The 144179-nt window shown below is 35.7% G+C and overlaps 1 protein-coding gene across 1 annotated transcript; it reads left to right on the top strand.

The window, feature by feature from the left end:
• The first annotated feature begins 4055 nt into the window (after positions 1-4055).
• On the top strand, positions 4056-103025 carry FSIP2 (fibrous sheath interacting protein 2). The gene is made up of 24 exons (XM_043577241.1): positions 4056-4250; positions 4595-4720; positions 9174-9335; positions 10058-10147; positions 11219-11358; positions 12000-12138; positions 12634-12744; positions 16223-16349; positions 19240-19329; positions 28097-28209; positions 28990-29032; positions 30318-30424; positions 32691-32754; positions 38752-38809; positions 42925-42961; positions 45217-54166; positions 56219-63124; positions 63159-65734; positions 68664-69158; positions 70717-70817; positions 92585-92631; positions 96260-96303; positions 99753-99822; positions 102824-103025. Exons 1-24 carry the CDS (start codon positions 4152-4154, stop codon positions 102958-102960), a joined length of 20832 nt encoding a protein of 6943 aa, XP_043433176.1. The 5' UTR covers positions 4056-4151; the 3' UTR covers positions 102961-103025.
• Positions 103026-144179: the final 41154 nt, after the last annotated feature.

A 144179-nucleotide genomic window follows, 5' to 3' on the forward strand; every position in this document is an offset into this window, starting at 1 on the left:
AGCAGTTAACATTTTATAGATTATATATATTCAGAAGATGGTTTACTTCAATATTTGAGTCAGTTCTGTTGGAAATAGGAGGCATGTTTAATCAGAGGCAGTAACTAATCAAAAGTTAAGTAAGCTTTTACCTACCAAAAACAGACCACTTTAGAAAGTATATGAGGGTGATACTCATTTATTCTTTTTGCCTACATTTACCAAATCAGTTATGGGAGGTTAGATAATACCATTCTATCTCTATAGGTTTTGGAATCATTTAGAAAGTTATATACATCAGGATGATTCTGATATCTATAATTTTGTAATTTCTAGACAAATTCTTATTTTGAGTCCTCTGTCAAATCAATTATCCCAATAAAGCCTTTTTTGACATGTCAATATATCATATTTTCTCCATTAGCAGGAGAAACTTTCTGTACTTGGTTGAATGGCAACACCCTAAAATTTAGTCCACTCAGAACCTCAGACTATGAAATTATTTAGAAATAGAGAATTTGCTGATGCAGTCTGGTTAAGATGAGGGCATACTGCATTAATGTGGGCTCTGATCCAAGGATTAGTATCCTTAGAAAGTATTATACTAGTGAAGATTTGAAAAGCACACTAATGTTTACCCCTTCTTGATGCTGAAACCCCAAGACTTCCATGTAAAAAGCTTGATTAACCACCTGGAATATGAAAAAAACATCTGTACAGAGTGGTCCAACATTCCCAACCACTCCAGCCATCCTAGCTGAGGCCCTGGACATGTGAGTGAAGCCAACTAGATTATTCAGCTCTGTGTGGGCCAACACAGAAGACCCCGAAGTTCATGAAACTTCAAACACATGCTCCTCTGTCATCTCTAAGAAGACAACAAATTCTTCTTCAAACATAATTATCATGGGCTTTCTCTTCTCTATTCTTACTTTCTAACTGCTTTCCATATAAAAAGAACTTAACCTGTTGGATGGGTTTTTTTGGGGAATTAATTTACTTTTCTGATTTAACGGTTCTTCTCTAAAATTCAAGATTATCTACTCTTGTCAGCTTCACCATAACAATCATCCCTCCAACTCTGTTGTTTTTTTTGTTTTTTTTTTTTTAATTTTTTTTTTCAACGTTTTTTATTTCTTTTTGGGACAGAGAGAGACAGAGCATGAACGGGGGAGGGGCAGAGAGAGAGGGAGACACAGAATCTGAAACAGGCTCCAGGCTCCAAGACATCAGCCCAGAGCCCGACGCGGGGCTCGAACTCACGGACCGCGAGATCGTGACCTGGCTGAAGTCGGACGCTTAACCGACTGCGCCACCCAGGCGCCCCTCTGTTGTTTTTAAAGTAGGTGAGATGAGGAAGAAACCAAAGTTATTACAATGTTGCCTCAAATCCATTCTTTCCCCTTTATTCTTGTAGATTCCTTATTTCAGGACTTCAGTGTTTCTTGCCTATGTAACTACGCATAGTGAAATCTCTCAGGCCTTCTAACCCCAGAAATCCATCCCCCATTTGTCGCCAGAATAATCTTCTAAATTGAGAATTTGCTTAAAACGCTTTGATGGGGGGGGGGGGGCGCCTGGGTGGCTCAGTCGGTTAAGCATCTGACTTCGGCTCAAGTCACGATCTCATGGTACGTGAGTTCGAGCCCCGCGTCGGGTTCTGTGCTGACAGCTCAGAGCCTGGAGCCTGCTTCGGATTCTGTGTCTCCCTCTCTCTCTGCTCCTCCCCCGTTCATGCTCTGTCTCTCTCTGTCTCAAAAACAAATAAACATTAAAAAAAAAACCGCTTTGATGGGTTCTCATTCATGTATGCCTAAGTCAAGACAACAAAAATATACTGGGGGCTCACTAAATGCTTGCTAGGCACTATACTAAGTGTTGTGCATAAATAAGTGTGTGAATAAACCAATAGCTGCTTTCAAGGAGTTTCCATTCCCTTAAAGGGAGACTGACAGGTAAAGAGATATTTTTGATGTAATATGAAAAATGCTAAAATGGAGGAAAGCACAGAGAAAGCAAATTTGGCCAAAGCTTAGAATGTCAGAAAAACTTCGTAGAGATGATGACACTTAAGCAGTCCTGTGACTGTGAATTCCAAGACCTGTGAATATGTGTTTCATGGCAATGAGGAATTAAGATTGCTAATGGAAATAGGGCTGCTAATCAGCTGACCTTAAAATAAAGAAATTATTGTAGGTCATCTAGATGAGCCTAATATAATTAACAGATTTTTAATTATAGAGAGGGAGGCAGAGGTCTGAATCAGAGAGACAATTGAAGATGCTAGGTGCTGGATTTGAAGTGGGAGAAAGGGAAAGCTTCTAGAAACCATAAAGAGGTAGGCCGTAGATTGTGTCCAACAGCCTCCAGAAGAATGCAGCCTTGCCAACACCTTGTTTTCAGCAGAATGAGATTCATTTCACGCTGCTGACCTCAATTATTGTAAGATAATACCTTTGTATTGTTTTAAGCCACAAAGATTGTGGTAATTTGTTACAGCAGCAAGAGAAAACTACCACAGGGCCAAGTCACAGAGGCTGTTATATGCTTTGTTAAGTCTTAGGGCAATTGGAGATTTACTACAGGGGAGAGAGATGGCATCAGATAGCACTTTGATAAAAGATGGATTGCTGGGGTAACGGTGGCAGAGAGATAAGGCTGTGGCGATCACACAGACAAAAGAATGATGAGTGGCTTAACTGAGGGAGTAGTGTACAGGTGGATAGGACAGGTCCAATTAATTTCAGTGATAAAATCATTAGGACTACGGGAACAACTGAATGTGGGGAATATGGGGAAAGTTAAGTATCTAGTACCATTTCTCAGTTTCTGGCCTGGGTAGATACTGATATTGTCACTGAGATGGGAAATGCAGGAAAAATAGGGCATTGGCTTTGTCCTGTTTTGGTAAAGGGAGGGGTTGAGATTTGAGTACGTGGAATTTGAGACGATTGCGAGACATCTTTGTGGAGAGGGGCAGTGGACTGTATCTTAAAATCAGAGTTCAAGTTTAGGAGTACTTTGCATATGAGTGCCCATAAAACAAATAGAACAGATGTAAAACTAGTGTATTGATTAAGAAACTGCCTCTGGGGCCATTATTAAATAGTAATTATAATTCTTCTTTAACCTTTGCGGAAAAAAGAGGCAACTATTGGGAAGGCTGTTAGAAAGATTAAATGTGGCGAGTGTTTAGCACAGTACCTAGAGTTAGTACGTTAGTAAATAGTAGGTATTATTACTAAATAGCCCAGAAATAAGAAAGAACAACAGTGCGTTAAAGAATATTAAAGGTCTAAATCCACATTGCTGACAAATCAGATACAGTCTGGGCCTTCAAAGTACTTCTACTCTAGTTAGCTCCTTGAAGGAAGGGGCCAAATTTCACTCACCGCCATATCCCCAGTGCTCCACTCAATGATGGGCCCAAGGAGTCAGGTATTTTATAAATTCTGGCTGGATGGTTGACGGGAGGAGAAAGAGGGATCATGGAGAAAGCAAGGGAGTCAGAAAGAAGGAGGGAGTAGGAGAGTGAGGGAAGAGAGCTAGAAAGAAAGGAGACTAGAGGGAGGACAGGAGAAAGGCAGTGAGCCTCAAAGGAAGTCAAAGGATCTCATGTGAACCTGGAGTGGGAACCTGGGGATGGAGTGCGATCACAGTGTCTGTAAGGAGGCACATATAGAAAACCAGGCCTCTGTCCCTACAGTGGGCTGTACAATCACTCCTGGATTTTGTGTTTTGCCCTGTTACTCCACTTCCCCTCCCCCACCCCCACCCCCACTAACTCCCCCCTCCCCCAACCCGGGCCAAACCATAGCTTCTTGGAGGCCAGGAGAAATTAGACAGCTTTCAAAGTTTGGATTTTTGTTTGGTATGACTGAGGGGTACTGGTTTGAGAGAGAAATGGTACACTGACTGCGACTCTCAGACCAGGCCCCTGGGACCGACTTCCCGGAGCCTGGGACGCTCACGCCGCAAGCACCTCGGGGAGGGCTCCACCCTTCCGGCGCTTCCAAGTTGGGAGCCTCGAACGCCACGAGGGTGGGGCCTCGCGGACGCGGGGTACTGACCATTCTGGATCCAGTGGCGACGGAGGGACGACGACGGGGAAAGGGGTGCGAAGGAAGGACACAGGAGAGGGCGGCTGAGGGTAGAAGGGCCCGGGGCTGGCGATGGAGCTGTACCTCAGCGCCTGTTCTAAGGCTGCCAACGTCGCTGCCACCAAGACGGCCACCAGTGGCCTAGCCTCGGAGAGCCAGCAATGCGGAGACGTGAGTAGCAGCCCGCCCGGCGTCGTGGTCCTTCGCCCGGGCTTCCGGCCCTGTGGGGCGGGGGCAGGGATAGCCACCGACCCGTCTCGCGATTCCTAACCGCCCGCTTCTGGCGCCCTCGTGCGGCGCAGCCGGTGGTGGTGGCTCGGGTTGTGGTGGCCACACCTGGCTGTGGCAATGGGGGCGAAGAGCGGGCGGTGTCCGGGGGAGCGGGAGGTCTTCAGGGCTGTCTGGTAGGGCGGGACCCTTCGACCTTGACCGTAGGAGTTCATTTGGTTGGAGTAGGAGTACATTGGCCTATTACCTAAAAAGAAAGACCAAACTCTCCCAATTGCATCTGACAGGGCGTGCACAAAACCCACTTTCCAGGGGTCGGAGCGGGTCAACTACTGGATCTGCCTCTTGGGGTCAAGTTGCCTATGATCCCAGGAAGCAATACTTTATACTATACTACGAAGTTAGGTGAAAAGGTAAAGTAATTTTTAATTGTCTTACATTGGTTTTCTTTGCCCTTTTCTACTTGCTGTTAGATACAGGAACCACATCATACAAAGTCCATTAAGGGAATCTGCATTGATATACACACGAAAAAGATAACCAACCCCATATCTAACCTAAGATACTGCTTAGGATGCCTATCAGGCAACTTCATCTGTATAGTTTGAACAGAATCGTGGGCTAGAAAGATTCTTAGCTCTGTCTTAATTTATAATTTATGGAACCATATTAACATGTCTTTATACTATCACTTTACATCTACTTATTTAGTGAGGTTTTATTGCAAACATATTTGGTTGAGAGGGGGAAGGTTATCAGGGATAGCTGGATATTTGATTGTGTTATGGTTTTAACCAATAATAACTTGGACAAAACTCTAATTACAGAACACTTTTCTACTATTTTATTTTGAGTTGCATTCTATTTCATATACTAAGTGAGAAAGAAATGAAGTTGAAATGAGTTAACATGTTCAGTATTTAACTAATGACTGCATGATTTGCCCCAACTTCCTCATCCAGTTTTTTCCTCCAATCCAAAGCCTCAGCTTTTTACAGTTGGGGTCTTTTATACCTACTCACACATACTACATTAGTAGTTCTGTGCCTTTGTTCCTTTGTTCTGTGCCTTGTCTGCCAAACCTGGCATATTCTTTCTTCTTCTGCCCAATCTATGAATTTGAACCATCTTTCAAGATTCTTTCTGAAGTATGATAGCCCCCAATTAGCTTATATTTCCTTAAAATTTGCATTGCTCTTGGTTTATATAGTTTCACTCAACAGTATGATTTTATGTTTATAATTTAAATCATGCTGGGGTATAGTATGCTTCTCTCAAAGTCTTTCATATTTTTAGTCCTCCATACTTCTACCCTCAAACCTCCCCAGCCTTTGACCCAGTAACTAATGCTGAAGAAAGTTCAGTGCATTCTTTTTCAGTGGTTCTTTGATCAATATTGAAAAAAAAAAATTATGAGAAAGAATTCTGAGTGACCCCGTGCCCTTCTTCTATCTATGATGTCATGAGAAATAAGCCTCCCCCCCAAAAAAAAGGGGGGGGGGACCTGGGTGGCTCAGTTGGTTAAGTGTCCAACTCTTGGTTTCAGCTCAGGTCATGATCTCGCAAGTGGTGAGTTCAAGCCCTGCATCTGGCTCTGTGCTGACAGCAAGAGCTTGTTTGGGATTCTCTCTCTCCTTCTCTTTCTGCCCCTCCCACTTCATGATTCTCTCTCTCTCTCTCTCTCTCTCTCTCTCTCTCACTCTTTCTCTCTCTCTCTCTCTTTCAAAATAATTTTTAAAAAATGAATAAGGTCCCTTGGTATTTGATACTTGCCTGATAAACAGCTTTAACCTTGCTGATCCTAATAAACATGATTTCTTAAAGTAAGTTTTGTTTGGGGGTATCTGGCTGGTTCAATTGTTAAACGTCCAGCTTTGGCTCAGGTCATGATCTCACAGGTTCATGGATTTGACCCCCACATTAGGTTCTGTGCTGACAATGTGGACCCTGCTTGGGATTCTTTCTCTCCCTCTCTCTCTGGCCCTCCTTGCTCATGCTTTCTCTCTCCCTCTCTCAAAATAAATGAACTTAAAAAAAAGTATGTTTTTTTCTGGAAAATATCTAATTTTTCTTTTTAAAAACAAATTTGTTCTATTAGAACTAACTATGCCACCTCGCACTGTTAGACTTAGTCACATCCAAACAAACTAGCTTTCCTAAAACATGCTTGAAACCTCTAATATCCCTTCTGAAGGCTAAGTGTAAACTTAGCCCTGTCTATTGTTTGCTTATTCAAATATATTGTTTGCCAAATTACCATTTCTGTCAAATAGTAATTCACTTGTCATTACTTTTTTTAAATGTGTCCTCTCTATTCTTTATTATATTCATTTCCTCCAAACTATCTTCATTTAATCATAATTAGGCACCAGACTGTTTCCCTGGAGAATGACTTTGTGAGATCCTTCCTTTTCTTTCAGTACAATCTCCTCCATAAAGTGGTGCTTTATGTTTATACTTTTAGTTTGTTTGTGTGTGTGTGTGTGTGTGTGTGTGTGTGTGTGTGTTTAAGGGAAACTAATCACTTTAATGGACAACAGAATGGTTACGTTGGCTCCAATGAATGGATATGTCTAAAAGATGTTCTTTGTTTACAGGTCAGTAGCCCAAGTTTGGTCTTGAGAAATATACTGTCATCACCGTTAATGTTCAACATCTCTTAGATGTTAACATCTTTAAAAAAAGATGTCAGTATCTTAGAAAAATATAATCGGTCCACTCCTTGACTCATGATTGTTGATTGTTCCCCTTACAGGAAAGATATGGTCTTTATATCTGGTCTCACTGAATTCAAAACATTGTCCAATGGGATTCTTTTCTTTGCCTCCTCAGAGAAGCATTGGCAACTGGGGAATTGTGCTTTATAATTTAGGGCCTTGGAAGAAATTGAAGCCTGGTGTCAAACAAGAGGTCAAAAACTTATCAAGGAGGCTTTTAAATGGAAAAGGAAAGCTAGCATCCTATCAGGTTCCCGCAGCCTGCCCCTTTGCCCACATATGAAACATCCTCCCGCCTACCTTAAGGGAGTTCTTTATAGGGTCCCACCCGGCCAGGCTCGGTAGTGTTTGGAATCTGACTGAGGTGGCTACTGCCAGACTGAACACAGAGGTCACAAATTGATACCTGCAGGCAGATCTGGGTTGGTGCACAGTGTGTGGGGTCTTATCAGTTGAACTGAAGGCCCCCAAGCAGCACAGGCGCTCTCAGGGTCCCACATCTTACGCACATTCCAGTTGCCTTTCACTTGAGACAGCTCCTGCTTTGACTGTACTTTAGACTAGAACTTCCATTTTTCTGGGCAAGAAAACTTAAAGGAAAGCAGAAAGAAAGAATGCAAAGGCAATATTAGGACTACTTCCACACCCACTTATATCCTCCACTTTTTCCCTTTGAGAAATTCCCCCATTATCCCACCCTGCCATTGAAAAATGGACTAAGAACTCACACACACAAAACAATCCACCTCACTTTGGTAATGTAATTTATAAATGAAAAGTAGATAATTCATCTGTTTTCTGTAAAGTAACAGAGAAACATGACTGTTAGCTGATATTTTCCTTCTTTTATATGATAATGATTATTGTATAAGGTGGTATTTGGTCTTTACACATATGAAGAAACTTCAGTCTTATCAAGATCTATTTTTTGACGTTTATTTATTTATTTTTGAGAAAGAAATAGAGAAAGGTAGCAAGTATGAGTCATTGGCGGGGGGGGGGGGGCGGGGGGGCAGAGAGAGAGGAGGGAGATAGAGAATCTGAAGCAGGCTGTGCACTGTTAGCACAGAGCCCAATGCGGGGCTTGAACTCATAGACCATGAGATCATGACCTGAGCCTAAGTCGGACACTTAACGACTGAGCCACCCAGGTACCACATTATCAATATCTTTTATAATTGGTTTTTCAATATGTTGAAATTTGTAAGACCTTGATTTTTTTCCTAACTGTAGCATTCAGGTATTGTTGGGTTTCTTGCCTTAGATAAGACCCCCCAATACAAAATAACTCTTTAATCTATTATCTTTAAAATCTGATTTTTACTTCTACTATTTTTGTTAAAGCTGTTTCTGGAGAGCATTATGCTAAGTGAAATAAGTCATACAGAGAAGGACAGATTCCATATGTTTTCACTCCTATGTGGATCCTGAGAAACTTAACAGAAGACCATTGGGGAGGGGAAGAAAAAAAATGGTTAGAGAGGGAGGGAGCCAAAACATAAGAGACTCCTAAAAACTGAGGACAAACTGAGGGTTTATGGGGGGTTGGGGGGAAGGGTGGGTGGGTGATGGGTATTGAGGAGGGCACCTGTTGGGATGAGCACTAGGTGTTGTATGGAAACCAATTTGACAATAAATTTCATAATAAAAAATAAAAATTAAAAGCAAAAAAGCTGTTTCCATGAATCTTCATAAAAGACTTCTATTTTCTTCATTTTCATTTTATTGATATATAATCATAATATTATCCCTTTATACTTTAAATGAAAAGAGTACATTGACCTGGAAGAGGGAGGAGGAAAAGAAAGTTTTAGCTTTCTGTATACATTAAAACAAATTTTATCCTATTCCCTTTCTTTCATTTCTCTTCTTTCTTCTCTGGCTCAGGGCCAAGGACTGATGGAGATCAGAGAAGGAATTAATTGAATGAGAGTAGGTTTTTAGAATAGGATCATGTGGAGAAAAGAGGGAGAGATAATAAATTTATGTTGCCTAATCCAAGTCTTTTCTGTTGATGATTTTACTCCACACCAGATTCTTCATGCATGCTTTATTTTCAATGAACAGTGTAGTAATTTCGATAGGTTAACATTTAAAAGTGAATTTCATTAGTTTTACCTTTATAATATTTTTAAATCTGTGTTTGCAGCTTTTTCGACCTTCTTACGGTTTTAACCTGACTGATCCTTACTGTCGACTTTTGGAAAACCAATATCAAAGTCTCCATGATCCACATTTAAGAGCATACTATAAGCGCAAAGATATCCTGAGAAGATTAAAGAAGGGTGGCTATATCACCAGCAATAATAAAGTGGGTTGAAGATTAATTCTTTTTAATCATTGCAAATTTCTAAGACTTGATAAGGCTTGCTTCTGTACCTTACGGTGGGGGCGGGGGAGATCTGTATCACCTTTAATTTGGTCAGAAGAAATACTTAATGGGAAATTTCATAAATTACTCAGTATTTGGGTCAAAGGAAATCAGACAATCGCTTTTTTCTAAATGAAACTACTTCTTCCCTCACGTTTTTTCTTTATAACATCAAAAGATGATTACCAAATAATTTGGGGAGGTACAGGTAATTTTCCCAATTGTATCATAGTCCTCTTTCTCTGCCTCTAATGTCACTATATGCTTGTCAAGGATTATGTCCCATACACTTTTTAAAAACTTGAGACAAAATAGGAACCTAGCAAAATCAGTCTGATGGAATATTGATGGACTATATTCTTACTGGGGCTGAACATTTTTATTACATTGGTCTTTTAATAACTCCAGTTGTGGGTACTAAATCCTCTATCATGGCATAATGCATATTAATAAAGTAATGATTTGGAAAAGATATTTCCTCTGGGTTAAAAATTATAGAGAGATCCTGCTTGCAAAATTGTTAGCATTTTATTACTCTTAATAGCAAAATATTATCAAATGGTATTCCATTACTGTTTTTTCCTCTAGAAAGTAATTGTTAATGATTTTTAAATATTTGTATTCATATATTTTTGTTGTTATTATTTTGTTTTGTTTTTTAGATTGTATGTACCTTGAGGGAATTGAATAAGTACAGGCAATATCTTACCAGTTTAAAATTAGACTTTGAAAGAAACTATATGAGAGATCAAGTAAGTTAAATACTTAATATGGTTTCTTTACCTAGCTAGGGTTTGGAAGAAAGCTTTCTTTGTATGCAAAATATTTTCTTTTAATATTTTTACCTTTAATTTTGACAAACTACTTTTTCCAAATAAAATTTAGAAGAGGAATAAATAATATTTTGTTACCAACACAGTTGCTGTATTGAGCTAAAAAAAAAAAAGGGACCAAGTCATCTATTAATATGCCTGTGGTAGCTTACATAATTTAGCAATAATTTAGCAACTCAGACATGTCACTTCTACCTGAGCAAGGACCAATAGGAAGAGTCTATTGGGCTAGCAAGATTCTTCATCCGTAACCCCCAAAACAGTGGGAATAACAGGAGAGGAAGTATATGATAGTCATAATGTCCTACAGATGACTCAAAAAACACGTACATTGTGTATGTGTACCCACACACATGCAGCTGTGTTCATTCAATAAAAAATATTATTAAAGGTGAAGTGGAATGCCTTGATGTAGAATAAGTGGGTATAGATAGTGACTTCCTTTCAATTTTTGACTCAAAGTTTGTGTGAGAGTGTGTGCGCACATGCACATGTGCATGAGTGAACTCGGGTTTTAGGCTCGAGTGAGTTGGATAAAACTGAGAAATGTATGTGTATGTGTACTTTCCCAAATTTATGTTCAAAGGTTAAGAGTTGTAAAAGAATGATAATGACTTCCCTATACTATTAAATGTTCTATATTTTCCCCAATTTCTCTCCTATGCCTAGAGCTTCTCTTCCCCTTCTTTCTTATTTTCACTTAACTTTTTCAGAATAGGTAGAAAAATATGATGAAATATTTATCATTTATTTTCAGAGGAAGACATCTTTATTTTGGGTCAGTTGTCCATGTCTATAATAGGTTCAAATGCAATTAAACAGAAGTAGCTATTCACAAAGTACTAAGCACTAAATAAAAAGGCATATCGTAGGACAGTTTTATTTCTGGAGAATGCAAAAAGATTTTATATACATATATATGTATATCTATATTCACATTTATGTACATATATGTCTATGTGTGTATATATTACATATTTTTTTCAATAGGAAATGCTTGCAAAGCAAGTAAATAAACTACAGGAAAACAATCAAATACCTAGACGTTCTGATGTTGCACGGTTCCAAAATTGGTTGTTACAGGAAGACACCCAATCTATTAAGGACCAGGAACAATTAATAAGGAACAGGTAAGATTGAAGTTAATGCATATTTTATGTATATATTGTAGACCCAAATATGGAAGAAGATACTAGAAAGAATTGAAAGTAGGAATTTTTTTAGATAACAAGACACTATTTAACTCCACTACTGTCCCCACTATGGAGAGGAAAGGAGACCAAGAGGTACAGGAATTGGGAAATTATGGTGGCAAAGGTATGAAGAGGAATTTCTACCAGAGAAGACAGGGTTTCTGGGAATCCAAAAGGTAATCCAAGCTGATAACTGAAGAACAAATCAGATCCAAAATCTTTCCTATTGTAGGAGATGAGGGAAAGTATCTTTAGCACATGCTTCCTTTTTTTCAATGTTTGTTTACTTATTTTGAGAGAGCGTGAGCAGAGTAGGGGCAAAGAGAGAGGGGGAGAGAGAGGGAGAGACTCCGTCGCTCTGCTGTCAGCGTAGAGCCCAAGTGGGGCTCGATCTCAGGAACCATGAGATCATGCTGGCTTGAAGGTCTATGAACAGAGCTGATAGGAAGTCAATAAAATTCTTGTAGTTTAAGAAACAAAAACCAAGCCAGAGGGTGGTTTGGGAATATCAAAGCAGATGAAGCCATCATAAGGGAAACAGCCAATACACCTTTACTTGTATTTGCACTTTTACTTAGATATTTGGATATGATAAGTAGGGAATTAGAACTTGAGCGTACAGCAGAAGAGCAACACCTGCTCCGAATGGATAGAGAAGAAAGACGACAGCGAGAACACACAAGAAGAAAACTTAGTCTTCGTAGAAAAATTGAAGAGGTGAGATAACAAATTTAAAATATTGAGAGAAAAACTGTATACAACTGTTTCATTTGTAACTAGTTGTCCATCATAGTTCCTGAAGTCATTTCAGGTCTGAATCATATATCCCCATTAATCTTTCTTCACAGCTATAATATACAAGTTGTTACATAAAATAATGAGGCTGATAGCGCAAACTATGTATATGAACCAATACCTGCTCTTAAAGAGATGATTGTGAAAGTTACTAGACACTATTTAATTCCCCTACAGTCTTCATTGTTGGCGGGGGGGGGGGGATTTTTAATTCAGCTTTAGTAAAAAATAACCATCTTGCATTGTTAATAGGACTGCAGTAAGGAAAGCCCATCCTAAACCCAATGTATGACTTTCATTATGCTTGACCTGATGTCTGTCGGGCCCCTGACGTGTTCTAATTTGCTTGGCAGTGGTGGGCAAAATACAAAGGTTTATTGTGAGCATGTACTGAGTATGTAACTCTGTGCTCCCTAGGAATGGAAGACAAAAGAGATGCTACTTCTGATGAGGATTGGAGAAGATGTTAAAAGAGAAGCTAGGATAGAGGAACAACGGCGTCGCAGCAGAGAAGAGAGTGACAGGAAGGTGGGGTGAGCTTTAAAACCTCTAACTGGGACTGTTTGAGGAGAAGCTTTTGCTAGTTTTGGTATTTGAAAGTACACTTTGCGAGATAACAATGGACCAGTTACCCCAAATGATATGCATTATACAAAACTGAAAGCTATGGATGTATTTTGGCTATATTATATTCTGACTATAATCAAAAAAGTGCTGCCTTATTATTTGATACAACCGCTTTTGACTTTATCTCACGACGTAAACTAGTAATTGTTCTAGGAAAAAAATGATAAACTGATTTTTCTTACTCTCAGAATTTCTTGGAAAAAGTTCTCAATATTTCCCTACCAGCTAATTTTTTTAGAGTAACTATTTTTTATTTTAAATGATACATAATATTTTATGATTTAGAATGTAAACCAGTGTAAAGAGAAAGAAATTATTTGTAATCCTAGCACCACCTATTGTATGGTACATGCACACATTGTGTGATATTTCTATGAAAATTTACTACAATAAATAAATTCATGTTATTACACCTTACAGGGTGTTTTGTAGATTGCTTTCTCATTTAATAAAAGAACATTGACAACTCTCCATGTGGATTAATGCTTGTCTAAAATTACAAGTAATTTCAAAGCTTATTGTTTTTTTTTTAATTTTTTTTCAACGTTTATTTATTTTTGGGACAGAGAGAGACAGAGCATGAACGGGGAGGGTCAGAGAGAGAGGGAGACACAGAATCGGAAACAGGCTCCAGGCTCTGAGCCATCAGCCCAGAGCCTGACGCGGGGCTCGAACTCACAGACCGTGAGATCGTGACCTGGCTGAAGTCGGACGCTTAACCGACTGCGCCACCCAGGCGCCCCTAAAGCTTATTGGTTTTTATTTTTATTTATTTATTTTTAAGAGAGAGAGAGAAAGCAGGGGAAGGGCAGAGGGAGAGAAAGAGAGAGAGAGAATCTTGAGAGAGAGAGAGAGAGAAAGAGAGAGAGAAAGAGAGAGAGATAGAATCTTCAGCAGGCTCCACACTCAGGGCACAGCCCAGCACAGGGCTTGATCCCACAACCCTGGGATTATGACCTGAGCCAAAATCAAGAGTTGGACACTTAATCAACTGAGCCACCCAGGCGCCCCTCAGTAGCTTATGGTTGACAAACTAGATGTAGTATAAGATATACATAATTTGGTTATATTGATATATACTGCTATGTAATATTTTTTATTAATGTAAATTTAAATATGTATGATAATCTTTTATTCTACTTTGGTACATATACCTTTTAGTATTTTCAAGGTTCATATGGTGAGCTCAGCTTATCCCACTTTGTTGTAATTATTATTTTCTAATAATCACTTTTTTGTAATGGGAATTCTCTCCAAACTGACCTTTTTGTTTGCTTCCAGACATTTCTGAAAGTATCTGGTTTGTAGAGCAACAGAATGTCCCAGGTCTCCCCTCTTTGCCTCATGCCAATTACTATTCAAGGAGTCCTGACCAATTTTCGTGGCAACCAGTGCAATGGGACAAGTTCTGGCACTGGAAGTGCTTTTAGACACTACCGCTGATGGTAGACATGGTGACAACACAGGAAGCTTGAGCCATGTTCATGGCAGAGAGATATCCCAATTATTGATATTTCCAATGAGTTATTCTAAATTGCTTCTCTTGAATTGTGTTTTCATAGAAGTTTTCAATTCATTGGTGTATCCTTCTTAATATTTTAATATTTTTTTCAGATTGACACTATTTTACATTGACATACATTTTACTCCAATGTATGTGCTTAAATTACAATTATGGAAATCTTTAAAACATTTGCCTTTGTATCTTTGTCAAAAATCAGTTGTATAGTGTATTTTTGTATTCTTCTCTACTCTTCTTCTATTCTTTTCTACTCTAATACTGTCTATTACACTGCTTTGATTACTGTACCTTTTATAGTTTTTTAAATCAGTAGTGCTAACCTTTTAAGTTTGTTCTACCATTTTAAAGTTGTTTTGGCTAATCTAAATCCTTCACATTTCTGTATAAATTTTGGAATCCGCTTTTAAGTTTCTACCAAGAAATCTTACTGAGATTTAGATTAGCATTATGTTGATTCTATTGGTCAGTTTGAGCACAGTTGATCTCTTGATAATATTGAGTCTTCCAACTTGCGAACCAAATATTTCTCTCCAATTATTTAGGTTTCCTTAATTTTTGCAGTTTTCAGGTCTTACACATCTTTTGATAGATTCATCCCTAGGTATTTCATAATTTTTATGCAATTATACTTGGTATTTTTAATTTTAAATTATGATGATTTGGTGTTAGTATCTAGAAAAGCAAATTTTTTAGTCTGCATTGACAAAATCATTCTAGTAATTTATTTCTAGATGCCAATTGACATTCTACATAAATGATTACGTTGCCTATGAATAAAGGTAGTTTTATTTCTTGTCTTTGGGTGCTTTTTAATTTTCTTGCCTGATTGCACTGACTTATAACCCCTGTTATAACCTAGACTAGAAAAAGTGATAATGGACATTATTATCAAATATTTCTTTTGTCCCTTCTGTCCTCTGTACAGGCATATTAATTAGGTTGCTTGATGTTCCACACCTCACATATACTCTTTTCATTTTGTAACTTTTTTTCTCTCAATCTTTCCTTTTGGATGGTTTCTTTTCCTTAATGCACTTTAATTAATCTCTTCTGCAATGTCTATTCTGCTATTAATGCATATCTTATATTACTCATCTCATACATTTTAAAAAATGATTTGGGTCCTTTTTATATCTTCCATGTCTTTTCCTTACCTTGTAAATATATGGAATACAGTTATGCTTTAATATTATTACCTTTAATTCTAGCATTTGTATCATTTACGGGTCAATTTTAATTGATTGATTGACTTATTTTATGGATCATATTTCCCTGCTTCTTTATATGCTTGGTGCTTTTTGATTAGATGTTAGATATGAATTTTACTTTTTGGATGCTGAATATTTTCATATCCTTTAACTTTTTTCTTGAATGTAGATAATTTCTTTGGAAACAGTTTGCTTTAAGTCTTGCTTTTTAAGATTTGTTAGATGGGACCAGAGCCATGTTTAATCTCACACTAGTTATTCCTCACTACTGAACCAAGACCCATTTTAGTACTCTACCCAATGCCCTGTGACTTAATTCGTTTTTCTGGAGTGCATGGTGAAAATAGGCATGATAGACAGGTACCAAGCACTTTTCTCTCTAATCCTTTAGGATGGCCTTTGTTTGTTTCCTCGCATACCTGTACTGATCCATTCTCTTGCTAAATACTCTAGGGAACCCGTGGAGGATCTCTAGGGTTCTTTCTCTGTGCAGTTATTTTCTTTCTGGTACGTCGAGGGTCAATATTAGCCCAGAAGCTTAAGACAGGAGTGACTGTTGATTTCCAACATATACTCTCACATTTTAAATGTTTGTTTTGCATTTTTAAACAGAAAGCTGACATTAATTTTATATATCTTAATATTTTAGAAACAAGCCCTTCTAGAGAAAAAAATGGCTTATCATTTACAAAAAATGCAAGAAAATGGCTTTAAAAGAGAAGAGATGAGAAACAACACATTTCATTACAGAGGACAAGATGGAACATATAGTGAATGTGAGAATATTAAAAAGCTGATGGAGCTATGTAGAAAATGCTTATCTATGTATTTACGTAAAAATCCTTTCATAAAACTCTGATTGCTTACAATTGCTATCTGCTTTGTGTTAGGCACAGTTCTAGGCGTTTTTCTATTACGGTTCAAGTGGAAAAATAGACATATATGTAAAAATTAAAACAAAGTAAAATAATCTTATCAAGTGGTCTAGTAAGCAAGCTTGCCTATACTGTAGTTCTGACTTCCCTATACTAAAAATAATGTATTTTTTGCTACTGAAACTTTAAAAACTTGCATGTAAGATAATTGCTATTTTATAACCAACATGGTATTCTACTATTTTCCCAGCCATAATGAATAGACAGTACCAGAAGAAGGTGGGGGGTGGGGGGGCAGGCAGGAGGTCGGGGAATAAAGAAGGGAGGAAGTGGAGAAGGGAGCGTAAGGAAGAAAAGACAAAAGAAGGAAATGAAGAGTTTAAAGGAGGGATATCCAGTCATGACTTTGCTATGCCCAATCTCTACCAGCTTTCTTTAAGCTCATAAAATACATTAAGTTTGTTAAATTAAATTAATGATGTTAACTACAATTTCATAGCCAGAATGCAAAAATATGGATTTGCTTTAATTATCCTATGTGGTATCAGGAAAGAACAAGATCATCCTCTGTCCTATCAATCCTCTTTCTAGATGAAAGCCTCCTTGTGTCACTCCAGTAGATTACTAACTAGTTTTTATTGCCTCTTTTTTCAAACCTACTTCAAATCTATTTTTCAAACTGCTACTAATTACACTTTAAATCTGTTCTGAGGCTTTCTTCTCCCAAAACATAAAGATCTCCATCACCTCTTAAATGAAGCTCAGACTTTTGAGGCAACCATTCATCACTACCTAGAGCCCAACTCAAACCTAAATTTTAAGCTTTATTTCATACCACCTCCTTGAAGAAGGCAGCTATGATCTAGGGGTGATGTACTTAGGCTCTAGAGCTAAACTGCTAAAGTCCATAATCTTTACCAAACTGCTTTACCATAATAATCTATCCATTCAAATAGCTTGGACAAATTACTTAACCTCTTTGAGCTACAGTTCATGATCTAAAAACAAAAATAGTACTCCTAAATTCTCACAAAGATCTCAAAAGTCTATAGTAACTACTCAATTTATTTCATTGTCCAATCAAATGAGACTACTGACCATTCCTAACACACAAGGTCCTTTTCTTACTTCTGTACCTCTCTGTCCAATTTTCTTAGCCTGGAGTGATGTGCTCAGTGTCCATCTATCCCCATCCACAATTCTTTAAGCCCCACTGTAAGTGACATTCCACAAAGTCTTTCTTTTTTTTTTAAAACGTTTATTTATTTTTGAGACAGAGAGAGACAGAGCATGAACAGGGGAGGGCCAGAGAGAGAGGGAGACACAGAATGTGAAACAGGCTCCAGGCTCTGAGCTGTCAGCACAGAGCCCGACGCGGGGCTCGAACTCACGGACCGCGAGATCATGACCTGAGTCGAAGTCGGATGCTTAACAGACTGAGCCACCCAGGCGCCCCCCACAAAGTCTTTCGTAACAGCCCTAATTGGAAGATCCTTCTTCTTTGAATCCCTTATAGTACTTTGTATTATTTTCAATACACTTATTACATACTTCCCACTGTCTTAATCACCCATAATATCATATCTCCCACTTTTGTTTTCACAGAGCAGATAGTACTGTGTTTATGTATGTATGCATGTGTGTGTGTTTGTTTATAAAATATATATTTGCTAAATGGACTAATTCAATTTATTCAGCTCATCAAAACAATGAAAACAATCTCATGCTTCAGAAAAGAAATCACTTTAGTAACTATATACATTCCTACAAACTCAACTGTTAACTTTCTAAATAGGAAGAGAGTTCCAAGTAGACATTTTAAACATTTGTTACCTCAAATTCCCTTTTGAAGAAGATGTAAAGGGGGTGCTTGAGTGGCTCAGTTGGTTAAGCATCTGGCTCTTGATTTGGGCTCAGGTCATTATCTGACTATTGTGAGCTCAAGCCCTAGATTGGACTCTGTGCTGAGCAGGGAGACTGCTTAAGAGTCTCTCTCTCCATCTCCCTCTCCATGTGCCCCTCCTCACCCTCATGTGCATTCTCTCTCTCTCTCTTTCTCTCTGTCTCTCTCTCTCTCTCAAAAAAAAATAAAGATAAAATACATTAAGAAGGTATAAATGAATCCAATTTATATTATCAAGGTGACACAAATATCTATCTTACAAAACAATTATACTTCCAAATAATATTGTCATCTTCCACCAAGTAGACAACTTCCAGAGGGACAGAGAGAGAATGAAAGAGGAAGGGAATATTAGGTGAAATTTGCTCCAGTGGGCAGACAGATCACTCTCACATTTACATCTCTAATGAAAACCCATTGAGTACCCATTATGTGAGGAGACTTTGCCCTCCTTACGTGGTTAAAAAGAAGAACTATAATTACCTCTATCACAAAGGAGTAATATATATACAGTTGCCTGTGCCAGGCTGGGAGGCACATCCAAGAATGCAATAGTAACTGTGGCCCAGTGGGTTTCTAGCCAGTAGCTACATTGGTATGCATCCCAGCAGATAGGAAATGACATGTTACAGTTTGTCTGGGTGTAGCTTTTCTCTCTACCAGAAGAAAATTCTGTCCCTTCAAGTATATCTTTTAACTTGAAGTGATAATATTTCAAGAATTATTACCTTCCCATTTCACATCTTTCCATGTTCTCCAATACCTCCCTATAATCCCACATACAAATTAGCATAAGGCTCACCTCCCTTGGGCTTGATAAAATAGTCTATCTTGGGTAATTCTGTCATCACTCTTACTAAAAATAAATGTTTTATTACATTTTTTAAGCTTATTCTCCAAAGAAGAAAAAGAAGTCTTTTGATAATATGAACTTAGTTTACCAAGTTGGTGACCAGAGACCAAATAAAGGAGTATATGGTAATTTAATATTTTGATAAGAAATACTGTAGTAATTTGAGGAAAGACTGAGTTTGGATAGAATCTTTTGCTTAAATGCTTTAAATGCTTAAATCTTCTGTTTTGTGTTGTCAAATGACTGATTTAGAATGATGCTTACCAATAATGACACAACCTCTATTGCTTTCAGAATTTGATCTCTAGTTACTGATTTAGTGTTGTAAACTTAATATTATGTCATAATTTTAGAAAAATAAAATGAAAAATCTATTGCTGTTAAACAGTATATGATACCTAAAAAAAAACCAAACTAATTTTTATAATGTTCATCATGATTTTATTTTTTTTTTTTATTTTTTTTTTTTTTTAATTTTTTTTTTTTCAACGTTTATTTATTTTGGGGACAGAGAGAGACAGAGCATGAACGGGGGAGGGGCAGAGAGAGAGGGAGACACAGAATAGGAAACAGGCTCCAGGCTCTGAGTCATCAGCCCAGAGCCCGACGCGGGGCTCGAACTCACAGACCGCGAGATTGTGACCTGGCTGAAGTCAGACGCTTAACCGACTGCGCCACCCAGGCGCCCCTGTTCATCATGATTTTAGAAAACTCTGAAGTCAGTCAGAAATTAACTCCAAAACTACTCTGAACCCTATTGAATTTTACTTTATTATGTATCCCATACTGTTACTTCATGTTGTCTATTAGGGCTCACTGGATTAGACCAGGAACACAAACGGCAGCATAAAACTTCTCCAAATAATACACTGTCAAAGTGTGAGGCTGTTAAAAATTGAACAATATGAATCTCCTCCCGCTACCAAATTTCCAGGAAAAAATTAAAGCAAAAAAGTTAAATTACTTTGGCATTATTAATTCAAATTTAAAGAAGAAAAGTCCACAATCTTTCCTCCCTGAGTATGTAATTTGATTAGTCTCATCAAGACTCTGAAACCTGGGGAGCGACAGAGTTGTCTTAGCAGAGGATGTCTTCCACTTTCAGGACCACTGAGGTAGATTTAACTCTTAAGCTTCATGGGTCCTATTTTTAAAGCTCAAAGACTTTTTTAAAGACACCAATAGTTATTACAAGGCACACAATTATGACAATACCAGCCCCACCTCTACAAAATGTGTACATTCATCAGTTGAAGGAGATTTGGGTTGTTTCCAGGTTTGGGTGATTATGAATAGAAAAATCAGAAGTATTTGTAGTCAGCTTTTTATGTAAACAAGAGATTGTTGAGTCATAGTAAATGTATGTTTAAGTGAACAAAGTACTGTCCCAACTGCTTCCAGAGTGCCTGTAATATTTTTCATTCCCATCACTAATGCACGAGAGATCCATTTGCTATGCATTCTTGCAACCATTGTATTATCAGCAATTTTTTATTTTAGTCATTCTAATAGATATAGTGTTAGCTCATTGTGATTTTCATTTGCATTTCCCTGATGGTTAATGATGATGAATATCTTTTCATATGCTATCTGCCGCTTGTAAATCCTGCTTAGTAAAGTATCTGTTGAAGCTTTTTGCTCATTTTTAATTGGGTAATTTTCTTACTGTTAAGTTTCAGAAGTTATTTATATACTCTGAATACAAATCTTTTTCAGATATGTGATTTGCAAATATTTTCTCTCAGTCTGTGACTTGCCTTTTAATTTCTGTTCCATTGATCAATGTATGTGTCTATCTCTTTGCCAGTACTGCACTGTTAATTAGCATAGCTTTTTACAGTCTTGAAATCAGGTAGTATAATTCTACCAACTTAATTTTTTCCCTCAAAATTTTAGGACTATTTTAATTTGCTTACCTTTTGCACATAAATTTTTTGATCAGCTTGTCTGCAAAAATTAGGCTGAGATATTTTAGTGAAGTACATTAAATCAATCTACAGATCACTTTAAGGAGAAAAGAAACCTTCTACAAATCTTGGTCTCCCAATCCATAAACATAGTATCTTTTCTGTTTAGGTTATACTTGATTTCTGTCATAAGTGTTTTTATAGTTTTCAGCATAGAGATCTTATGTATGTTGTGTCATATTCATACATAAGTACTTCATTGTTTTGGTACTATTATACATGATGTTTTTAAATTTTGTTTTCCTGTTGTCCATGACTATACTTTTTTTTTTTCAACGTTTATTTTTGGGACAGAGAGAGACAGAGCATGAATGGGGCTCGAACGCGGGGCTCGAACTCACGGACCGCGAGATCGTGACCTGGCTGAAGTCGGACGCTTAACTGACTGTGCCACCCAGGCGCCCCGACTATACTTTTTACTATACCTCTTTTTACATATTTTTTAGTGGTTGTTCTAGACAACACTGTACTTATCTTTTCACAATTCCACTTCACCCTTTAAGTGGAATGTACATCTTTCCACTATCTATGACTTCTTATCCCCCAACCCTTTGTTATAGTTGCCCTATGTATTACATCTACATACATCAAACATCCATTCAGACAACGTAACATGTTTTATTTTAAATAACTAAATAGAAGAAGACTAACATTTTATATTTACCCAGATAGCTACCATTTTGAATGCTCTTTACTTTCTGATATTCCAGGTTTCTTTTCCAGTATCATTTTTTTCAGTCTATAGAACTTCTCTTAGTATTTCTTTCAGAACAGATTTTCTGGCACTGAATCATCTTATTTCCCTTCTTCTAAAAATGTCTTTATTTTACCTTCATTCCTGAATGACAGTGCTTTCATTCGATATAGAATTGTAAGTTGACATTTTTTCCGGAACTTGAAAACTGTTTTTCCGTTTCATTGTGTTTCTGTAGTTCTGATGAGATATTGTCTATATTTGAATAGTGATCCTCTATGACATTTTTCTCTGGTTGTTAAAATTCTGGGGGGTGGGAAATAGCTTTTAGCAACTTAATTATGATATATCTTGGTGTGGATTTTTATTTTTTTGCCTGCTTTAATCTTCACTGAATTTCCTTAAACTTAAGTTTATATCTTTTGCCAAATTTCATTTAAGCAGACTTCCTTATCTCACAGAAAGAACTACTATCCAAATCTAGTAATTATCATAACCATTATTTTTTAAATATATTTTTAAAATATATTTACTACATGGGTGTATAACCTTAAACTACATATATACATATAGATAGAAATAAATACCATTAAAAATATTTTAATGTAACTGATATGCTGTTGTATCCAGTTGTATGTGATGTGCTTTTTACACTCAGCATTATGTTTCAGAAGTTTTATCTCTGTGCTGCCTGACATTTTATTTCATTACTGATATATCCCATTGTGTGAATATACCACAATACACATATATTTCTCTTGATGGAAATTATATACATAATATTTATATTGTATTTTTATATGTTATATATATTTGTATTATATGTTACTGATACTATATTTATATATTATATATTATATTTATATAAATGTTTATATAAATATAAAATCTCATGGTACTCATTGAAGAGATTCTCTAGGGGTTATATGCCTAGATATGGGATTTCTGCATCATGTTTCCTTTTCTGAGAAATCATATTTTCAAATCTCTTGTCCATTTTCCTAAGGGGTTTTCTTTCTCCTGTGGATGTGAAAGATTTTTAAGCCATACTAGATAATTGTGTTAATATATATATATACATATATATATGTATATATATATATATATACACACATTATAATAAATATCCTCTTCCAATTGTGATTTGTTTCTATCCTTTCTTTTTATCTTTTGATGTACAGTTCTTAATTCAATATGGCTGATGTTAATCTTTTGTCTTATTTGTAGCAAATATTTCCAGTTTGTTAATGGCTTTTTTAGCTGTTCTTTTTTTTTTTAAGTTTATTTATTTATTTGGAGAGTGGGGAGCAGAGAGAAGAAGAGAAAGAATCCCAAGCAGTTTCTGTGCTGTCAGCATGGAGCCTGATGCAGGGTTTGATCTCAGGAAGCATGAGATCATGACCTGAGGCCAAAGTCAAGAGTCACACATTCAATTGACTGAGCCACCCACGCACAACAGTTTTTCTTATTAAACATTTCAAACATAAATAAAAACCAGCAGAACCCATATGGTGCCTCCATCTGACTTGTTTCACTTAGCATAATACCTTTTCTATCTATAAAATCATGTCATTCACAAATAGTGACAATTTTACTCTACTTTTCCAATTTGGATGACTTTTGTTTCTTTTTTTTTTCTTTTTTTTTTTTTTTTGGCTTAATTGGAGTCCCAGAAGGTCCCTTAAGCTACCCATCAGTCTCTTAATCTATATTTTAAAATTCTTTTCCAGGTGCCTGGGTGGCTCAGTCGGTTAAGCATCCATCTTTGGCTCAGGTCATGATCTCATGGTTCGCGGGTTTGAGCCCTGCATCAGGCTCTGTGCTGATAGCTCAGAGCCTGGAACCTGCTTCAGATTCTCTGTCTCCCTCTCTCTCTGTCCCTCTCCTGCTCATGCTCTGTCTCTCTCCCTCTCAAAAATAAATAAACATTATATATATATATATAAATTCTTTATCTCTTTTTGGGTGAGTTCCACTGCACTCAATTCCAGATCACTAGCCCTTTCTTTGGTTCCACCCATTCTGCTGTTGAACCCCTATAGTATCTTTTTCAGTTCAGTTATTGTATTCTTTAGCTCTATGACTTGTGTTTCACACTGTCTTATATTTTCTCTTTGTTGATCTTTCTGTGTTCATCCATTCATCTCTCAAGATCTGTGAGCATCTTTATGATGATTACTTTGAACTCTTTATCAGGCAAATTACTTATCACTTTTTCATTAAAGTTTTCTTTGGGAGTTTTTCTTGTTCTTTCATTTGGAACACATTCCCCTGTTTCCTCATTTTCCTTGTTTTTTTTTGTTTTTTGTTTTTTGTTTTTTATGTATTAGGCAAAACAGCTATCTCTCCCAGTCTTAAGGGAGTGATCAAAAGAAGACCGGGTGTGTGTTTCACTTGTCTGTGCAGCATCCTGCCAAGAATTGGCTCTCCGATTGTTTCAGTCCCATGGGGTCCAAAACACAAGGACCCCTGGCCACTAGAGCCAGACAATCAAAGGGTATCCTTTTGTGAACTGTGTGTACCTGCTGGCTTTGATAGGGCCACGGGGTGGGGGGGGAGGGTTAGGGCAGGCAAGCCCACCCACTGGCTTCAGTGGGGCAGGGCCACAGGAGTTTGCAGGGGTAAGGCAAGCAGAATCAGCAGGGTAGAGAGAGTGCAAAAATGGCACCTGGCAGTGCCAACACTTGCCAAGATAGGAGACTATAAAAATTGGAACGATCAGCACCTCCTTCCCTGGAGAGAGTTGGAACAAACTTCTACCCTTCCAGAAGATGCTTTAAGAATAGCCAGTGGATCTTCTTCCTGTATGGTCTACATGCTTTTCAGCCTGCTGTACTTGTGCTGGGTCTTAGGGTAAGTAGTCTGTGTACGAACCTTTTAGGAACAGAATCTTATTTCCTAATGCCCTTTGAGTCTCCTGGATGTAAGCTATGTTGATGTTTTGTTTTGTTTTGTGTTTTTTTAAGTAAGCTCCATGACCAGTGCAGGACCCAACATGGGGCTTGAAATCACAACCTTGAGATTAAGACACAAGCTGAGATCAAGAATCAGACATTTAACTGACTGAGCCACGCATGCTCCCCCATATTGATTTTTAAAGCTAGATGTTTGGAGGCTCATCTCTCCAGTGCAGGTCCCAAGGGCTAGGGAGCTCAAACTGCTTGCTTCTCAGGGATATGCTCCATATTTGTGAATCCCTCTCACAGGTCGGTTGTCATACCGCAGGTGGGGTTTTTGGCTAGACCACACCTCTGCATGGTGTATCTCATTCCCACGCAGATGTGGCCTTTTTATCTTTTTGTTGTGGAGGAACTGCTCAGCTAGCATTCAGGGCCTTTTCAGAGAAAGTTGTTGTTTATGTAGCTGGAGATTGGTGGGTCTACGGAAGGAGGTGAGGTCAGGGTCTTCTTATGCTGCCATCTTGCAGGTTCAATTTCTCTAGCAAGACTGATTCATAGATGGTGGCATGCCTTTCCATCAAGAGGCATATAATATCTCATTTCCTTTCTCTTTGTACTGTTAGCAGCCATTTATGTTCAAGGCCTAGATCTATGAATTAATTAAGGGTTTCAAGTTGGGATAACTTAATTCTATCATTCCTTCTTCTTAGGTTAGTTGGAAAAGTTGTATTAAAAGAAATTTCCTCTTGGGGCGCCTGGGTGGCTCAGTCAGTTGAGCGGCTGACTTCGGCTCAGGTCATGATCTCACGGTCCATGAGTTCGAGCCCCGCATTGGGCTCTGTGCTGACAGCTCAGAGCCTGGAGCCTGTTTCGGATTCTGTGCCTCCCTCTCTCTGAGCCTCCCCCATTCATGCTCTGTCTCTCTCTGTCTCAAAAATAAATAAACGTTAAAAAAAAATTTAAAAAAGAAATTTCCTCTTAACTACTATTGGTTACAGTGTGGTATAGGATACTTCGGAAAAGCAGATTGAAGCTTAACATTTTACAATCATTTATCAGTTTTCAAAGTAGTAAATTGTTTCAGTAGCATCCTTCAACAGTGAGCAATTTGTTTTTTTCATTGTGAATTTACAGATTTAAATAAATTTAATGTACTTCAATAAAATTATGTTAATGTGTTTATTAATGCTAAAAGGGTGATAGTTCCTGCCAGTGGGATCTCCCGTTAGTATAACTCTTGAGTCCTTTGTGACATAACCCTAATGATTTTTTATAGCTTCCTTGCTATCTGGGAAGACAGGATTATTCAAGCTTATTTTGTACACATTTAATTGCTTCAACATCATTGAGTTTCACTGGCATCTTTTAAATGATAAAGTGAACATATATAGATGATAGATAGATGATAGATAGATAGATAGATAGACCTATTTCTGGACAGTCCTGTTTTATTTATCTATTTGTTCTTTCATGAATACAGTGTTCTCTTAATTACTATAGCTTTATAATAAGTCTTCAAATTTGGTAGTTTGAGTTCTCTAATATTTGTGGTTCTTCTAGATTGACTGTCTTGTGGTAGGGCCTTTACTTCTCCATATAAATTTCAGAAACAGCTTTCCAGTTTCTACAACATAGTCTGTTGGGATTTTATTTGGGCTCACCTTTCATTTCTTTTTCTTCCTGGCTAGCACCTCCAGGATAGTATTGAAAAAAATGGTGATTGTGTACATATTAATCTTGTTCCAAAATTTAAGGGAACATGATCAATATAGAGTGTCAGCTCTAGAGATTTGAAGATAGCTTTTATCACAGGAAGGACATATCCTCATATTGCTAGTTTGATCATGAGGTTTGATCATGAATGGCTATTAAACTTTATCATTTTTTCCCTGCATCTTTGAGATAATCATCTAAATTTTCTCCTTATTTCTTTTAAAGTTGTGAATAACTTTGACTTATTTTTAATGTTATATGTTAAACCAGTCCCACATTCTTGGGATTAACGTTACTCATTCATCATGCATTATCTTTATCATATATTGTTAGATTCAATATATTTCATTTATAATTTTTGCAACTTTGTTCATGTGGGATGGTGACTGAGGTTTTCTTTTCTTGTAATGTCTTTTAATGAATTTGGTATTAGAGTGATTTTGGTCTCAAAATATGAGTTGTGAGAGTAGAAGTATTCCTCTTTAATTTTCTGGAAGAGTTTGTGTATAATTAGTGTAATTTCTTCTTTAGATATTTGGTATAGTTCAGAAATGAAGTCAATTGAGCCTGGAGTTTTCTTTGTGTACATGTTTTTAACTACATATTCGATTTCTTTAATAGATATGTAGTTCTTCATATCATCTATTCATGAATGAGATTAGTTTGTGTTTTTCAAGAAATTTGTCCTTTGTATATAAATTTTTAAACCTACTACCATACACTTATCATAATATTCCTTTATTATTATTTTTTAGTATTATCTATATAGACTTTTGTTGTGCTATTATCTCTAATTTTCCTGATGCTACAAATTTGTGCTTTTTCTTGGTAATCTGGCTTATCACTTTTATTGAACTTTTCAAAGAATTAGCTGTTTCATTATTTTCTTCCTTTTTTTTTATTTCTTTGATATTCACTTCAATCTTTACTATTTTCTTTCTTCTGCTTACTAAATATTGACAAGGAGCTGGAAGAATTGAAACTCTGATACACTGCTGAATGGCTTGTAAAATGGTATGGCAACTTTGGAAAACAGTGTGTTGTTTTGTAAAAGTTAAACATATACCCACTGTATGATCCAGTCGTTCCACTAATAGATATTTACCCCATAGAAATGAAAACAAAGTGACTTGTACACAAATTCTCATAAAAGTTCATTTGTGAGAGGCCAAAATGGAAACAACCCAAATAACAGGTAAATGAATGAAAACTGTGGCGTATCCATATAATGAAGCACTTCTCAGAAATAAAAAGGAACAAATTATTAAAATATGTGAAACCATTATACTGAGTAAAAGAAGCTAGGCAAAAAAAGAGTACATTTTATATGATTCCATCCATATAAAAGTCTAGAAAATTCAAGCTAATCTTGTGTGAGAAGTATAGAGTGGTGTTGTCAGGATGGGAGGAGAAAGATAGATGGATTACAAAGGTGGATGAAAAAACTTTTAAAACAGTATTAGAAAAGTTATTTGATTGCAGTGATAGTTGTAGACATATTTTAAAGTTGAAATATTTTCAATTTAAATGACTATAGTTTATTATACTTCAATTACACTTCAATAGATTCTTAAAATAAAACAACTATGGTTTTTCTCTCTCATTTATTTACTTTTAGGGCCTGCAGCAAATGCCATTTATCAATCTCTAAGTAATACAAAGAATGTCATAAAAAAATCAGCAACTTTAGTTGGCCAGTCAGATGTACAAGTTAATAGTACTGAACAAAAGGTATAAAATTATGTCTCAAACTTTTGTATGATGATTACTTATCTAGTTAATTTTTCACTTCTATGATCTCTTTCACTAGCATGATACCAATTGGTTAGGGATATTAGGGTCTATTCATGAGGCCAGATTTCTTTCCTTGGGCGTATTGAGTCACTATGTAATTTAACAGTAGTAACTAATCCAAACATTTAGCAATTACAATCATAATAATAGCTAAAACGTATTCACTGTTGGCCAAGCCCTGTGCTAAACCAGAAGGAAGCGAAAATGAGGAAATTTGGGACACATAAGATATAAAGATGAATAAAACATAATCAATTCTCTTGAGGACTCATTGCCTAATAGGACAGACAGACTCAAAAATGTTATCACAAGAAAATGATGTTCTCAAAATCGAAGAGAACTGTGTTTAATTAAGCTGTAGGCTGGATTGGAATAGGTTACATTGTATTTCCCTGAAATAGACTGAATGACTCTAAGCTTTGTAAAACCAACCATTGAATGGGTTACTATGCCTTTAAGCAAAATATGGAATACTAGAAAGGGAACAATTTTGTACACTGCTACATATTGAACTCAATTTTAAACTAGTTAAATTTGAGATCCCTATAGAAAGTATTCCAGGAGGTTGTTAATATATATTTTCCTGAGACAATTTTCATGTGAGATTAGGGGATAAAAGAGAGAGAAACTAGATTAATTTGGTTGATTGATAGTGACAAAATTTCTTTTATAAGTGCAGTTACTAATGAATGTTTTTCTCTTTAATGTACCATGTAGAAAGATGGAGTAACTAGAAAATCAAATACTTCTGATGATAGAGGTGAGAAAATGAAAAACAGTCATACTTGTTATATTGTTAATTTCATAATCATGACTATATATATATATATATATACAGTTTCATAATCATGACTATATATATAACATATATATATACACACTATATATATATATATATATATATATATATATATACAGTTTTTCAATTTGTTTTGCTGATTATAACAATCATGGTTATTTTGGATAATAAAAAATGGTAAAAAAAATTGTTTATGAATATAGATATAATTAGCTCACATGTCAGTGCTTGCTTGATGAGTATGGCTTTTGAACTTTGCTAAGTATGGAAAAGTTAGGGTCCCTGCTGTGGCTGTTTATAGTGATGGAGTACATTATTCACATATGCGACTCAGTAAGTTACAGTACAGAGAACTGTCTCTGGAAGGGCCCCACACTCCACTGCCATCAATTATCCATAAACAATACATTGTATTTCTCATTTCCCCTTCAGTAGACTATACAATAGCTAAATTTCCCCATACCTTGTTAGATTTCTGGAAGGCACTAAAAATACTCATATGCATATCCTACATATACATAAAGAAAATATTAGGCACCTCCATTCAGTAGCCAATGATCACTTCAAATTCTATAGAATATCAAACTCATCATCTTCCTGATCCTTCTTCTGTTTCACCTAGGCACAAAATGTTAATTATTCTTTGACTCTTCTTTATTGTATTTTGCATCCCAAGGTTGCTACTTTCTTTCTAATCTACCCCCTTAATTTCTTTTGCCCTTTCCTCTCTTTTCATTCCCACAGCTTCTACCTTGTTTTTTTCATCCTTGGCTATTTCAGTACCTTCCCCCATTCTCCTCCTCCTCTTTTTAATCTCCATAAATATTGCTGTGAAAGCAATCTTCCTAAAACACAGCTCTGGTTATTCCCTTATCCAAGTAGATGAGTGGTTTTTGATTGCAGACTGAATGAAAAGAAAGCAGTTAATTCTGGCAGTGGTCTGTGTTTAATTATAGGGACTAAGCTAGCATAATATTAAATTAATTAGGATCAGAGGTTAAGGGTTTCAGACTTGTCTCTAAAGGCAATAATGAACCATTTGAAATTTGTAGCCAGTGAACACTAAAAACAGGTCATGTAATTCCTGGAGATACTTCTTTACTTCAAATAAACCCCTGATTGTGGTAATTCAATGATTGTTGCAGCTCAGCAGAGGGAACACTGGATCAAATCTATTCATCAGCATTCACCCTTGTTCCATAAATATGATCTTCTCATATGTAAAATTAATCTCTTCTTTCTCTAGGAGCTGTAAACATCTCAACTCAAAATTCAATTATTTCAGCTCAAACTTCACCCACAAGAAATTGTCCAAGATCTTCACAGTCTTACTTGGATCCTCCAAAAAATAAGGTATATAATATTTCTTTTTGCCCCAAAGGCAAGCAGAATTAATGAAGTACATTCTTATGATCAGCATGAGTATAAAAATTTTCATTCATGAAGTGGCCATACAAAACAGCTTCATTCCCTGAAATTAGTCATACCATAACAAAATTTTAACATCCCTAGGATAATCTTCCTAAATATAGGCTACAACATTGTAGTTCACAGTGCATACCTGCAGCCTTCAGAGGAAGTATTAATTTGGCTTTCTTTGGTTGGGCTTCTACTAATACGGATGGACTGTTCAGAGGTAGTCATATTCTCTCTCCCCTTTGTTTTTGACTAGCCATCAGTTACCTGCTTTTGGAAAGTTACCATCATAAATTCAAGGTGTGTCTTCTGATATACATTACATTTTTTTTTCCTCTGTGAGTTACCAACTTGTTTTAGGAGTCAAAACCACATTCCATTACCAGCACAGTGTTAACTGGTTCACCTGTACTGAAGAGTTAACTTGGTTTGAAAATGGAAATTAACTGTTTTTCCCAAATGAATTTGTACTTGAATAGGGTAGGAAGTGGCATCATTTTCTGTTTCTTATAATGCACAGAAACTACACAAACTACACATAACTTCTAAGATGTATGTTTACCATAAAATGCTTTTCTATAGTGCAGTTTTGTTACAAACATTTTACAGTTCAGCATTTTACTATGTCAATATCCACTTTAAGTATGCTAAGAGTCAAAAAAGAAATTTCTTAACAACTTTGACATTTAAAATTCTCAGATTGCCTAACAGATTCCAAAGGCCATGCCTTTTACTAAAAACAAACAAACAAAAACTCCTGTAAAAACAATCTAAAGTTTATTACTGACCTTTTTTGGTTAATGTGCATATTATTAAATTTGCCATCCATATTGATCTCAAATGAGTACCAAATGTCCACAAATTCCTAATTTATTATGAGGAAAAGCCTGACTGTTTTATTATGCTAAGTATTACACTCTGTTTCCAACATGTTATACGTAGCCTACCACTGTCATAAAATATATTTTTTGTGACCTATGTTCAGCTCTCAGATCTGGTGGGCAAAAAAAGAAGCCTGCTTCACTTGATTTACCTCCTTGAGCAGATTGAGTTCTTAAGCAAGTCTAGAGAACCACATCCCTCTGTAATCAGAGAACCTGTTATCTGCTTTCCACCTCTAAAATTTTTATTGTAGCTTTGTCAAAAAAGCACAATGAGGTGCCTGGGTGGCTCAGTTGGTTATTCATCTGACTTCAGATCAGGTCATGATCCCATATTTGTGAGTTCAAGCCCCGTGTTTGGCTCTGTGCTGACAGCTTGGACCTGGAGACTGCTTCAGATTCTGTGTCTCCCTCTCTCTGCCCCTCCCCAACTTGCACTCTGTCTTCTCTCTCAAAAAAAAAAAAAAAAAAACTTAAAACATTTTTTTAAAAAGCACACCTATTCTTTTATCCCACTGAGTTGATTAACATATTTACCAATCAGTGTATTCCAAAGATAGTTCATTTTAGGATGCTAGTGAATATCACTGTCAGAAAAGAGTTAAAGCAGGCTTGAGACTTGTGTCTTTAGAAGGGCCTGTTTGCAAGGTTACCCCTTTGGCTAGCATTGGGAAGTTGATTTTTCCCAAGTCCTGAAGTAATATGGAACTTTCCGTAGCTGAATGGATGGTGCACTGTACTGCAAATAGTGTGATTTTTGCTGAACATCTGATTTCCTTTTAAGAGGCTGGAATTTTGATATGCACTAAGGCACAGGGTGTCCTCATGACCAGCCTTCAATAAAAACCTTTGAGTGCTGAGTTTCTAATGGATTTCCCGTGGTAAAAACATTGTACATGTTACTGAATTTTTTTTTAATTGCTGGAGAAAAGAGCATGCACAGAGAAGGGAGCGAGCATAAGAGAAACTGTGCATGGAGTTTTTAAGGCTCGGCCTGCGCCTTTTCCCCTTTCTTTATCCTATAGTGTATTCTTTTACTATAATAAATCTTAGACGTGAGTACAACTATATTCTGAATCCCATGAGCCTTAGAAAATCACCAAATGTGTGGGTAGTCTTGTGTATCTCCCATGACTATGAACTATGAACTTTTAAATTATGTAAATATCACAAAATGTGTGCAGTTCTTAAAAACTGACATGTAAGGGAAATTCTCAGAATCTTAAATTTCTGTATTTTAAATATATAAATAATAGTTGATGTTCAAATCATGGAGGGGGAAATCTTTTGAGGATGTTTGTTTTGTTGTTTGGATTATATAGAAGGAGATAAATGCTGAATGGAATGAACGATCAAACAAGAGATCAAGCTACTTCTGTGAATCAGGTAAACATCAGTAACAGCTACTGAGTAAGTTATGAGATCTATTAATTCATTCTTTTAACTAACATTTATTGAAGTCCTGCTTCATGCCTGGTATGGTGCTACATATTCCTGGAATGTTTGGTACAAATTACTGGAAAAATATTTAACCTCGCCCTGGCTCTCTTAGTAAGAAAAACGATTTTTAAACTACAGATTCAATTAAATCTGAAACTATTCATATTTTCTGTCTCTTTTATCCATCTAAATTTTCAAACTTCTTGGCAGAAAGTTACCATATGTCCTATCCATATGGATTAGATTATTGAAAGGCAGTGTAGCATAATGGGTAGGAACATATAATCTGACCCAAATATTTAAGTTGAATCCACACTCCAACACTTAAAATTTATGTTTGGGCAAGTTACTTAACTTCTCTGTTCTTTGTTTTTTCCAACTATAACATGAGAATGTTACCTAACACAAGTTACCTAACACAAGTTCGCTGACCACCGCTGGAAAGATCAATAATCAAGAGAGGAGTTTTGACTGGAAAGGAATTTGAGCTTTATTCAGGAGGCTGGCAACCTGGAGAGAGGTGTACTCTTGTCCAAGGTTTTTGCTTAGTCAAAAGATTTTTAAAGGGGTTTAATCAGTTAAGGTAAATGCAGTGGTCTGTGACATTTCTGGATTACCTTGCACACTCGATGGCACCAGTTATCTCAGAGCTTGGAGGTTGTTCAAGTTCTAGTTCCTTAGTGCCCAGGATGAGGGCTGTGCAAGAAGGGCCAGTTCCTTGGTATCCAGGGGTTGTGCAAGATTACTCTGTTCTTTCTGCATAGGAGGGGAAGTTCTACTGATGTGCAAAGGGAGGACAATAAAGTTATTTGTGTGACCTTGCAAAAGAAAAATATTTTGCTAAAAGATTGCTGGGACAATAAAAAAGCTAAAGTGGCTTCAAACAGACTTCTGGCCTCTGTGGCCTGGGAACGTTCAGGTCCTTCATTTCCCCCATGGCCAGTGGTCTGCAAATCTCAAAGAAAGTAAATTAGTTCTGCTACAGATCGAGGGTCAGGAAGCAAGGAGTGTGTTAACTTGAAGCAAGTTAACCCTTAGGACTGGCTGTAGTATTGTTACAAGAACAGGAATTGTACATCATTCATACAATTCCTATGGCAATTCAATAAGTTAATATTTGTAAAAGTGCTTAGAACAGTGTGTGGCACTTCATTTGTGATATGTAAGATTTTGAAATGTACTGCAAAACTTTATATGCAATATTTTCTTTTTTTTTCTAATTCATATCTATATTCTAATTGTCTTATTTTGTATTTGTGAATTCGTCTTAAAATTTTAAGTATATTGGATTTCTAGGTTCCCTTTTGTTATATATTTCCAATTTAATTGCTTTGCAGACTGAGATCATGGCCTTATTGTACCAGCTTTTTCTTTCTTTTTTTTTTTTTTGTTTATTTATTTTTTTTTGAGAGAGAGAGACAGAGCATGAACAGGGGAGGGGCAGAGAGAGAGGGAGACACAGAAGCTGAAGCAGGCTCCAGGCTCTGAGCTGTCAGCACAGAGCCCAACGCGGGGCTCGAACTCATGGACCGTGAGATCGTGACCTGAGCTGAAGTCAGCTGCTTAACCGACCAAGCCACCCAGGCTCCCCTGTACCAGCTTTTTCAAATATCTGCAGGATTTCTTTACTGGCTTAGCACACATGATTAGTTTTTAAGAGTTGTATATGGTTGAAAACAATAAATATCAATTTGGTAGTACCATGTTCTAAATATTTCCATTCAATCAAGATGTTTAATTGTGTAGTTCAAAAAATCTATATACTTACTTTTATTTACTCTGTTCTAAAAATCATTGGAATTGGACATCTGTGTGGTTCAGTAGGTTAAGTGTCCAACCCTTGATCTAGGTTAGTTATTAGGCACATCAAGGACTATCCTGATGAATTGAGGGTTTTTTTTTTTAAGCTTTTATTTAAATTCCAGTTAGTTAACATACAGTGTAATATTAGTTTCAGGTGTAGAATTGATTTTTTTTTATTGTGTATGGTTTTTACCAGAAGTGATGCTTTTTGTCTCAAATTTAGTAGGTCTGATACTAATATAGTAACATTAGCTTTCAGTCTTAGTATATTTTATGGATAGATGTGGCTTTTGTAAACACTCTATCCCTGCATCTTGTTTCATTTTTATTGAGTCTTAGAATTTGACTTTTAACTGAATGTAAGCCACTTACATTTTGTTAATTACAACCTTTGGAAGATTTTTACTGCCATATTGGTGTTTTGCTTTGTTCTGCTTTTTGATATTTTCTTTTAATTTCTCCTTTCTTGCTTTCTTTCAGAGTATTAAATTTGCTCTGATATTCTCTTTTAATTTATTAAACTTATTTTTTAATCCAGTTTTCCCTCTACAGTTTTAGGAATTGTATGCTGTGTATATTCCTTTTGACAATTACCTTTGAATTTTAACAAGTATACTTAAAGTAAAAGTCAAAGTTAGAATAATTTACTTCTAAATCACTATCTCACATTTAACCAGTTATTTAGTTTTGATTTTTATTACCATCTAAATTAAAATTCTGTTTTTATACATCCAGGTTTTGTTTATATTTTTCCATGTTTACCAATATTTTTTTGTTTCCTTTTTGCATTTTGTCCTTTACAGAATCACCTTCATTCTTCCTAAAGTAAATCCATTCTTCAGAAATGTCATTAGTGAATGTATTTTGGGATTAAATCCTCAGATTTTATTTGATAAAACTCTCCTTATTTTACCCATGTTCTGGGATATAATTATGGCTGGATATACAAGTTATTAAGAACAGTTATTTTTCTCTTAGCACTTTGAAGATACTGTTTTACTTAAATGTTCTACTTTTTCTGTACTTAATAATTCTTGTGTAAATGATTCTTCCCCTCCCCTCCATACACACCTCAGTCTGCTTTTAAGGTCTTGCCTTTGTTTTTCGTTAGTATCACCATAGTGAACAGGTCTGGACAAGTTTCAGCTATTTTTCTCTCCTATATTGCTTCTCTCCACTTTATTATTTTCTTCTAAAACTCCAGGTATATATATGTTAGATATCTTCTTTTTCTTCTACATCCTTTAACAACTATCATATTTTCCATCTCTCTGGTGCTGCATTCTGGTTAATTTCTTCCAATTTGTCCTCCAAATCACCAATTCTTTCTTCAGTTTATCTAATTTACTATTTTATCAATTCCATGCACTTTGAAATTTTTCTGGTTAAACATTACATATATATATATATATATATATATATGTTATATATATATATACATATATATACATTACATATATATATATATGAGTAGATATTTTTCAAATTTGACTTGACTTTTTTGATAGGTTCTTGTCCCATTCCTGTATTTTCCAATTCCATCTTTATATATTTTAACAGATAAAATTCACTTTTTAAATATTCTATATCTAGTAATTCAAATATTTTAAAACATTGATGTCTATGCCTAATGCTATTTTTTTCTGCACTCATGGTATTTCTTCATATTTGTCTGTGTGTGTAGTGTGTGTGTGTGTGTGTGTGTGTGTACAGGGCATTATTATATATGTGAGCTCATTTTTTAAATTTATTATTATGTTTTAAATGTTTATTTATTTTGAGAGATAGCAAGCATGAGCAGAGGAGGGGCAGAGAGAAAGAGAGAGAATCCCAGGCAGGGCTGAAACTCAGGAACTGTGAGATCATGACCTGAGCTGAAATCAAGAATCAGCTGTTAACCAATTGACCCACGCAGGTGGTCCATGAGTTCACTTTTAAATTTTATTATTTATTTTTGAGGAAGACAGAGAGAGTGCATGCAGGGAAGGGGCAGAGGGAAAGAAGGAATCTCAAGCAGGCTCAGCATTGTCCACACAGAGCCGGACATGGGGCTCAAACTCATGAAACTGTGAAATCACAACCTGAGCCGAAATCGAGTCAGACGCTTAACCGACTGAGCCACCCAGGTGTCCCTATCTGTGAGCTCATATCTGGCAGAAATGTATCATTGGGAATTCCATATTTGGATAGTATATATTGCTCTATAGAATCAAATTAGACACATTAAATATGTATACTTCTTTGATCACCAGTTATGGTTCAATAAAGCAGTTAAAATTTTACCATATGCTTCTGGTAGGCATCTGGGAGAGATATCAATACAGGTTTATTTTAAATTTTATGGAATATACAGTATATTTGAACCTCAAAGTTATGTAAGAATTAATCATCACAGATTATCTCTTAAGAGATATTTTTGGGGCACCCGAGTGGCTCAGTAGGTTAAGTGACTGACTTCGGCTCAGGTCATAATCTCACAGCTTATGGGGTCGAGCCCCGCGTCATGCTATGTGCTGACAGCTGGGAGCCTGGAGTCAGCTTCAGATTCTGTGTCTCCCTCTCTCTGCCCCTCCCCTGCTTGCTCTCTCTCTCTCTCTCTCTCTCTTGCTCTCTCTCTCTCTCTCTCTCTCCCTCTCTCAAAAATAAAATAAACGTTAATTTTTTTTTTAAAAAGAGAGATTTTTTTTCCTCTTCCTTTATCCAAGGCTGAAGCCAAGACATAATTTATTTGTGCTGCTACCTCTGTGGCATGAGTTTACGTTTAAAGACATCTCTTCTACCAAGGGTATAGCTCTTTGGGATCCAGTACATTTTTAGAGGCTCTTAGTTTTGATTCTCCACCTTGTTTGCAGGTATTGCCGAGTCTCATAAGGAAGGCATCAGCTTTAACACTTGCTTACCCTTCTAGATTTGTGCTACCCCAAATTTTTTGTTTGATTGTCTTTAAGAGGTTGGTTTCAATGTTTTATATAGAATTTTAGGCAATTTTTTTAAATGTCTAACTCCCACATATTAATGGAAACCACAGAAAAGGTTTTTTTGTTTGTTTGTTTTCTATTTTGTTTTTAAAATAGTACTGTCTTCACACTTAATTTCCCAGTTACTCACTCTTAATTCCAGTTACTTCTCCAAACCTAGCATACACAAAAACATACCCACAAAAACAAACCCCAAAAAGGTTCATGAGATTTAAATAAGACTTTTTCATGCACATGATTAGTACCTATTGATTACTCATTTATTAGAAGAAACAAGAGTTACCATTTAAGCTTGACTTTGAACTGGTTCTAATTACTGATAATAGTTTCTGAAATCAGGGCATCCTTTTTGTCTACATCTTTTATTCATTTGGTTTTTTTGCATATACCAATCCAGCATGCCTGTACAGATGTACTGCACAGACTTCCTATATCACTTACATATAAAGTATTTACTAAAACCCAGTAATAGAATCATGCTGGATTATGTACAAAGCAAGTTAGCTAATATTCAAGCAGGAGGAGATTAATGGCAGATAAACCAATGAATAAATGGTGAGGAGCATATTAATCAAATAATGCATTCAACAAATAAATGTTACTGTATACTGTGTGTTAAGTGCTGAGGATATAGTGGTAAATTTATGTCATAGTCAGGAAGACAGAAGAGTAAACATTTAATTATGATATAACATAATGAGTTTTATAATAGAAACATGTGTAGAATGCTTTAGGAGCACTGAAGAAAGATATTTATTTATTTACTTAGGGAAGGGTTTCTAGTGGAATTAACACAAACTGAATGAAGCCTAAAAGACGAGAAGTTAAAAGAAGGCGTAGGGTGCTTGAGACAAAGGAAATGGCAAAAACAAAGGCCCAGAGGCATGGAAAACATGTTACTCAGTAAACTATGTTATTCTGTGTCTCTGGACTATAGAACATACATGAATATATAGAGGCTAACCAGAGTAGACACTACAGAGGTAAGTAAGAATATCAGATTGTATGGTATATTTTATGTCTTACTAAGGATTTTGGACTTCATTGTGGAGAGTGTCTGGAGGCTTTTAAACAAAACAGTCCGAGAGGATATTAATTTCCACTTTACAAGTTTCTGGGGAAGAATACAAACTAATTACAATTTTCTTTTTCTAATAATTAGGACCTCAGGTTCATGCCAGATCCAAGGGTACTTTCCCTTGTCGTATTTTCACAAATACGTAAGTATCTAAGAAAATTAGTGTATAATTATAAATTAATACTTTAATAATCACATGAGTGCTATTCAAAAGCAAATGATTACATGTAACCTTCTAGTAGTTCTACTGAAAACTTCTGTCTTTTGCAAACTCTCAGCACTAAGCGTAAACTGTAAAGCAGACAAAGCCAATGTTCTTCCTCTTCCTTTTCTGTTTCCTTATCCCCAGTGTGGTTCTACACTTCCACTATATTCAGAGCCTTCGTGCACCTTTCAAGTATATCCTACATTAACTCCCCTACTACAGGAGATTTCCAGGATCTAAACCTGTTTCTTTGCTTTTATTCCCTTTGAAGCATTTACCATTTCTTGGCTTTTTGAGATTGTTGGCTTCCTAAGGATGGTAAATTAGTTTATTCCCAAGTATTAGCTTCATCAGTTATTCTTCTCCTAAAGGGTATTTGCAGTATAATCCCAAATAATAACCACTAACATTGGAAATTGCAAGTCTCTGGAGAAGAAATTTTGGGGGCCTGGGGGATTTCTGTTCCTCAAACTCTGGTGGTCACCTATTCTGTTAGTGGTTATGTACGATCTTCTCAACTTTAGAAGAAAAACTATTATTTTAGGCCCGTATCATCACCTTTTTAAAAAAGTAGTATGCCAAAAAATGTCTAGCATATACTTTAGAAACCAAATCACTGGGGCGCCTGGGTGGCGCAGTCGGTTGAGCGTCCGACTTCAGCCAGGTCACGATCTCACGGTCTGTGAGTTCGAGCCCCGCGTCGGGCTCTGGGCTGATGGCTCAGAGCCTGGAGCCTGTTTCCGATTCTGTGTCTCCCTCTCTCTCTGACCCTCCCCCATTCATGCTCTATCTCTCTCTGTCCCAAAAATAAATAAACGTTGAAAAAAAAAAAAGAAACCAAATCACTATGAAAATGGTTGGGTAAAGTTAAGTGATGTATGGCAATAGAGGGTGTCAAAATATTCAGATCAAGCTTCCTTGGAGGAAGGATCTTGATTTTAGGACCGATGTCAGTCTGACTGACTTACTGAGACTTCATAGGATATGTAGCACTGTAATAGATGCAGGAGGAAGAAAACTGACTAGTTCAGTTTAAAGCAATAGTATGGAGTGGAGGAATGATGATCATGTTTATATAATGACCATTTTTATTTTATTGAATAAATAAATTTTTATTTATTGAAAATATAAATACCTCTTCATTAAAAAGTTTGCAGGAGGTTCATAAATCTTAATTTTTGCCTTCTTATTTTCCCCACCCAAGATTACAGAACTACAGAATCATTTGAATCTTTCATAGTAAATATTTCAGCTACTCTTTCATTAAAAATCTTAGCTTGGCGAAGATGACTAACTCAGTGCATGGCCTGGAGCTTCTTTACCAGTTCCTCCCAAATTGACAGGAATACTTACGGCTGCATTACCCAGCCTAACCTCAGGTCAGAATACAAATAAAACACAACTAAAGATACTTTCTGGTCTGACTATGCCCATCCATCATACACATATCACATTCCTCTTGTTCTTTTTTTTTTTTTTAATTTTTTTAAATGTTTATTTATGTTTGAGAGGTGGGGTGGAGCAGAAAGAGAGGGAGACACAGAATCCGAAGCAGGCTTCAGGCTCTGAGCTGTGAGCACAGAGCCTGATGCAGTGCTTGAAACCATGAACCATGAGATCATGACCTGAGCCAAAGTCAGATGCCTAATTGACTGAGCCACCCAGGTGTTCCATACATTCCTCTTGTTCTGATTTAACTCCAGATTTTGTAAGACTTTACTATGGAACCATTATATCTGATCTACTGTCCACCTCCTCTCCCCTCCCTTTCTTCTATTGTTTAGTTCTAGTTTTTTTCTAATGTCAATACAAAAGGCACAGAAAATTTTTATAAAATAGACATGGAAATTCAGGACCAAGAGAACGAAGACAAAGCAAAAATGTTTACCCCACGATAGCGGGGGGTGGGGGGCGGTAAACAGAGTTGCAATAATTGTGTACTGCACTTTGATAATGAGTAAGTTTTGCATTATTGGAATGGAAGATGTAAGGGGTAACAGAGTGAAGAAAGCAATAAGTCTGCAGTTGTGCGGACTGTGTTCAGGAATTTGTAGTTTATTTAATGGGTGGCACTCTGATGGTTTGGAGGGGGAAGTAATGGTCACATTAGTATGCATGATAGATAACTCTGACAGAATTATATAAGAAAAATTGAAGGCAAGAAACCAGGAACCAGTTCTCAAAGTCCATTAGTGGCATGCACTAATTTTGTATTAGACAGTAGGCCTAGATCCAAAAGACTTTAAATGGGAATTTATTTATCAGACATTTATTGAGAAGCTTCTATGTTCAAAACATAATGCTAAATGTTAGGCAGATACCACAATGAAGAAAACCATGCCCCTGTGTTTGGCAGGTGTTGCTTTTCAAGGATATCTTGGAGCTGGAGAAAGGGGATAGAAATAGGGCAAGTTAAAATAGCACAGAGCTCACTGTTTTTATCTAGATCAACCATTTTTCTTGAATAAACATTTTCTGGCATGCTGAAAGCCTTTGGTTAATTTTCAGAGTTCAGAAAACTGAAAAAAAAAGACAATTAATTACTATGAAATTGTAATTTTTTGCCAGTTTTTCATTACTTTTATAGAGGCGTAGATTTTAAAGCTTCTTACTCTGCCTTTTTCACCAATGTCATCCTTTATCTGGTTATTAAAATTGTTTGAAGTGTTCTTCATAAAACTTCATGTTATTTGGTTAATTTTATTCTTAGGTCTTTGCTGTTTGTTTGGATCCATATACATGCCTTTGGGACAGAAAGCCTGTTGGAGACAGTTATTAGTTAATAGGTTGGACTCCTTGAGTTCTATTTGGTCTCTACAGTATAATGTGAAGGGAACAGAAAAATGAATCTGGGAGAGCTAACTTGCAAAATATCTAAAAGAAGAAAACTATGCTTAGGTTGACCTGAGAAATCAGATCCTGAAGAAATAAAGAAGGCCAAAAGACATGTCACTGACATCAGCTTTCATTCTCCACGTTCCATACTGCAAAAAAGGTTTTAGTCTAAGTATGGTTTTTACCAAGCCCAATTTCTGAGCTGAAACCAATGAAGGTGTTCTTTGGGGTGGTTTTTTTTGGTGTTTTTGCGGGGGGGGTGAGGATGGGAGGGTTGGTTTGAATTTGGTTTTTGTTTTTTCTGCCAAGATTTAGGATGTAATTCCCATTCTTGCTGTCTCTCATAGAATTTCAGACTTCAGGAAAAATTGAATTTTATAATGGATAGTACAGGCCTTCAAAACTGGAAAGGGGATGTCAATTTTCTTTTAAGAAAGTAGGAAGAGGGCCTATGTTGAAATATATGAGAATATCATATACCTGAATATAAGCAAGGAGCCCATGTTAAAATTTATGAAAGTATCATATGGTCTTAGAGCTTGTTTTATTAATGACTTGTTTTTCCTCTAATTTTAATTATTGTTATTTTACTTGTTATAATTCAGAAACTGTGTTTTCTATTTCATTAGTGTGTGATGATAAATAATTCTAATTAGAAAACATGATAGAATATTTTCATATATAGAAAAGGTCTACATCTAAGTTGGTATTCCATGGCTAGAAACTAATTATTTTAACACGTAGTTATTGAATAATCATTCACATATTCCCTTCCTGCTGTTTGATGAGAGCATAGAGTTGTCAGAAAGGTCTTCTCAAATACCTTGCCACCTTATGGTGCCTTTTAGTGAACAGAAAGGACAAGTCCCCTTCTCTCTCCAATTCTGTGTCTTCCTCCAGAGAGCCACAAAGCAGGCATGGCAAAGGAGGGTCAGAAGTAGAATTTTTAGATAGATGTATTTTTTATGCATCAGCTACAATTCTATACCTTCAAGCAATAAAGTATGTGGGCCAGTATCAAAGGAGCAGGATAAATTGGAGAGAGGGGGAGGAGGTGACAAAAAATAAAGCTTATTCTTCCTTTTGAATTTCTATAGAAAAACTCTCAGATATAAAGATAAGAAGCAGGTGATTAATGATTAGAAATTTTGGAAAAAGTTATATCAATTCTTGACCCTAGACAATAACTAAATGCTCAACCTTTCTTGACTTTACAGAGAACAGAGCTTCTTACAAAATTGCTGGCAAGAAAAAGTATGTATCATTGATGAACAGCATATTAATCATACTTTCTAATGTGTCATAATAGAAAAAAAAATGTGAATAAAATAATGAGGAATCACCTATTGATATTAATGTCTTCCTCTGCCTTTCTTTAAAGTTTACTTTCAGTTAATTCTTAAATTTTTCAGTGATCTAAAGTTCTTATCAAAAGATAATGTTGAGAGAAGTTTCATGGGTATAGAAGTGTGTGGAATGACATTAAAGGATGTAGCCATCATGACAGCAACAAATACCACAAACCTATTTTATCATGGGAAACCATTAGGTGACATGGCTTTGCAGACTTGGCTGGTAAGCTGGGATGCCTGGGTCTAGCTCTAGACATTTTAGTAAGAAGTGGCCTGGTCACCATAGAATGCCACATAAAAAGGTACCTTGTCACCTATGAGTTGAGACTTGGAATAGGCAGATAATATGGTCCAATTTACAAAGCCCTAGTCTGGAACTAGTCAGACCACTCAGGAAATAGAAAGGGGTTGGAGAACAACACATACTCTGACATACCTTTTCCCATGGACACTTGCTCAAGTCATAGAGTGTGTAGCAAATATAAAAGCTTTGATTCAAGGGAATATTTCTTAGTTTAACATTAAAATGGAAAGCAAATGAAAACTAGGTTTTAATTCCTATACTTCACTACTTAGAAAACTTTTGGAATATCTCTCTTTCATATATAAAATTTAGAAACTCTTTCTCACACCTAGCCTAAGAATAATAATGTAGATTTTTAAAAAGTTATTCCTGGTAATAAAGTTTGAATACAAAAGTAGTGTATATAGAATGTCTTAGTTTATTATGTATTGCAGTGGATTATAACAATTACTTTTTCTGTTAAAATTTATATTTTATTTTAAAAATGTTTGATTTAGGATGTCATTATATAAAACAAGTATTATACAATATATTCCTTCATCCAAAATATGTTTTCAAATCACTAGCCATTGTACAATAAGTGAAAAAAATATATTGGAATACTCATGAATTAGAATAAGATAGAATTGCTCTCCCTAGGGTGCCTCTAAATACTCTCCCAATATATCAGGAGAGAGTATGTTGTATAGATGTTAAATTTTCTTTGAATGTTGCCCTGAAATATGAATACTTCCATGCTAACTTAAGGTAATATGTTGGGTATCAGCAGCCTCTTTACAGGAATCATACTAGCCTTCCAGACTTTGAGGTCAATTACTTATGTTTATAGCCTTTATGTCTTAAGAGTAATAACAATTTAAAAGCAGATTACTCATTTATTATAGGCAAAAGAATTTGAGCTTTATAAAGCTCAAATTTATTTTCAGGAAATAAGTTGTGGTTGATAGAATTCTACACATGCATTCTATTTCTGCTTTTGGTCCAGTGTAATCTGTGACACCACCATTAACTACTAAGAAAATGGTTATCCAAATCTGGTCCTTGGGTTTATATTTCTGGCTCAAAATGAGGAATTCAATTTCTCTACCCTTTTCCTCTCCTGACTCTTTCAGACCCCAGTCTAGTGGAGCCCTTTTTTTTCTATCTAATTTGTTCTTTCATTGCATCATCTTTTCTCAGCCTTCCTACCTAAAATAGTTTGCATTGATACTCTCATTCAATGTGAAGTGATTCAGTCTCCATAAGCATTTCCCTTTGTTGCTATCAAATAATTCTTAACGTTAGCTGCAGTCATTTCCATATATATATAAATCACAGATTCACCTCTGCAGCAGAGAATGGGAAGGAGAGATGGCTTATTTTCATCCTTACATCTTAGCTAGACAGACAGATGCCTCTGAAAGCACCCAAATGTTTTGACCACATCTGTTTTGAGAAATACTTTGTTGTAAACAATCTGGTATATTAGTAAATAATATTTCTGGGTTGTAGACACTGTTTCTTCTTGCCAACGCTTGCAGAACCATTGTTATGTAGCTAGACAGCAGTTTGGTGAGATTTTTTTTCTATTTCATCAAAAAGTCATTTATCTCAGCAATGAATGCTGGGAAAAAACAATAAAAAACTTCTGAGGGAATGTGAATCAAATGAAAACCTACAAAAAATACTTTACTACAGTACAGAATAAGTCGATTTGAAATTAATCTGAGATTCTAAATAAATTCATTATGTTCTCTTTATGATAGTATCCAGCTATGCACTGTTCTATATAAAAAATTAAATGTTACCCTCTGTCCCAGAATGGAATAAGTTATTAAATTATTTTCTCTTCATTCTTCTTGCCTCATTTCCAGGTAACTTCTGCAGAACTGAATAGTATAATTCAGAATGTAATGACCTGGGTTGTAGCTACAGTGACCAGTATATTATACCCAGCCATCACGAAATACGAAGAAAGGTTCTGGAATAAAGCATACCCAGGGTCTTCTGACTCCATCCTCTCTTCAGAGAGTTCAAGTTTCTGTAGCACATGCAGTGGAGAGCTTACATACAGAAGCTACGCATCTGCTACTACTAAAACATTTCAGCAAGAGCCCTGTGCCTTTGAGGTTGACGTCTCAATAAGGCAACCAACCACACCTTTAAAACCACCTTCTGCTCACATCAAAAGAACATCTGTGGGAGAAACATGCCACGTGAAAGGGCCAGCTATAACATCAGAACTCAAATATGATAAAACCAGTATGGTATATGCAAATCCTAAGCTCAGAACTTGTAAATCGGATAGCCACCTTTTAACATCATTTGAAACAGGCACAAAAAAATCTAAGGATGCTACTACTGAAACAGACGGCTTAGAGAGTCTACTTGTTCCTGATCAAAAAGCAAAAGCCATGGATGAAATGAAGAATTTGAAGAATGTTTTTGTTAACTTTAAATGCCACTTAAAAGGGGAAACTGAATTGATTTTGGAAAGCATTTTTCAAGAAATAATGTCTGATTTAACACAGGCCATTCCCTCTATTTCTTCTGTTACTGCTGAAGTTTTTGTGGACCAAAGTGAACCTGAAAAGGGAGACTTGCTTTACAATGTTGATATCTGCTCAACAGCCTCAGAGATAGTGGAGAATATGCTCGAGAAGCTACAGTCTGCAGTTGAGAAAAAATGTGTTGAGATATTTTCACAAGAAGATCTGTCAGTTGACATTAAGCCGGGCTTAATACCCAGTGGAGAATACCTCAGTCCATCAAATGGAAAACCTTTAAAAGCTTCACTGCCTTCTAATGTGGAACCCATGTGTGACATTGCAGAGGATATGGTACATGCCATTTTAGAAAAGCTGATGACTCTTGCATCTTGTAAGCGAAATGAACTGCCTCATCTTGAAGATGCAGTTGAACTTTCCGATCAGCAACCTGTGACAGACCCAACATACATGTCCCTCAAAAGAGCCGACAAAAAGAAATGTAGTCCTGAACCTGATGCTGCTAATTTAATTGTTAAAGATGACATAAAAAGTTTAATGTCAAATATTTTTTCCCAGTCCTCTTTGGTCGGCTATATAGAGGAAGCAATCAGCACTATACTAGGATACATACAATCTGAACTTAATGACGAGAGACTTATTGCATCTGAAGAAACAGTAATATTCCTTCAGCTTCTTGATGATATTTTCACTCAACTGCATCAGGAGCCAGGAAAAGGAGATGTTAAACAATGTAGACACTCTAGACTAAGAAGTCCTTCTGACGCTGAAGGAAAGTACAGACTTACTGGCACTAGATTATCAAATGGTCCTATGTCTAGAAGACCATTTCCACCTGTTAATGTTCCTGGCATGGTCCTTTATTCTGAAGATGATAATGAAGAAATAGACAGAATTGTGAAAAATGTGCTTGATTCATCTTTTAAAGATGAAAAGCCAAAATCTCGGGAAGAAATTCCTGAGAATTGGTTTAAAAAAGGAAACACTTGCTTTGAATACAAAAGGAATAGCAAGCCACTTAAAGGAGCTACTTCTCGAAGAAACAAAGTTGCATTTTGCGATGAGGGATTAAAGACTGGGCTACCATCTTTTAATAATAAAGAAATTGTAAAGGAAAAACCCTGTCTGAATAGAGACAGTTTGATTTTCAGCCAAGATGAAAAGCATCACATACAAAAGGCTTCAGAAAACATAGTTAAAGGTATTTTAACAGAAATGCTCAAGGACCTATCTTCTGATCACTTAGACAGTAAAAGTGGCAAAGCAGCTTCTTCTGTTCTTGTTTCAAAAAAATCTCAAGGACTGTCACATCAAGAATGGATGGACAAGATGTTCTCCATGTCAGAAATTGGTGCAGTGGCTCAAGAAATAACAGACGCTGTGTTAAATATACTCCATAAGGCCTTAAGCTGCATTCCAAATACCACTGAAGGTTCCATTTCATCATCAGTTCAAACTTCTCTAGATAGTTCTGATACTCCTCACATGGCCAAAGAAGCACCAAATAAAAAGCCATTAAAAATATGGCTTGACAGTGAAAAGAAAGTGAAATATTTATCTTCATTCAGTGTAGATACTGTGAGGCCTTCTCTGTTAAAATCTGAAAAAAGTGAACCTCAACCCATAGATGACATTGCCGATAAGATCATTAATACAATTGTTAAAAAGCTGAAGTTATTCATTTGTCAGAAATTGCAGATGGTCTTCAAACCTTCAGTTGTGAGGCAATCTTCATTACAATCTCAACTTAGTACTTACACAACTAAAGTGGTAAACATTGTTTTGCGTGCTATCCAGAATGAACTAGAACTCAGTAACAGAACCCTAAATCATAGGGAAATAGACCCTGCCAAATTGCTTACAGGTAAAGGATTTTTTGCTGACACTGATAAATTAGAATCTCTTGTCTCAAATCTCAATGATGACCTTATGGAATCTCCGTTATTAACTTGTATTTGTGAAATGTTATCTAGTGGACATTCAGATCAAAGCAATATTTCACTCCCTTCAGACCAGCCAAAGCCTGCAACTTCCTATGGATCTGACGATGTTGATGAACAAGACATTTTGCCAAGTGGGCAGGATAAAAAATCTTTTCACAAATGTTTGGCTACTCCCTGTGCTCTCCATAGTGTTGTAAATGCAAAAGATCTCAAAGGCAATGCCAGATTGCGAGTGTTAGACAGTATTGGAGAAATACTATATGAAATGTTATGTAAGCTCATAGGAGCCCATCCTCACCATCAGCCACCTTGTGGTAGTAAACAAGGCAGAGAAGAGAATGAAAATCCTCAAATGGCTCCTGCATTGAAGTCTAATATTCAGATCATTTCCAAAACAATTTTGGAATACATCCTTGCAAAATTATGCAGTTTTGATACGGATACCAGTTTTGTAAGTTCTGGATTTAAAGCTGTCTCAGAGTCTCAATCTCTTGATATCGGCAGCCTATCATTTGCTTCAATTATTAAGGAAATGGCCAAATGCACTGACATGATCTCCAGCATAGTTTCCAGGATGATTCAGGAGGGTAATAAAGAGGTGACAAAAAGCACAACAAAAACCATGGCTTCGGTGACTTCCAAAACAGGAAAAACAAAAGAAATGCATCCAAATGAACTGAAAAATGTAGCTTCAGATATTCTTAATATGGTTTTTGCTAAACTGGAAAGGTTTGCTAATGGAAATTTAGAAACTCTGGGTTGTGTTAATGATGGAAATGAAAAAAGCAATAAGATCGACTTGGAATGTGAAAGTCCCAGTATTTTCACAGACACACATGAAGAACTATTGCAGTCTGCTTTATACATGAATGCAAAAAAGATATCAAGTACTATTTTGAAAGCTATTCAAACAGAATTAAATATGAACTCATTAGATTTAAAGACAAGTGTAAATACCCTACCACCTGAGAAACAAGTGCTTAAGAATATAGTCAATTTAATTTTAGATGCAGTGTCCTCAGATATGTTTAGTGAAACTGAATCTGAAGAGGGAGTCACTAAAACTTATCAATACAGGCCAACCTATGGAAATTTTCTTCCTGGAGGTGCTGAATCAGATTCATTTCCTGAAGATGCCTCACATACAGAGAAAGAATTCACTGTGGAGAGAACATTATTAAGAGAAGAAACTAAATCAGATTCTCTTAAACAGTGGGTTCTAGAGAGAGCCTTAAGCAAAATTGAAGTGAAACTCAAAGAACCACAGAAATCTCCAGTCGTTCCCATTATAAGAAACATTTTGAATGAAATTTTCCACAGTGCGTTGGTCAATCAGTTAAACGTGCTTTCTCTATCCCACTCTCATTTAAGTGGCATCCTTCACAACACTGATGAGCCAATTCCTCAAACATCTGTTCAATTTATAGATAAAATAGATAAAATGATGGGTCCTTTAGTGTCTGAAGCAGATGTAATCATAGTGGCAGATGATGTTGTTAGAACTGTATTTCATAAGCTTTATGCAGCTGCCATGCCAGAAAGAAACACAGGTGAAAATAGGTATAAAACCATCACCTTTAGAGCAAATGTTTCTTTACATGAACACACCAATGGAGGGAAGTCTTCTGTTACTGTGCTAGACAAGAACCCTTGTACTCCTAAGTCCAGATTCAGTGTTGACAAACAGGCTAAAGTAAATGTAGTTGAAGATATTGTACAGGCAATATTAACAAATTTAGAAACTTTTGCTACTTCCAAAGTAAAATCTCTCTTTTGTCCCAAAATCAACTTCACAGTGCCAGTGGCTTTGGATAAAAATGCATTAAGCAAAGCATTATCAGTCAAAGATTTGTATTCTGAAGACCAATTTTCCCCTTGCTCAGTGGATCGTATTACCTCAGAAAAGACCAACTCAGTGTGCCAACTCTCCTTAAATAAATTAAATACATATGCAACAGAAGTGGCTAAAAAAATTTTACAAGGAATCAAACATGGGTTAGATAAAGAAAGGGGAAGAAGTCCTTTCTTAACACATAACATTGTGGTTTCTGAAAATATTGCAAGTCAAATTGTTAACACGGTGTTAGATATTGTGTCATGTAAAGGAAAATGTGACGAAAACAATTCTGAGGAAGAGATTAATTCCGATCAACAAGAAGGTATTATTGAAAAGCTGTTTAATAAGACTGAATATAGAAAAGTACTTCAGTTTCAAATACAAGATACCATTGAAGGTATCTTATGTGATATTTGTGAAAAAACACTGTATCAGAATAATCTACCTTGTGCCACATCCACTCGGAAATGTAGCATAGCTAGAAAACATTCTGGAGCAAACTCTGAGATATTCACTGAGGATGCAAATGAGATTATCCCAAAACTTTCAGTGCCTAAATCAGATGTCATTTTGATATCTAATGATATAGTGGATATTGTTCTTCATAATCTCAGTTCTATTGTCATGCTTAGCATAAATGCAAAGAATCTTACTTCTGCAAAATTGCCCCTGACTGTTTGTGACATATCTTCAAAAGTAGAGTGTCAACAGCCTCCTCTTATGGGGTCAAAAAGTGAAAGACAAACAGAGCATTGGCCATCCTCAAGAAATCTGGAATCAGCTTATGCTGATGATTGTCAGATAACAATAGAGAAAGAAGACAATAAATCTGCTCCTGACCCATGTGAGGAAAATGCCAACTTCATTACTAAAATTATTTTCAATAGGTTAGAAGCTTTTGCCACAGAAAGAATAGATTCACTAATTATTCTTGCTTTCCAGCCTAAAGAAGAGCCATTCGATAGCCTGGAACTGGAAAATTGTAAACAAGATGATAGCATCTTTCATGAATCAAGCCAAGTGGAATCAAATGTCCTGAAAATATCCACTAAAACTATCCTCAGCCAAGAACTCACAGATTCCACTTTTGCAAGGTACAGAGAAAACCTTGAGTCCCCAGTTCATCTATCACAAGCTACTCTTAAGGAATATGCTGATATCATTGCCAGTGCCACTTTGAAACTTATTAAAAATGACTTAGACTTAGAAATCCAAAAGATGTATCCATATCCAAACAACATTTTATTCCAAGAAAACATCATTGTGAGTGGAATTGTGAACAGTATCTTAGAGAGTTTATATGATAAAAGATCTGCAAAGGAAATTAGTGTTTACTCAAAAGACAATCCTCAATTATTTTCACAACTAACTGTATCAAATGAAATATTGCTAGGACAAAGAGAGCAAGAGAAAAATAAACTATCTCAGTTTTCAAAATATCCTTTAGAACAAAACCAAATGGCATTGGAAAAAGAAAGCCAGAATATTTTTTTGGAAGAAATATTTATGAGAAATGGAAAATCAAAACAAAAAGAAAAGGCTGCACTGCTCAGTGCAGTGGAAGAAGTGTTAACTACAGTTCATCAAAGAATAATGGAAATCATAGGCCATTTGCAGCCATTTAATGAAATCCCCCACTTTGTATCTAATTCTAAAATTAAAACGTCAGACATAACACAAAAAAACTTTCAATCACAGATTAACAGCGTAACAAATAACATAGTCGAAAGTGTTTTGGGGAAAATGTACTCTATAGTTACATCATTAAATGAAAGTAACAAAAAAGAAGCATCTGACAACAATGATACCTTGTCTAAGAAAGCAGCATGCATCAAAGAAACTAAACAAGTAGGAAAAGGATGTAATCCCACCAGATGTGTGATACCGCAGGTTTATCCTTATGCAGGCAGTCAAAATGTCTCTCTATTAGAAAATAATTTTTTTCAATATTCACCATTGCAAGTGGGGAAAGATTTAGTCCAAATAGTTCTTAATAAGATCATAAATTTTGCCTCAGCTCATCTAGAAGAGACCTTGTCCCCTGAAAGTTGTTCTGATGAGTTGCAACCTCTAAAGCTACACAGTTCTAAAGTGGGCTCTAAGGGCAGCCCTAAACCAGATTTTAAAACAAGTTTAAAAGCAAAATCAAAAGTTACTCCTTTGCCTAAATTTAAAACAAAATCACACCTAGGACCTAGTGGTTCTAAGGTCAAGATCAAGACCAAGTTAGGTCCTAGAGAGAAGACTCCAAAAGGCAATCAGTCCAAGGCTACCCCTGGGCTGCCACACACCCAATCAACAGGTGATGCCCAAAACTTACTGGAAATGAAACTGCCCACTTCAGAACTAAAAATGTATGCCAAAGATATAGTAAGTAATATCCTGGAAACAATTGTGAAAGAATTTGAAAAGATGAAGCAAACTAGAGCAATGATAAATGTTAAAGCTTTACCATTCGATCAAATCACGGCAGCAAATAAAATAGTTAACACAGTTTTGCAAGGATTATATGCTACAAGTAACCGCAATGTGGCTTCTCCAATCAAATGCTCACATGTGGATGATCTCAGACTTACACAGGGGAATTCAGATGCAGAGTATATTGCCAAACAACAAGCATGTTTTTACTTGGAAAATGTTTCTTCACAGCTAGAACAGATTTTTCCTAAAGAAGGTGTATTTAAAAAACTGTTTGACAAATGGCAAGCAGAATCAAATGATATGGAAAATGAAAAGTATACACTAATGACAATAGCTGAAAATGTGCTGACTGAAATCCCAATGAAAACAAAAGAATTAGAACATTCTCTTTCACTTTTAAATTTGCCACATCTTAAGGATTGTGAAAGCAGGTTCTATAATCATTTTAAAGGAACCTCTACTAGAGTTGAAGACACCAAAGCACAAATTAATATGTTTGGAAGGGAAATTATTGAAATGCTGTTTGAAAAATTACAGCTCTGTTTTTTGTCCCAGGTGCCCTCTCCAGGTAGGCAAGAAACTCTAGCAAGTAGAAAAGAACATATTAGTACTAAAAGTAAATATGATTTGCCAATCAAGGACATCCTCGGCAGTGTACCAATATCTAACACGAAGACAATAAACCAAATTTCTCTGGGATCTAGCAACCAAATTGTTAGAGAAATTATAGAAAGGGTTTTAAACATTTTAGAGTCATTTGTAGATTTGCAGTTTAAGTATATCTCTAAATATGAGTTTTCGGAAATAGTGAAAATGCCTATAGAAAACTTTTTCCCTATCCAACAGAGGCTATTAAGCAAAAACATGCTGCCAAAATTACAACCATTGAAAAAGTTTTCTGATGAACCCAATTCAAATACTATTATTTCCAAGGAAAACATACAGAATACCCTTCTACAGGTTCACTCATTCCATTCAGAATTATTTACATATGCTGTTAATATTGTCAGTGACATGCTTGGTATAATTAAGAACAAGCTAGATAAAGAAATAAGCCAAGTGGAACCATCTTTAGTTAGTACATTGAAAGAGACTGTTATAGCAAGTGAGATCATTGGCACACTAATGGACCAGTGCACTCATATCAATAACCTTCCAAAGGAAAGTTTGTTCCAAGGAAAAGAAAATACCTATATTGTTAATCAAGTTGAATTGGCAACCGATATGAAAATGTCCATGTCAAAGTTAAAGGAAGTTACTTTGGGAAATAATCCTTCACAAATCAGTGTACCTAGTTTTGTGTGTTATCCAGAGGAAAATACAAAAAAAAGGCATAACCCTTCATCGAACTTACCCTCATATGCCAGACCCTCTGTAGAAGGTACAATTAAAAGCTCAGAGCCAATGGAAATGCTCAATTCAGAAAATATAACATCATGCTCTAGAAACCCAGTACAAGACTACAGCCCGAGGGAATCGAACTTTGGCATTTTTGACCAAACCATGAAAGGAATCAGCTCTCTCCCTGAAGGAAGTGTCTTACAAAAACTGTTTAATAAAGCAAATGAATCCACAGAAGCAGCATTAAAACAAGTCATGTCATTCATAGAAATAGGAAAAGGTGAAAATCCGAGAGTATTTCATTATGAAACTCTAAAACCAGTTGAGCCAAACCAAATTCACACAACTGTATCTCCACTCAAAATATGTTTAGCTGCAGAAAATATTGTCAGTACTGTGCTATCAAGCTATGGTTTTCCAAGTCAACCACGCATTAATGAAAACATGGAAACAATGAAACCATTTTTCATATCAAAGCAAAACTCTGTGTCTATAATATCCGGACAAAAGAATGAGGAAAAAAGTCTGCTTAGAATGTGTGATAAAAAAAACAGCTGTATACCTGAAGAAGAAAATAAAAAACCTAAAGCCAGTAGAGGAGATTTTTCTTTATTGCAAAAATGGGAAAGTAAGAGATACCCAAAGATAAAGACCCTGAAGGAAGTTAAAGTCATCACTTTTGCTGATCACGAGCTGGGTCCAAATGAAATTCATTTGGTAGCAAGACATATCACCACATCTGTGGTCACATATTTCAAGAACTTTGAAACTAGAGGTAAGCAAGAAACAACCTACTTTAAAAGTTGGTATAATTCAGAAAAAAATAGATATGTATAAAAGCTCTTCTATCCAAGAAGCTGCATTTATTGCTTTTCTAAAAACAGCCTTGGAGGTGGAGTATTTAATTACTTCTTAATATATCAGGATAAAAAAAAAAAAAAGAAAGAAAGAAAAAAAGTTTAACATACACCTGGCTTGAATCTGAACAAGTAAGTCTATTGCTGTTTTCCATATATGCAGATGAGAAAAAAATGGGATTATTTTAAAGGAGGGGATTTGGGTTGATTATGAGATACAAGTTCCAAAGCGTTTTTAAAGTTGTTTTTTTTTTTTGCATGACTTCTTTATACCCATACCAAATACACAGTTAATTGATTGAAGGTTAGCAATTTCTCTTTCCAAGGTGTACAGTTGAATTCTTTGCCATTGTTAGTCATTATTTATAAGGACAGAGGTATTACCAATCTTGTTTTGTTTGTATTCCACTATTCTTACAATCCTTAAAGTCTAAACATATGTTCACAAAGTTATTTTCACTTCTTTTCTAAGAGGTTAAATCATATGTAATAGCCATTTTTGCATCTCAAAACCTATTGATTATTGGAAATTTCATAAAATTTAATATAATAATACTAAAATGTCCCTGAACTGGATCAATAATTGCAATAATTAGTTGCTGTAATATCAGTTCATATACATCACTTGCCAATCATTTTAATAGGAGAACACATACTACCAGTCCTACCCACCTGCATAGGGAGATCATTTCTCATCCTTAAAACTGAAATTCTTTTTTTTTTAATTTTTTTAAAACATTTTTTACTTATTTTTGAGAGACAGAGAGAGAGTGCAAACAGGGGAGGGGCAGAGAAAAAGGGAGACACAGAATCCAAAGCAGGCTCCAGGTTCTGAGCTGTCAGCACTGAGCCCAACGTGGGGCTCAAACCCATGAACCATAAGATCATGACCTGAGCCAAAGTCGGTCACTTAACTGACAAAGCCACCCAGGTGCCCCAAAACTGGCATTCTTTCAAGATGGATAGTTGTGTGTCTGCAATTTCAAGCTCATAAACAGACTTTCTCCAAACATAGCCTAACTAAATTTAGAGACTAATAAAGGGGGGAAAAAAGAGAAGATTCATGAATTCATCCCATTGGTATTTGTCCCTTTCTATCAAATCTATTCTCTATTTCCAGACATGTCCAAGGCCTTCCAGTGATTTTACTCCTGCTCCTTCTTCTCCTTAGAATACTCTTTTTCCTCATTCCCTTCATCTCAATATGACCAAATCCTGTCTAGCAGTCAAGGCCAGGCTTAAAGCTTCCATCTCCACAGAGTGTTGCCTGACTTTACATGCAGATATATAATAGATAATTACATTTGGAGGATATTTTGAGGAAATAATAGTGTGTTTTTCTGGCTGCCACTTCCAAGAAGCTGGCCATCCTAAGTAGGTATATGATTTTCAATAAATACTCTGTTGAATAGAAAAAAGAGTAGAGTTATGACAAACTATAATCGAGGGATTACAGTTCTGCTGACATTGCAACCTATCCCCAGCCTTCCTAGCACATTTTCATTTCAATCAAGTCATTATTGCATCACATCCTAAAAGTAATGAATAGCCTAACATTAAATGTTTTCACTAAAAAAATTTAATTACATGAGCTCTCTAGAGATCACTGGAGACATGATAGATTATAACATTAAACTTGGAAATCATTTCTCTGTATGATTTGCAGCTTCTTAGAGCCCCTACCCATTTAAGCAAGACAGATATCAGCACTTGACTTGGAGACTTGAATTCTTTAGGATTATTTTCTCAATTTTTTGGCTAAAATTAAGATTCTACAGGTGAGGAAAAAAAAAGATTCTACATGTGGGAAATAAGTATCTGAAAAAATCCAATATCTTTCTTGATTATGTTTTTCATTTTCTTTAGTGAGATATTCCATAGGTGAAATTTATATGTAAATAATTTCCAATATATTGAATTTTATATATTTCTCTTCATGTGTGCTAAAAATGATCAGTTTTTTTTTTCAGCTTCCAGTGAGGAGAAATCTATTATTTCTACATTATCAAGGAAAAAATGTGAATCACAACAGCCTCTAAGAAGCATATACAATGATTCTTCACTTAATCAATTTTGTGAACATCTTACTGAGTCTGTCATTTGCCATTTAACTTCAAGCATTTCTGGTAACACCAAAGATAGTAGAGAAAAAGAGAAAGCATTGGAAAGCCAAAATGCAACATTTAACAAGATTATTTCAATTGATTCTCAAATGTTTGAGAGTAGGTCAATTTCTATTGGAGAACTTGCTTTAAGTATTTCCGAAATCATTACCGAAATCCTCTTTAACAGTAACATTATAGAGGTTGACATTGCACAACAAATGTGTCCTTTAAAAACAAAGTACATTTACTGCCCAGGAGTAGCTGCTGATGACTTTGATAATCTCTTTCAGGATCTTTTAACAGGAGTAATTCATGTAATGTCCAGAGAAACAGGAAAAAACCATCATCTTGAAAGCAATGGAAGAAAAAAATCATTTTCCGTGCTTAGAAAAAATAGTGTGCCCATTTGCAATGAAACAAATACCATGGAAAGACAGAAAGGGTCCAGAAATTGTGAAGCATCTACTTACCAAATAGATCATCTCCTTCAAAAAAATAAATTAAATTATCTGGCATGTAAGTTAGACAATCTGGTTGGTAGTCTAAAAACTCGTGAATCCAAAGAAGTAGTCAATAAAGTTTTTAATATTGTTTTAGATTTATTTTCACCAGATGAATATCCAGGTGAGGCCATGAATTCTAATAAAAAAGCAGGAACATTTTTCTCATCCTCAAATGAGCAGCAAACTAATAGCATACTTGGAAATAACTTTGGCCTCACCCCCAAATCAGTTTTTCTTCTCAATGTCGTGTGTGAGAAACTTATCAGAACACTTTTGGAAAAATGCACAAGCACTGTTTTTCTTGATAATAGCCCTCTTTCTGATGAAATATCAGCAGAAGAATGTAAACTTTTAAAAATACGGCAAAGTGTAGAAGACAAAGAATTTGATTATTGTAAGGGAGCAATGGACTGTGAACAATTTCAAGGAGATTATATGTCAGACTATTTGGAAAATCTGGCAGAAATGGATCAAGATTTATTATCATCAGACTCTGTGCTTACTATTATTTCCCACAGCTTGGTTAAATCATTGATGGACAAACTATGTCACAGTACACAACTCCCCCAAAGCCCACCTTTTGCAAACAAGCATTTGAGGCACACAGGAAGAGAAATACAGTCTACTTTCATAAATGCACAAAGGCCAGAATTAACAGAATTAGGACAAGGTAAAGCCTTTTTAGGATTCATGAATTATGATGGTAATGCTTTGACAGGATCCCTGAATAATCTCAGAGGGTTTAGCCCCCAAAAGCAATCACCATTTGGCAAGAAATGTTCAGTAAATTCCACTTCTGTGTCCCCTCTCAAAAGACAGGGAACAAAGGATATGGATTCAATACCCATCCATAATAAGCTATATCCAGGAGATATAAATATCGGTGTGTATTCAGCCACATTTTTGGAGGAGATAATTTCAGAACTGTTTTTTAATCTCTCTACTTCACTGTGGGGAAAAAATGAAAACATCACCGAGGGCCGGCTCAATGAGATGAATACATTATTTGTCAATGGTGTAGTAAATAAGTTTAATAACGCACAAGTCACTGTCTTACGGGATGTTGAAGAAAGGCTGTGTTTTCCACCAATCCATAAAGAAACGATTAGTAGAATTGTTGACTCAGTTTATTATGATGTTTTACAGCAATATAAATTGAAAGTGACTTGTGATGATAATCTGGCATGTGACAATACCTCAATAGCAGAACAAATAACTAATAACATATTGTTAGAGATTTTAGACTACCAACTCCCATCTTGCTTCAGAGAAAAGCTCATACCAAATTCATATTACCCTCTCCAAGCTGAAATTATATTGCAGAAACTTCAAAATAACTTGAGAAAATTTACTACCCAGTTCAGGTCTTCAACAGGCTACAGCACCATGTTGTCACATTCATTTTTAGAAGACATCATCAGAAGACTTTTATCTCAACTGATTCCTTCACCCAACAAGACCTCCCCTTTGGGAAACAAATATTTCATGAGTTCAGATTTCAATGAAATGTCTACCTGTATAATAAATAAGGTTATGTCAGCCATTTCAAAACATAAAATTTGGTTCACTATATATGATAATCAGTATCTATGTAGCGGAAAAAACCTCCAGAAGATGGTGGATACCGTTTATCACAATATTATGCAAATGTCTGATTCTCTTGTTTCAATACAGAAAAGTATAGCCAGCCGAAGCCCAATTATGATTGACCGAATAGCCAGTTTTATTATCCAAGAGATTATTGAAAATCATCTTCAGCCATTTTTGTGTGGAGAAGGTTTACCTCGTCCAAAGACTCCATCGGATGCCGTATCAAATATGGTTAAACAGGTTCTCAATGAAGTTATAGAGTCACAGAGACCCCACACGCCATCACCCTCAGGTATTTATCCTGATACATTTGTAGGGGCAATTGTTGACAGACTTTTATCAAAGATTTTCAGTCCAAAGCATAACACTAAAATTGAACTAGAAAATATGACCCAAAAAATAGTAAACTCAATAAATAACCATTTTAACAAAGCTAAAATTCACATTCTATATGATGGCAAAGAACAGTCTTACACCTCTGCAGATACAGATATTGTGGATAAACTTGTCACCTCGATTTATAGAAATGTTTTAAAACAGCATGGGCTAGACCCTGAGGTTGATAAAGAGTCTGAAGACAGTGATATTTTTGTGGAAAATATTACAAAGTTAATTGTAGCAGCTATTTCAGATTACCTTCTTCATCCTCTATTTTCTGGGGATGTGTCATCATATTCCTCTTCTATTTCAATGGCTGAGAATATTGTTCAGGACACTCTTGGTAACATCAGTAAATCTACCAAGACAAGTCAGAATTTATCTCCATATAACACCTTGCTGCCATACACGTTTTTGGAAGACATGGTAAGAGTACTATTATCTAGAATCTTTCCTCCTGCATCTAGCATTGTTCCAGATAGAGAAAGCCCAAAAGACAGATTAAGAATGAATTTCAACGAAATTGCTTCAGAGATAATCAGTGATATTAGGATGAAAATTTCCCAACATGAAATTCGGTTTTCAAAAAATGAAGAAGAAACCAAGTTTGTTTATTCCGAAGATGATGTTCAGCATCTCGTGGACTCAGTATTCAAAAATATTTTGCAAAACTCTGAGTCTCAAGAATTAGTTGAGCAAAATATCACAAGCAGTAATGATGTTCTTATTGATAGAATAGCAGGTTTTATCATTAAACATATCTGTCAACAACATCTTCAGCCATTTGTGGATGGAAAGTTATTACCTTCTTCATCATATAAATATTTTGATGATGAGAGAAAACAGTGGTTTTATGCCAGTGTTTATTCCTCAACTTTCTTGGAAGATGTAGTCTCTGGGGTTTTAAGCAAAATATTCCACAGGGTGTTAGGCATTGTACAAACGACATCAGTAAGGGATTCAGAAGATGAACTGTTTGATAAAGCTGAAAAACTCATCCATTTGATAGCAGAGGAATTCTCAAAAGTTGAAGTTAGCATTCTAGAGAATACTGAGGAACAACCGTGTTTGCCTCCAGTGGAGAGAGATGCAGTCAAGAACATTATTGATATGGCATACAGCAAACTTCTTCAAGAATATGAAATGGAAATAATGTCTCCTAAAGATTTTCTAAATGACACAAAAACATTGGCTGCAAGGATAACTAAAATCATCCTTGCTGAAACTTTTGATTTCCAAATTCATCCACACCTCATAGGAAAGATTCCTTTTAAGTCACACTCCAAACTCAATACTAATGTTTTAATAAAAAGACTTCAGTGTAACATTACCAAATCAAAATTTCAAAGGCAGGCATCAACAATATATACTACCATGTTATCACATACTCATTTGGAAAAAATTGTCACTCAGCTTATATCTCAGATGACTCCATTGGCCTCCATGACAGAACACCCAGATACTTCTCAATCAAACTTAAATAATACAGTCACAAAACTGATAAATGAAATTATGTCAATAATTTCAAAACATGCAATATGTATTATTAAACATGGGAATGAAAAACAAAGTATGATTTCAGAAAAAGATATCCAGTCTATGGTTGATTCCATTTATGCTGATCTTTCATGTTCAAATCTATACCAATCCCTTACAAGAGATAAAAAAGGTATAAGTAATATAGCTGTTTCAAAAATAGCAAGTTTTATAATAAAAGAAATCTTTAACCACCATCTTCAGTCATTTTTATCTGAAGATAAAACTCTTGTTTCAGCTGCAGTTGATCAAACATATAAACAGAAAGCAATAGATCCTAAAAAGAGAGAGTTATCTTTCATTGTGAACTCGGCTGTGTTTTGGGAGGAGGTAATTTCTGAGCTTTTATGTAAACTCCTTTATGCATTCTCACACAATTTCTTGGCTGCTGAAAACCCAGATACAGTAAAAGCCAAAATTACTGGTATTGTTACAACATTAGTAAATTCGATTGTTCTGGAGTTTACCACATCAGAGATTTTAGTTGCAGATAACTTTGATGATGACATGTGTTTTTCAGAAGGATATAAAGAAATTGTTAAAAACACAGTCAACCTAATTTATGAAAAAATTTTAGATGATTATAAATCTCTGATGCAAGTATACAGGGCTGTACAAAGTGACACTATTTGTTTTGGGAGAAAAATATATCATTTGCTATTGGAGGAAATTTATGAATATCAGGTGCAGTCATTAGTTTCAGGAGAATTAGTGTCTTCTTCCTATTCTTCCCCTCAAGCTGATAATATCATCAGAAATGTGCTCAATGTCATCACAAAGGATAGCCATACCTTGCCATCATGTATTACTGTGTTGCCTCGTTCTCTTTTGGAAGATATGATTTACAAGCTGCTAGTGCATATCTTCCCTTCAACTGACACTGAAAGTGAACTAAAAGAGGAAGAAGTTACATCCAATTGTGAGTTTGTAGATGCAACTTCAAAACTGACAGATGAAATTATCAAAGAAATTTCTGAACATGAGATTCGCCTTGCCACAGCAGAGGAGAATGCAGAAAGTATGCAATTAGAAGTGATTGAGAGTTTGGTTGACTCTATATGTAATAATATTTTGAAGAAATCTGAATTTCAAGCTGAAGTACAGAAAGGTACAGACAAAAAAGGAGGCTCGTTCCTCAGTAAAATAGCTGGATTCATCATGAAAGAAATCGTGGATCATCATCTGCATCCATTTTTACATGGTGAAGAACCATCTTCCAGTGACTTCTCTGATTATGAGCATGTGTCTGTACTTAGTAAACCTGATAAAGAAAAGACACAGCCTGCTCTTTATTCAGCTACATTTTTGGAAGATGTAATCGTTGAGCTTGTTAATAAATTTTATTCTCTTCCAAGTATTACTAAAGATTCTAAGAAAAAAGAAATGGTAGAGCCAGACCTTGTGGGCTTAGCTATAAAATTTGCAAACTCTCTGATAGGAGAATTTAGGAAAAGTGAAATTAAAGTTCTACCAAATGCTGAAGAAACGCTTTCTTTTCCACCAATTCATAAAGAAACAGTTGACAAAATATCCAATTTTGTGTATGATCAGTTCATAGGAAAGTATGGATCTAGTGATATTCAGAAGGTTGATAAAAGTAACATTGTCATAGAAATGATTGCCACTTTAGCTCAGAAGGCAATCTCTGCTTTTAAGATTCAACCACTTTTTTCAGGAGACTGGTCTTCCACCTTCTTTTCATTTCTAAATCCAGATAACATCACCCAAAGGGTTCAGCATTTACCGCAGCAAACCTCTACACAGATAAACAAATGCTTAAAAGGGAATGAACTTGCTTTACCAAAACATTCATATAAACACAGTTTTGCAACCATAAACGAGAAAAATGTGCTGGACACTTTGGAAATAGACAGAGGTACAATAAGTAGAAAGACAAGACTCAAAACTGAAGAGACCTCAATGAAAAAAGGTGACATCCAAGATCCAATAGTTCCCTCTGCAACTAGAATTATGAAAAGCAACATAGTTAACCTGTTATCAGGGTCAGCTGAAAGTGTGGCAAACAAAAAGAAAGAGACAGAAAATAAAATGGAAACTTCCATTAAAAAACATGAGAATTTATCAAGAGTTACTTTTCCAACCACCAGTGTGAAAAGTAAAGTTATGCAGGAGCCAGATTTAAAGATAACTCTAAAAAACAATCACATTGAGAAGAAAAACATACCAGTTTCAAAATATAAGAAGAGACAATATAATAATATAAACGTACAATTTCCTACTGATGATACAGAATATAAGGAGGAAGTACTTGGACCAAAATTTGAAATAAACATTGAAAAGAAGATTGACTATACAAGAGGAAATACACTTAAAAAAGAAGACAAGCCCTTTCAGTTGTCTTTGACATCTGAAGCAAGAAGTACAGAGACCACAGCAGAGAATTTTTTGAAAACAGTTACCCAAAAGCCAAATAATGAGGATGGAAAAGACTCTCCGTCTCAAACAGATATAAGTGAGAAACAATACTCAGATTATGAGTATGTTCAAAATGTCACTGAAAACATTTATGACAATATCTTAGAAATATGTAATTCTCCAGAATCAGCAAATTATTCAAAACCCTGCAGTCTCCCAAATGATACAACAACATGGCTTGCAATTCAAGAAGTTGGTGAAGATTTTACACAGTCTGTTTCAACAAAGGATTCATCCCTCTCAATTAACAAAAATCTCCCTGTCAAAGAAAAAGAGAGAAATAAAGAAAGAGAGAGAGAGGAAGAAAGAGAGAAAGAGAAAGAGAGAGAGAGAGGGAAAAAAAACAGAAAAAGTGAAAAGTAAGGAGATTAAAAATGAACCCAGTAAATCAGACAGTCCTCACTACCAACCAAAAACTAAACCCGGAATTGCTCCTGCTAAATTTTTAGAAGATGTTATCACTGAAATGGTTAACAAATTGATCTTTTCTTCCTCATCAGAAACACAAACATGTGATAGACGTCAAAATGTAAGAGATGATGAAAATCAATCTGAACTTTATGACACAGCTGTGAAACTTATGCACTCACTGTTAAAGGAATTTTCAGATGCTCAAATTAAGGTATTTAGTCCACATAAGGGAAATCAGTTTTTTCCACCTGTAGATAAAGTGTCATCAGTTCCTAAAGCACTTCTTTGGCATAAAGAATCAACTACAGATGAAACACCATCCAACATTAAGAAAATAACTGTGGATAGAATGCCACATATGCATAAAGTGACTAGAAAATCCTCATCAAATAAGATATCTTCAGATAAAATACAAGCAATTGATAAAACATTGGTTGACAAAGTTGTTCATTCTTCTGTATGCAATATTTTGAAGGAATATGGATCTCAGGATTCCATTTGTAAAAATATAAAGAGTAACGGGGAAAATTTAGCAAGAAGACTAGCCAGTACAGTGATAAATGAAATTTTTCAACATCAACTTGATTTCATATTTTGTGATGAAGTTCCAGCTTCAGCATGTTTGCCTCTGGAATCTAAAGATGTTAAAAACATCCAAAAGGTGGCACAAACAGCCAGCAAAGAATGTCAAACATTATCACCATATACCATCCTGCTGCCTCACAAATTTTTGGAAAATGTGATTTTTGCTCTTTTATCCAAAATTTTCTTAACAGAATCCAACACGGAAGTAGAAACATCTGAGTACAGTTGGTTCACAGAATTGGACTTCCTTCAAATGAATTTATTAAATACAGTTACAACAGCAATCTCCAATGATAAAGATATGACTATACAATATGTGGAATGCTTGCATCCCAATGATGATGAAATTATTCAATTAGTGATGCATTCTATTTATAATAACCTCTTATCACAGTTTGGATCACAAGAGATTATACAAAACTGTGTAGCCAGTGGATGCAGAATCCTTTCAGAAACCATAGTTGACTTAGTTATGCGAGAAGTGGCTGGCAATCAATTGCAAAACTATTTTTCTGGAGAGCTAACTCCACATCAGTGTGCAGAAGTTGACAATGTTGTTGAAAATATTCTTAAAGATGTTATCCAAACTGCTGATGCTCCCCAGCCTCAACCATCACATGTTCATACACTGTCTTATAACATGATAGAAGAAATTGCTGTAAAATTTTTATCAAAGCTTTTATCTGTGTTTCCAAAAGTGGATAAGGAAAGAACCAAATCTCTAGAAACTGACATGCAAAAAATAAGCTCAAAAATAATAAATTCAATACAAGAATTTATCTCCAAAAGTAAGATTAAACTTGCACCGCCAGCCAAGGAATTGCCTACTGTACCTTTAGCCAACAATGAAACTATTGAAAAGGTAGTTAATTCTGTTTACACCAGTGTTTTAAAGCACTCTGGCTCACACACTTCTATATTTAAGGATTTAATGGGTAAAAGCAATGTCCTCTCTGATGTAATAGGTTTTTTAATGGTGAAGGAAATTTCCAACTCTGAATTTCAACCTCAAGTAGAGGACAAAGCATCAAGTTCAGAATTAGTTCTGGAAGCTGTCAAAATTATGGAAAAAGTGGTCAAAATTGTTGATAAATTTAAGTCCCAGGAAAAGTCTTCATCCAAAAAAGAGTCTATGTTAGATGCCAGGTTGTTAGAGGAAGCACTGGCCTTGTTCTTGGCTAAAATAGTAAGGTTGCCAAGTGCCTCAAGCAAAGATGCAAAAAATTTATCAAAGCCTGAGTTAAATAAAATTGCATCTCAACTGACAAAATCAGTGACAGCTGAAATTTCCCAAAGTAACATTAATCTTGTTGCTGCTGATCCTGAAGGACACTTTTTAAATCCAGAAAGCATAGAAATGATTTCTCAGGTTATTGATTCTGTATACAGTAAAGTACTGCAACAATCTGGAACCCATAAAGAACTCTATGATGATATAAAAGGTACAAACACTGTTTTCTCTAAAAACGTGGCTGGTTTAATTATTAATGGAGTTTCACAGTTTCCATTAGATACAGTTAGCACAAAGAATTCAAATGCTAATCTCTCTGGAAATCTAGATGTTAATAAAATTATTCAAAAGGCACAAGAGCATGTGGCTATTGATACACTCCCTGAGTTAGAGGAAGAAGAGCCAGATCAAGATTCAAATGAAGAGAATTTTCCAATTAAAATAGTTCCACACGTTGGGAGTAAAGCAATCAAAATAGATCCAGCAATTATCTCAGAACACTTAGCAGTACTTTCTGTAAAAACCCAACCTCTTGAGAAACTCAAGATGGAGTGTTTGAGAAAAACTGGACATAGCATAACAGAACTGAGAAAAGCATCAATAAGCGGGAGAAGCTACTCCTTACCAGACACATCTAATGTAGAAAATATACAGAGAGAAAGACGTATCTCATTGAATCAGGTGGGACGACTGGATGTAAAACCCTTCGAGGTAAGTGCAAAAGCAATAGCAAAACCATAAGTGAATAGTGATTGTCCTGTGATTTCCTTCCTCCAACAGGTATATGGGAATGCACTTTTTGTTGTTATTCCATGCCCAACAGGAAAACTGGTTGCACAGGTTCATTCCTTTAGTCACATGATTTACAGAGACTTGCCATGTCAGTTCAGTGGATCACTCTAAAAGTCTCAGGCTAGTTTTCCTAAGGAAATCAGTTTAAACTGGCATTTTTAAAGAACAGAAATACAGGGAAATGCCCTTAACAGTAAAATAAGGATGACTGAAATTATAATCTTCATTTGCAGATTCAGAGGAAACACAGTCTCCTATAGTTCCTGTTATTTTTTGTGGATATCTACATTCTTTATTGTGGATAGCTAAAGCAGTTTTTAAAGGCCAGTTAAAGAATATCAGGATATATGAGGTTTCAAAAACTATCTAAAATAGTTTTAATTTCTCAAACTTACGACTCTATAACAGTGGTACTCTTTTAGCAACGTTCACTAACAAACATTACGTTACAAATGCTAGATTATACTTGTTTGTTATCATTTTATTTTAATTAGCCTTCCTCTATTTTTTCTATATCCTCTATAAGTGCCCAGTTTCCTCTTCTGTCCATATTTGAGACCCAGTTGCCCTAATGCTGCCATTTTGGTAAACTGGACCTAGTTCTGCCCTAAATTAGCTACACACTAGGGCATCAAACATATTATTTGATTATGTGATTAAATATATTATTTGATTAAAGTCCTAAGGACTTTAAAATGTCAAAATGATGTCCTTGTTACATGGAAACTATAGCACTGAGGACAAAGGAATTGTCTGGCCTATAGAGTTACACTGATCTACACATTTTGATTTTTGTCAATCCTCTTAAATTGATGGTGTTCACTCATCAGAAGACTGGGTATGCTTAGGGATATAATCTGTGGCCTGGAAAATGAGCAAAGTTTGATAGAACCCTTCTCCCTGGAGCATAAACTTGAGGTGAATGTTTTGCCAGTACTATCTTGTAAGGCACTGAATTCCATCTTCGGGTTGGTAAGTATGTTAATTAGTGCTTTATATTTTCATACTCAAATACTGAGATCACCATGGGCTGAGGCACTAATTTAATCTCCTTTGCCCTACATTTTCTGGACCAGATGACAGTTCCTTCCAGCTCTAAGATTTACTCTTCCATATGTGTTCTCATCACTGTATTAGCATATTGCTTAGCAGTCTTCATTTATATATAAGTAATCCCTTGAGGTAAGATTTGTATGAACAGACTGTAAACTAACATTATTCAAAATCTGTTTTTTTTTTTAATTTTTATTTTTATTTATTTTTTTTTTAATTCTTTTTTTTTTTTCAACGTTTATTTATTTTTGGGACAGAGAGAGACAGAGCATGAACGGGGGAGGGGCAGAGAGAGAGGGAGACACAGAATCGGAAACAGGCTCCAGGCTCTGAGCCATCAGCCCAGAGCCTGACGCGGGGCTCGAACTCACGTACCGCGAGATCGTGACCTGGCTGAAGTCAGACGCTTAACCGACTGCGCCACCCAGGCGCCCCTCAAAATCTGTTTTTAATTATCTGTAGAATTGTCTGTCACAAATCTTACTCTTAGTTAATGCCTCTCTTTACTTAAGTCATTTATAGACCACACACAGTGGGAAAGAGAATATTTAAGCCAAAAAAAATTACCCCTGTCCTTTTAAGGGGAAGAAAAGCCATCCTAAAAAAAAATTTTTTTAAAGCAGATACATAGAACTTTATCAAGACATATTATTTGCACGAATCTGGGTTCCAATACTATATATCTTTAGCATAGGGACAGAAAAGAGACAAAAGAACAATAGATTAGTTCAAAGAATCTAAACATTTGTTGGCTCCATGTCAGTACTTTGTTTTCTGTTTTGAGTACTATAAATTCCCAACACACTAGGAATATACATATCAAACTATATATAATAACAAATTCCAAAGCCATATGGAATTATTTTTGATTTCTAAACCACTAGTTCCCTCTATTAACACAGAAAATCAAAATTGATTGTGTTTTATCTTCTTAAAAAGCTGTTTCTATATTTTGTTTCCACAGAAGATATTTTTTAGGGCATCATCTGAAAAACTGGATCACAGTGTTACAAAGGGATGTTGAAGTCTAAGATTACTAACTCAGTTTGGAGGTTCTGTGGCATCATCAAAGGCTACAGAAATTAGAGAAATTCTGTTATTTAACTATCATTGTCTTTGATCTGTCCTTAAACATTGAAAATGGAAAGTTTTCCATTGACTTGACTTGGGAGGGTGAGAAAAACATTAAGAGTTATGTTGTGAATATTCTTTTGGAAAATATAACCAAGATCAGGAGTGGAAGAACAGGGATTGAGGAGTCAAAGACCTTCACAAGTTTGGTTATTCATCGTTTTAAAAAGCCAATATCAGCCAATACCGTGCTTTTTTATTACAAATATGTACATTTAGATTCTCTATGACTGCCTATGTAGAATTTTAGAAAAGTGGATTATAGTGTCTACTTCTGTCCCCAAACTTTCAAAGTCAATGAAAAAACAAAAAGTAAATTATGATGCAACAAAATATAAAAATCTAAGGTAAATAAATAAATAAATAGAAGGAAAGAAAGAAAAAGAAAAAGACTAGAAGGAAACCTATGTTAGACCTTCCTCTATACTTGGGAGTAAATTCTGGCAGATTAATATGATCTCTGGAATATTAAAAAAATGCTAGATACTGACAAATATTTTTTATAACTTTCATTTGTTTCTTCTTTATACAAGTAGTGGCATTGAAAGATAATACTACTTAAATTGAAACTATAAATCATATTAAAATAGCTATATTACAATAGAACCACAAAAAGAGTGAATGAAGCATTGGTTTTTAATATTCATTGTACCTTCAATTCCAGGCTGTTTGCAGAAATTCATTTCAGAATATAAGAAAGCCTGATATCACCAAGGTAGAGCTTTTAAAGGATGTTCAGACTAAAAAAGATCTTATCATTCGGTTAGTAGCTCATGATATTGATCAAGAAGATTCAGAAAGTATCATAGAAGAGGGACTAATGTCTGAAGATGAAGTTGTTTTAAGAGAGGTTGTAAAAGAAGAATACTTCAGAGAGCAATTTGAAGACCAAGTGAAAGAAGCCATGAAGCCAGTAGAAAGCAAAGTTGTTTCTCCCAAGCCAACACTAAGCACAAACACCCTGAAAAATTTTTTTTCTTTAAGAAAATGTTGTCAGTCCACATCCAGTGCAAATATTGAAAGTACTGAAGGAACCTCAAATCATATAATAGAACTTAAGGGGAGAAAAGTTAAAAGAACCATTGCTGAGTTTGACATGGCCACGTGCTCAACAGCCGTGACTGAAACAGACTCTTGGAAGAAAAAGCCACAGAGTAAGGTGAATGAGAAACATAACTGTCAGTGACCAGATATCTATGCAAAGAATAGAGATCTTCAGATATTCTGTCCATGAATGTATCTTAATTAGGCAGTAAAGAATACTTACATGGTTCCAGTCTCTTCCCAAGCCTGGTATTAATTACAGTATAACAGAATTATTAACAGATGAAACCATGAAACTCAACTGAGGGAAAGCAGATAATTGAAAGAGACCTAGATTAGTTAGAAGCCCAAGGAGAACAGAAAATGAAAACCACTGAAAAGAAATGCAAGCTACTTATTTAAATATATCATTTAATCGATTCCAGTCCTTTTTGTTATTTTGGCTGGTAAATAACAGCCAAAATTGAACATTTTGTGTAAGAAGACTTACACAAGTAGGATAGGACTAGATTGGGTCAACATAGGAGGAAGTGAAAAAAAGATCCATACAAATTCAAATTGTCTGGGTTTGATTCCTGACTCTCCTTTAATAGCTATGTTTCCTTTGGGCAAGCTACATAGCCAACTTTTTTCTTAAAAGTTACTTAGCCAACATGCCCAAAATGAACAGGCTAATCAAAATATTTTAAGTATCATCCTTGTAATCAGCCCATAAACTCCACCATTATCGTGGGGCATAGCTCTTGTCCCTGGAATCATAACTCTGAAATGACAGCCTCAACTTCAGTGATCATAGGGGGTTGGCCATGTCCAATAATTAGTACCAAACTTTGTATGATTTGGGATTTCCTGGTGAGACAACTCTATTGATTATCCAATTAACATGATTCATGTGTAAATACAGAAGCTGAGATGAGCCAGAGAAAAAGAAAAGAAATACAACTGTGTTCAATTCAGAAGCTTAACAAGTAAATTATCTTCACACAAATTTTTATCTATTTGTTGGGAAGCTGTGTGTGATTTCATGACCAGATGCAGTCTGCAGAATAGTTTTCTTGAGCCTCATATTCAGAAATGCTGGCTTTATAGGTAGCCAAAGAAATGTTATAGCATATAGCATAATTGTATATAGCAAATGTATAGCAAATTGTATATAGCAAAATTCAAAATGGATTATATGAACAATAATCTCAATATTCTCTTTTTTTGAGATTTTAAGAAAAATCACAATAATGATATTCTCGTAAAAAAATATGGTCATGAAATCACACATGACTTCCCAACAAATAGATCAGAGTACATGTTAAGATAATTAATCTGAAAAGCATCTGAATTGAACAGAGTTATGTCTCTTTTCTTTTCCTTTTTGAAGTCGGTAAGGTATGATTTAAAATATTTGTAAAGTGCAGAAATGGAAAACTGTATTCTTCAAACAATCTGAAATTTAAAATCTATTCAAACTCCCATATTATAATAGATCATCCTCACTAAGTCATTCCCCAAAAAATACATATTGGAAAGCGATCTTTTAATGAGAATCATGGGGTTCATCCATCTTTTAAGTGATTTTTAGATATTTTTTTCATTGTGTGTAGACTAGAGTTTAAAATATGCCAATAAGGTGAGAAAGTACATGTCAATCTCTATGTGACAAATGTTTTTCACTTTTCCAGAAAGAAGAAAGGAATCTTACTACTGAACCAACACATCACTTCATACACAGAATTATGAGTTCATCTTCATATAACCTAGAAGATCTGATTTCATCTTCCAGGTATGTGAAATTTAAGCAATATAAAAACAGAAGTTTGAGATGAAAGTATTACTTATTGGGAGAATGAGGCCCCTGGTAAAACTATGGTTGGGCAGTATTTAGCCTTAGACTTTCCTTCATTCCTTCATATTCTTCCCACCTATACCCTCCCACTGTGAAGACTTCCTGAGGCATTCCCCCTTCTACCTGATCCCTAATTTATAGTTACCTGGTTTGTACATTTTTTTTCTTGTATAGCAGTATTTTGGATCAAGAATTTGCAAATATATATATATATATATATATATATATATATATTTTTTTTTTTTTTTACCCTGGGAGACAGGCATAACAGTATCTGCACTATCAGCCCAAAGGGTTCCTGTTCAACTCTCTTCATGAATTAAATGTTCCAGTGTATATAACTGCCTGTAGGAACGATTCAAAGATGAAAGGGAGCAGTGTAAGGTAGACGGTTCACAGATGAACTCTAAAAAACAATGGAGTTTGATGTCGTCCTCTAAGGATAGAAAGCATTTACATGAAAAGACAATTCAGGTTTGGACGACTATAGAGGCAAAGTCTGGAGTATGTGGCAATTATAGAGGACAGAGAAAAGTATACTGTAGATTTGAAATCTAATAACTGTATCTAAAAGAGCTCAAATTTCTTCAACATTGTTCTTAAGTTTATAAGACTATAGGAGATGCAATAGGTATAAGAAGAAAAACTTGCCTGGTTACAGTTCTTTCCACATACCATAAAGGAACTGTTTACTTTCCACAGTGACACTATTTTTGTGACATCTATTCCTGGCCCATCATTGCCTCTTTTTCCTGCATAATGGTTGTTTTAAAATACACTAGTAATGCAGGCACCTCTCTACTGTTTATTTTAATGATGAAGACAGAAGGCACAGATAACATCAAATAAATGTAAATTTAGAGCAAGATGGCAGACCAAGAAACTGCAGTCCCTTATTTCCTCAGGAAGACAAACAAACAAACAAACAAACAAAAAACAACTACATACTGATAAAACAACTTTATACGAGCTCTGACAAGCAGTCAAATATCTGCAGCAACCAAGTGAATGTCTCATCAAGGAAAAGGCATATTCAAACCAGTAGGAAATTCCACAGATTTTTCTTTGCCTTTGCCCAATCCTCTCTGCAATGTGACAAGACACAGTTGGGAAGAAATGGCTCAATTCTCAGTTCCCTCCCTTGGGTTGGAAACAGCAGACTGGAACTTGTTTGCATTGTTCTGGCCTACCTGTCGGGTGCCTGAGGGAATGTTTCTGTCTCACCTAAATAGACTGAGACAGTGGCACAGTTTGGATCCATGCCTGAAATCACAGAAGGCAGCTGATGGGTGCCACAGTGCATGAAAATCACAGGGGAGTGCAGATGCACCTGAGAGTAAGAGCTTACAGGCAGGGGGATGTAATGAATATTAAAGGCCCTGAGAAGAAGCATGATGGGAAGCATTCCTGGAAAATAAAATGTTTAAAAGCATATCAGACAGAGGGAGTCTTTGAAGTTCAGCTGAGAAGATGGCAGATTAGGAGGAACCTAAGCTCATCTTGTCCCATGGATGCAACTAGATAACACCCATGCCAGCCATAATTAAACCAGGAAGACTGGTACAAGAAACTCCATAACTTACAGGCAAGGAAGAGGCCTCATCAATAAGGTAGAAAGGGTAAAAACATGGTATGTGAACAAAACAGACCATGGGCTTCTGTGATAGGGAGGGAACTGGTGGCACCTAGAAGGGCAGAATACAGACTTTCACACAGGGAAGCCAACAAATGAGGAGAATGAATGTCTGTAATATTTGCCTTTGAGACTAAGAGGAGTCAAATTTCATGAGTTCTTAAAACTAGCAGAACTTAAAGTCTGGAATTTTAAAAATCAGCAGGCTTGGCTATGATAGAGCTCAGAAGGTGTTAGGAAGTGGCATCCTTGCCCTAAAAGAGACAGCATGACAAACAGCCCATGCAGATACAGCATAGAACCAGCATTTTGAAAAATTCAGGGGGCAGACAGGGGAGAGAATGATCTGCTCTTGTCAGAGCACAGCCCAGAGACACAAGGATCTTGGGTAGGCCCCTTCAGGAACAAAGGAGCTAGCAGATGCCATTTCCCTCCCCTTCCCCCCAGCATAAACAAGGGCCACCTTCAGGAAACAACACAGCAGTTCTTACCTAACTTGCTTGCACCAAGCACCCCCCCCATACTTCAGCAGATCCACCCTTCCCAGTCATGCTAACCTCAGTCTCAGCACTACAGGCCCCTTCCCCAGAAGACCAGCACAAACCCTATAAATACCACATTATTTGACCTCTCAAATTTTGCAGGACCTCAGTTCCAGCAGTAACAGGGGCAGGTCTCATTTTGCAAGCAGACCATTGCACATCTTGCTGCCCACAATAGGCAAAGACAGCCTCTGCAAACAATTGGACTGAAGGAAAAAGAGGCCAAGACTCAATAGCAGAGCACACACAATACACATAAGACATACTCCCTGAAATGCCAGGCCCTGGGGAACAAGGATACTGCACTGCAGGGCACTACAGGACATCTTCTCCATAAGGCTATGATTATTAAAGAGCAAGGAGTGGCTAACTTTTCTAACACATAGAAACAGACCTAGTCACATGTGACAAATTAATGACCTGGAAGACAGAGTAATGGAAATCAAGCTGTCAAAAAGAGAAGAAAGAAAATTACACAAACTGAGAATTATCTCAGGGAACTCAAGTCACTGATTACTTGATACTTTAAGAAAGTATCAAGTATAATAACATGTGCATTATAGAGATCTCAGAAGAAGAAAAAGATAAGGGGGCAGAAAATTTATTTGAAGAAATATAACTGAAAACTTCCAAAATTTGGGGAAAGAAACATATATCCAGATCCAAGAGTCACAGAGATTCCCCCACAATTCAACCCAAGGAGGTCCATACCAAGACAGAGCAATTAAAATGGCAAAAATTGTGATAAAAACATTTTAAAGCAGCAAAAGAAAAGAAGACAGTTATATAAAAGGGGGAACTTCATAATGTTATCAGTGAATTTTTCAGCAGAAACTTTGCAGGCCAGAAGGAAGTGGCATGATATATTCAAAATGCTGATAGGGAAACATCTGCAACCAAGAACACTCTATCCAGCAAGGCTATCATTCAGAATAGAAGGAGGAATGAAGAGTTTCTCACACAAACAAAAACTAAAGGAACTCGTGACCACTAACCCAACCTTACAAGAAATATTAAAAAGGACACCTGGAGTGGAAAGGAAGACAATAAGTGAGACTAGGAAAAGTAAAAAACACAAAAGAAGTAAAAATAAATATTTCTGTAAAAATCAGTCAAGGGATTCAAAAATAAAAGGATATGAAATATGATACCATATATCTAAAACATGGGAGGGAAAGGAGTAAAAATTAGATTTAAACATAAGCCACCATCAACTTAATATAGACTGCTCTATACATAAGATGTCCTATACAAACCTAATGGTAACCATAAATCAAAAACCAGTAATACATATGTAAAGAAAAAAGAGAAGCGTATCCAAGTGTATCACTGAAGAAAGCCAACAAACCATAAAAGAAAGCAAAAGAAGAAAGTATCAGAGAAAATATATAGAAACAACCACAAAACAAATAAAAAAGTGGCAATAAATAAGTATCAATAATTACTCTGAATGTAAATGGACTAAATGCTCCAATCAAAACATATAGGGTGTTGGGATGAATTTAAAAATAAGACCCATCTATATGCTGCCTACAAGACACTTCAAAAAAAGACATCAGTAGACTGAAAGTGAGGGGATGGAGAAACACCTGTCATGCAAATGGATACCAAAAGAAACCTGGGGTAGCAATACTTATAGTTGACAAAGTAGACTTTAAAACAAAGACAACAAGAGACAAAGACATTATAAAATAAGAAAGGCAACAATCCAACAAGAGGATATAACAATTGTAAATATTTATACGCCCAACATGAAAACACTCAAATACATAAAACAGTTAATAACAAACATAAAAGAGATAACTGATAGTAAGACAATAATAGTAAGGGATTTTAACACCCCACTTACATCAGTGGACAGAGCATCCAAACCAAAAAGCAGTGAGGAAACAATAGCTTTGAATAACACACTGGACCAGATGGATTTAACAGACATATTCAGAACATTCCATCCTAAAACAGCAAAATAATACACATTCCTTTCAAGTATACACAGAGCATTTTCCAGAATATATCACACATTAGGCCACAAAACAAGTGTCAACAAATTAAAAAAAATCAAAGTCATACCATGCATCTTTTCTGACCACAACACTATGAAACACTATGAAACACAAGAAAAAAATCTAGAAAGACCACAAATATGGAAGTTAAATAATATGCTATTAAACAATGAATGGGTGAACCAAGAAATCAAAGAAGAAATTACAAATTACATGGAAACAAATGAAAATGAAGACAAAATGGTCCAAAAATTTGGGATGCAGCAAAAGTAGTTCTAACAGGGAAGTTGGTCACAACACAGACCTCCCTTAAGAAACAAGGAAAATCTCAAATAAACAACCTAACCTTAATAGAAGGAAGGAAATAATAAAGTTTAGAGCCAAAATAAATGATATAGAAACAAAGAAAGAAATAAAGAAGGAAAGAAAGAGAGAGAAAGATAGAGAGAAGAAAGAAAGAAAAAGAAAGAAAGAAAGAAGTAGGAAGAGAGAAGATGGCAGAAAGAAAGAAGTAGGAGGACACTGGGCTCACCGTGTCCTGCTGATCACTTAGATTCCACCCACATCTACCTAAATAACCTAGAAAACTGCCAGAAGACTAGCAGAACGGACTCTCCAGAGCCAAATGTAGACAAGAGGCCCAGGGAAGAGGCTAGGAAGGGCGGAGGTGGTATGCGCTACACGGACTGGTGGGAGGGAGCTGGGGTGGGGGTGGGGGTGGATGGGCAGCCCGCCAGGCAAGGCAGAGCCCCCAAGTCTGACTTGCAAAGTGGAAGGGCCGGACGGAGTGAGTTCTGACAGCCAGCGGGACTTAACATCTGGAATGTTATAAGTCAACAGCTCTGTTCAGAGAGCGGGAGAGTGAAAGGACACCAGGAGGGAGAGGTGTTGAGCCCTGGAAGACAGAGCTCAGCTCCGCAGGGAACAAAGGCGCTGGCCAGCGCCATCTCCCTTGCCCATCTCCCTCACCCATCCCCCAGGCAAAATCCTAAAGGGAACCAGTTCCCATCACCAAACTTGCTTGCACTTCAAAAACACCCAGCGCTGTACTTCTGTGGATCTATCCCTTTGACTGGTCGGCCCCCTTCCCTGGTGCTGCGGGGCCTCTCCCGCAGGAGACCACCGATGGCAAAGCGAGCTAAACCTACCCCTCCCGCCCCTGTGCACCTTGCGGATCCATTCCGGCTAATACGCCAGACCCCATGAAAGCAGCACCACAAGCCTGGCAGTGTGCAAGTAGCCCAGACAGGGGACACAGCACTCTACAGTAAGTCCTGCCCCTGGGAGAGGGAAAGATAAGGTACACACCAGTCTGACTGTGTCCCCAGCGCTGGGCTGGGGACAGACATCAGGTCTGACTGCGGCCCCGCCTACCAAGGCAAGTTACTCCAGAGAGCACAGAGGAAGTGCCCTGCAGTTCCACGCCACCCCAGGGACTATCCAAAATGACAAAATGGAAGAATTCTTTTCAAAAGAAACTGCTAGAAGTAGCAACAGCTAATGAATTGATAAAAAACAGTTTAAGCAGTATAACAGAACAAGAATTTAGAATGATAGTCATAAAATTAATGGCTGGGCTTGAAAAAAGTATAGAGGATAGCAGAGAATCTATTGCTACAGAGATCAAGGGACTAAGAAATAGTCCTGAGGAGTTAAAAAATGTTATAAATGAAGTGCAAAATAAAATGGAGGTGACCACAGCTCGGATTGAAGAGGCAGAGGAGAGAATAGGTGAATTAGGAGATAAAATTATGGGAAAAGAAGGGGCTGAAAAAAAGATAAAAAAATCCAGGAGTATGAGGGGAGAATTAGAGAACTAAGTGATGCAGTGAAACGGAACAATATCTGTATAATAGGAATTCCAGAAGAGGAAGAGAGAGAAAGGGGCTGAAGATGTACTTGAACAAATCATCGCTGAGAACTTCCCTGATCTGGGGAAGGAAAAAGGCATTGAAATCCAAGAGGCACAGAGAACTCCCTTCAGATGTAACTTGAATTGATTTTCTTCTCGACATATCATAGTGAAACTGGCAAAATACAAAGATAAAGAGAAAATTCTGAAAGCAGCTAGGAATAAACATGCTCTAACCAATAAAGGGAGACCAATAAGACTAGTGGCAGACCTATCTACTAAAACTTGGCAGGCCAGAAAGGAATGGCAGGAAATCTTCAACGTGATGAACAGAAAAAAATATGTAGCCGAGAATCCTTTATCCAGCAAGTCTGTCATTCAGAATAGAAGGAGAGATAAAAGTTTTCCAAAACAAACAAAAACTGAAAGAATTCATCACCACTAAACCAGCCCTACAAAAGATCCTAAGCTGGATTTTGTGAGTGAAATGTTACAAGGACCACAAAGTACCAGAGACATCACTACAAGCATGAAACCTACAGACATCACAATGACTCTAAACCCATATCTTTCAATATAACACTGAATGTAAATGAACTAAATGCGCCAACCAAAAGACATAGGGTATCAGAATGGATAAAAAAACAAGACCCATCTATTTGCTGTCTACAAGAGACTCATTTTAGACCTGAGGACACCTTCAGATTGAGAGTGAGGGGATGGAGAACTATTTATCATGCCACTGGAAGTCAAAAGAAAGCTGGAGTAGCCATACTTATATCAGACAAACTAGACTTTAAATTGAAGGCTGTAACAAGAGATGAAGAAGGGCATTATATAATAATCACAGGGTCTATCCATCAGGAAGAGTTAACAATTATAAATGTCTATGCACTGAATACAGGAGCCCCCAGATATGTAAAACAATCACAAATGTAAGCAATCTTATTGATAAGAATGTGGTAATTAAAGGGGACATTAATACTCCACTTACAACAATGGACAGATCATTTAGACACAGGTTCAATAAAGAAACAAGGCCCCTGAACGATACAATGGATCAGATGGACTTAACAGATATATTTAAAACTCTGCATCCCAAAGCAACAGAATATACTTTCTTCTCAAGTGCATATGGAACATTCTCCAAGACAGATCACATATTGGGTCACAAAACAGCCCTTCATAAGTGTAAAAGAATTGAGATCATACAATGCATACTTTCAGACCACAATTCTATGAAGCTTGAAATCAACCACAGGAAAAAGTCTGGAAAACCTCCAAAAGCATGGAGGTTAAACAACACCCTACTAAAGAATGAATGGGTCAACCAGGCAATTAGAGAAGAAATGAAAAAATATACAGAAACAAATGAAAATGAATATACAGCAATCCAAATGCTTTGGGTTGCAGCAAAGGCAGTCCTGAGAGGAAAATACATTGCAATCCAGGCCTATCTCAAGAAACAAAAAAAATCCCAAATACAAAATCCAACAGCACACTTAAAGGAAATAGAAGCAGAACAGCAAAGATACCCTAAACCCAGCAGAAGAAGAAAGATAATAAAGATCAGAGCAGAAATAAACAATATAGAATCTAAAGAAACTGTAGAGCAGATCAATGAAACCAAGAGTTGATTTTTTGAAAAAATAAACAAAATTGATAAACCTCTAGCCAGGCTTCTCAAAAAGAAAAGAGAGATGACCCAAATAGATAAAATCATGAATGAAAATGGAATTATTACAACCAATCCCTCAGAAATACAAGCAATAATCAGGGAATACTATGAACAATTATATGCCAACAAACTGGACAACCTGGAAGAAATGGACAAATTCCTAAGCAACCACACACTTCCAGAACTCAAACAGGAAGAAATAGAAAACAAACAGACCCATAACCAGGGAAGAAATTGAATCATATATCAAAAACCTCCCAACAAATGAGTCCAGGACCAGATGGTTTCCCAGGGGAATTCTACAAGATATTTAAAGCAGAGATAATACCTATCCTTCTCAAGCTGTTCCAAAAAATAGAAAGGGAAGGAAAACTTCCAGATTCATTCTATGAAGCCAGTATTACTTTGATTCCTAAACCAGACAGAGACCCAGTAAAAGAAGAGAACTACAGACCAATACCCCTGATGAATATGGATGCAAAAATTCTCAATAAGATACTAGCAAATCGAATTCAACAGCATATAAAAAGAATTCTACACCATGATCAAGTGGGATTCATTCCTGGGATGCAGAGCTGGTTCAACATTCGCAAATCAATCAACGTGATACATCACATTAATAAAAGAAAAGATAAGAACCATATCATCCTGTCAATCGATGCAGAAAAAGCATTTGACAAAATTCAGCATCTTTTCTTAATAAAATCCCTCGAGAAAGTCGGGATAGAAGGAACATACTTAAACATCATAAAAGCCATTTATGAAAAGGCCACAGCCAATATCATCCTCAACGGGGAAAAACTGAGAGCTTTTTCCCTGAGATTAGGATCACGACAGGGATGTCCACTCTCACCGCTGCTGTTTAACATAGTGTTGGAAGTTCTAGCATCAGCAATCAGACAACAAAAGGAAATCAAAGGCATCAAAATTGGCAAAGATGAAGTTAAGCTTTCACTTTTTACAGATGACATGATATTATACATGGAAAACCTGATAGACTCCACCAAAAGTCTGCTAGACTGATACATGAATTCAGCAAAGTTTCAGGATACAAAATCAATGTACAGAAATCAGTTGCATTCTTATACACTAATAATGAAGCAACAGAAAGACAAATAAAGAAACTTATCCCATTCACAATTGCACCAAGAAGCATAAAATACCTAGGGATAAACCTAACCAAAGATGTGAAAGATCTGTATGCTGAAAACTATACAAAGTTTATGAAGGAAATTGAAGAAGATATAAAGAAATGGAAAAACATTCTGTGCTCATGGATTGGAAGAATAAGTATTGTTAAAATGTCAATACTACCCAAAGCAATCTACACATTCAATGCAATCCAATCAAAATTTCACCAGCATTCTTCTCAAAACTAGAACAAGCAATCCTAAAATTTATATGGAACCACAAAAGAACCCAAGTAGCGAAAGTAATTTTGAAGAAGACCAAAGCAGAAGGCATCACAATCCCAGACTTTAACCTCTACTACAAAGCTGTAATCATCAAGACAGCAGGTATTGGCACAAAAATAGACACATAGACCAATGGAATAGCATAGAAACCCCAGAACTAGACCAACAAACGTATGGCCAACTAATCTTTGACAAAGCAGGAAAGAATATCCAACGGACAAAAGACAGTCTCTTTAACAAATGGTGCTAGGAGAACAGCAACATGCAGAAGGATGAAACTAGATCACTTTCTTACACCATTCAATAAACTCAATGGAGTTTGCGTTCAATAAACTCAAAATGGATAAAGGACCTGAATGTGAGACAGGAAACCATCAAAACCCTAGAGGAGAAAGCAGGAGAAAACCTCTGTGACCTCAGCCGCAGCAATTTCTTACTTGACACATCTCCAAAGGCAAGGGAATTAAAAGCAAAAATGAACTATTGGGACCTCATGAAGATAAAAAGCTTCTACACTGCAAAGGAAACAATCAACAAAACTAAAAGGCAACCAATGGAATGGAAAAAGATATTTGCAAATGACATATCGAACAAAGGGCTAGTATCCAAAATCTATAAAGAGCACACCAAACTCCACACCCAAAAAACAAATAATCCAGTGAAGAAATGGGCAGAAAACATGAATAGACACTTCTCTAAAGAAGACATCCAGATGGCCAACAGGCACATGAAAAGATGCTCAACGTCACTCCTTATCAGGGAAATACAAATCAAAACCACACTGAGATATCACCTCATGCCTGTCAGAGTGGCTAAAATGAACAAATCAGGAGCACTATAGATGCTGGCGAGGATGTGAAGAAATGGGAACCGTCTTGCACTGTTGCTGGGAATGCAAACTGGTGCAGCCACTCTGGAAAACAGTGTGGAGGTTCCTCAAAAAATTAGAAATAGATCTACCCTATGACCCAGCAATAGCACTGCTAGGAATTTACCCAAGGGATACAGGAGTGCTGATGCATCAGGGCACTTGTACCCCAATGTTTATAGCAGCACTTTCAATAATAGCCAAATTATGGAAAGAGCCTAAATGTCCATCAACTGATGAATGGATAAAGAAATTGTGGTTTATATACACAATGGAGTACTACGTGGCAATGAGAAAGAATGAAATATGGCCCTTTGTAGCAACATGGATGGAACTGGAGAGTGTGATGCTAAGTGAAATAAGCCATACAGAGAAAGACAGATACCATATGGTTTCACTCTTATGTGGATCCTGAGAAACTTAACAGAAGACCATGGGGGAGGGGAAGGGAGAAAAAAAAGAGGTTAGAGAGGGAGCGAGCCAAAGCATAAGAGACTCTTAAAAACTGAGAACAAACAGAGGGTTGATGGGGGGTGTGAGGGAGGGGAGGGTGGGTGATGGGTATTGAGGAGGGCACCTGTTGGAATGAGCACTGGGTGTTGTATGGAAACCAATTTGAGTATAAATTTCATATTTTAAAAAAAAGAAAGAAAGAAAAGAAAAGAAAGAAAAAAGAGTAGTCCAATGAAACCAGGAGCTTGTTCTTTGTAAAGATCAACAGGAGTGCCTTGATGGCTCAGTTGGTTAAGCATCTGACTTCAGCTCAGGTCATGATATTGTGGTCCATGATTTCAAGTCACACATCAGTCTGTGCTGACAGCTCAGAGCTTGGAGCCTGCTTTAGGTTCTGTCTCCCTCTCTCACTGCCCCTCTCCCACTCACACTCTGTCTCTCTCTTTCAAAAATAAATATATAGTTTTTAAAAAAGAAAAGATCATAACCTCTAGGAAGATTCATTTAAAAAACGATATCCAAAAGAAACAAAATTAATAATGAAAGAGGAAAAATAACAACCAACACTACAGAAATACAAACAATTTTAACAGAATATTATGAAAACCTAAATGCCAAAAACTTGGACAACTTAGAAGAAATGGATAAATTCCTAGAAACATATAACCTACCAAAACTAAAGCAGGAAGAAATAGAAAATTTGAACAGACCAATCACTAGCAATGAAATTGAATCAGTAATAATAAAATTAAAAAAACCTCCCCCAAAACAAAAACCCAGGACCAGGTAGCTTCACAGGCAAATTCTACAAACATTTAAGAAGCATTAATACACATTCTTGTTAAACTATTCCAAAAAATACAAGAGGAAGGTAAACATCCAAATTCATTCCATGAGGCCAGCATCAGCCTGATACTAAAACCAGATAAAGACACCATAATGAAAGGAACTACAGGCTAATATCTCTCATGAATAGTGATGTAAAATCGCCAAGAAAATACAAGCAAAACAAATCCAACAATAATGTAAAAAATCATATACCACAATCAAGTGGAATTTATTCCTAGGATGCAAGGCTGGTTTAATGTGCACAAAGCCATCAACATGATACATCACATCAGTAAGAGAAAGGATAAGAACCATATGATCACTTCAATCAATACAGAAAAAGCATTTGACAAAGTACAATACACATTCATGATAAAAACTCTGCATAGTAGGTCTAGATGGAACATATCTCAACATAATAAAGGCCTTATATGAAAAACCCACAGCCAACATCATACTCAATGGTGCAAAACTGGGTGTTTCCCCCTGAGGTCAGGAATAAGACAAACATATCCACTCTTTCACTTTTATTCAACAAATTACTGGAACTCCTAGCCATAGCAATTAGACAACAAAAAGATATAAGGAGTCCAAATTGGTAAGGAAGAAGTAAAACTGTCACTATTTGCAGATGGCATGATCCTATAAATAGAAAACCATCAAAACTCCACCAAGAAAAGACTAGAACTGGTAAATGAATTCAGTAAAGTTGCAGGATACAAAATCAATGTGAAGAAATACGTTGCATTCCTATACACTAATAATGAAGCAGCAGAAAATGAAATTAAGAAAACAATCCCACTTACAACTGCACCAAAAACAATAATATATCTTGGAATAAACTTAACCAAAGAAGTTAAAGACCTATACTCTGAAAACTATAAAACACTGATGAAAGAAATTTAAGGTAATGCAAAGAAGTGGAAAAGAATTCCATACTCATGGGTTAAAAGAACAAATATTGTTAGAATGTCTGGGCTACCCAAAACAATCTACAAATTTAATTCAATCCCTATCAAAACACCACCATCATTTTTCACAGAGCTAAAACAAACCATCCTAAAATTTGTACAGAGCCACAAAAGACTTCAAATTGCCAAAGCAATACTGAAAAAGAAAAACAAACTGAAGATATCACAATTCCAGATTTCAAGTTATGTTGCAAAGTGGTAGTAATTAAAACAGTATGTTACTGACATAAAAATGCACACATAGAGGGGCGCCTGGGTGGCGCAGTCAGTTAAGCGTCCGACTTCAGCCAGGTCATGATCTCGTGGTCCGGGAGTTCGAGCCCCGCATCGGGCTCTGGGCTGATGGCTCAGAGCCTGGAGCCTGTTTCTGATTCTGTGTCTCCCTCTCTCTCTGCCCCTCCCCTGTTCATGCTCTGTCTCTCTCTGTCCCAAAAATAAATAAAAAAAATAAAAAAAAAAAAACGTTTGAAAAAAAAATGCACACATAGATCAACAGAATAGAGCAGAAAACCCAGAAATAAACCTGCAATTATATGATTAATCTTTGACAAAGTAAAAATGAATATCCAATGGGAAAAAAGTCTGTTCAACAAATAGTGTTGGGAAAATTGGACCGCAACATGCAAAAAAAAGAAACTGAACAACTTTCTGTCACCATACACAAAAATAAGCCCAAAATGGATTAAAGACCTAAATGTGAGACCTGAAACCATAAAAATCCTTGAAGAGAGGACAGGCAGTAATCTCTCTGACATTGGCGATAGCAACCTTTTTCTAGATATGTCTTCTGAGGCAAGGGAAATAAAAGCAAAAATAAATATTGTGTCTACATCAAAATAAAACATTTTTGCACAGCAAAAGAAACAACCAAAAAAACGAAATGGAAACCTATTGAATGGGAGAAGATATTTGCAAATGCCATGTCAGATAATGGATCAGTATCCAAAATATATAAAGAACTTATAAAACTCAACACCCAAAAACAAATAAATAAGCAAATTAAAAATGGGCAGAAGACATGAACACTTATTTCTCAAAAGAAGACATACCGAAGGCCAACAGTCACATGAAAAGCTCAACATTACTTATCATCAGGGAAATGCAAATAAAAACCTCAATGAGATATCACCTTACACCTGCCAGAATGGCTATAATCAAAAACACAAGAAACAAGTGTTGGTGAGGATGTGGATAAAAAGGAACCCTCTTGCACTGTTGGTGGGAATGCAAATTGGTGCAGCCATTGTAGAAAACTGTATGGAGGTTACTCAAAAAATTAAAAATAGAACTACCCTACAATCCAGGAACTGAACTACTGGGTATTTACCCAAAAAATACAGAAACACTAACTCAAAGGAAACATGCACCCCTATGTTTATTGCAGTATTGTTTACAGTAGCCAAACTGTGGAAGCAGCCCAAGTATCCACTGATAGATGAGTGGATAAAAAAAAGGTGGTGTGTGTGTGTGTGTGTGTACACACACACACACACACACACACACACATATATATACACACACACACACATATATACACACATATATATACACATATACACACACATGTGTGTATATTTATATATATACACATATATATGTATATATACACACACGTGTGTGTGTATATTTATATATATATACACATATATGTATATATACACACGTATATATTATTCAGCCATAAAAAAGAATGGAATCTTGCCATTTGCAATAAAATGAACAGGGGTGCCTGGCTTGCTCAACTGTTAGAGCATACAACTCTTGATCTCAGGTTTGTGAGTTTGAGCCCCATTTGGGTCTAGAGCTTATTAAAAAAAAAAGACACATACAATAACATTAACAGAACTAGAAAGTACGATGCTGAACAAAATAAGCCAGTCAGAGAAAGACAAATACCATATTATCTCGCTCACCTCTGTAATTTAAGAAGCAAAACCAATAAGCAAATGGGGAAAAAAGAGAGAGAGAGAGAGACAAACCAAGAAATACCCTTAACTATAGAGAACAAACCAATGGTTACCAAAAGGGGATAATATGGGATGAGGATTAAAGAGTACATTTATCATGATGAAACAAAATAAAATAAAATTATTTTTCAAAATAAGCAAAAATAAACCAAAACCAAAAACAAAACCAGATCAGACAAATTGAAAAAAGAAAGCATATACATAGGACCAAAAGGATATATGCTGAGAAAAGATATAAAATCTTAAGGTTCTGCCTCAGATTGTTCTCAAGGTTGAGTCCTGTTAATTAGTAAAGGGCTTCCACACCAATCTCTAAAAACTGGGAGAGGTAGTTGTTTCTTCAAATGCCTAAATTTCAACATAAGTTCACTATACATACAAAGAAACATGGAAAGAGGTCCCATTTAAAGAAACTAAACAAATGTCCAGAAAATGTCCATGAAGAAGCACACAATTGGACATATACAACAGACTTTAAAATAACTATCTTAAATATGTTCAAAAGTTATAGGAAAACACAAAGAACTAAAGAAAATTGGGAAGTATATGAGCAATATGAGAATAAAAAAAAACAGAAATATAACTTCTAAAAAATAACCAAAGAGAAGTTCTGGAGCTGAAAAGTATAACTGAATTTAAATTTCACTAGATGGGTTTAAGAGCAGACTCAGACAGAAGAGAACATGAACACAAGTCATTTGAAATTGTGGAATCTGGGGAGCAAAAAAAGATAGACTAAAGTGAATAGAACTTGAGGAACCTATGGGATACCATCAAACATATCAATATATGTATCACGGGATTTCCAGAAGAAGGAGAGAAAAGGGCAGGGTGATTATTTGAGGAAATGATCTTTAAAACCTCCCCATATTTGCAAAATGTCATGAGTATACAAATACAATAAGCTTAATGAACTCCAAGTAGCATAGATATACAGAGACGAAACCAAGACATATTGAAAACAAAGTGCCAAGAGCCAAAGATAAAAAGGGAATCCTGAAAGCATCAAGAGAGAAATGACTTGTCATTGTCTATAAGAAATCCCCACAGAACACTCGGGGAAATTTTCAGAAGAAAGCTTGTAAGTCAAAAGGCAGTGAATGATATATTTAAAGGCCTGAAAGAAAGAAAAATATCAAATGAAAACTCTATAACTAGCAAAAATACTCTTCATAAATTAAAGAGAAATAAAGACATTATAAGATAAAAAAGACAAAAACAAGAATTTTATTACCACCAGACACGGTACAGAAGAAATCCTAAAAGAAGTCCTTCAAGTTGAAAGTAAGAGATGCTAAACAGTGACTCAAAGCCATATAAAAATATAAAATTCTCTAGCAAAGGTAAATACATGGACATATATGTAAAAACCAGTATTATCATTTTGCTTAATAACTCCACTCTTTGTTTTCTACAAGATTTAAAAGATAAATACAAAAATAAGTATAAACCTCTGCAGATGGGTACAAAAGATGTAAAGACATTACTGGGGACATCAAAAACATGAAGGAAAGGGGGTTAATCTAAAAGGAGTAGAGTTTTGTATGCAATTGAAGTTAAACTGGTGTCAATTTGTCATCATTTTAGGATTCTGTATGTAATCCCTATGCTAACAACAAAGAAGATATCTATAGACTATTCCTGAAATAAAATGCAAAGGGAACCAACTGTGTATCTGCAAAATATCAACTACCACAAAGGAAGGCAGCAGTGAAGGAAATGAGGGATAACAAAGCTATAAGACATACAGAAAAAAACTAACCAAATGACAAAAGTAGTGCTTCTCTATCAGTAATTTAGTATAAATGGACTAAATGCTTAAAAAAAACCACAGATTAATAGAAGAACTTCAAAAAGAATATCCAACTACAGATAGTCTCCAACTTATGATGGTGCAACTTATGATTTTTTGACTTGCTGATAGTGCAAAAGTAATACCCATTCCGTAAAAACTTGTACTTTGAATTTTGAATTTTGAGCTCTTCTCAGGCTAGCAATACACTGTACAATACTCTCTTGTGATACTGGGAAGAAGCGGTGAGCCACAACTCCCAGTCACCCACACAATCATGAGAGTAAACAACCAATATATGAACAGCTATTCCGTACACATATAATCATTCTGTTTTTCACTCTCAGTTAAGTACTCAATAAATTACAAGAAATATTTAACACTCTATTATAAAATATGCATTGTGTTAGACGATTTTGCCCAACTGTATACTAGTGTTTTTTCAGCATGTTTAAGGTAGACTAGGCTAATCTATGATGTTCAGTAGTTTAGGTATATTAAGTGCATTTTTTATTTATGATATTTTCAACTTATAATGGGTTTTTCAGGACTAACCCCTTCATAAGTCAAAGAAGATCTGTATATATTGTTTATAAGAGACTCACTTTAGTAATAAAGATACACACAGGTGGGAAAAGATACCCCAAGCAAAGACAAACCGAATGAGTGCAAGGTTAGCTATACCAATATCAAACAAAATGGACTTTAAGTGAAAAACAAGAGACAACATTATTATAATGATAAAAGGGTTCATTCAATAAGAAGACATAACTAATATAAACATATACGAAACAAACTTGAGAGTTCCAAAATAGATGAAGCAAACACTGACAAATTTGAAGAGAGAAACAACAGTAATAGAGGACTTTAATAGACTACTTTCAATAGTGGACAGAACATCCAGATGGAATATATGGAGGACTAAAACAACACTATAGATCCGTTGGAACTAACAGACCTATACAGAACACTCCACCCAACAACAGCAGAATGCATATTTTTCTCAAGTGTACATGGAACATTATCCAGCATAGAACATAGGCTGGATGATCAGGATACCACATATAGATCACAAAACAAGTGTTTATAAATTGTAAAATATTAAAATTATACACTGTATCCTTTCAATCACAATGGAATGAATTTAGAATTTAGTAGCAACAGGAGAACTGGAAAATTTATTTTTGAGACAGAGAGACACAGAGTGTGACTCGGGGAGGGGCAGAGAGAGAGGGGAAACACAGAATCCAAAGCAGGCTCCAGGCTCTGAGCTGTCAGCACAGAGCCGGATGCGGGGCTGGAACTCACAAACTGTGAGATCATGACCTGAGTGGAAGTTGGATGCTTAACCGATTGAGCCACCCAGGTGCCCAAAACAATACATTCTTAAACAACCAATGGGTCAAAGAAGAAATCACTCAGGAAATTAGAAAATACTTGAGACAAATGAAAATGAAAACAATATACTAAAACTTATGGGATAGAGTGAAAGTAGTTCTAAGCGGGAAATTTATAGGTGTAAATTCATTAATAAAGATCTTATAGCAATAACTTACCTTTATATCTTAAATAAAAGAAGAAAAACAAGCTAAAGTCAAAACTAGGATAAGGAAGAAAATAATACAAAGCAGAGATAAGCAAAATACAAAATAGAAAAACAATAGAGAAAATCAGTGAAACCTAGAGTTAGTTCCTCAAAACCACCAACAAAATTGACAAAATTATTGCAAGATGGCCTCTGGAAAAAAATAGAAGACTCAAAAACCTAAAACTATTAATGAAAAAAGGGACATTACACTTTATTTTACAGAAATAAAAAGGATTTTAAGCGAGTATTATGAACAATTATACACCAACAAATTGGATAACTGAGAGGAAATTGATAAATTCCCAGGAATACATGACCACTGAAACTGAATCATGAAAAAAACATAGAAAATCTGAACAGACTAGTAAGGAGATTGAATCAGTAATCAAAAACCTAACAGAGAAAATCTCAGGACCAGATGGTTTCACTAGTGAATGGTGAATTCTAGCGAACATTTAAGGGGGAATTAACATCAATCCTCCTTAAACTCTTGTCAAAAAATTGGATAGAAGGGACTATTTCCAAACTCATGAGGCTAGCATTACTTCGATACCAAAACCTCGAAAAAGGCACTACAAGAAAACTACAGATTAACATCCCTGCTGAATATTGATGCAAAAATCTTTAGCAAAATCCTGGCAAACAGAATGCAACAGCACGTTAAAACATTTTACACCAGGACTCAAGTGAGATTTATCCCAGAAATACAAGGGAGGTTCAACATATAGAAATCAGCCCATTTAATACAACATAGAACAAGATGAAGAACACACATCTCTGATCTAAATTAATGCAGAAAAAAACATTTAACAAAAGTCAATACTTTTTCATGATAACACTCAACAAACTCGGAATAGAAGGAAATTACTTCAAAGTAATGATAGCCATATATATGTGGAAAACCTAGAACTAATATTTTACTTAGGGTGGAAGCCTGAAGGAGTTTCCTCTACGATTGGAAACAAAATTGCCCAGTCTTACCACTTCTATTCAACATACTGGAAGTCCTAGTCAGAGCACTTAAAAAGACATAAAAGGCATCTAAATTGGAAGATACGACGCACAATGATCTCTGTTCACAGATAACATTATCTTATATGTAGAAAACCCTAAAGAGTCCATACAAAAAGAAACAAAAATTTTAGAGTAAATGAATTCAGGGCCACCTGGGTGGCTCAGTCAGTTAAGTGTCTGACTTTGGCTCAGATCATGATCTCACAGTTCGTGGGTCCGAGGCCCATGTCCAGCTCTGTGCTGAAAGCTCAGAGCTTGGAGCCTGCTTCAGATTCTTTCACACACTTGTTTTCTCTCTCTCTCTCTCTCTCTCTCTCTCTCTCACTTTCTCAAAAATAAATATTTAAAATTTAAAAAAAAACGAGTAAATGAATTCATCAAAGTTGGATACAAAATAAACATAGAAAAATCAATCACATTTCTTTTTTTTTTTTTTCCAATGTTTATTCATTTTTGAGAGACAGAGAGAGACAGAGCATGAGCTGGGAAGGGGCAGAGAGAGGGAGACACAGAATCTGAAGCAGGCTCCAGGCTCCAAGCTGTCAGCACAGAGCCCAACGTGGGGCTCAAACTTACGAACTGCGAGATCATGACCTGAGCTGAAGTCGGATGCTCAACCGACTGAACCACCCAGGCGCCCCTCAATCACATTTCTATGTACTGACAATGAACAATCCCAAAGGAAAAGTAAAAACTATAAGTGAACATTCCTGAAGGAAAAGGAAGGAGACAAAAATTAATGGAAACATTATGCTAAGTGAAATAAGTCAGACTGAGAAAGACAACGTATTATTTTTACTCATAAGTAGAATCTAATAAAAATATGAATAAACAAAAAGCAGAATTAGACCTATAAATTCAAGACAGAGAACAAACTGATGCTTGTCAAAAGGGAGGGGGTAAAGATGACTGGGAGCTACAGACTTTGACTTATGGAATGAATAAATCACAGGAAGAAAAGGCACAGCATAAGGAATATAATCATTGATATTTTAATAGCATTGTGGGGGCAGATGGTAACTACAATAGCCGTAAACATAGCATAATGTGGGGCGCCTGGGTGGCGCAGTCGGTTAAGCGTCCGACTTCAGCCAGGTCACGATCTCGCGGTCCAGGAGTTCGAGCCCCGCGTCAGGCTCTGGGCTGGTGGCTGAGAGCCTGGAGCCTGTTTCCGATTCTGTGTCTCCCTCTCTCTCTGCCCCTCCCCCGTTCGTGCTCTGTCTCTCTCTGTCCCAAAAATAAATAAACGTTAAAAAAAAAAATTTAAAAAAAAAAAAAAAACATAGCATAATGTATAAACTTATGGGCTGTACACCTGAAACTAATGTAACATTCTGTGTCAGTTATACTCAAATTAAAAAAAATAATTTAATAATTCATGGATTGGAAGATTCACTATTGTTAAGATGTCAATATTACACAGTATTCTACAGATCAGCATTTTATAAGAATTGCATTTGATGGCATTTTTTGTAGATACAGAAAAGATTCATTCCAAAATATTTTTATATAAAAAATTCTTACTAAATTTTATATAGGGACTCCTAATAACCAAAACAATCTTGAAAAGTAAGAACAAAGTTGGACTTACTGATTTAAGAACTTACTGCAAAGACATGGTAATGAAAACAGTATGGTACTGACATAAAAACAGACATAAAAAGCAATGAAATAAAATAAAAAGCATACAAACAAATCTTTCATTTATGACCAAATGATTTTTGATAAGCATGCCAAGGCCACTTAATGGGAAAAGAACATTCTTAAAATGGTGTTGAGAAAACTAACCACACACACAAAAATGAAGTTAGACCCTTCCCTTACACCATATGTGAAAATTAACTCAAAATGAATAAAAGACCTAAGTAAAACTATAGACCTCTTATAAGAAAACGGGGTGGGGGGGGGGAGAGGAAGCTTCATGGCATTGGATTTAGCAATAATTTCTTGGATATGACACTAAAAACACAAGAAAGGACAACAATGACAAAAATTAGATATACTGGACTTCACCAAAATTACAATTTTTTGTGCTTCAAAGGACAGAGTGAAAAGTCAACTCATAGAATAGGAGAAAATACTTGCAAATCATATATCTAATTAAGGGTTGCCACCCAGAATATATAGAGAACTCCTGTAATTCAATAACAATAAAAAAATCAAACAGCCTGATTAAAAATTGGGCAAAGGATTTGAACAGATATTTCTTCAAAAAATATACAAATGGGCAATAAGTACATGAAACGACGCTCAACATCACTAATCATTAGGGAAATGCAAATAAAAATCACAATAAAATGCTATTTTATTAGCATTTTAGGATAACTCATTAGGATAACATTTTAGGATAACATAGCATTTTAGGATAACTCATTAGGATAACTATTGTCAGGATATATACCCAAAAGAATTGAAAACAGTGACTCAGATAGTGGTACTCTCATATTCATAAGCAGCATTATTAATAATAGCCAAATCATGGAAGCAACCCAAGAGTCACCGATAAATGAATGGCTAGGCAAAATATGGTATATACATTCAGTAGAATGTAAGTAAGGCTTAAAAATGAAATTCTGACACATGCTACACACATATGAACCTTGAAGGCATTATGCTAAGTGACATGTCAGTCACAAAAGGGCTGATATTGCATAGTTCCACTTATATGAGATACCTCAGGTAGTCAAATCATAGAGGCAGAAAGTAAAACAGCAGTTCCTGAGAATAGAGAGAGAGGATAATGCACTATTAAATATTTAATGGGTAGAAGAGTGTCAGTTTTGGGGAAGATGAAAATGTTCTGGAGAATAGATGGTGGCAATGGTTGCACAACAATGTGAATGGACTTAAGCACAGAACTGTACGCTTAAAAATGGTTATGGTGGAAAATTTTATGTTATGTGTATTTAACCAAAATTTTAAAAGTGGAAAAAAAGTTAATTTAGAAATCATTTTCATTTGATTTGGAAATTAGGTGATAAATTACTCTAGGTTTACGTCCATATGAAGAATAACTGACAGGTTGTTCTTTTGCTTAACCAGTAATTTCTTCATTCATTAAATGCACAGAAAATGAAATGTTCTTTTTCTTTTGTTTTAGTGAGACTGAAGATTTTTCCTCAGATACAAGTGCCAAAATATTAGAAGGTTGGATTTATTATTTTTCTTAAATTAGAAAGCATTCAAAAGAAGACTGCTTTACTGCTTTGATAAACTTTTTACTAATTACTTATTGTTTGTTTACTGCCTTGTTTACTGCTTTGATGATTTTTTTAGTTACTAAACCTGAGATTGATATTTTTTCCTGCAAATTTATCTATTTTGGAGGAAAATAATCCATTACTACATCACTCAGGTGTTAAAATGAGCCAACTAGTTTGCCTTTTCTGAATTACTGTTAAGATTTTATTAATGATTTTGATCAAGAAAATGGTGTGATATTATGAATTCAGTTACCATGTTCCTGTGAAAAATATTCATAAAATAAGGTTGCACCATACAATAGTTTTTACTTCAGTTGGAACCCATTATACTAGCATTTAACGATTTCTTACCCTTCCTTTGTACTTAGTCCTACCATAATGAAAAGAAAGGGGAGGGGCCTTTTAGAGCTAAATGTATTTGCTCACATTAATATCTGACTAGTATGGACTTCACTTGAAAAAAATAAATCTCTATTTTTATTTTACTCTAAGGAGTGATACCTACTCCTTCGAACATTTGTGAGAACTTTTTGGTGAAACCTCAGAGGATCAATGTGGTTCTAAGAGTGATCATAGGTACAAGAGGCAGAGTGTCATGTTTAACACAAAGCGGCCTTAAAATTCAAACCACAGTGGGGTGCCTGGATGGCTCAGTTGTTTAGCATCTGATACTTGGTTTCAGTGTAGCTCATGACCTCACAGTTCGTGAGATCAAGCTGTATCTCAGGCTCTACGCTGATAGCGGGAAACCTGCTTGGGATTCTGATTCCTCTCTATGTCTCTGCCCCTCCTCTGCTTGTGTTCTCTCTCCTTGTCTCAAAATAAATAAACTTAAACAAACAAACAAAAAACCTCAAACCACAGGTTTACCCTGGCTATTCCAAACACACAACACCTCTCAAGGAGTTACTTTAAAAACCTAGTTTCTTATCTTCGAAGTGAAATTATTTTAATTAAGATGATTCATACAATAGCAATAAATATGCCAGAATTCCATGAACATACCATAATCAGAAGATATCACAATAATCACTAATCACACCTGTATTATGGAATCATAGGCTGCTAGAGAAACCATTCAATACAACCCCCATCATGTTTACATGAGGAAACTCAAGCTCAGGGTGAGGAAGCAATTTTGCCAAGGTTACTTTGAGTCAAAGTCAGAGTCAATTCTGGATCCTAAATCTCCTCACCATAAATGTATTGTGGGTGTTTTTTCCCATTTTTTTTTCAATGATCATGCTTAATTCTTATATCCTTCTGCAATATTTTAGCTGCCCAATTCAATCTTTTATTTATTCATTCATTCAAATATTTACTAAGCATCTCCTTTGTGCTCTAGGATCCTATATGTGAACAAAACTGACAAAGTCCTTAATCTCATAGAATTTATACTTGAGTGGGCATCAAAGGGTAAGGACATGAACAAGATGATTCCAGATATTTATAAGTATTTCCCATCTCATCTGGGACAAAAGCGAAAGAAATTACAATGGCTTGTAAAATCTTACATCATCTGGATATAACTCCACCCCCTTTTACTTCTCTAACTTCCTCCTCTGTTTCTCTTTTCAGCTCTCTGCCCCAGCCTCATTGACCTTAAACATTCCAGGCATTCAGGCCTTTGCGCTTTCTGATCCTTGTGTCATGCTCTTCCCCCTACATCTCCCTTGCTCAACCCTCACCTTGAGGTCTTTGCTCAAGTTTCACCTTCTCAGTGAGATCTTCTTTTACCATACTCTGAAATTGTACCCTCATTCTCACCATGGCACTAACTCTTCCACTTCTTGGCTGATTTTTTCTCACTGGCACTTATAACTTTCTGATACACTGTTAGATGTTGTTGTTTTTTTGTCACTATCTCCTTCTAGAATGTAAGTTCCCACAGTATTCCCAAGAACCTAAAATAGGCTTATAGTAGGAGGACCATTTAGTAAAATAAGAGAGATGATGGGAATAACTAATGAGAGGCACAAGAATTTTGTTTCGGTTATGTTGAGATTGATTTACCCATTAGATGTTCAAGTTGAGGTGTCACATAAGAAACAGGATTTTTAAGATGGAGTTTAACAGAGAGGTCAGAGCCAGAAATTTATATTCTTTGTTTCATATAGGTATACAATAAAATAAGTTAACTCTGAACATCTGAGATCCTCAACTATCAGGAATTTTTCTATGACTTTTCATCAAAACAAACTCCTAGTATATCCTGGGAAGTTGACAGCCATTTAGCCTAGAAAATTAAAACCTATGTTTGGAATGATAGGCCTAGAAGTAAACCCAATACCCTCAGTCATTTAAAAGCAAAAGTCAGCTCAATTATGTGCAATATAGAGCCAGGTACTTTTAGAAAGATGATCAAACAACAATAAATTTTTACCAGTATTGTCAGATAAGTGCCATAATCAATCCCTGTCATATTTGAGTTATTTGAAGTTTCACTGCTACTCCCCCCTGCAAAACCTACATTTGTCCAAAGGATAACTCAGAGAATGACCACTTGTATTGGCCCTTGATGATGACATGTTTATAAAATGCAAAATTCTTATAAATATCTCATTGAGCCCTGTTGTCAGACAGGCAGGGAAGAATCTCAATCACATTCTACATAATTAGGAAACAGTCAAATAAGTTAGATTCAATTTGCCAATGTTCTTCACTCTAAGAAGTAACGCTAAAACTCAAACTCAGATTTTCGGCCTCCCTAGTGGTTGGTTTTTGTGAAACTTTTCTAATAATTTCTCTCTCTTTGTTTTTAATATTTGTTTATTTTTGAGAGAGACAGAGAGACAGAGCACGAGCTGGGGAGGAGCAGAGAGAGGGGAGACACAGACCCAAAGCAGGCTCCAGGCTCTGAGTTGTCAGCACAAAGCCCGACATGGGGCTTGAACTCACAAACTGTGAGATCATGACCTGAGTCAAAGTCAGACTTTTAACCGACTGAGCCACCCAGGAGCCCCAAAACTTTTCTCTTAATTTGTAACTCCCTTAGTTTAAATTTGCTTTCAGGCATACTAACTTGCCCTGGAATTTAGGCAACTTTTGATTCTGTAGCAACTTCTCCAGATTTCCTCTTGGTATTGCCTCAAAATTCTCCGGGTTCTCACTCAAAGTATTTCATAAGACCAGCACCTTCTCCTTTGTTCCAATAATCTGCTTTTAATTAGCTATGTAGAATCAAAGAGTGTTAGAGCTGGAAGGCCCCTAGGAATCATTTATAAGGTAATCTCTTATTTTACATGTAAACAAATAAACCTGCAGAGATTGAGTACTTATGGATAAACATGTGGCTACTAAGTAACAGAGTTGGCCTTTCCTACTAAATCATATTTCATCTTATAATTCCTAAAGGAAAGTCTAGGATATGCCCCAGAACTCTAGAGATCTTACCTATTTCAGTTGTGTTCCCAATGTCTGTACAGTGAGAGTGATAATAATTTCTTCTACCTAACTAAATTCTAGAACTTTCTGATGAAAAATAATAAGACCAGGTTTGTCTCAATACTATTCATGCCTAAAAAAAGAAAAGAAATAATATTTTTTCCTTTTCTTTTTCCCCTTCCCAACAGGAAATTCTCAGGAGCAAAAGCCAGAGAATTCAAACAGTGTGAAGGTAAATATTTTTCAATAAACTCTAATTAGCATACATGGAGTCCAGTTGAATATAGCCCAGTTTTCAAGGCCACATCAGGGCTTGGGGTGGTACAGTTTGTGGAACATCAGGAAACCTACCCCTGTTCAGTATTTCTTCCTGCTCAGATCTTTCCCTCTGGCTAAGAACTATCCATGGAACTGAAGAAATCCCTTAATCAAAATTTTCACTTTACAGGTAAGTTATTCCTTGCTTACGTGCACAGAGTAACCCACTATTCCTCCCTAGAACCTAAATGGACTTCCACTCTTTAACTGTGTTACTACTGACTCTGGAGAAAACCGTACAGGGAGTCACTTGGCCCTAAGTCACTTGGTCTAAGGCAGGTAGACCCAAGTGAGGAACTTGGTGGAGGCAGGGAGGGAATAGAAGCTTTCAAAAATGGAGGAGACTGGCTTGCAGGAAATGAGCGCTGACTCCATCTATTTTTCTGTATTCCTAAGGACTGATTGTTTAAAGGCAGATTTCCAAGAGGTTCAGCTACTCTCCACTATGAACTCAGGAAAAATTTTCCTCCTAGTTCTTTTTAAAAGTTTCCAATGAGAGCCAAAGCTACAGATCTTCTTTTGCTTTTATCACTTTGTTTCTTGGCTCAATTTAACCCCACTTCTGAATTTCCCCTACACCATGCACATGAATCCATCACTTACCCAGTCCCTTATCATCAGAGTCATCTTCTTCATACTAATGCCAAACCCTGAAGGTGCTGGGAAGTTTCTTATTCAACGTAATCCTCATTTATGAATATAAACATCTATCTGACAACCTCGGGCTTACTTAGGCCATTATTTTCCAAGTAAAATTATATGGAAATAACAGGGAGACAGAATCTGTAGACTGATGACCTCATGACAGACTATTCCTTGTGTCAGGCTAAATTCCTTGCCAATCTGGGCCCTTTTTTGGCTTTTTGCCCTTCCCATAACTTGCAGCTTTTTCCATGGTAAAACTATAGTTGAAGTTGTTATACCCAATCCAATTCAAAGTAAGGTGGACTAAGCACATTCTATCTCATCTCTATCTCTGATTACAACTAAAAACTCTGGACAACAACTGAGGATTCTGGAAAATAAATAATAGCAGGAGTTTGAGGGGACAAATAAAAACTCAAAGAATCAACAATTTCATTATGAGTTTCCTGGTTTTGTACCCCCTTATGTCCTACTTTAGACGTAGAGCAATTCAAATCCTGGAATTGCATAGAGAGAATGGGCAGAATAAATCCCCAGGAGAAATCATTGCTCTCACCAGAATTAAGATATTCCTGTGGACTGGGAAGTAGAAGAATCTCACTTCTTTCCCACTTTTCCCATTTCTTGGCTCTGCCTCAAGGCAAGTTTCAGACACGAAGCTATATGGCAATGGCTGCAGAGGCTTGAGGCACTTAAAACTGTGAGAGAAAAATCCTTCCCTCTGACCAGAAGAATTAGGACAAGGTCTCCAGTAACCTGAAGAAGATTAAAAGGAAATCTGCTTTTTTTTCTCTGCTTCTTTTTGCCACTTTACTCTAGACATAAATGTAATCATGGGATGTGTGAGACAGCACACAGAATGGGTAGCCACAGCATTCTAGCCATAGAACCAGAAAGGAGACTATTTAGAGTTAGGGACATGGGAAAAAAAAGTCACAGAATATCATCAGAAAGGATCCCCTACAAATCTGTATGTCTCTCCTGTGTTGTTCATGTATGGAACTGGCCTGAGTTTACATAAACAAAAGGCTTTGAGAACTTGAACTATAGCTTTAATAGTGGTGCACACACAGGGATGCTACGTATATATACTGCCAAGGCTTTGGAAACTGAATTTACATTGGAAACAGCTATAGAAGGGTAGGATGTGTGGTCTAAATCTAAGTGGGTTAATTACCTACTTAAGCAAACAGATAAAAAACTAAACCATCTCCAGAGTACTCTAACAGTTCTTAGAAACTCATAAGTTGTTTAAAATGCTCAAGATAGAATTCAAAATTACTTAACATACAAAAAATAAGACAATGTCTACAACTTTTAAGGGAGAAGACAAGAGATACCAAGTCTGATGCAACTAAAATTTTGGAATTTTCAGACAAAAACTTAAAGTGGTGGTTAGAACGGTGTTCCATGAAGAAATTACAATCTCTTATGAATAAATCTTATGAAAAGATAGATGTTCCTAAAATAACAAGTATATTTACTCATCTCAGACACTTGGTAGCATCTCCCTGCCAGCGTTTAGATTAGGGATTCTGAAGTCAGTCTCACACATGTGGGCATTTTTTAAGAGATATCAATATCTGTCCCACCCTGAGAGATTTCAATTCAATTGGAGGTGTGGGACCTTGGGATTCATATTAAGAAAAAAGAATTTCCACAGGATGCCTGGATAGCTCATTTGGTTAAGCGTCCAACTTCAGCTTGGGTTATGATCTCGTGGTTCATGAGTTCGAGATCCATGTCAGACTCTGCTCTGACAAATACAGATTCTGTGTCTCCCTCTCTCTTTGCCCCTCTCCCACTTGTACTCTCTTTCAAAAATAAATAAAACATTTAAAAATTTTTTTAAAAAATTTCCACATGTAACTATTGTGCTGCCAATACTGAGAATTAGTGTTTTAGATAGTCTTGGTTCCATTTTATTCCTCAGGTATATATTTGTTTTGAAATATATTAATAGATAAGCTACCTCAAGTCCTCTTTGAAGAACTATGATAAAACTCCTATCATACCTGGTGGTTTTTTACATAATCTATATGTAACATATTTTATGTTTCTTCATGAATTTAGGCCTTTTTAAAAAATTTCTCATCATTGATTTCCTTATTTAATAGCTAGTTTTATAAAATATATACAAGGTAGCCCAATTACCTATCCCAGTCTATTTTATGCCTTTCTGAGAAAATTGCTGCTTCTCTGTTCAAAGAGGTGATATGGGCCTACAGAGTAAAGCTAGTATCTGAGCCATGTTCCATGCCCAACTAGGTCCAGATAGCCTGCTTATTGCTCCAGACTCCAAAATACCTAAGATTTCCATAACAGGAAACTGGAGTTACATAGTGAACAGCCATTTTACCCCTTAACATTATCTCTCATAACATAAAAAGAATTTATAATTTGTTACTTATATCAATACCCCCAAAAGAGGGAGGGAGCAGACAGAGCTGGCTTTTTTTGTGACTTAAGATGGCTGAGCTTTGATCATCATTGAATGGTATCCAAGGCCCACATTCATGACAAGGGTCAGCCCTAGGTGCCATAATTGGCAAAAATTATGATCCTGTCTCAGTGGATAATTCTTTGAGACTTCAGAGCACAGACATTATTGACGTAAGGTGCTACAATTGTTGTACTACATCTTTTGGGGATTTCTAGGTATCTTAGTGTGTACTATCCAATAAAAGATTAAATAAGTACTTTACTTTGTCTTGGCAGTTTATCACCATCTTTGAAGGAAACAAGAATATTGTTGGCAGTGTACATTCCTCAAGAGAAGTCATTTCAGGTACAAAATATACTATGCTTTAGCATTCATCCTGGAATGAGTGGCTCCTTCCTTGAAGTATTGATGCCTATTATCAATATGAGGTTGAAATAATATTCTTACTATGTGTATGTTTGTGTGTATAACAATTTGCAGTTTATTATGGGGTACTTTTATTTTAACTTCAAATCATAGTTACAAATAATATAACTAACATTTATTAGGAATTAAGTATCCCCTTTTTATTAAAGAGGGAAGGGCGAGTCACCGAAGAAGAAAGTAAGAGTATATTATTCAAGGTCACCCTGCAGCTAATAAGCTGCAGAACTGGGATTCAAACACAGATCTGCCCAACTTCAAAACCTAAGCTTGTTCAATATAACCAGAATTCATACACTTAAATGCCCACAGAAGCCATACAGGTAATGTTATAAACAAGAGCAGTAGGTTGAGCAAGGGTCTGTGGTGCACTGGAGATGGCATGTTCCATCTAAAGGAGGGAGCTGCTACTCAGCAATCACTGACACACTGGCTTGTTGCCAGGTCTTCCAATTGAAGTCTTTGCATTCTTCAAAAGAAGTTAGAGGTGAAAATTCCTGACTTTTAAAGTTTAACACATAATTCAAAGTTCTTCTGAAATGTTTTGTGGACCAAACAAAACTTGTCTATATCCCCTACACCATACTATTCTGCCTCTGTGAATCATAAAGCCCTAGTTTAAAAAAGAGAAAATGGAGGGAATAACTATCTGAGGTTACACAGTCAACAAATACAAAGCTTTTAGGGCTCAAAAACAGATCTTCTGACTTTGATCCTCCACTCTTTCTTCCCTCCATAATGTGGTTTCATATTGTTGCCATTGCATCCCAGAATAAGCCCCATATTGGGTAATAACCAAAGATAGTCTATAGTTTTGCTACAGAAAGAACTACTAACAAGATAAATGCAGGGTTCGTGACTTTCTCATGTAGGTTATTAAGCTAAGATACCAGGCACCCTCCGATCTTGAACAATATACAGTCATCTAATAAAGCATGCGGATTTGAGGCAGTGTCCCAAGTGTGTTTCCTGGAGCTGCTCTGCATTAGAACCACCCAGGGTACTTTTTTCACAATGTAGATTCCTGGACCCTCTCTAGCCTAAGTTAGCATCTCTGAGTAATGGTGCCCAGAGATCTGAATTTTTAACAGGACCACAAGTTTCAAGAACAGAAATTATTTTGTACCTCCAATGACAATTTCAGAAGTCTTGCAACAATGCCTCAATCATGTCAGTAAAATTTTATCTTACTTTTTCAGAAAGTACATCTTTCTCTTTCATCTATGCTTTTGTGTCTTATCTGCTGCAAATTTTGTGGATTTTTTTTCCTTTTAAATTCTTAGGTCATTTTAAAAAATAATAGTAGAGTAAAAACCCTGAATATACTTTTTTGTTCTTTATTTTTAGTTAAATTTACCGTTGGCTATCTTAACTTTAACTATAGAAGATTATCTTGCTAGAAAAGACAAATCTAGGTAACTACAAGATGTATAGTCATGAACTTTGGCACATGATGGAATTAAGAAAATGGGGGTGCCTAGGTGGCTCAGTCGGTTAAGGATCTGACTTTGGCTCAGGTCGTGATCTCATGGTTCCTGAGGTTGAGACCTGCACTGGCCCCTGTGCTGACAGCTCAGAACCTGGAGCCTGCTTTGGATTCTGTGTCTCCTGCTGCCTCTGTCCCTTCCTCACTCACACTCTGTCTTTCTGTCTGTCTCTTAAAAATTAATAAACATTAAACATTATTTTTTTAATTTAAAAAAAGAAAATTTGGTCATGTGTGTTTTCATGTCTTATCAAAAAGTTTCAAAAAAGTACATAAATGTTCATTTCTATCTTTACATATTTATAAGTAAAATTATAATTTTGTGATAATTAAAATATGAAGAATGTATAAAATGTGAAAAATGAATGTAGAAAAATATAGAAAAATGAATCTAAATGAAAATTCTTTTATTATCTATACAGTCTTATCTCACATGATAAAAAAAAATCACTTGAAGTTAACCAATTGAAAATTCACCCAAAGTAGGTGAGAAATTATGACAATTTTAATGCACTTGTGCTTTCACTTGAGTACTCTGAAATAGATACCCTCGTTGTGTAAAGTTGAAAGTTACTTTAAGTTTAGCTCATCAGGCTTTTTCCAATAGTGTTCTGATAGAAAAAGAAAGACATTCTTTGTACAACTAACTGGAGAAGTATCAAAGTGCGGTAGGTCCATGAGAGTCAAAAAGCTGGCCCCCTCCCCCAGGGGCGCCTGGGTGGCGCAGTGGGTTAAGGGTCGGACTTCAGCCAGGTCAGGATCTGGCGGTCGGTGGATTCGAGCCCCGCGTCAGGCTCTGGGCTGATGGCTCAGAGCCTGGAGCCTGTTTCTGATTCTGTGTCTCCCTCTCTCTCTGCCCCTCCCCCGTTCATGCTCTGTCTCTCTCTGCCCCAAAAATAAATAAACGTTGAAAAAAAAATTAAAAAAAAAAAAAAGCTGGCCCCCATTCCCAGAGCATCCATTTTCTACCCATATGACCTTAGGCAAGGTATTTAACCTTGCCAAGATTCAGTGTCCAAAAATGGAGTTATCACTCTTCCTATTTCCCTTACAAGAGTGTTAGAAGGATCAAATTAGAAGAGCCTTTGTGAGGGGCACCTGGATGGCTCAGCTGGTTAAGCATCTCACTCTTGACTTCAGCTCAGGTCATGATCTCATGGTTTGGGGTTCAAGCACCATGTCAAGCTCTGCACGATAAGTGCAGAGCCTGCTTGGGATTCTCTCTGTCTCCCTCTGGCTCTGCCACTCCCCTGCTCTCTCTGTCTCTCAAAATAAATAAATAAACTTAAAAAAAAGAACCTTTGCAAATGTTTTTAAATCCCATAAAGTATTTTATAAACATCACTTTCTTAATTCTAAATCATCAATTCTATAGTATAACTGTCTCAATTAGAATGCCTAATAAATACTCATATTACTTTTTTGCTTTTTCCACAGAAACTCCCAAGCCTAGTATTTCCAAACAAGGATCTAAAATGTTGGCAAAGGTATCTTCAGCTCTCTCAAAGGTGTTTTCTCGAAGTAACACCAATATTTCCAAATCTTCTTCACCACCTGACCAAGATGAGCCCTGAAGCTTTTATACCTGATAGAACTATGCTTACTTCCCTTAGAAAATAAAGTGATTTTTAAAGCATAACATATTGTCCTAGAAGATGATTTTTATAATACTGAGCAGAATTTTAAGATCAAAGCAAGTACAATAGAAATTTGGATAAGAGAAAGGTTTGATGAATGCTTTTGATAAACATTTGGCATGAAAAGAGGCACAGTGTTAGTATTACCTGTGTGCCATAAATATGAAGCGACCAAAAGTGTACCTGGAAATGACCTTGGAGGTTTCCTGTTAAATTTTTAGAGGGTATTTTCACCAAAATAGTTAGCAAATTGAGATAACACTCAAGTGAATTCTGTAACACAGATATGAAACTGAATGGTTCACTATTAAAGGTGTATTTGTATGTTCAAATAAAAATATACCAGATATAAGAAATCAGCTTTTCCCACCTGCAGATAAAGTATCATCAGTTTATAAAATACCTCCCAAACAAAAATATCTAACTATGAATAAAGCACCATGTAGAAGTAATTAATTAGTTACCAGTAATTTAATTACTAGTAAAATACATAGTATTTTATCTATGTATGCATAAAATAACTTTTACAACTTTAAAAAAACTTTTCAGAAAAAACAAAGGGATTTTGTGGGTCAAATACTATCAATAGGTAAATTGTTGGTCAGCAAAGCATTAAATCCTTTATATTAATATTTTCTCATGAATATAAATAAAGGCTCTATTTGTAGGAACATAAAAATGACAATTTAACAAGAGGAATAGCTAGTAGAGTGATAAAATAAATTTTTCAAAATCATTTAACTTGCTACTTTGTAGCATATTTGCCACTAGATTCTAAGGATCTTGTTTAAAAGATCCAAAACAGCAAAGAGTGTCAGTGATCATCACTATCTAACCTAATGCCGATTCATGAATTTTTAGAAAATGTGACATCTTCTCTTTTATCTAAAATTTTCTTGACAGTAGCCAGCACTAAAGTAGAAACATCTGAGAAAATTTTATTTTATAAAACTGAATTTCCTTTAATAAAGTTAGGTTATGACATTGAGCTCTGGAGAAAAAGATGTGATTATATAGTAGAATTTTTACATTCTAATCACAATGTAGTTACTCAATTGGTAATTTAATCTATTTATACTAATCTCATGAATTATTTGATCTCAAAGATACACAAAATAATGTAACTTACAGATGCAGTCATTTTCAAAAATGATAGTTAATAAGAAATGACTGGCAGTCCAGTTCAAAATTGTTCTCAGAAGAATTCTACCAATGGGCTTATACTGACAAGTATTAAGTTGAAAGTATTCTTACAGATGTCACCAAAACCACTAGTGTTCAATGTCACATGCTTTTAATAAAAACTGCCTTTTAACATATTATTGTTTACAAAGCTTTTATCCATCATTTCAAAAGTTGATAAGGAAATAAGCAAATCTTTCATAGGTGAAATTCACTCTGATTTTCAAGACACTCTGATTCACATAGTCCTGTAGTTAAATATTAACTATGTAATGATAATGTACTCAGGGACACCTAAGTGGGTCAGTGGGTTGAGCAAACAACTCTTGATTTGGGCTCACATCATGAACTCACAGTCCTGAGATCCAAACCCACCTGTGGCTCCATGCTAGGTATAGAGTCTGCTTAAGATTCTCTCTCCCTCTTCCTCTGCCCTCCCCACCTCTTCACATGCTTTCTGCCTATCTCTCAAAAACAAAACAAAACAAAACAAAACAAAACAAAACAAAAAAACAACAATAACACAGAATAGTGTACTCATATGAAGTTTTTTTAATGGTAAAGGAAACTTTCAGTTTTTCCTACCTCAAGTAGAAGAAAAAGCATCAAGTTCAGGATTTGTTGTTAAAGCTGTCAGAATTATGGAAAAAGTGGTTAAAATTATGGTTAAATTGAAGTCCCAAGTAAAACCTTCAACCTGAAAAGGTTCTGTGTCAAAAGTCATGTGTTAAATGAAACTTTGGGCATATTTGGCTAACGTAGTGAAAAAGATGCTAAAAGGATCAAAGATTAATTAAAAAAAAAGCCTATTACTTGATAGGGGCACATGGGTGGTTCAGTCAGTTAAGTGTCCAACTTCAGCTCAGGTCATGAGTTTGAGCCCCTAGTCAGGCTCTGTGCTGACAGCTCAGAGCCTGGAGTCTGCTTCACACTCTGTGTCTCCCTCTCTCTCTCTGCTCCTCACTCACTCATGCTCTCTCTCTCTCTCTCTCAAAAATAAACAAACAAGAAAATTTTTAAAAAGCATATTACCTAATAAATTTTTGGTAGCTGAAATTTCTAGAAGTACCTATCTTTGAGCTGTTGATCCTAAAGAAGGCCTTTTAAATCCATAAGGCATTGGAATGATTTATTAGGTTGTTGATTCTGTTTATGTTGTACAAAAACACAATTTGGCAAACTTTTTATGTAAAGGGCTAGATACTAAACACCATAGGTTTGCAGAGCATATGATCTTTATCAAAGCTATTCCATTGTGCCTTTGTAGCACAAAAGCAGCCTTAGAAAATGTATAAACAAATAATGTAGCTGTCTGGGATCCAATGAAAATTTACTTATGAAGAATGAAATTTGAACTTTAATTTTCACATCATAAAATACCATTCTTCTGATTTTTTTCAGTGAGGGGTTGTGGGGGGATAAGCTAAATAGGTAATGTGTATTAAGGAGGGCACTTGTGCTGAGCACTGGGTGTTAAAAGTAAGTGATGAATCACTAAATTCTACTACTGAAACCAATCCTACACAATATGTTACCTTGAATTTAAGTAAAATCTTGGAGGAAAAAAAATTGTAAAACCATTCTTAGCATTTAAGCTGGTCAAAAAAAGATGGCAGTCTAGATTTATGGCATTGGTGGTAGTTTGCTTACTCATTTCCATTAAAAATTTGGGATCCATAAATTAGTTGAGTATGATAAGAAGGATGCAGAATATTTCTAAAAGCAATGGACTTTACTAGTGAAGTACTTTATAAACAATCAGTGATTACAAAATATCAGTACATAAATTTCAAACATTTATCTCTCTAGTGATTTGGTTATTTGAATATATTGCCAAGAAGGCACATGAGCATTCAAAATCGACCTTGGGTTAAAAAAGTTTAATTTGTAGCTGAATTTCTAGCAAAAATTATTTCTTACCTTGGGAATAGCCAATCAAAATGGATCCAGACATAATTTCAGAATAGTTGGTAGTCATATTTGTAAAACATTCATCATCAATCTCCATTGCAACAGAAGGGGGTAAGCAGCTCCAAGTTCTCAGCCCCCACAGAAAGATTGACAAAAGGTAAGTTGAAAATGGTAACAAAGATCTGTGGTGTTTTCACTTGCCCTTGCTCCAACACCCCCGCATCCCTCCAGCACATGAGCAATCTTGAAAAAGAAACCTGCAACCTTATTTAAGTCCTTTGACTCTAAGCTCTATAGGGAGCACAGCAAACCTTATTAGAAAATTATTGTGTATGTTTGTCCATTCCAAACCATCTGGGAGATGCCTGAATGAGGGATTCAAGGAGCATGTCTCTGTTTCACCTGATAGAAAACAGACCAGGAAAACAGTGGGCATTACTCAAAACAAGTGCAAGCCAAACTCACAACTCAGATTCCCAGGGAAAGAGTATGATGGAAACATGAAATAGATGCCAAAGGCCCTGGAACAAAAGTTAAGGAGATTCATTAAGAAGTTAGGACATTCAAAAACTCCCATGTGAGGAAATTTAGAAAGCCGTGCACATGCCCAGAGCAAAATTCATGTGCAGAAAACAATGTGAAAGACACTAAGCTTTCACCTCAGGCTAATCCTTAGGCTTAATGTAAGCCTAGCTAAGTACTGAAATAGTGCCTTTGCACAGAACCATTCTGCACAAAGGGATGAATTATTTTGTTTCCGTGTCTGCTTGTTTGTTTTGTTTGTGTATGTGAGGGTCAGGGGTGTGAGTGCAGGGTTGTGTTTTAGCTCCTGGTGCTCAAGGGAATCTCTGCCAAAATTAGTTTAACACAAAGAACAGAGACTTCGGTATTCAGAGAAGACAACACAGCCTTTAAAAAATAGTTTGAGAAAGTCACTACACAAATGGACTAGTACAACCTTCAACACTGGAGAAACAATAAATTCTGGCAAAGAGGGAAATCTGATTTCCATATGTCATAATACTCATATGCCCAGTTTTCAACAAAATAACTCATGGAATACAAAGAAACAGGAAAGTATGGCCTATTGAGAGGAAGAAAATGTTAAGAAATCATCCTTGAGGGAGTGCCTCGGTGGTTCAGTGGGTGAACCGTCCAACTTCAGCTCAGGTCATGCTCTCACAGTTCATGGGTTCGAACCCCTCATTAGGCTCTGCGCTGACCACTCAAAGCCGGGAGCCTGCTTTGGATTCTGTCTCCGTCTCTCTCTCTGTCCCTCCCCACACCCTCAAAGATAAATAAACATTAAAAAAAGAAAAGGAAATCATCCCTGAAGGAAATACAGGCTTTGGATTAATTATACAAAGACTAGAGAACAATTACATTAAATATGGTCAAAAAGCTAAAGAAAAACATAAAGACTGAAGGAAATCAGAAAAACAAGGTATAAACTAAATGAAAATATCCATAAAGAAGTAGAAATTATTAAAAGAAAAAGCCACTGTGGAAAATTTTGACATTTCCTCAGAATATTTATTATATATTTATAATATAATATAATAATAAACATATTTATTTATTCAGTCTTAAATAAAACTCTGACACATGCTACAACATGAATGAACCTTGAAAACATCATGCTAAGTGAAATAAACCAAACACAAAGGGTAAATGTTGTATAATTATGCTTATCTGAGGTACATAGAAAAGGAAAATTCATAGAGAAAGAAGAAATTTTAAGAACTAGAGACAGTGTTAAATGGGAAGTTATTGTTTAATGGGTGCAGTTTCTGTTTTGGGGGATGAACAAATTCTGGAAATGCATAGAAGTGATGATTGTACAACATTTGTAAATGTACTTAATGCCACTGAATTAAATGGTTAAAAATGGTAATTTTTACTAAAATGGTTATTTTTACCATAATTTCTAAAATAATGTTTTTAAAAAGAACCACACAAATTCTGGAGGTGAAGCATACAGCAACAAAAAATTTGCAAGAGGGGTTCAACAGCAGAGTTAAGCAAGGAGAAGAAATAATCAGTGAACTTGAAGCTAGGACAATTGAAATTATTTAGTTTGAGTATCAGGAAAAAAAAATAGAATGAGGAAAAGTAGATAGAGCCTAAAGGACCTATATGAGATGCCATGAAGTATATGCATTATGTACATCCCAGAAAGAAGAAAGAAAAGGGGACAGAAAGAATATTTGAAGTACATTTTCATATACACCACAATTCTTTCTTTTACTTTGTCCTAACGTTGCCAATTTTATACACCAGTTTTAACTCAGGAGTTTAGCTGGTCAATAGTTTTATCTCATATTGTATTTTTGAGAACACCTAGATTTCATGACCAAATTCGGTGTGCAATTTTCCTCTGCAGCATGGTCAGAAATGCATATAGAAATAGAAGGGAATTTTAAAGCATTGTTTTATTAATTTATATCAAACTCTTCTTTGTCTAATACCTGACTTGCATTTTTCCCAAAAAAGAAAGGAGACCAATTACTGAACCAACATATTACTTCATAAATAGAATTGTGAATTCACCCTCAGATATTCAAGAGGATCTGATTTCAGATCTAAGATGTCAATTAAAAGTAGTTTATATCCCTATAAGCAAAGTGAGATCCCACAAAAGTCCATGGAAAGGAATATTAGAAAACTTAGAGAAAGACAAAGAGACTAATGTTTTCTCTAAGTGCTTGAGTATTATCTGAGTAAATTTGCAAAGGTGTGGCTGGGACTTTTGGCTATGGCTTTGAGGACTTTAATAAATCCTCTTGCTTATAAAACAAATATAAAACTAGACAAAATTATTGAAACAAACCATATCAAGAATCTGGAAATAGACCACGGGCAAACAAAAAATTGGGAAGGGATTATTCATAACAACCTGACAGAATTTCAGGTAAGAACAGAAAGAGATCTATTTTTGCATGAGGCTGCTCCCTATCTTCTCTTTTTAACTTGGTCAGCTACGACAGTTTTCTCCAGGCATAGATGACCACCATAATGAGAAGCTTTGCTTCTAGAGAGGGCACATGATTTGGAGTAGAAGGTAAAAACCTGAGGTGATTTTTTCATTAATGGTAGTAAATTAAGTAGAAAAGAAAGAAAAAAAATGCAACCATGCTAGGGCTGATTTGTAGTCATGGTTGGTGTACAGGGTTCTGTATCCAGAATCCTGGGTATTGGGGAGCTTACAAGGGCGAAATAAGCTATCCACACATTCCTGGCTAACAAAGTAAATGCATGCATTGGAGACACTTGAGAATCCCTGTGATCTTGGATACCTGAGATACCTCAGATACTAAAGATGTGAAAGCCCAGGAAGACTAGAAGAATGGCTGCATTTTTATTGTTGTTGTTTATTTGTTTTAAGTCTATTTATTTATTCTGAGAGAGTGCGAAAGAGAGAGAGAGAGAGAGAGAGAGAGAGAGAGAGAGAATCCCAAGCAGGCTCCATGCTGTCAGTACAGAGCCCAATGTGGGACTAGATCTCATGATTATGAGATCATGACCTGAGCCCAAATCAAGAGCCAGAAGCTTAACTGATTGAACCACCCAGACATCTCTGATTGGCTGTATTTCGAATGCACTCTAACATACGCAGATAATTCAGCTGAGGTTTAGAACCTTCACATATCCTCTTCCCCAGTCATTGACTAATACTTAGCTTTGCAGCCCTAGAAGTGACCATTAAGACACCAGGCTAAAAAATAAATAACAAGAATAAAATATATAACGACAAATATATCCATATATATTAATTTTTTAATGTTTTTTATTTTTGAGACAGAGACAGACAGAGTGTGAGTGGGGGAGGGGCAGAAAGAGAGAGGGAGACAGAATCCAAAGCAGGCTCTAGGCTCTGAGCTGTCAGCACAGAGCCAGACACAGGGCTCGAAACCACCAACCATAAGATCATGACCTGAGCCGAAGTTGGACACTTAACCGACTAGGCCACGTAGATGTCCCACTGTTATTACTCTGAATTATTATCAACTACCAATCTTATTTAACAATTTCATTTTACAGATGAGAAAAGACAGATCCAGAAAAGTTAATGGGCTTATCCAAGGCCATAGATTGTAAAATTTAAAGCTAGGTTTACAACTATTTAATCTAAATAACAATTACTTTGCTATACAACATGTTGGTGGACATTATTTGAATTTACTATTCCCTCAATTTTTTCTAAAATTAATGAATTAAGACTTCTGTCATTCATGGATAGTTTTTGTTCAGGTCAAATACCCTAATTGTTGTAACTTAGATTAATGCCCCAGTGTTTCTTCACAGGCCACAAAGAGTCACTCCACTACTGAGTTTTGTGCAGATGTTCCATACCCTATAAAAATATTAGAAGGCAAAAATCTCACCCCCACCCCCCGTATACCCAGAAACCTTTCTTGTACTACACTGACAAAACAGTTTCCAGGTAATAATTTGAGAAATTCACAGGATTCACCTTGTTTGTTTTTCTTTTCTCAATGGATCATCGGACTTACCCTGTATTTTGTACAATGTCTGAAAACAATATTGCGTATATTTTTGTCTGCTTTTAGATTTTGTTTTTGCATAAAGAGAGGGTAAATCCAGACCACTACTCAGTCATGGATGGAAAGAGAACTTATTGTTTCATTTTTACTCTCTTTTTTAAAAAAATAATTTTTTGGCAAATCATTAGGTAATTTTAGTTGGAAACTTTCTACCAGGTTCTGGTCAATTTGTGTGCTAAAATATTTTATACACTAGAGTTTTATAAGTTCAGCTCATGATCAACTCCTTGTTGAATTACCTCTGAGCACATTAAGTTCCCTCTGAGCTTGAACCACCAAGTCTAAATATACCTGACCTTAGAAAACAACTAAGACTGTATGACTTTAGTTTTTATTGACTCAGAAGTATGCTTTAGATAAATCATTTTTGATGTTCTAAACTACATCATCATATCATTCAGGAACAATTATATTTTGTGTTTTCAAGTTTTCCATTGCTAATATGTGCCAGGTTCTATATAAATAAATGTATTTAATAAAATTTTACATCTGATCATCATTTGTAGATGATTACACAGAAGATTTAATTTTCTTTAAAAGTTTGAAATATGGGTGTTTTTTGGGTCTTGACTGGAAATAGGAGTTTCAAAATAATACTACAACACACTTAGAATAATTGATCATTATCAATATCTTTTGGTTTAAATTTTGTATTCATTTTCTGAAAATTACAGATTTATAACTTGCTGACAGCCTATTTTAAACACTGAATAAACTATTTTACTCTCTAATGTATTTCTCTTACGATTTATTTTTTATTGTAATATAAGGAAGAGGAAAGCAGCTGCATTCTCCAGCTGTGACAAAGTGTTTCAATAAATGAGGCAAGCAACATCAGTAATAAATAAAGCAATTTACTTCTTTACAAAAATGACTATCTCTGTTTAACATCAAAGCTGTAGCTAGTAGCGTGGCCTAGCAGCTGGTATGGCTAAAGTGAATATTCACTGGGAAATTAGGTTGCCATTATATCAGCTATATTATACTGACAAGGGCATACTAAGATGTCTATGGAAAATGTTTAAAAGCTTTCCTTTTGAATGCAGTACCAACAAACTGTCTCATTTCACTTAAGTCACTGATATTGGTTGAGTGACAGAATGCAGTCTATTGCTGCTACCACAAAGCAATTAACTTCCTCTTCCCCCTACAGGCAGAGAGTCCAGAGTGCTCTTTAATGATGAGTAGGAAGAATTATGCTAAATCTGTAAGATTGATGAAAAAAATTATTTTGCTTACCCAGAGGTTGCTATGTTTCTAGAATAGCTGGAGTTTGTAGAACTAGATAGAGCATGTTCCAATATGCAACTCTCAGGCAATTCATCTTTACACACACACACACACACACACACACACACACACACACTTCCCCTAGTAGCTAGTCATCAACTATCACAAATTAGACTACATAACAAAATTAAAATTTCCCAAAGTATATTCAGAACTAATTGTATTTTCTAGTATCCACTAAATCTATGAGGATCTATAGCTAAACTGAGTTTTCTTTTTTTTAAATTTTTTTTAATATTTATTTATGTTTGAGAGAGGGAGACAGAGTACCAGCAGGAGAGGGGCAGGGAGAGAAAGAGAGAGAGAGAGAGAGAAGGAGACACAGAATACGAAGCAGGATCTAGTCTCTGAGCTGTCAGCACAGAGCTCGATGTGGGGCTCGAACCCACAAACTGCGAGATCATGACCGGAGCTGAAGTTGGATGCTTATCCAACTGAGCCACCCAAGTGCCCCATAAATTGAGTTTTCTAATGCTCACTGGAAAAACTACACAACTACTGAACAGCTGTTTATCACCTCTCAACCTGGATTCCTATTCTCATACTAATATTTGGGTACAAGAAACCAAGGCATCATCTATTCATGGATCCAGGTTTGTGTCTCAAGTGTATGTATATCAAGGATCAAGGACTAGTATTATTCATTGAAATATTTATAGCTTATATTTGTATATCACCTTGCAGTTTACCTTATATTTTTGTAAATTTAATAACAATGTAAGAGATATATGAAAGGAGTTATTGCCCCACTTGAGATGAGACCACTCATTTCATAAAGGTAAATAACACCATAATGCTACATATCTATCAGTTTGCAATGTGTTTGCTAGACTGTGAAAAGGGAACATTCCACAAAATAACTGTCAAAATAAAACATCATCACATTAAAATATGAAGTTTGGGAAAGGAATTAATGATAGGATGAAAAAGAAAAAAAGAGAATGCTTAAATAGAGAATTAAAAAAGAGAAGATTACAAAGGAACTTCTGATGAACTTGTGTTTTCATCAATATTTCCTCTTCTATTTTTTATAATATGACCTAAAATCTATTTCTGTACAGAAAAACCCAGTTATTATAAATATTATTTGTTGAGAAATCCTGCATTCTGAGTGTGCTGACATTCTTATCAACTAGCTTAAGTTGCTCAATGTTCACCAGGTATATACTGATCAGAATTTTTACATACCCAAGGGTGTGACACTGAGAACACATAAGAGAATGTCTCCATAGCTTCCAAATGGTACAATAGATGATTATAGCAAACTGCTAGGTAACTTAAAAAGCTGCTTCTTGATTTTCTATGTTCCACAAGATGGTTGGTGAGGTCAAAACTATTTTCTGAAGAAGAAGGAGGAGGAGGAGGCAACGACAATGACAAATTTGCCTTTTTCATGCTCACACTCTTATATGTATTACAGACTATTACAGTGTTATAGTAAAGCAGCTTAAATAAGACCTCTTCTATTAAACCAAATACAAAAAAGATTTTTTAAATGATAAAACATTACTCTTCTTGCTTTGTTTTAGATATTTCTATAGGTCTATAAATATATAGAATATTTTATAAATACTTCATAAAATATATATGCTTTATTTGTTGTGTTACATATTATATAGGATAGCTATTTCAAATAAATATTATAAAAATTCTCCGTTTAAATTTCTAATATGGTAAAAATAAATAGAACTTACCACATTAAGGTTCTTAATAATTTTTAAGAACTTAAAAAGTTCCTGAGAATAATTTTTGAGAGCCACCACCCTAAATTAAGTAGTAAATGTGTTACACCAGGTACATAGCTAATATATTCATTTTTTGCAAATGGGAACAGAGCTCTGTTTCTGCTACATACAACTTACTAAGTTTTTTTCTGGTCTAATAATTGAAAGTTTTAGGAAAAATATTTTCTACTGAATATTGCAAATGCTGATACATTATCATTAAGCAGAGGAAAATAAAAATTCATATTAATGATACGAATCAAAAACTTGTCATTTAATTTGATAGAATATCATTACTGGCAAAGAACTTTCCTTTTCACAGTCAAGACAATTAATTAATTATTATATTAGTGAGGGTCTACAAAACATCTATATCAGAAGTAGCATATTTTGAAGTAGAGGGAAAACATGTAGATACTCTTCTGGCAATGGTTAAGATGGATTATGGCAAATGATGCCAATAATAGCAGTCTCTCCTTTGGTGTTTACAATGAACAAATCTAAAAGGCTCCTGACAGCAAATTTTGAGAGCTATTCAAAGGTAGGTGGGTATGAAAGAATTTTTTGAATGAAAATAACTCTGCTCCCTTATAACACAAAACATTTAAGGTAATCAGAAGTTAGAAACAACCTATAGTATGAGAATGAAAAAGTTAAAACAAGTAATTTGAACATACACTAGGGGGTGTAGATTGGTATATCTTAGACTACCTGAATAATTACTTAGTCCTCTCTTTTACAATTTCTAGCATATGTATATATGAGGCATTTTCACTTAAACATTCTGTGTCTTGTGAGCAAAACTGGAATACAAAGTTAAAACGGATAAGTCTAGACCCTTGGTATGAAAAGTATATATATATTTTTTGCTAAGTTTTGTTGGATCATATATTTAAAAAAAAGTTATGGAAACAAAACTCTTAATTTATGTGAGACTGGGAAGACCTGAAATAAACTAAGGGGTTCTATAAATGTACTGTGTCTCCTGAAACTCTCATATAAAATTATATTTGGTCATTTGCCATGACCTTTGAGAGGTCCATTTAATTATGAAATTTAACTGCGTATTTGGTTTGTTTTGTTCTCCCAAGGGAATCTAAAGAGATTAGCTTGATTCGAGTTATATTAGTTCTGCCTACACTGGTTTAAAAGTTAACCTTAGATTCTATCCTGGTTTACTTTGTTTTAGCACCAATTTTTGCCATATTTAACTGTGTTGATCTTATTGGAAGAGAATTACATATTACATAATTTTCATTTATGGATTATACTAATAGAACTAAATATGTCATCTCTACCTAAAGTTACATTTTTTTGTCTACTTTACTAACCTAACCACTCACTTGTGCTTCAACAATTGAATAGACATCCTAATACATTGAAATCAACTGCATACTACTGCAGTTCTACTAGTTGGATATTATTACTAGGCTGCTATAACAAAGTACCACATACTGGGTAATTTAAACTCAGTTTTGGAGGCTGGAAGTCTGAGATCAAGGTGTCAGCAGGATTCTTCTTTCTGAGGCTTCTCTCCTGAGCTTATTGGTAGCCATCTTCCCCCTATGTCTTCACATGGCCTTCTCTTTGCACGTTTCTGTCCTAAAATACTCTTTTTATAAGAACACAATTCATTTTGGATTAGGGACCATTCCAATGACCTCATTTAACCTTAAATACCTCTTTAAAGTTTAAATGTACATTCTGAGTTACTGGGGGTTAGGACTTCAACATATGAATTGTGTACAGACACAGATTATAGCACTAGTATAGTACAGGCAAGAGGCAAAGAAAAGGAGTGAAGGTTGACCATGTTCCATGAAATTGTCCATGGTGAGGATCAGTCAGATGATGTGCAGCATGGTGAAGGGAATCATTTCCAGGTTGAGGATCCTGAAAACAAAAGCCTCCAGCCTCTTATATACCCAGGAGGCCAAGAGGAACAGGTAGGGGATGTGCTAGGAGTGAAAAAGTGCTGAATCAGAGTGGTGAAAAGTTTCTTAATGAGACGGTTTCAGCTGAGGCACATTTTAGGTGCACCTTTTAGTCACCTATATAGTCACCTATAGTCTCTGAATGGAGGCACCCAGGCTAGGTATGCCGATATGCATGTAAGCATGACTGGCCCAGGAGTGAGGGGCTGTGCCCTTGACTGCCATTCCCTCCATACTTAAACTCTCAAAACTGGGTCCTCATGAATATAATATATAAATAAATAAAGTTTATATTTTTAATATAATATTAGAAATGTATACTCTAGAAGCAATGAAAACAAATTGAAATTGTCAGTGAATAAAGGAACTGTAGAAACAAGTTAAGACTACCCAAATGAGAATGAGCAAAGGCTATTTATTCAGAGCTTGCTATAACAAGGGAGTCAGCCATCAACACTTTTGTTTGGCAGAGATTCAAAGGCAGGCAGATGAATGGGAAAGCTTTATATGGAAAAAAGGAAAGGTTTCAAGTATCCTCTGATTGGAAGCTGTTGCCATGGAGAAGCTGTGAGTGGGCTAAGTAAAAGCAGGGCATTCAATATGATTGGTTATGGGAGCATATTTGGTTTTCTCCAGTTGATCCTAAGTTGGAAGCAGGGGCAAATTTTAGGGAAGCTGTCAGTTATTGATCAAGTCCTGACTGTTTGGGGCCAATGGCTACTGAGGCTGTTGTTCAGCTTCCTGGACTGACTGCAGCAGGTTGAGAGTCAGAACTCTACTTTTATATATGGTCTGGCTATCGTCCATTTGTATATTCAGTCTCTCAGTGAGAAAGCAGTAAAACATTAGGACAGAATTTTATGACCAAATTATACTGTCAGTTTCTGAACAAAGCCCAAGTAATATATATTCTTTTGCACTTTTTTTCCTGGAAACTAGAGTTTATATGTGGAATTGAAAGTAACACTAACATGTCATATATAATTAGAGTTAAAATTACATTGTAAAGTAGGAAAAGTGTTCACAAAGCACAAAATTAAGTGCAATAAGCATGAACATACTATAAAACATTGAGGAGGAAAAATAAAACCTAAAGTTCCCGAGAGGGCAGGAATGCAATGCAAATCACAAATAAGGCTAGAATACGAGATCAGCAGATTAGACATCCTCAAGGCAAATTGTAATTTTTTTTTAATTCACCACGTTTTCCCAGAAAAAGATAGCATGTTAGAGAAGGCATATATTCCAAGGTGTTGGTAAAGTTAGTGATTGGAAAACAAACAAAAGCTTAAGCTCTCAGCAAGGGTAAAAATAAACATCAATTAAATTTGCTGTCTTTATTTAAGAGAATGAAAAATCCCAAAACCCCAAAGAAGAGAAAGTACTGTTTTATTTTAAACACTGAAAGATATTTTTCATGGTTTGATAGTTTGATATGATGATTAACAATGTAGTTTCTGTAGGGTGCCTGGGTGGCTCAGTCAGTTGAGCATCTGGCTTCAGCTCAGGACATGATCTCATGGTTCATGGGTTCCAGCCCTAGGTCAGGCTCTGTGCTGACAGCTCAGAGCCTGGATCCTGCTTCGGATTCTGTGTCTCCTTTGCTCACTGCCCCTCCCCCACTCACACTCTATATCTCTCTCTCAAAATAAATAATAAAAACAATTAAAAAAAATTTTTTTAAACACAGTGTAGTCACTGAAATCAGACCGCCTAAGGTCAAATCCTATCTCTACCACTGATAAACTGACCATTTCTCTGTATAACATGGGATTCCTGTCAGGATAATGTGTCATATATTTAAACCACTTAACATAATACCTGGCATCTAGGTTAATATCTCTTCAAAGTTAGCTCTACGTATATTGTTCGCATAAGAAATAAGCATTGAGTGTCTAATATTTTCCAGTCACTGTTTTAAATACTGGGTTATAGTAGTAAATCAAATAGACACAGTTCCTGGTTTTGTAGTTGTCTTCTGGAGCAATATAAATGTTGTAAAGAGATTAGGGCAAAGTAGCAGCTAGAGTGATAATACAGAAAGCAGTGTTCTATATAGAATAGTCCAGGAAGAACTCTTCAACAAAGAGAACTTTGAGAAGAGACCTGACAGAAGAGAGGGAAAAGCCACTCAAAAAGGTACAAGAGGGTATTTGATAGAAGGAGCTTTGGAGTGTCAAGTACATCTCAATTCATTCTTAATATGTTCCAAGAAAAACAAGGCCATGTTGGTGGAATGGAAACCTCTGGGTCTGTTGAGCCAAGCAATAACTTGATTTAATTTTTTTTCCTAATGTTTATTTATTTTTGAGAGAGAGAGAGAGAGAGAGAGAGGGGGGGGGGGAGGGGCAGAGAGAGAGAGAGATACAGGCTCCAGGCTCTGAGCTGTCAGCATAGACCCCAATGCAAGGCTTGAACCCACAAGTCATGAGATCATGACCTGAGGAGAATTCAGATGCTTAAATGACTGAGCCACCCTGGCACCACAGCGATGACCTGATTTTATTTCCCAAGGATTATGCCGGCTGCTCTTAGTAGTATGGACTATATACGAGGGCAAAGACAAGAAAGATCATCTTTGTCAATGTCTCCACCTCCCTCCTCCCATCTCTCTCCCTCCCTCTTTTCTACCCTTCCTCTCCCTCTCTCCCTTATGTTTACTGCTTAATTAATTTTCATTTTGTTAAGTAAATTTCCCTCAACATCTAACAATGTCTGCAACTTGATTTTATCAATTCTTTAAGACAGTCCAAACTATATCTGAAAACTGAGTCTTTCTTTTAACCATTTGAAGTATCTACTTACAAATTTAGCCATCTTCCTAATATTTCAAAAGCTTATTTATATCTAATAAACTAGACTCAGTTTTTAAAAAATCCACTTAAGTGTTTCAAACAAACATATAAAGCACAATGATTTTAAAACTTGTCACTACACTCGATAAATGCAATTTAAACCACAGTGTTAATGTTACAGATTTTTATAAAAAATATGAACACAAACACTTGCATGCACACACATCCATAAATATGGATAAATAGGAACACCGAGGACAGCATTAAAAATAAATATATTAATTCATCAAACAGTGATTCACTCAGGAACACCTACTTTCTATCATTCTCCCATCCATTCACTCTTTTTTTTTTTTCCACCTTTTTATTTATTTTTGGGACAGAGAGAGACAGAGCATGAACGGGGGAGGGGCAGAGAGAGAGGGAGACAGAATCAGAAACAGGCTCCAGGCTCCGAGCCATCAGCCCAGAGACTGACGCGGGGCTCGAACTCACGGACCGCGAGATCGTGACCTGGCTGAAGTCGGACGCTTAACCGACTGCGCCACCCAGGCGCCCCTCATCCATTCACTCTTAAATCACATTCAAACCATTCATACATGCCCATATGAAGATCCATACATCCAAAAGCACACATAGACATATTTACTTACATACATATAAATATAACTGGAATTAAAACACAATATTATAAATATTATTGGAATAATATCAACTCTAAAATAATCATGTATGTTAAAATACTCCTAACATTTGAATTGCTTCAATTCAGTGTTACAATATACTCACATGAAGAATTCTTGTGGAATTGGCAACTCTATAGTATATCTATTTTTTTTCATTTAAAATACATAATTTCTTGAAGATTTGCTCCAAATCTCTGAAGAGTCATTTTAATACAGTAAATGTCATAAAGAATAGAATATTTTTGTATAGTTTACTTTGTATATTTTGTATGTTTCCTTAGATATCATCACTTATTTCAGCCATTTATGATTATTTTAGGCTTTGTAGTTTTTGATGTGGCCATCAGAATTTTTGCTGCAACTTTTGAACAAACTCTATTAATAATAGAGTTGGAAACAACTAGCTGAAAATAGCCATTATGAAATAGCATCTGAGTTGTATATTCAGCAGTAATGGAATTTGCAAAATGAAGCAAAATAAAACAAAACAAAACAAAAACTAACTTATTCTGTTAAGAAGGTTGGATTTTAAAATAGAACAGATAATTTTATGTAGTAAATGGTTGATTCATTTCTCAAAATGCAAAACTCCTACTAATTACCTTCTGAATAAAAAGATACTTTTTTGTTGTTCTGGATATATATAAAGTTTTAATCCTTTAAAACATATAGGTTTTAGAAATTAATCTGAACAGTGTATTTATGTATTTAATGTTGAGTATGTTATAATTCATAAATGAGCTTATTTTTGGTTTCAGTGTGAAGTTCACAATGAGATCAACCATTGGCTTGAATCTAGTTTATGTCTGCAACCAAGAAAGTAAATATTTTGCATAATTGAATCATAAATTCTACCCATTATACCTGGACTTTACATCTATATCCTTCAGAAGAGCTCTAACATCCTTAATTGCAACCTGTATTATTTTTGTGAAATAGCTTTGTTTTATAGATTTATTGCACAATTATTTCAGAACAATATGAGGACACAGAGAAAATCACATTCATTTTTATAAGCATGTTTTTCTTTCCATTATGTTTTATGGCTGTGTAAGGAACTATAGTTGTGTATTTTATATTTTATTTGAATACTGGATACTGCATTATTTTAACTGAAATTTTAAAAAACTTACAGTAGTCCATAATAAAGAAACTTTATTTCAACCTATTTTGGTAGATATGGAGATGCACCACCAGATCTCCCATCAGGAAGGTAGAGCCTAACAGAGGTGAAGGTCAGCAGCCAGCTTCCAGCTTCCAACTTGTAACTTCTTCAGAGCCTGCCTCAGCTGCAGAGAGCTGGCTTCCCCCAACTCTAGGCCCTTCCCAGGACAACCTCTATCCAATGACTGAAAGAGATGAGAGAGCAAAGGCCTGATCCTTTGGGCCCAGCAAGGTAGACAATACTCTCCTGAGAGAGCTCCCTTCCAGGGTGACCAAGGATTTTTTTGAGCCTGCAATTTAGTGTGGGTAATTTACCCAAAGCCCATATCAGCAGCAGCAGCACCTGTGACCTTTTTAAAAATTCAAATTCTTGGTTGATCTCAGAACTACTGATCGGATATTCTGGGAGTGAATATCAGCAATTTCTCGGTGCTTTGGATGGGTGCTGAACTTTGAGAACGACCACTCTCCTTAATCCTTCTTTCTCTCCCTTCCCATTACAAATATTAATCTCTAATAAATATCTTACAGCCCAATTCTTTCTCAGCATCTGCTTATTGGGAACCTGAGCTATGGCAACTTTGTTGTATTGGTACCTGCATGAATCAAGGCTATTACTATAAACCTGAAAATAAATATGCATGACATTTTTAGGCACTCATAGAACTTTATATGTGTTCAGACCCTCAGTAACCTGACACCATTGCAACATTCTGTTAGGGAGCATTTACTTACCTTTAGTCTCCTACTTTTAAGCCTCTCCCTCTATACTCCCTTCAGGGGTTCTGGGGTTGGAAATCTGCAAACTATATTTAACCAATTGCCTTATCAGCTAAATTAATCTCTCCTAGGGGTAGTCACTGGTGGAAGCTTAGAGGGCTCCAAGTGAGAACAGCTTCCAGCTCCTTGGTCTTGTTGACCTCTCTCTGGTTAGGCCAGTTAAGTTCAGAATTCAGCTTCTTTTGGCACACTCAGTGGCCATGTACCACTCCCTGTAGAGTATGAATAATAGCCCAGCAACATGCATCAGGAGCTAGAGTTTCAAAAACTCCAGGTTGCATCCACCTCCCTCTGTCCTCTGAGCACCATCAAACCACAGCCCCTTGGATGTCCCTGCCACCAGGTTCAGGTAATACCACCTCTTTCCTTTAGGTTGAAAGGGTGGTGGGAGCTTTATACACCTTTGATTCTCTGAGTTCCTTTAGCATCCCTTTTATCCTCTTTTATACTTTTAGACTTTACCCATGAAAACAGCAGCCTGTATTAAATATGCGATTTGTGTTGTTTTGTTCTGTTCTGTTTTGTCTTGCTGGATCCTGACTTATACAGAATGTTTCCTCTGACCTGGAGGAGCAGTGGTCCAAATTCTCATATATCAAGAATTTTTAGTGTATAAAGGTGGAGATACATGTGAAAAATGTGGTAGGATGAGGGCACAAGCCAAGTCTCATGAGAATTCCTTTACTGGAAAGTTAATTGAAAAAAAAAATTAACAAAATCACATTTTAGGTACAGTAGTAGTTTTTTTCATGGTGCATACATATATAAAATAAAAGCTAGAAAGTACAAAAAAAGGCAACTTCACCCACATCTAATTTGAATCTGATAAATTTTAACTTAAAAGGTCTACTGAAGAAATTTTCAACCAGTTAAAGGTTTGTGGTTTCCCCTTTAAGATAAGAAGTACAGTAAGCCTTGTATTGTGAGTAATTTGTTCTGCAAGTGTTCTGTGAGATGAGCAAACATTTCTAATAAATTTTAACTTGATAACGAGTGATATCTTGCAATACGAGTAGTACATGATGCTGGACATCACATGATCACAACTGAGCCAATGGTTCTTCTCTTTCTGTCTGTCTGTCTGTCTGTCTGTCTCTCTCTCTCTCTCTCTCTGTCGCTGTGGGATTGTGGGTGATGGTCTCCCATGCCCAGATGCTCAGTCTCAGGTCGTGAGGTTTGGCAGAACATTGGAAGGTGCCCACAACTGGCACTAGTGTACTTTTTGTCACTTCCAAGCACTTATGGGCAGTTCTTTGTTTTTCCATATAAGAGTAAGCTTAGGAATGCTTTGCTTCGCTCTAGGTCAGGCTGCTGCAGATATGGACCCTTTCCTCTGCTGCCTTATTGCCAGTTACATTAAATATAGTATATGACAAGAGTTTATTAATACTGTACTATAGTCAACATCCCAACATCTGTGCAAGAATATACAATGGCCCCCATGCAGAAAGCTTCCATTGAGCCCACAGAAAGCAGTGATTCTATTAGTGGTAGTGAAAGTCATCCTACACAATAACTCTCCTCTCTCTTGTCTCCTTCACACCAGGCACAAAGGTTTTGAAAGGTAAGTGCAGGTTAATTTGTTTATTTTTCTTTATATTTTGTATTTCTTTATTATTTTGTATTATATGACAGTATTGTAATCATTTTTATATGAATATTTTTGGGTTGTGGAATGAATCATATGAGTTCCCATTATTTCTCATGGGGAAATTTGCTTCGATATACAAGTGATTTGGATTACAAGCATGTTTCCAGAATGAATTATGCTCCTAAACCAAGTTTTACTGTATGTTTTATGAAAATCTTGAGATTGAAGGAAAAATTTTGCTCAATATTATGGACAAATGCAAATCACTAATGATATGTATTTATACAAAACTATTATAGCACACAGCCTTGAAGATGCTCTTCACTCCATCACCCTACAACCCCCAACCCCAGAGACCCAGGCCTGTTGGAATTCAAGCCTTTGTGTAATACCCTACCCTTAAATTTGGGCTGACCTTACTGACTCATTTCTAGTGAAAAGAATATAGCAAAAATGAGGTGATGTCACTTCTGATATCGGGTCATCAAAAGACTGTAGCCTTAGTATTTAGCATTCTCTCTCACTTTGTCTTAGACTATCTGTTCAGATGAAAACCAGCTGGCATGCTATGAGGCAGCCCAGTGGAGAGGTCCCTATCACTACACCTGAAAGCCAATATGAGGCATACCAAGAATCATGAGAGTAAGCTTGCCAGTGAATCCTACCTGATTTGAAATATGAGGTGACTGCAATCCCAGCTAACACCTTGACTGCTGCAGTCTCCTAAGTCTCTTGAGCTTAGGCATAAATACCCAGCAAATCTGACCTTGTACCCACAAAGACTGTGAAATAATAAGTGTTTGCTGTTTCCAACCACTAAGTTTTGGAGTAATTTATTAGGCAGCAATAAATTACTAATAAAGATTTTGGGGCCTGAATGGAAGACTGCCATCACAAAGACCTAATGTGTGGAAATGACTTTGAAATTAAGCAATGGACCTTGAGGAGAGTGTTAGTGAAAACTTAAAGTGTCTTGAACACATTATTTGTGGGATTTTGAACTTTGAGTGTGCTGAGGGTGAGGACCTGTAGAAAAGTGAAGAAAATCTCTTTGAAAAAGGAATAAGAGGAATCCTTGTTATTTAGTGACTTAACTAATGTGCTTAACTGAGTTATTTCCCTAAAGAGATGTCTAAGAAAACTGTTGAAGATGAGGACTGGTTTTATTTGTGTTGGTAATAGTGAAATGTAAAAGAAAAGAGCTAAATGCAAAGAAAGACAAAAAAAAAAAAAGCCAGGACTTGATAGTTTAAAAAGTCTTCAGCCTCTCCAGAAAGTACATATGCCAAAATCAAGCAAGTACCAAATGAAAGAAGGCTGTTGTACCTTCAGAATTCTACTTGCATGAAGCAGGGAACTACATCTACTTAGCTGCAAAAAAAAAAAAAAAAAAAAAAAAAAAAGTGCTAACTTTTATGCAAAAAGAAATGGCTCCCAGAGTGAAACCAAGAACCCAGAGCACAGACATGAGTGCCAAGGAGAAATTTTTTTTTTCCTGGGCATTGGGATATAATCAGGAGCTTCCAACATGTGGACAGATTTTAGAATTCTTCAGGACAAGTGACCACTCTGTACCTCTCATTTCCCCCTTTACAACCAGAATGTCTATAGCAATTATCTTAATGCTTATTTCAGCACTAATGCTAGTTAGGTATATTGAGAGCAGATAACATGTCTTTTTGACTTCCTGGTTGTGCAAATTGAGAAGAACTATAACCAGGGAGCTGTACTAAGGAGACACAGCTGCAGGGCTTCATCCATGCACGGACCTGATTTAGATGATGAGATTCCTGCCTTTGAGCTAATTCTGTAATGAAATAAAGAGTTCTTTAAGAAGAAAGATATATATCAGAGAATAAAATCATTTTGAAATGGGAGTCTCAAAAACTATCCAAACTTCATTACTTTTTAAAAATCATTAGTAGATAAAGTAAATTTTTATAACACTCTGAAATTAAACAAAAAGTTAATTTGTAATCCAAAGTCAGAAAAAATAATGACAAATTGAGTGTCCACTAGTATTTTTAAACATAATTTCTTTTAAAGTTTGAAAAATAAATCATTTTTATTTTAAACCTGAAAATTATCAGTTCTAGACTTCTCATATATTAGAAGTGGCAATTTATAGATGTTTTGGGGTTCTTTGTGTTTTCTTTTTATTTGAGAGTACAAGGCAGGGGAGTGGGACAAAGGGAGGGAGAGAGAAACAGGGAGGGAGAATCATAAGTAGGCTCCACATTCAGCATAGAGCCTGACGTGGGGCTCGACCCTGGGATCATGACCTCAGGTAAAATTAAGAGTCGGATGCTCAACTGAATGACCCACCCATGTGCCCCTGAGAGGTGGCAAATTAATTCAGAATAGAATTAATGGCAAATATAAATAAAGATTGTGTGAAGCAATTTTAAAGAGACTTCACTTAGAGATTATTATGTGTATATTATAAATATCCTAGCATTTTATTTAGAAGTAAAATGGAAATGAAAGATATTTAGAAAACTAAAAAAGGTATTTATTCCTCCTTAAAAGTATATGTTTGTATGGTATGTTACTATAAATATATTTTTAAAAATAAGGGAACAATAAAATTTCCTAAAAATTCCTCAAGCCAATTTCCTTAAATGAGTTATGAAGTTTTCCTTAAACTAAACTTATAAATAGGGGTCTACTAGATCTAAAGGTGCCATCATAATGCTCTCTGTTTAAACAATAAACTGTCTACCAACCAACAAACAATAAAACCCATCTTTGGAGGACATTGGGTATTTTGCATGCAAGGAGGATGTGAATCCCTGGAGACCAGAGGGTATACTTTAATTAGCGTCTCTATGATGGTCCCCTAACATTTTCACATCTCTTGTTATTAACAGTCTTGTGTGATATCCCAACTTTGTGTATGTGCTGAACTTACTTCTAATGAATAGAATATAAAAGAATCTACAGGATAGCATTCTGAGATTACATTACAAAAAGGTTTTTGTCTGGAGCACTCACCTACCATTTATGCAGGCAGCCAGGTAGAGAGAGGTCCTTGTGACTGAGACTGCAGGTGGATCTGAGGTTTTCAAGCAGCCATCTGAGTGAATTTGAAAGCTAATCCACTCCCACCTGAGCCTTAACCTGATTGCAGCCTTTGTCTACACTTTGGTTGTAGTCTTATGAGAGACTCGGTCATAGAAGAATCTAGCTAACTCCTCCAGGATTCTTGGCTTACAGACACTGTGAGGACATAAACATTTCTATTGAGGGAGATGCTAAGTCTTGGGATAATTCAGTGCACAGCATTTGATAAGTCATAAGTCAAGCCACAGATGGAAGAAAATATTTTCAAAACTCAATAACAACAAGAACATAATCTCTTCCTCATTTTTATTAGATTATGTTTTTGTTATTATTGAGTCACAATGTCTTTATGTATCTGAGTACAAGTCTTTTATCTGATATGTGCTTTGAAAATATTTTCTTCCATTCTGTGGTTTGCTTTTGTATTTGCTTATGGTGACTACTGAAGAGCAACATAGTTTTAATTTTGATCAAGTCCCATTTATCAGATTTTTTAAATTTTATGGCTCATAATTTTTGTGTCTAGTCTAACAATCTCACTCAAGGTCACAAAATATTTTTCCTTTGTTTTATTCTAGAAGCTTCCCAATTGTAGTTTTTACTTTCATGTCAATAATCAATTCTGAGTTAAGTATTGTAAATGGTATAAACTAAGTTTTCAAGTTCATTTTTTTCCCATGTGGGTCTTCAACTTTCCCATCACTATTTAAAAAAAAATTTTTTTAATGTTTATTTATTTTTGAGAGAGAGACAGAGTGCAAGTGAGGGAGGGGCAGAGAGAGAGGGAGACACAGAATCCGAAGCAGGCTCCAGGGTCTGAGCTGTCAGCACAGAGCCCAATGGAGGAAGAGGCAGGGCTCGAATCCAAAAACATGAGATCATGAACCTCAGACACTTAACAAATGAGCCACCTGGCTCAGGGCAGGTGCCCTGCCCATGACTATTTTTTTGACTGTTATTCCACACTGAATTGTTTTTGCCACCTTTACCAATATAAAATTGACCATATCCATTTGGTTAATTTCTGAATTCTCTATTCTGTGTCACCAATGTATATATATGTATATGTATATGTACATGTATATGTATGTATGTATATTTCAGTATTTTACCACATATTTAGTATAACATCACACTATCTTAATTATTATAGCTTTATGGTAAATCTTGAAATCAGGCAGTTTAAGTCCTTTAACTTTGCTTTTCTCTTTCTAAACTGTTTTTGGCTTTCCTACGTTCTTCATGTTTTCTTATCAATTTTAGAATCAGCTTGCCAATTTCTGAGAAAAAAACCCAGTGGGGTTTTGATAGAATCTACTGTTTGCTGGATTCTACATATGGTTGCTTGTTAAATATTAGTAGCATACACAAGTAAACAGCTTCCTTTCAAAACTGCTTACCATAGGAAACTATGAATTATTTTTTTTTTAATTTTTTTTTTCAACGTTTATTTTATTTTTGGGACAGAGAGAGACAGAGCATGAACGGGGGAGGGGCAGAGAGAGAGGGAGACACAGAATCGGAAACAGGCTCCAGGCTCTGAGCCATCAGCCCAGAACCTGACGCGGGGCTCAAACTCGAACTCACGGACTGCGAGATCGTGACCTGGCTGAAGTCGGACGCTTAACCGACTGTGCCACCCAGGCGCCCTGGAAACTATGAATTATTAATTAGACGCTAATATGTAAAAACATCTTGGCCAATTGTCTTGTAATTAATTAATAATTTTCTTTATTAAAGTACATGAATCCAGCAATAATTCTTTAATGTAAGAAATAAAATATTGTCTAATTCCCTTTCTGTATCTAAATTTACAACATTAAAATGTCTTCCTCACTCAATTACAGGTGAAAATTAAAATGTTGGTGCAAATTAATAGGACTTGCTATAATAAGCATAGTGTAGACCCTTCTTAATGTTCTTAATACTCATTAACGTGACATCAACACATTTTATTTATATATTATTAGTTTTCATTAGAAATATAATTAGCACTCTTACTCTTTTCAGGTACACCACTTAATTAGTTTGATGATAAAATTCTCAAGAGAGCAATATATAGTTCTGCATGGCTAAAAAACAAAGTTTCCCTTAACAGTTTGTCTCAAAAGTAACTGACTTAAAAGTGCATAGACATGTTTAAACTCTGTTTAAATAATAGGATATCAATTTAACAATACAAGTCCAAAAATTTTTAGGTTTAAGTAACATGTTTATATACAGTCACAACATCCTGTCCACATTTATCCTGTGACCACATTTTGGTCCACATTTATAAAATATAGCCTTGATGTAGAGGCATCACTGGACATTTACACCTTTATTGGTTGGAATGGCAACCGGAAATCATGGAATCTTGGTGAAATATATTTAAGTAATCTGCCTTCTGGGGAGTGAGGCTCTTAAATATTTCAACCTGGCATTGTTTCCACTGAGTGGGCTGAAAAGGGTAGGCAAGGGTGCCCAGGGAACTCCAAGGGATCAGTGTTTACAGGTATGTTGGGTTATCTGTTACTCAGTTTCTGTGGATAGTCAGTATGGGATAGCCAATTGGCTAATCATATTTCACAGTTAGTATTTAGGTAGATCCATATGTCTGAAACTTTGACTACTTCTTACTACATCTACTACTACCTTTATCACCACCATTTCTCATCTCGATCTTTATAACAGATTCCCAACTGGTCTTTCCTTGCTTTTCTTCTATTTTCTATTCAAAAGCCAGAGGGATCCTTTTAAATAATAATACAGATCATCTCATTCTATTGTTCAAAACCACTCAGTGGCTCTCCATTTCACTCAAAGCAAAAGCCAAAGTTTTTACAATAATCTTTTTGAAGATCTGTGATTCTCAGTAAAGTTAGCTCTTTACTTCTTTCCAGATAGTATTAAAGGCCATAAGAATGAGCCAACACAATTCTACAGTGTCACATTTTTCTTCTTAGTTCTCTAAACTTCTAAACCTTGGAGGCATATGATTACGCCATCCACCAACACACACATAAATCAGTTGTGTAACTATCAAATAAGAGTTTGATATCAAATAAAGATTGCCAAATTCCCACCTGTTAGTGGAGTAATGTTCACATCCATCTAATGACACTGAACATTTCATGCTTTAAACCAGTCAGATGTAATATTCTACTTCCAAGTATCAGACTAAGTATTAGGATTTTTTTTTTGTAAACTCTATACCTAATGTGGGGTTCAAACTTACAACCCCAAGATCAAGAGTCACATGATCTACCGACTGAGCCAGCCAGGCACACCTTAGGATGCTTTTGACTGTGAATGATATTTATACACTCCAAAGGAGTCTAATAAAATAAAATATAGTGTCTATCTTGAAGGAGAATTTGAAGAGGGGAACTGAATTCAGGCCTCTCTTTTCCTATTGACTTGGCATTGCTTCCTACTGTGTGAGTTTCTTTTCAGGAGCCCCACAGATGGTCCACCACCATCCAAGCAGATAGGAGGACAACCAGAGGCCCCAGTGTCACTTCCTCATAGTTTTTCAGGTTTAGAGGGGTATTTTTGTTGTTGTTTCTTAGAAATCAATGTTTGAAAGTATACTCCAATGGTGCTCTTTAGATTATATTTTGACAATTTTTGACAAACACTGGTAAAGAAGGAAAGAGAAACCATATTTGCCCTGTTCTTGGTCATTGTTCCTCTAAAACCTGGAAGTCAGATTGTTGCAGTGCCTCACTAGGGTGACTAATGGGTAACAAAGACTGATTTCTCAAAGGAAAAGATACTACATATTCCACCTAGATGTGACTGAGAAGAGGAAAGTTCTCTGATTTGTTTGCTGTTACATACAGTGTCTGGACTATAGTGATAAGAAATGGAAGCTAGTTACATTTGCCACCTTGCAAAGACCGCATCTCTAACTATAACAGGATCTTTCTATCCTGAGTAAGAATGCAACATTTTCATAGAAGAAATTAGCAATAGCTCAGTATTGAATTTTTGCTCTTAAAAAATTTTATAAGTGATTTATATTAATGAATAGTAAGGAGCTACTGTGGTACTTCTAATAATATAATATGATTTTTAAAAATTGTTTTGAGAGAGAGAGAGAGAGTAAGTGGTGGAGAGAGGAAGAGGGAGAGAGAAAGAGAATCTTAAGCAGGCTTTATACTGAGCATGGAGACCAACACGAGGCTCCATCCCACAACCCTGGGATCATGACCCGAGCCAAAATCAAGAGTCGGAAGCTCAACTGACCAAGCCACACAGGCACTCCATCCCCATGATTTTAAAACCATATATGGGTAAGGCCTCAAAAGGTTAAATTCTATAATACAAACTGAAACAAACTGCTATAGCTATTAACAGAAAGAAGAAAGTTTGTTGGATCTAGGAACTTATAAACCGATGGTATTTTTCAATATAAAAAACAACCAGTTATAACACAATAGCAAAAACAAAAACAAATATATATATATATATATATATATATACATATATATATATATATATGAATTCATGTAACAAAATATATATCTAAGAATTTTGTGAATAATTTTAAAACTCTATTAAAGAACATAAAAGTGGGGTACCTGGGTAACTCAGTTGGTTACCATCTCTTTATGCCCTCCCCCTCTCATGCTTTCTCTCTCTCTCTCTCTCTCTCAAAACTAAATAAACATTTGTAAAAAATTTACACAGGGGGGCGCCTGGGTGGCTCAGTCCGTTAATTGGCCGGCTTCGGCTCAGGTCATGATCTCGCTGTCCCTGAGTTCAACCCCGCGTGGGGCTCTGTGCTGACAGCTCAGAGCCTGGAGCCTGTTTCAGATTCCATGTCTCCCTCTCTCTCTGACCCTCCCCTGTTCATGCTCTGTCTCTCCCTGTCTCAAAAATAAATAAAAGGTTAAAAATTTTTTTTTTAATTTACCTAGGAAAATAAATGCCAATATTGAGTGAAAACAATTAAAGAGAACACATATATGAGAAGCCAAGGAAAATGCACCCTAACAGATATTAAACAATCTGATGCCATTGCAATTAAAATACAAGTAAAAAACAATAAAATATGAGTAAAGTAAAAAAAAAAAACAAAAGAATAGGGATTGTGGGTATAAGTTATTTAAACAAGATGCTTGTACATAACTTGAATGACAGTTTGAAATTATTGTAGGACTAGGGAGAATTTTGTATTAAAATAAATATAATTCTGCTTTAAAATATGTAAAGCACAAATTTTAAAGGGGAAAAGCACCCTGGAATAAAATCTCTAAGAATTAAAAAAAAAAAGTGAGTAACTGGTAAAAGACATACAAGAGTCCAGAAATCATTATGATTTATATGCAGGTATCATCACAAACAAATTTGAAAGTAACAGAATTTTCAATAAATTATTTTGGGAAATTTGACTCACTTCATAAAAAAATAATTTTATCATTATTACTAATTCATATCGTATATGAAAATATATGTTCCCAGGTGGATTAAATATCCAGATACAACAAGCAAAATTGTAAAGTTCAGGAAGACAAAGTTAAGTATGCATTTTATAGAGTGAGAAGGATTTCTAACACAGGATAAAAAAACATAAACTCTAAAGTATATTTTTGATGAAGTTAACTACAAAATATAATAAGAAATTCATGTTCATCTATCTACTACAACTTTAATCCAAACAATTTCTATATCCAATATAAATTCATCAATAATTATTAAGTAATTAATAAGTTAAAACAAAAAATGCTAAACCCAAAAGTGCTATTGGAAATACAAAAAGTAAATAAGATAAAAATCTGTTGTTAAGATGGTGACATGTGCATTAGTAATAACTATAATTCCAAGTAGAATTTGACAAATTTTTAAAAATAACTTCAATTACTAATCATTTTTCCCACATTATATCTTTTAAAGAATAATTTGCGATAAATATGTTATCTTCTATTTCAGATAATTCAGCATGAAAGATATGTTCAACAATTTTATATGAATTCTTATTTATAATAATACCAATCAGTCAAAGCTACTAATACATTTGCAAAGCTGCTTCAAAGTATCTATTGATTTCTACTTAACTTTAAGCTAACCTAAAACTTTAAATATTGTGTTAAAAGTATGTAGGCTTTCTGTCCCCCACCATGATTGTATTATGAAAATTTCTCTGTAAGCCATATACCATATGGACCACACCAAAGAAAATTCATTTAGTATACTACAAAAGGCTGTACGCCTCTTTAATTAGGACTTTAATGCCAACAAATTAAATCACATTAACCACTGCATCCCAAGTTAGCCATAAAATTATCAACTACAATGCTTAGATTTAATTAAACATTTTATAATCCTTTTTAACCCGGCAAAGATGTAAACCCTTTTCCCATGTCTAACTATAAGAATGATAAATAGCTAATACATTATAATTGGGTTTATAGCTTTTATATCCAGAAAAACTAGGTATTTTTTCTTTTTAAAGTTTATTTATTTATTTTGAGAAAAAGAGAAAGCAAGCAGGGGAGGGGCAGAGAGAGAGGGAAAGAGACAGAAACCCAAGCAGGCTCTGCACTGTCAGCAACAGAGTCCGAAGTAGGGCTCAAACTCACGAAACCATGAAATCATGACCTGATTTGGCCATGTAACCAACTGAGCCACCCAGGCGCCCCAAACTAGGTATTTTTAATATGCATTTTAGCTTATCTGGAATCGCCTAAAAGTGACATCAAGATACAACAAGGTAACATTGTGGTATTCATGCTGTTATGTGCTCTATGTTGAATGGTCAACGTTTGCCAAAAACACACAACATAATGCATTCCATATTGTAAATGTTCAGTAAATATCCACTTATTTATATTGTCCTTTTTTTAAGACAAAGATAACATACTCATTTATGGAATACTGTTATAATCTCCTAACTAGCTTTTCACCACCAGCTTCTCTCCTTTGAATTATTCCTCTACAGTGCTGCTTGCTTATTCTTTCAAAAGCACCCTCAAATGATTTCTCTCTTCAAGAGTCATCAATTCTCCACTGCCTGTAAGAAAAATGTCTATATTCATTACCCTACTTAATGTCTTTTATAATCTTGCACAAATAGCTTTTCAACTATATTTTCCACTAATACGGGAAATATGCATGTAAAGATCAAGTGTCCACTTGTAATTTACTCAGATCAAGCACCTAGTATGTGTCAGGTACCACTTGAGTCACCTTTGTTCATCTAGTGTAAATCACATAACATCCTCTGGTTATTCTAATTATTAAAAGTCTATGTCTCTTTCATGTCCCAGACAGACCCCATCTATACAATGAAATCTTTCTGGACTCAGTCATCTCTACTTGAGCCAAAAGTCTGTATTCTGTACCGTCAGAAATGCTGACATAACATACTTCTTTGTGTTGTATTTATATTTTCTCATATTGTTATTTTATGTTTTGATATTTGTTGGTTTTACTATAATCCATGTGCATATGTCTTGCAGAAAAAATCATCAGTCCCTTCAGTGCAGAGACAAAAGATGGAATATAAAAAAGAACATTTTCCTGCTTTCAAGTGCTTTTAAGTCCCAAATAGACAGCAGATGACCACTCAGATATTTTCCTTTGCTCATCAGGCATACCATATATTAACACACACACACACACACACACACACACACACACACACACGCAGCTGTCACACTAACTTCAAGAAAGTACTTCTCCATAATTTACTTACATTTTCCTCTTTCACTCACTCTACAACTATCTTTAACTACTTTCCTATCTTTTGTTCTTTTTTCAAAACTCTTAATATCCTTCTTCTTCTTCACTCTCTGTTGGTGACCTTGGTTTCTATTTCACTGATTAAAACAAACAAGGAAATACGGTTCCCAATTTTTTGTCCTCCGTTCTACCTGAATCTGTTCCTGTATGTTCTGTCTTCCCTCCTGTTACTATGGTTAACCTGTTCTAGGTCCTAAGGTCCAACACTCTACTTGTGCCCTGAATCTAAGGTGATTATACATTCTTAATTTGCCTAGGATAGTTTTGGCTTACAGTTGAATTTCTCATATAATTACCACTGGTATGACTATATACAAAAAGTTCAATAAAAGAAAATTTCCTTGTCAGTATTTTTAGGTTATTTTTTTTCATGGTTATAACTGAAAATTATTCCATTGTATAGAGGAGGAAAGTATTAAGAAATGATCTGTTCTTCATGTCAAGTACTTTAGGTATGCTGACATCTCCATGTAGACAAATCCAATGATCAATTTCTTCCCTCAACCTATCAGCAAAGTTGACAAAGTTGATCACATCCTCCTCCTTGAACATTCTTTCCCTCAGGACATCCTTCGCTTAGTGTTTCTGCCCCTCATCAACCACCACTCTTTAGTCTCTTTTCCTCATACCCCTCCTCCTCTCTGACCTCTAACTGTTGGGGTGCTCACATCAGACTTTATCTTATCTATGTCAACATTTATTCCCAATCTCATCCAGAATCAAAGTTCTTAATAAAGCATAATTTCAAAAATGTTAAAATTATTCTTTGAATTAGTTATTAAAATAGACAAATTATTAGCCGGACTGATCAGAGTAAAAAAGAGGATAGAAACAAATTGTAAAGAAGCGATATAAGGACTAGTAGAGAGGATATAACTACAAATGCTATAGAAATTAAAGGATAATAATAAAATACTATGGAAAAGTTATGCCCATAAATCTTATAAATGAAATGAACAAATTACTGGAAAAATAGGAACGATCAAGGGCCTGGGGAAGCGTGCAGTATTTGGTACCTGCCACAAGCAGCTCCTGCTATCCTGCATCACTGCACAGAGTTCTCCGTTCTTTCTTAGGAGCCCCTAGGACTCCAGAGGAAGAGTTTGCAAGTTTCTCCTGTGTCTGGAGCTCTAGTCATCCTAAACTGATACAGTAATTCACACACAGCACTTAGAAATTTGTTAAAATCATAACTGATTTATTTCTCATCTATCTTTATGGCATTTAGCTCTGACATGCTCTAATAAAGTTGAAACAGTTCCTGTGACCTGTTTCTCCTTTGAGTGGTTTGTCAGTCTTTGAAACCTGGGTTATTTGGTTGCCTTACAACATCAGGTCTCTGGCACAGTATGCCTCTTAAGGCACAGTATAATTTTCTTTTTTTTACATAGTCTGGTGTTATCCCATTGTTAGAAAGGCAATGATGTTGGTTTACTTTGTTCTTTTTTTTTCTGAATTTAGTTTTTTTTGTTGTTGTTTCATTCTTTTTCCTTGCAGCTTTATTGAGATTTATTTACCAAAAAAACTGCACATATTTAATGCACACAATTTGATAATTTTGGACATATTTGAACACCCGTGAAACCATCAGCAAAACCAAAGTATTAAACATATTCATCAACTCCCCAAATATTCTTGTGTCCCTTTGCTTTGTGTGTGTGTATGTGTGTGGTAAAAACACTTAACATGAGATTCTCCCCTCCTAACAAAATTTTAAGTGCACAGTGCCATATTTTTAACTATGACCACTATACTGTATAGAAGATTCTCCAAAACTTATTCATCTTGTATAAATCTAACTTCCTACCCATTGAACAACTTCTCATTTTCCCCAATCCTAAGGCCCTGACAACAACCATTTTTACTGTCTGCTTCATTGATTTTTCTTTCTGTGACTGACTTATTTCATTTAGCATGTCTCCATGTCTATCTATGTTGTTACAAATGGCAAGATTTCCTTTTTTTTTAAGGCTGAATATTATTATATGTATATACCAAATTTTCTTTATCCATTTGTCTGTCAATGGACATTTGAATTGTTTTCATATCCTGACTATTGTGAATAATTGCTGTAATGATCATGAAAGTACAAGTATCTTTATGAGATCCTGATTTTAATTCTTTTGAATACATACCCAGGAGTAGAATTGCTGCACTGTATGGTAGTTCTATTTTTAATTTTTGGAGTAATCTCCATACTATTTTCCATAGTGGCTGTATCAGTCTGCATTCCCACGGACAATGTACAAGGGTTTCTTTTTTTCCACATCCTCACTAACACTTGTGTTTTTATCTTAATAGCCATCCTAACAGATATGAGATAATACCTTATTTTAGTTTAAATTTGCATTTCCCTGATTAATGATGTTGAGCACTTTTTCATATACCTTTTGGCCATTTGTATGTCTTAGGGAAATTTCTGTTCAAGTAATTTTCTCATTTTTTAATCAAGTCTTTTTTGCCACTGCGTTCTAGGAATTTCTTGTATATTTTGAATATTAATTTTCTATCAGATGTGGTTTGCAAATATTTTCTCCCATTCTGTATGTTCACCTTTCACTATGTTGGTTTTTTCCTTTGCTGGCTAGAAGATTTTCGGTTTGATGTAGTCCCACTTGTCTATTCCTGTTTTTATTGCTTGTGATTTTGGTGTCATGTGACATAAAATCTTGCCAAGACTGATGTCATAAAGCTTTCACCTATGCTTTCTTCTAGGAATTTTACAGTGTCAGGTCTCATGTGTTAAGTCTTTAATCTATTTTGAGTTAACTTTTGTGGATGGTGTAAGATAGGGGTCCCATATTTTACTTTTCCATGTTGATAACATGTTTTCCCAACACAATTTGTTGAAGAAACCACCCTTTTCCCACTGGGTATTTTTGGCACTCTTGTTGAAGTTCAGTTGCCCATATAATGTGTAGATTTATTTCTGGGTTCTCTACTCTGTTCCATTGGTCTATATGTCTGCCTTTATGTCAGTACCATATTTTTTTAAATTACTGTAGTTTTGTAATATAAATTTAAAATCAGGAAGTGTGATGCCTCAAGCCCTGCTCTTCTCTCCCAAGATTGCTTGGCTACTCAGTCTTCTGTGGTTTCAAATGCATTTTAAGATTCATCTTTCTGTTTCTGTAAGAAATGTCATTGGGATTTTGATCAAAATATTATTGACTCTGTAGACTCTTTTGAGTACTATGGACTAACAATATTCTAATAGTTTTCCAGTCCATGAATATGGGCCATCTCCTATTTATTTGTGTATCCTTCAATTTCTTTCATCAATGTTTCTACTTATTAGAGCACAAGTCTTTTACCTTTCTGGTAAGTCTATTCATAAATATTTAGTCTTTTGGACGTTATTGTAAATTAGATTTTTTCTTAGATATTGGCTGTTCTTGTTAATGTAAACAATTTACGAGTAAAAACAATAGCAATATAAATCTGGTAGTATCTATATATTTCACCTTCTTGCATAAAACCTTTCAAAATATAAACTCCTCAACATATGTGCTGTCCATACTCTGGCTATCACTCTATTATTTGCCTTAGGACCTCAGTACATGCTATTTCCTCTACCTAAAATTCCTTCCTTACATTTACAGAAGGCAAATCTTTTTTATTCTATATACCTCAGCTTAATTCTAATTACTTCAAGATGTTTTCCCTGGACATCCTATAAATATGATGACCTCACAACCATTTCTGCTATTTACTTTCAAAGTAGTCTCCACTGTTTCCTGAGAGGAGCTATATAGTTTTCCTTCTTCCTGAAGAACTTTTAACAAATCTGTTGATGATGGATTTCCTCAGTTTTTGTTTAAGAAAGCTTTTTTTCATCTCCCTTTCCAAAGAATAATTTCACTGGATATAGAATCCTAGTTGAGTGTTTTTTTTTTCTTTCGACACTTTAAATATTTCACTATACTCTTTTCTTGTTTGTATGATTTCTGATGAGAAGTCTACTGTAATTATTATCTTTATTCTGCTATACATAAAGAGCTTGGTTTCCTCTCTGGCTCCTTTCAAGATTTTATCTTTGTCTTTGTTTTTCTGAACTTTGAATATGCTATGCCTATGTGTAGAATTTTGAATATTTATCCTGCTTGCTTTACCTGAGCTTCCTGTATCTCTGATTTGGTGTCTTGTCATAAATTTGGAAAATTCTTAGCCATGATAACTTCAAATATATCCTCTCTTCTACTATCTCTTTCTTCTCCTTCTGTTATTCCAACTTCATGGATGTTTTATACCTTTTGTAATTGTCCCATAGTTGTTGGAGGTTCTGTTTTTTGTTTCTTTACTTGTTTTATTCTTTTTTTTCCTCTGCATTTCAATTTGGGAAATTTCTATTGACTTCTTGTTAAGTTCACTGATTCTTTCCATAGCCATGTTAAGTCTACTGATGAGCCCATTGGAGGCATTCTTCATTATGGTAACAGTGTTTCTGAGTTTTAGCATTTCCTTTTGACTCTTCCTTACAGAAAATTCTGCTAACCTCTCTGCTAACAATAGCCATTGGTCTTTAATGTTCTCTACTTTTGTCATTAGAGCCCTTAACATATTAGTGACATTTATTTCAAATTCCCTGTCTGATAATTCCAACATCTTTGTCATATTTGTACCCAGTTCTTAGGTTAGCTTTGTCTCTCAATTCTTGTCCATTACATGCCTAATATATATATATTTTTTGTTCAAGTCAAACGTGATGTGGTAGCCAACAGGAACTGAAGTAAATAGGCTTTTAGTGTGAGGTTTTGTCAGGCTTTGTTTAATGTTTTGTATATCTGCAACCTCCTCTAATGGCCTTGTTTTTCTCTCTTGTTTCTGTTGGCTTTGGACTTCCTTAAATATTTTTTTTTAATTCAAAAAAAAATTTTTTAATGTTTATTTATTTTTGAGAGACAGAGTACAAGCAGGGGAGGGGCAGGGAGAAAGACACAGAACCTGAACCCATTTCCAGACTCTGAGCTATTAGCATAGAACTCTATGCGGGGCTGACCTCACAAACTGTGAGATCATGACCTGAGCCCAAGTTCAACACTTAACCATCTGAGCCACCCAGGTGCCCCTGGGCGTCCTTAAGTGTTTCTCAGAGAGTCCATCTTGCAGCTCTTTCAGCTGTGATCCAGAATTATTATAGTGGAGCCCTGTTGCTGTGGTGGTAAGGTGTGGAAGAGGGGAAGCATTCTATGAACTTGTCGATAAATGTATCATTTAGTGGGCCTTTGACCTGATCAGTGACCCTCCCAAGTGTTTCTTCTCCTCTATCCCCTGTTAGTGAAAGAAGGCCTCAGGGGGCTGAGTGAGAGATATGTCCTGTGGAATAAAGCTCTCTTAAGATTATCCCCTAGAGAGTAGGCCTTTGTTATGGAAATTGCTCTGGCTCATTCTCTATTATTAATCTTCCCCTATTTCTGTGTGAAGCATGAGGGGCTCTTTCCAGGCTTTTCACTGGACATAGTAGAGTTCCTGAACATAAAAACCCACAGGATACAGGATACTCCTAAGACAGCAACACCCAGTAGTCTCTCTCTCTCAAAATAATACACGCGCAACCTCTAGCAATTTGTAGAAACTGTCACTTAAGTGTTACTACCAGTTTATGTCTCCAGCAGTGTCTGTGGATTTGCCCATCTCTTCCATTTTATGTTTTTTAATTTTTTAAATGTTTATTTATTTTTGGAAGACAGAGAGACAGAGTGGGAGAGAGACAGAGAGAGAGGGACACACAGAATCTGAAGCAGGCTCCAGGCTCTGACCCATCAGCACAGAGCCAGACGTGGGGCTCGAACCCACGAACTGTGGGATCATGACCTGGGCTGAAGTCGGATGCTCAACTGACTGAGCCACCCAGGCACCCCCCATCTCCTCTATTTTAGACTGGCAATTTGCTGGATCTCAGTTCTCTGATAGGCCTTCAAAAAGTCATTGGTTTTCAGTTTGTTCAGCTTGTTTCTTTTTATAAGGACATAAGTGACTATTGCCAATTACATATCAGAACTGAAACTGAAAGTCTTTATGTATTTATTTGTATATTTATTATTTCTTTATTCTTCCCTCCAAAATTTATAAATTACTTAAGGAAAATGATTATGTGTCTTCATTTTTGTGAACCCAGTCTCTAGCACAGATTCTGGCATATGATAGCTCCCCAATTAATTTCTTTGAATTACTGAAAATTTAATATTGCATATAAGAGAACCATTTCACAATAATATACCAGAGTATATTTTCCAATGCTAATTTCCACTTTGTGGGGAAAAAAATTAAATGGATATTTGGTGAAAATTACACTTTTTGATTATTAAAAAACATTTCTTCCAATGGGGAAAAATTTTCATATAAATGCTGCCACAGTGATCATGCCTTTTATATGTGTATATAAGCAACAGTCTTATAGTTAGAAGTTATTAACTACAACAATAAACTTTAGAGAAAAGACACCTTTTAAAAATATCAAAATTTAACCCAATTAATAGTCAAAGAATTTTAAAATTGTAAATCTTCTCCTTCAAAAACCACAATGAGCAGTCATTACAGAGATAAACACCTCATGTTTCCTGATCTTTTCTCATAGAACCCTAAATGAAATAATTATAAAGGCTTTGCTATAACGTAAATGGTAAATGGTTTTAAAATGAGCCAGAAAGGGAAGCTACCGGATTTTCCATAAGAATCAAGGTTTTTTTCTAAAACAAACTGTTGGATCTTTTCTAAATTTAAAAATATGTATAGTTCTACTTCATAGAACTATTATCCACTTTTAAGAGATAATAAACCCCAGTGATGGAATCAAATTTAAAAGCTTAAATCCTAAATGCAAAGCTGATGTTCACTTCTGTTTATGGATTTACATACATGGATTTTCTACTATCATTAAGCCAATTCTCTGAGGATAGTGAAATAAAACTCTACCCATGATTGGGGCCTTATAATAAGCACTACAGTTCCTCATTTTGCTTTCAATGTCAAAAAAAATCAATTAAAAATACTAGTAGTGTTTATTTTTATGTTACAAATATGAAGTACTGTAAAACTTGAAATAAAGAATCAATTATGTAAAAACAAACCCCCTTATAATAAAGTTAAATGTACCTTGATCATTTTGGAACAGAGCATTGTGATATTTTATAAGTCATCCCAGTATAGTCTATAGCCACTGCTTAACTTTTAATTTGACTGAAGAGTGATACAGGCAAAAATGCCACATGGGGCCAACATTACTTAGTGGATATTGTGAATGTTATCCAAATAATCCCAATCATGTTGCTGAACCCAGTAAGGGTACCACTGTTTATAGCAGCACTTCTCAGAGTAAGGCCCTAAACTAGCAGCATCAGCATTACCTTGGAACTTATTAGAAATGTAAATTCTCTGGCTCTACCAAAAGCTACTGAATCAGAAACTCTGATATGTATTTTACCAAGCCATCCAGATATCTCTGAGAAACACTAATGTTGGAGAACCCCTATTCTGGACATCTGGTTTACGCTTTAGCTGACTTTTCACACCACCAAAGGTGAGGACCCTTGATCCTCAGAGCCAGCAATGGCAGGCCAAGACCTTCTGCTTTGAATCTTCCCTCTTTTTTCTGTCTCTGACCACAGCCTGAAAGATTTTTCTACCCTTGAGGATTCATGTGATTGGGTTGACCCTATTTAGTAACCCAAGACATACTCCACATCTCAAGATCTTTAATCTTCATCACATCTATAAAGTCTTTTTTGCCACGTAAGATAACATATTTACAAGATATGAAAATTATGACATGAACATCTTTGGGGGTGAACAGCATTATTCTGCTTACCACAGCTCTGAACTCTATAAGACTGGTACCAGCCAGTTTTCCCAAGAGGGCTTTATAAGCATTGACTCCTTAATGTAAAATTTAGGCATACCTAAAACTTCCAATTATGCCCTGGTACAAGGAGTACAGACTTATTGAATTTTATGCAAATAATTACAATGCCATAAAAATAAGAGTTTTCAATTCTAGAGAAGTCAGGCAGAGGAAAATAACATATATACAAAGTTTCATTTCCATTTACAAAAGCTTAGTCTATTAAATTGTGAATTATAGACAGCTTAAGAGAAAAAAAGTTTTCTTATGTATTTAATAAACATAAAATTAAAACACCAATAATTGCAAGTAAAAATCAGTCATCCCTCATCAGCTCATACCTTCTCACATAATTCGTTATTGTTCTGCTCTATCTTGAGCTTAGAAGCCTCATGAACCCATCTGCTTTTCAACTAGAATATGGAATTCCTGAGTCAGTTCACTGGTTTAAGTTTCAAATTTATTTGAATGATACCATCAGAAGCCGGTCCCCAAAAATAATTGGCATAGTCCAGTTACTGGACTCCTATTTCATGGAGCCCTGTGACAGCCCTTCTTTTTTTAAGATGAAGTGCTATAGCCTGTAGCTGATGGCAAGTGTGTAAAACAAACAAAAAAAACTATTGTTAGATGACAAAAGACCTGAAATTGCTATGTTTGCAATTAACTTATTACTTATTACTGTTAATTTCCAAAAGGGAAAGACCTGATGAGAGTTCATATGAAGAATACTACAACTGACAATAACATCTGGCATGCAAAATGAGATAAAATCAATCCAAAAGCATTTGAAAGAAAACATCTATAAATACAATCACTTCTATTTAAAGAGCATGGATATTACATTAATCCATAAAATGGAAGAACATAATCATCACAAAGAAAAAATCATTAGTCATAATTTATAATAATCCTGAGATATAATATACTATGAATATAATAAGCATATAGTTAGAATATACCAAGAATGCATGAAGAATGTCAGTAAACAAAATCAGTAAGTCTGGGATAGAGCATAAATAATGTATATTAATAAAGCTCAATACATAACTGACATGAATCTCCAACTGTGAACCACTGGCCTACAAAATGCAAAATCCACATTAAAGGAATAAAGTAGCAATCAAGTTGACATTAAAAAACATAACTGAGGGGCACCTGGGTGGCGCAGTCGGTTAAGCGTCCGACTTCAGCCAGGTCACGATCTCGCGGTCCGTGAGTTCGAGCCCCGCCTCGGGCTCTGGGCTGATGGCTCGGAGCCTAGAGCCTGTTTCCGATTCTGTGTCTCCCTCTCTCTCTGCCCCTCCCCCGTTCATGCTCTGTCTCTCTCTGTCCCAAAAATAAATAAACGTTGAAAAAAAAATTAAAAAAAAAACATAACTGAAATTATGGCTGATAATAATACTACACTGTTAATGTCTGATATCAGGCATTGCAGCCACCAGAAGTCTGATAGAAACATATCATGGATAGCTAGACATTTAAAAAAATGTTTTTTAATTCCAGGAGAGTTAACGTACAGGGTTATATTAGATTTAGGTATAGAATATAGTGATTCAACAAGTCTATGTATTGTTCAGTGTTCATCATGATAAATGAACTCTTAATTTCTTTCACCAATTTCACCCATCCTCCCACCCACTTTACATGGAATAACCATCAGTTTGTTCTCTATATTTAAGAGTCTGTTTCTTGGTTTCTCTCTTTCTTTGTCATTTGTTTTATTTCTTAAATTCCACATATGAGCAAAATCATATGGTATTTGTCTTTCTCTGACTGACTTATTTCACTTAGGATTATATCCTCTAGATCCACCCATGTTGTTGCAAATTGCAAGATTTCATTCTCTTTATGGATAGTATTTCATTATATACATGTACCACATCTTCTTTATCCATTCATCTATCAATGGACACTTGGGTTGCTTCCATAATTTAGCCATTGTAAATAATGCTGAAATAAACATAGGGGTGTATGTATCTTCTTGAATTAGTGTTTTCATATTCCTTGGGTAAATACCCAGTAGTGAATTTACTGGATCATATGGTAATTCTAATTTTACTTTTTGAGGAACCTCTATACTGTTTCCCACATTGGCTATACCAGTTTGCATTCCCACCAGAAGTGCAAGAGGCCTCCTTTTTCTCCACATCCTTGCCAACATTTATTTCCTGTGCTTTTGATTTTAGCCATTCTGACAGGTGTGTGGTGATATATCATTGAGGTTTAGATTTGCATTTCCCGGATAATGAATGATGTTGAGCATCTCTTCATGTGTCTGTTGAGTAACTGTATGCCTTGTTTGGAGAAACGTCTGTTCGTGTCTGTGCCCATTTTTTAATTGGACTATTTGCTTTTTGGATGTTGAGTTGTATCATTTTTTACATATTTTGTTTACTGACCCTTTCTCAGACATACCATTTGGAAATATCTTCTCCCATTCAGTAGGTTGTCTTTTTGGCTCGCTGATTGTTTGTTTCTTTGCTGTGAAGAAGCAAAAAACCCAATAGGTTTTTTGTTTGTTTGTTTCCCTTGCCCTAGGAGACTTATCTACAGCAATGTAAGGGTAATTATTGCCTTTTTCTAGTATTTTTATGGTTTCAAGTCTCACATTTAGGTCTTTAATCCATTTTGGGTTGGTTTTGTGTATGCTCTAACAATTTTTTTTCTGCTAACAACAAAGTGGTTCAGTTTCATCCTTTTTAATATAGTTGCTCAGTTTTCTCAGTATCATTTGTTGAAGAGAATGTCTTTATCTTATTGCATATTCTTGCCTCCTTTTTTGAAGATTAACTGGCCATGTAATCACAGGTTCATTTCAGGGTCTCCATTCTGTTCTATTAATCTGTGTTTGTTTTCTGTGCCAGTACCATATTGTTTGATTTACTACAGCTTTGTAGTAT

The sequence above is a fragment of the Prionailurus bengalensis genome, chromosome C1 (genome assembly GCF_016509475.1).
Source record: "Prionailurus bengalensis isolate Pbe53 chromosome C1, Fcat_Pben_1.1_paternal_pri, whole genome shotgun sequence".
Classification (NCBI taxonomy): domain Eukaryota; kingdom Metazoa; phylum Chordata; class Mammalia; order Carnivora; family Felidae; genus Prionailurus; species Prionailurus bengalensis.

Bases quoted from the DNA above. Each gene is read 5' to 3' on its own strand.
- FSIP2 (XM_043577241.1), top strand. From the start codon at position 4,152: ATGGAGCTGTACCTCAGCGCCTGTTCTAAGGCTGCCAACGTCGCTGCC. The intron at 4,251-4,594 runs GTGAGTAGCAGC...TGCATCTGACAG, and splicing joins AGAGCCAGCAATGCGGAGAC to GGCGTGCACAAAACCCACTT. The intron at 32,755-38,751 runs GTAAACATCAGT...TCTAATAATTAG, and splicing joins AAGCTACTTCTGTGAATCAG to GACCTCAGGTTCATGCCAGA.